The sequence below is a fragment of the Orcinus orca genome, chromosome 1 (assembly GCF_937001465.1).
Source record: "Orcinus orca chromosome 1, mOrcOrc1.1, whole genome shotgun sequence".
Classification (NCBI taxonomy): Eukaryota; Metazoa; Chordata; class Mammalia; order Artiodactyla; family Delphinidae; genus Orcinus; species Orcinus orca.
This window is the reverse complement of record NC_064559.1, coordinates 96,758,667-96,873,721: the sequence shown is the minus strand read 5'-3', so window position 1 is coordinate 96,873,721 and position 115,055 is coordinate 96,758,667. Positions and strand designations below refer to the sequence as shown.

Genomic DNA, 115,055 nt, shown 5'->3' with positions numbered 1-115,055 from the left:
CACGCGGTAACCCTTGGTGATGTCATGTAGACGGTGGTTTTGTTGTGTGGTATGCCAGGGCCTTTTGAACGTATTCACGCTGCTCAAATCAACTGAGGTTCCCATCCCCAATGACTCATTTGTCCACTAGTGGAATAATTAACCCACCACAGTGTTCGTGTTGAAAAGCATTGGGATTGATGCTTTAAAAGTCACCCAGTCACAAATACTGTCACAAATACTGATTGAGTGTGCGGCATGCACTGGGTACACTTCAGGGCACTGGGGACTCAGTAGTGAGTAAAGCATACACTTCAGGGCGCCGGGGACTCAGTAGTGAGTAAAGCAACGTCCTTCCTTCATGGAGTTTATATTCTAGATAATATAAGTAAGCAAGTAAGCACATGTCACATGTGGATAAGTTCTATTAAGAAAACTAAGGTGGAGTAAATGGCAAGAGAATGGTGTGTTGGGGAGAAGGGGTCTGTCTTAGATAAGGGGATCAGAGGACACCTCCTCCTGATGAGGTGACATGCGAACAGAAGCCTAGGGCAGTGGAGTGAGCCATGCAGTGGCTGGGCAAAGAGCGTTCCAGAGAGCAGAGGATGCAAAGGCCCTGAGGGGGAGCACAGTTGGGGTTTATGAAGAAGAGAGCGGAGACCAGGGCAACTGGGCCAAAACAAAGGGGGTGGGGAAGGAAAGGGGAGGACCATAGTGATGGTCTGGGGCCACAGCACTTGGGACCTTGTGATCTGCAGAACACCCCGTTCCTGGGGTTAGGGAAGCCAGGAGCAACCCCTTCTGTTTGAGTGTCAGATTCCTCCCATAATGACCTTGGCACCATTAACTCCAGTGGGCTCATGGTCAGACCAGAATCCACTCCAAATCTGTGTTTGCTTTTCCTTGTTTTCATTATATCTCCTTTGAGCAAGAGCCTTTGTACCTGTCCTCTGTAAATACAAGAGCTGCTCGAGCAACGGAGTCATGTGCCACGATGTCAGAAGGAATGGAGCGGGGAGGGTATCGCAAGAGAGAAGGGTTAGAGACACATTTTCTCACCAGTGGAGCTATGAGCACCCAATGCCTCGTTTCAAAAAACAAAAAAACATTGGGGAGAGGAAAGGAGGGTGGGGCAAGATAGGGGTAGGGGATTAAGAAGTACAAACTACAGTGCATAAAATAAATAAGCTATAATGATATACTGTATGGCACAGGGAATTATAGCCATTATTTTAGAATAACTTTAAATGGAGTATAATCTATGAAATATTGAATTACTATTTTGTACACTTGAAACTAATACAACATTGTAAATCAACTATACTTCAATTTTAAAAATTGATAGTATTTATCAATTTTAAAATTGATAAATAAAAAAATAACTGCTGCAAACATGAATGATATCTCTGGCAAATCTTCTTTCCATGTTTATTAAGAAGTAGCACCTATTCAGTTCATCAGCACTTGGTTATGTACTGGTCTTCAGAGGAAGCACCATCTCCTTCCAGACTTGACTCCATGGCTCCCTGCATCCGTTCTGCATGCAGGTTGAAGGAGGGCCTCTAAAATATACAATATATCCCTAGATTCAGGAAAGTTTTAGTGGGCTGTGCACTGGTCAGCACCGATCCCATCAGCCAGGAGGGCCAGGCTGATCACATGGGTAAAGTGTGGGGATAGGGGACTTCCCTGGTGGTCCAGTTGTTAAGATTTCGCCTTCCAGTGCAGGGGGTGTGGGTTCGATCCCTGGTCGGGGAGCTAAGATCCCACATGACTTGCGGCAAAAAACCAAAACATAAAACAGAAGCAATATTGTAACAAATTCAATAAAGACTTTAAAAGTGGTCCACATCAAAAAAAATTAAAGAGTGGGGATACCCCCACTGCACAGCTAGCCCAGGTCCAGTTCTGGGAGCCATACCTCCAGGGAGACATTGGAAAACTCAAGCGTCCAGAAAAGAATGACCAGATGGTGAAAAGTCTGGAAACCTCATCATATGAGAAATGATTAAAGAAACTGGGCATGTTTAGCTGATAACAAAAAGCTCAGAAGGCCATTAGTTCTCCAATATTTGAAGGGCTCTCACGTAAGCCCTACTGTGTAAGTGAGGCCAATGGAACATGTCTCTGTGAGGCAAATACTGACTCACATGAATAATAGGATCTTCAAGCTGGAAGGAAACTTTGTGGTTACTCAGTTCAAGTTTTTCATTTCTCAGGTGGAAGACTGATGCCCGAAGAGACTGTTACTCCCTAGAATCACATAACTAGTCAGTGGCAGTCAATCAGAATTAGCTTTAGGTTATCTAAATCAACCCAGCCCCTTACTCTGCCCCATACTCCCAGGGAAGAACTTCATAACAAAAGGAGAAATCCAAATATGAAGTGAGCTGTTCCAATGAATGTGCTTAATCAGAAACCATCTCAGAGCAATCCTATAGATCAGAGAATTTTCAGACTAGGTGGGAAGTTGCATTAGATCAGGAATGACAAATATGTGGTACATATATCCAGACTTCCACCTTCCATGACCATGTCGAACGTGGAGAACTAATTATGACACAATTTTCCCACTGAGTTCACAACACTCAAGTAACTCTGACCAATTGATTGAAGCGGGAAGCCAAGATGCTACTCCTGCCCTAGACAACCCATAAGATCCTTCCAACGTTAAGAATGGCTTCCCTGGTGGCGCAGTGGTTGAGAGTCCGCCTGCCAATGCAGGGGACACGGGTTCGTGCCCCGGTCCGGGAAGATCCCACGTGCTGTGGAGCAGCTGGGCCCATGAGCCATGGCCGCTGAGCCTGCGTGTCCGGGGCCTGTGCTCCGCAACGGGAGAGGCCACAACAGTGAGACGCCCGTGTACCAAAAAAATATATATATATATTTTTTATATTTTATATATAAAAAATAAATATATTTATATAAAATAAATTTATATTTATAAAAAATAAATAAATTTATAAATAAATTTATTTTAATAAATTTTAATAAATTTATAAATAAAATAAATTTATAAAAAATAAAAATATTTTTTATTTTATTTTTATTTATATAAAAATAAAAATATTTTTTATTTATAAAAAATAAATAAATATATATATATATTTAAGAACGATGGGAAACTATTTTTGGATGCAAGTAGCAGAAACCAACTCTGGTTCTAACTAAAGTGGGAGAAAGAATTTATTAGAAATTCATGGGTAGCTCAGTGTCGTAGTCAGCTTAAGCTGCTATAAAAGAATATGATATTCTAGGTGGCTTATAAACACCAGAAATTGATTTCTCATGTTTCTGGAGGCTGGGAAGTGCAAGATCAAGGCAACAGCAGATTCGGTGTCTGGTAAGAGCCAGACTTCCTGGTTCATAGACAGCTGTCTTCTTGCTGTGTCCTCACATGGCGGAAGGGGCAAGGGAGCTCTCTGGGGTGTGTTTTTAGGGGCACTAATTCTATTCCTGAGGACTCCATCCTCAGGACCTAATCACCTCCCAAAGATCTCACCTCCAAATATCATCACACTGGGTATTAGGTTTCAGCATATGAATTTTGGGGAACATAAATATTCAGTCTATAGCACTTAGAGAACCAAAGAAAACCCTGACCAACCAGGCCTTGGGAAGAACAAAGCCCGGTGGCCCTGGGGAATGCAAGCCTCAGGCCCCTTCCTTAGGGGCCACTGTGGGATAAATCTCTGTTTTCTCTTCCCATGTTACTCACTGAAGATTAAAACTCTCAACAAAAGATTGAGCTGGCCTTAGCTCTGGAGCAAAGGGCCAGTTACTCCTATGCTACCAAGTTCTGGTATGAAACTCGAATAGTGGGCTTCCCTGGTGGCGCAGTGGTTAAGAATCTGCCTGCCAATACAAGGGACACAGATTCGAGTCCTGGCCCGGGAAGATCCCACATGCCGCGGAGCAACTAAGCCCGTGCGCCACAGCTACTGAGCCTGAGCTCTAGAGCCCGCAAGCCACAACTACTGAGCCCACGTGCCACAACTACTGAAGCCTATGCACCTAGAACCCGTGCTCCACAGCAAGAGAAGCCACGACAATGAGAAGCCCGCACACTGCAACAAAGAGTAGCCCCTGCTCACCCCAACTAAAGAAAGCCCGCACACAGCAACGAAGACCCAACGCAGCCAATAAATAAATAAATAAATAAAATTTATATTTAAAAAAAGAAACTCCAATAGTCCAAAATTTCTGAATCCAAATCTAGACTTCCAGGCCATTTTGAAGGTATATGTGTCAAAGTAGGAGGACAGGACATGTTTTATGTAACAGTTTGGTAGCCTGATTTATCATTACAAAAGTTGACGGCAGGCCTGAATATGGGGACCCCTCTCCCTGGACTTTTTTCTGTCATGATTCCCATCCACCTCCTGAACCTGAGACCCTCCCCCTGCCGCCCCATGATGAAGAGCAAGAGCTGGGGAGCTCACACTGCAGACCAGAATCAAACTGTTCTGGAATCAAACGGGGGACAACAGCCCCTGATTCCCTGCAGGACTGAGCCGTGCATCTCCAGCGTTCATCATTCAGCATGTCTCTTGCAGGCAGCTACCGTGGCCAGAGACACAGGGAATACAGCTGTGAGTAGGGCAGATGGAGCTCTGCACCCAGGAAGCTTGCCATCTAGTTGGAGAGAGCAGCATGAAACAAATACACACAACGATGTAATTAAAATTGTGCTAAGCTCTAGAGAGGAAAAGAACTGAAAATTGTGAGCAAGAATAATGAGGGAGCAGAATATAGCTGGCGCAGGGCAACCCCAATGGCTCCTCTGAGGAGGGATGTTCCCGCTGAGACTAGCAGGGACAGTAGTTAGTAAAGCAAAGTAGGGAGGACTGCTACGCTGAGGATGAGCGTGCTGGGAAGACCTTCCGGAAAGACCTTGGCATATACGAACGTCTGAAGGAAGATCCCCATGGTCAGAGTTTAATGAGCAAGGGGGGCCCTGGGAGGAGAAAACAGCAGAGGTCAGATCATGCAGGGTCTGGTAGGACATGGTAAGATTTAAATTTTAATTCTAAATGTAAACGGAGGCCACTGAAGAGTTTTAAGAAGGGAAATGATATGATCAGACTTGCACTTTTGAAAGCTCGCTCTGGGGGCTGTGTGGAGAATGGATTGATGCGGGGAGAGTGTGAAAGCAGGAAGATGAAGTTAGTGCAGGGATCCTGGCAAGACACGGTGATAGCTTTGAACTGAGGTGCGCGAGGGCGGGGGCGGGGTGAAGAAGTGGATGATTCGAGAAATACCTAGGAGCTAGACTAGACAGGACTTTTAGTTATGGGAAGGGGGGTCTGGGTGGGGTCAGGAATGACACTGGGGCGTCTGACCTGAGTAACTAAGCAGGTGGAGGTGCCGCTTACCCAAACTGGAAATACAGAAAGAAGGGCAAGTTTTAGGGGCAAGTTAAAAGTTAATTGGCCCTTAATTATCAGGGAATGGGACTTTAAAAGGAACAAGACATTTGGAGGCTGAACAATGTATTGGGTGGCATCATATGAAAATGGTCATTATTATATGTTAAAAAATGCTCAAATATAGGCGATTTCATACGACCCAAGCTAATAATTTAAATGTAAATCGATTTAAGGAAGAGAAGCCATCGATCCCTCTGCCCCGGTCCACTCCCACCCAGGACAGCTGTTTCATGCCTGTAACCAGTTAAGTTTTTACATTCAGCTCCAGAATTACATTCTAGACCCCCCAACATGAACCTGAAGTTGAAAGGGCTGCAAGACAGCTCGGGCAGAGGGGTCCTCCCACAGCACCCTCAGCGCCAACTGCCCCAGCAGATCCTGTCCTGGTCAGTTTCTCAGCCACCTGGTCTGAATCCTGCCTAGTCACCCCAGAGAGCCCCTAAACATTCAGGACCCGAGGTTAATAATGGTGGGGCACACTAGAGCTGCCTCTCTGGCCATGAGGGGCCGTCCTTGACCCCAACACCCTCTGAATGCAACCCACACCCTCAGCATTCAGAGTCCCACCTAGTTGTCCAGGTGGAGCCCCGATGCTGTCTCAGGAGAGCCTTTCCAAGCAGAGGCCGTGTCATGGTCAGACAGAGAAGAGCAGCACATCAGTCACTCGAAAGGAGTCATCGTCAGACACCATGATTGTCCCATAGAGATAGGTCTCACCAGCCAGGTCAGAGGCCCTGGGCCTCTCTCTGAGGCATCCTTTCGTGGGGGGACTTCAAGAGGAGCCGCCTCAGGGTCAGGCTGGCTGGGGAAAGGAGAGTCGTCGGCTATGCCTTGCTGGACGGTAAGGAGGGTGCAGCTTCCTGGGAATGGAAACCAGTGCCTGCCAGCAGGGGGCTCTCAGCCACAGAGCTGGAGGAGCACTAAAGCAGAGACTATCTGGCTACTCAGTCCTCTGGACTGGGAATGTTTCTTATTCTTCCAAAGTGCCAATGGGTACTTAGGGGAGGGGAGGGCAGGGCTGAGAGTCAGAGGCAGCGAGGCAGCATGAATCAGGGCCTTGGGGTGGCGGTGTTCTCAGGCCAGCAGAGGAGTGTACTAGTGGTCTGCTGTGTCCCATCCCTTGAAGCTGTGGTCATCTAGCCATCACTGACTGCAGTGAACATCCTCTCCACTGACACACAGCCTCCTGTGAGACAGTCCAAGCACCCGGTTTGAGGGACACCCAAACATCCCATCACCAAGTTCCCTCTTTGCCTCGGGGACCAACATAGCTTAAAGGCTGCCATCAGAGCACAGCCTCATTTCTGGAGGACTGAGTCATCTGAGTCCCTTACGCTAAAGAGAAGAGGAGGGTCAGGTAAGTCCCGGGAAGACGGAGAGGAAGTTGGAGTTCCGGACAGATGAGCCTTCACGGTCACTTTCAGTGAAAGAAATAAGGGCCCTCAGACTGGACCGTGGAGAAGGACACACCTCCCTTCACGTTCACCCCTACCCCTTAGTGGGGAGCATACCAGCTGACACACACACCTCACCTCCCCTCTCCCCCAACCCCACCCTGGGAGGCCTTAAGATGGAGGTGACTCAGCAATTAGCAGCCCCATCTCACACCCTCCATTCCAGACAGGCCCAGATTTTGTCTGTCCCTGAACCTAACAAGCTCATGTACTTTGCCCCTTTTTGCAGGCTCTTCCCCTACCTCTCAGCCTAAAATATACTGTTTATCCACCTTGTTCTCCAATCAAATTTTCAAAGCCCAGCCCTAGGCACTCCTCCTCCCAGAAGACTTCCCTCAAGGAATCTCATAGCATCACCTCTCCTAGCCTTGCATGAAGCTGAATCAACAATCATGCGAATCATTCTTTAATTTTTCCAAATGGATTAATGGTCTCCCTAGGGAGGCTGGGAGCTCCTGGAAGGATCAGGTTTAATCCTGCAGTCCTACCACAGACACGCAGTAAGTGCATCGCCAAACATACTTGTGAACTAAATGGTTGATGCAGAAGTTGGGGACATAGAGGTGGAAGACAAGTGACCATGGTTCAGACATCCCCTCAGTGAGGAAGCCAAAAGTCTCCGGTTGGGAGATTCTATATCACCCCGGCTTCTCTGTTGAGACAAAGTGTAGGTGAACAAGGGAGGAAACAGGGAGATCCGTTGAGACACTGCTGCTGTAATCCATGCAAGAGATGATGGTGGCTGGGAGCCGTTAGGTGACAGTGGTGGAGGAGCGGATGTTCAGATTCTGGATCTAAGCAAGGTATAGCCAACAGGACTTCCTGACAGATTGGATGTTGTGGGGAGAGTGGTGAGAGAAAGAAAGGTATTAAAGAAGGACAGAGTGGCCATCAACTGCAGTGGGCAAGGCAGTGGGGGCAGTAGCTTTGGGGAAGACCAGGGGCAGGGTTTGGGGCATGCTGAGTTTGAAGTGTCTGTTACACATCGAAGCAGTTATGGGAGTGTGCAATGTGGGAGAGAGGCCTGGCCTGGGTGCATAAATTCGGGTTTTGTAGGCATATCCATTTTATTTACTTATTTATGTATTTGGGGGTACACTATTTTTTTTTTTTTTTTTTTTGCGGTATGCAGGCCTCTCACTGCAGTGGCCTCTCCCATGGTGGAGCACAGGCTCCGGACGCGCAGGCTCAGCGGCCATGGCTCACAGGCCCAGCCGCTCCGCGGCATGTGGGATCTTCCCGGACCGGGGCACGAACCCGCGTCCCCTACATCGGCAGGCGGACTCTCAACCACGGCACCACCAGGGAAGCCCAATTTTTTTTATTAACATTTAAATTTCAAACAATGAGCTCAAGCTTATACTGGCCTTACATTTAGATTTGATATAAAGATCAATGGACAGGCAGCTTTGAGGGTACAATGTATTCAACAACTAGAGACAACCTAGGGTGTGGTATAACTATATATACTCAGGAGCACAAGTATAGGGACAAGCCATGTAATTGAAGGGAAAACCTCAGCCATTCAGGACTAAACAGAGGTCCTTGGGCATATCGATTTTAGCTGGGTGGATAGATAGAAAGGTGGGGGGCCAGGTAGGAGATGATTCCCATCCTCATTCCTCACTTTTTCCGACTGAGTGTTCCATTCCTGGAACGGCTGATGGGTATTGAAAGGAAGGAATCCGATTTCCCCACAGGAACAATGTTATCATAGCAGATTAGGCTCCTGCCCAAGAACCTGTTGCTCAGTTTTTTAATGGCAGTGATCAGAAGATGGTATTTCCACAAGTCCTTAATATACCAAATGGAAAGCCTTCATGCTGTACAGGAAAGAGCTTCCTAAGGAGCCTGTTAGTCAAAGGAACAGGGGCACCTTGAGCTGCTCAGTAGAGCCATGCCTGGAGTGTCCACTTGCCCCAGTCCAGGGAGGCCTGGAGCTTCAGTGGGAGCTTTCCCAGGTCCTGCATGACTCTGCTCATTGGCTGCCAGGCCCTTTCAGGGAGGGCGGTTTTCACATGTACGTTTGAGAAGGATCTGGGGGGATATGTGTGGCTTTGTCCACCATGTGCCACTGAAATCATTACGGGCATTGGCTATTGTCACCCTAAGTTAGGATAGGAGTATTTAGTCCAATCTTTATCCATCACACTAAGTTTAGGGAAGGTCAGCTCATGAAGAGATTCTGAACTCTCGAAGGGAGTAGATGTTGAGAAAAGAGGTGACACAGCCCTGCCCTCAGTGGAAGCCTAGTCTGATGGATATAAGAGGACGACAGGACATTCCCAGGACAGGGCAAAGATCACAAAGTAAACACCACTTCCCCTCATCTAGGAGCAGGGTAGCGACTAATCATAAAACAGGATACGGCCAGACCACCTTTCTGAAGAACGGATGCTGGGTGAGAAAGAGGACGTGAGAGGGGGAGAGAGAGTTACAGGCAAGGAAAACAGCCTTGAGCAAGGGGCTGAGTCCCGCTGGGGGCTGGGCCTGGAGTCGGGGTTGGGAGCTGAATTGAATCCCAGCATCTGCGGAGCCAAGGAGATGAGCAAGTTCAGGCGAGTCAGGGCAGGAAGGGGAGGGGCCACAGGCTGCAGGTGGCATCCAGGCAGAAGAACGGGAGGTGCCCTGACCAAGGGCGTCTGTAGGGCCTGATAGGCAGCAAGTGGGGCCTGTCGTCACTGAAGGAGCTCAGTACCAAGGTGGAACTGATTCTCCCAAAAACATTGAAGAAAATCTCTGTGCCCTCAGCTGGGAGGGTCTCTCCTCAGCTTTGGGAGAGCTGTGTGGAGACCCTGCTGGAGGGGCTGTCAGGTCAGTGCTCCATGGGGTGCTGCAGTGGGCACTGGGCCCAGTGGGCACACCCTGGTCCAAGGAGGGGCCTTGAGAATTCTCGCAGCTCATCCTCATGCCTGGCTCCGGACCCTGCCGAGCTTGTGTTTCAGGTGCTTCCTGTTATTATTAGCTTCACCATTACTAAAGAGGACTGTCATCAATATTAATACATGCACGTGGCTCCCAGGATTCAGAAGCAAGGCCTGCTTCTCCTACTTTTCTAGTTGCTGCTTCCTGGGCTGCTTGACTCATCCCCCAGGTGGTGAGCCATCCCCAAATTCAATCCTAAGGCTTCATTCTGCTCACTCCCTCCCTGCCTTGGACCTCCCACTGCCTCAGCCTCCACCCCCCACCCCTGTGTGGTTAGATCTCTGCCTCCAGGCCTGCCCTCCTCCGGGAGATGAAATTACATTGAAGACTAGGGACTTGGGATCAACCATTCGCAGAGCCCCTACTATGTACCAGGCTCTGTAATAAGCACGTCACACAAAACAGCCCTATTACTATTCCATTTTAAAGATGAAGAAATTAAGGCTTTGGGAGCTTAATAATAACAAGGAATCTACGTTTGTCTGAATCCAAAACTGAGGACTTTTCTTTTGCATATGTGGGCATGACTAAATCACAAATATTTAGTACAAGTTTTCTTCCTCCCTCTTTTCCTTCTTTTCTCCCCAAGACACCCAGCATGGGCCCACCATCACCTCAAACTCAGCCACTATAAAAATGAGCTCAAAAGCTTCACTCCATCCTCCTCTGCTCAATGTCCTGCCTCTGTCAAGGGCTTCAGTCTCCTCCTTAACAGTGTCCCATCCTGCTGTCCTTCTAAAATATAACCGGAAAAAATAAATTAATAAAAATATAAATTAAAAAAATAAAATAAAATAAAATACACCTGGGAAGACTGCTGAGGGCAATGGCCACAGAAGGGTGGCAGAAGACTATGTTGTCCTCTTCTCACTGGCAGGCACAAAGACCATGCCCATGCTTTTCCACCATCTCCCTGCCTGTACAGTTCCACATCTCTCAACGTTCTTTCCCTTTGCCATGTTTTTCCTCATCTAACTGCAAGGAACTGAATGGAGACAATTTTGTTCCTGTACACCAGGAATAAATGAAATGATTCCTCCAGGTGGGCTGGATAGACAAAGAGCGTAAACTCCAGAGACTCACCTGAGGCTCCCTTGGAGCAGAGGCTACAGGGATAAACCTCCAGACAGGTTGCTGCTTAAGTTGTGACTCTGGGTAATGAATTCTCAAAACTCCTTTGTTTCTAGTGAAGCATGGGAAAAAAAAAAAAAATTAATCCCTCCCCAGAGTCACACAATGTGACTGGGCCTAGAGTAACTGAAAGGTAACAGGGCAGCAAGGATAGTTATTCTACTAGGAGCACAGAAGAAAAATCACCGGGATTCCATACAGTCATGCTCTTGAGAATTTCAGGTTTAAGAGAAGATGACTAGAGAATTACTTCCTAAAACCTAAGCAAGAGGACTAGAGAAGGAACTGAGTCAAGAAGGACTCAGAATGTCCCTTGAGTAGATTTTCCAGGGTTGGATGCCCTGGGAGACCCATTCACGGAAATTCTGTGGATGCCAAGTTAGGTTTCTGATGGTTACCAAGGACATATAAATTATCTGAATAAGTTTTCATCGACCAGAGGAACTAGGATTCAGTTTCCGCAAGGCTGGGACACAAAAAGGCAGAACTAGGAAGTGGGATGAAGACAACTGACTTGGTGCTGTCTGTGTCTCTCTGGAAAAATGAGAAAAATCAACACTGAACTTAAGATTCCCTCTCTATTTATTTATTTATTTTTGGCCGTGTTGGGTCTTTGCTGCTGCGCGCAGGTTTTCTCTAGTTGCAGCGAGCTGGGGCTACTCTGCGTTGCAGTGTGCGGGCTTCTCATTGCAGTGGCTTCTCTCGTTGCGGAGCACGGGCTCTAGGCGTGCAGGCTTCAGTAGTTGTGGCATGTGGGCTCAGTAGTTGTGGCTTGTGGGCTCAGTAGTTGTGGCTTGTGGGCTCTAGAGCGCAGGCTCAGTAATTGTGGCGCACGGGCTTGGTTGCTCCGCGGCAGGTGGGATCTCCCCTGACCAGGGCTCGAACCCGTGTCCCCCGCATTGGTAGGTGGATTCTTAACCACTGCGCCACCAGGGAAGCCCCAAGATTCCCTCTCTTGAAGCAACATTTGTGTACACAGCCTTCTGCCTGCCTGGGGACGTGGTCTGCCTAAGTTTTGCAAGCCAATCATTAAATGCTGCCATTATTAAAATTTAAACTATATCAATTTACAATTAAGTGAATTCTTCTGAGACACAGGAGATAAGTACTCAAAACTCATCCCTTCCTAATTAGTTTCTATAGTTCATGATTGTCTCAGGTCTTGAGGTTATTTACTTCGGCAGGGATGGTGTGTTACTGCACATTTCTCACGATTCCACACCAGGACATCACGCTGGTAGCCTGAAAGCAGCCATGATAGGAGAATTTTATTCAGGGAAATAGCACATGATACACATCAGGGCTTCCCAGCCCCCTATACCCTCAACCTCGCTCCCAAAGCCACTGGTAAACATTTACCACCAGAAATTGTTCTCCTCTAACACTGACAAGATTTCACGCAGGAGAAATGAAAAAAGGTCAAGGTGTCCCTGGAGCAAAACCTTAGAAGCAGAAACTTCCCTCCCTCCTCACCCAGAGGTGATAAGTGCAGTGATAATTTATTTAGGGATTCGGGAACTCCCCTGGCTTCTCTGTTGAGTCACCCTGCCAAAAGTTGTTTGCAGAGTCTCTCTAAAATCTCTTACGGCTCTTTAATGAGCTTTTCTTGCCAGAGCCTCGCTGTTCTCACCTTTCAAAGGAGGGCTAAGTCTGAGCCCAGCTCCCTGGTTGCTAGAATGGGGAAGATGATGTCATTCAACACAACCTGTACAGCTGACTGACTCTGTCCCTCACCTCCTTGCAGAAAGCTGAGCTGGAGGCTCCTCAGACTGCGAGAGCCCTCCCCAAGTCACCCTATTCAATCCCCTGCCTTAGGGCAAAAGTGTGCCAGGCCCAGCGCCCTGCTTGAAGCTCTAACTATTTTTTTTTTTTTTTTTTTTTTGCGGTACGCGGGCCTCTCACTGTTGTGGTCTCTCCCGTTGCGGAGCACAGGCTCCGGATGCGCAGGCCCAGCGGCCATGGCTCACGGGCCCAGCCGCTCCGTGGCATGTGGGATCTTCCCAGATCGGGGCACGAACCCATGTCCCCTGTATCAGCAGGCGGACTCTCAACCACTGCGCCACCAGGGAAGCCCAAAAGCTCTAACTATTTACGAACAAATCATCCTATAGGTGCTCATAAATGTTTCCAAATAAATGAGGGGATGGATGGTTCCTGCAGTTCTGTTCCCCTCACTGCTTAATCCCCTTACCCGCTGTATCCCCATCCATCCTCAATAATCCCCACCTCCCCGCCCTCACTCCAAGACGTTTGTTCCTGGCTCCCTCTGTCCCATCATCATCTCCACTTTCTCTTCCCAAGCTCTATCAAGGCAGAACCAGAGATGCCATCACGCTTTTGCAAATAACCAAGCCAACCAGAAGGGTTTCCTAGTTATGTACAACCAAGCAGGGTTTGGGGGCTTCCTCTGTCAACAAACTCTGAGGTCCATCCATACCCCACACTTCACCTGGCCACAGGGTAGAAGCAGAAAGAATTAGGAAGCCCGGCTTCTCCTCAAGAGAAGAAGAGGCAAAAAGAAAAGGAAATGCCTGGGCTCTCAACAGGCAGATGGCAACAGGGCAGAGGCAGGTAGAACAGAGTGACCTTCAAGTACTATGCTCTTCAGAAGACCCTCAACCCCTAGACTAGGCATCGGTCCATTTTTTTGCCTGTTGCAGTCATCCTGTATGGAATACAGCCACTTGGTCCACTAGAGGCAGCTGAATTGGAAATGTGACGCTTAGGGCTCCCTAAGAGTAGAACTTGGACCAAGGGATAAAAACTATGTGGGGTCCAAAATTGGGTTGAAAAGGAGGAATATGGATATATCTCTGACCCAAATGGACTGCTTTGGGAGGTAGTGAGATGCCACTGCAGGTATTCAAGAAGAGGTCTTTCGTCAAGAAAATATCTTTTGTCAGGCATGCAGTAGAAGGAATCCAAATGTCAAAGAAAAAGCCTGATGTCCCAGAGTCAGACATGCCTGGATCAAAACCTGTTATTACATTTGTGGCCTTGGTTAAGATAACTAGATCCTCTGAGCCTCAGTTTCTTCATCTGTATAATGGATACTGCACCTCACAGGATTAAAGTAAGGATTAAATTAGACAAAATATGGGAAAGTACCTGGAATTCAGAGGGTGCCCAAAAAATGTCAATCCCCCTTCCATTAAAAAAGGGACTAGGTTAGATGCATTTGGTCTTTCTACCCCCAGAGTATGACTCTGAAACCCTTCCCGGTTTTTGAGAAGGATGGCATACATCTGGGAGAGATAAGGAAGTCAAGATTTCGTAGGTAAGGAGAGAAGGAAGGACGATGCTGAGAATGGTCAGGGAATATTCAGAGAGGTCATCCCTGCCAGTACCTTGTTTCCTTTCTTTTGATTTCTGGAATAAAAGAGAAAAGTGGGATTCTGGATTTAAAATCAAGCCTGAGGAGTCTCAGTTTCCCCATCTGCATAGGGAAGGAATAGGATTAGACAGCCCCTTCCAGCTCTAACTGTTCCCGATCTAAGGAGGGGGAGGGGGGAAATGGTGCAGAAATGATGCGGGACGACAGAGGGAGCAACGCCCCCCCACATCCCTGAGCAGGGCCCACCACCCTGACCCCATGCCCAACCCGCCGTGGAACCACAGTCACCTCAGTCTCGAGTCTTACATTTTCTTTATTGTGCTAACACTGCCGTCTCGGAGCTCAGGCCTCACACGCACAGTTCAGTCCAGATCCCCACCCACCCGGCCCCCGGGTCTCTCTGCCTTGGCTGGGGACACCTGGTCTCCGGCCTCCAGCGCTCTCGGACACTTCCTCCTCCCTCCCTCTGCCCAAGCTTCAGGGCCGCGGGGATGCGGAGAGGGCCGAGATGGTCTCTATTCCCTCCCCCTCCCCCTCCCACTTTAGGGGAGGAGGCGCAGCCGCCCAACTCAGCTCCCGAGGGAAACTCTTCCAGGCCCCCTGCCGCCAGGCGGCCCTAGGCAGGCGAGGTCGGCGCCGGCCCGAGCGCGTCCCCAGGTGCAGGCAAAGAGCCCGCACCCTCCTCCTGGCCGGGCAGGAGCCGGGCGCCGCGCGCTCACACCAGGAGGCCATCCTTGCACGGCAGCGGCCCCTCGGCGGCGCAGGCGGCTGGCTCTGCACTCTGGACCTTGACGTAGACCCGGGACTGGTCCGCTTTGCAGTCTAGAGCGGCGGCGGCGGCGCTGGACGCCAGGGCCAAGTCCTCGGGGCCTTCGCAGTGAGGAGGCGCGTATTTGAGGCTCAGAGAGTGCCTGATCTTCTGCATCGGGTACCCCAAGATGTGGGTAACGCTGCTGCCGCGCCTTTTGGCCTTGCACCCGGGCGCCACGTCGTCCTCTCTGTGGAAAACAGCAGGCGCGCGGGTGAGCGGGCTCCTCCGCCGCGCGGCTTGGGCACGGCCTGGGCAGAGCCGGGGGCTCTTGGCAACCTCTCCTCTCCCGCGCCTCCCTCCGCCTCCCCTCGCCTCTCAACCTCAGCCTCGACCTACTCTTTTCTCTGCCTCTTCCTGGGCCAGCGACCCCGCAGGACTCCCGGGGGCACCATCCCCACCCTCCAGACAGGGCTTGTCCACACGTGTCCGGACAGCCCACGGTAGGCAGGCAGCCCCATCCAGGCGCCCTCCACTCCCCTTCTGAGCTTTTCGCAGGACCACCGGCTCGGATAGAGAGGTCACCTTGGAGATCCAGAAGGAGCTGCTTTCCCTGTCCTTTCCTTAACTAACCTTGACCTTGCCCACCCCCCTTCTCCTCACCTGCCTCTTAATCTTCTCCCTCTTTTCCTCCATACCCAGGGCATTGCAATCATTAGCACTGCTAGTCTTGTTCTATTTTTATTTCTAGTTTGTTTCTAATATAAGTTATTAGCGCTATTATTTATATTAATTAACTCTTCTTAAGTAAGCATGTCCAAGAGTTCTCACCGGTGCAATACAGGGGAAAAGTGAGAAAATACATACAGGCCCTGCCCTGCAGGAGCTTACAGTCTAGATAAGACAGACAGACAGGTGCAAAGACGGGAGGGAGATGGAGGGCAGGGAAGCAGAAGTGAAGACTGGACATGGGAAGGGGGAGAGAGAAAAAACATACGACGAGTGGCCGGTCAACATGCTGGGGTCCCAGCACTCCATGGCGATGGCAGGCAGGGTTGGGGTGGGGATCCCAGCCAGCCGGTGGCAGGCAGGGGTGAGAAGGGGCAGGGCGCCAGCCCCCTGCAGCACAGCAACAGGCATCAGATTTTACCTGATATCATTAGGCAAGTCGCAGCAGGCATTTCTGCGGACCTGGCTACGGCAGCAGAAGGCACCGCGGGGCCCCCTGCAGCAGCAGCGGACGAGCCCCCAGATGCCCAACATCAGGCAGCCCAGCAAGAGTAAACAGCCCAGCACTATGCCAATGATTATTCCTATGTGCGCGACTCCTGGGGAGAGAAATAAAGATTAGTCAGGCTTTCTGCAGACTGACAGATGCCTGGCTAACCAGGAGTTGCAGGGGCAGGGTGTCTGTGGGAAAGAGGATGGGGGACCCAGGGGATCTCAGGGCCCCTGGACACACAGGGAGGAATATATGGAGAGATGCAAGTTAACCCCTCATGTCTGCATGTTTCTCCTAGGGCTTCCCAGCTGCCCCTGGCAGAGCTATGCACTGATGGCAGTGGGAAGGCAGAGCCAGCTGAGGCTCCAATATACAGCACAAGTTTCTCCAGTCCAACCCTCCCAGCCACGGGGCCTCCAGGGCCACTGCCCCTGCACCCACCTGAGACCTTCACCTCCACCACACATACGCTGTGGCCTGCATGGTTGGCCACTGTGCACTGGTACAGCCCATCATCCTTGTGGGAGAGATGCATCAACACCAGCTCACCGTGGCTCATGCCTGAAACTGAAGGAGCATCAGAGAGCTATGGTGAGGCCAAGGGGCCTGGTCTCTGAGAGCTTCACCCCAGCCTAGACCACTGCAGGGTGGGGCATGGAAGGAGGGAAGGGTGTGCGCACACACACAGGTCCACCCCACTCTCCAGGTGAGTCACCTTCTCCCTGTTGAAACAGAGAGGCAAGGAAGGGACCCTTTCCCAGCAACAGGAGAGAAACCATGAATTCACTCTGTGACCTTAGGGAAATATGTCCCCTCCCTGAGCCCTGGTCTCCTCATTTGTACAGCGAGTACAGGGTTACACCAGAGGAAGTCTAAGGTCTCTTCCAGCTCTGCTAGTCTTTGATTGTGAGTACTAGGCAGCTTCTGCCTGTGCCAGAAGCTTTATACACCTCATCCATTTAATCCATACCTGCCCCTGGAAGATAGACATTATCATTCCCTTTTCATATACTGTAGAATGAAACTAAGGCACAGAGAGGTGAAGCCACTTGCCTGGGTCTTGTAGCCAGTTATGGTCCAGCCAGGATTCAAGCCCAGCTCTACCTCAGACCATGCTCTTTCCAAATTAACCATACTGCTTTCAACGGACTCTCCCCTTTTGCCTCCTCTTCCCTCCATAGCAGCTTCTGGAACAGGCTCACAGGAGGGGTCTCCCACAGCGGTTTTATGTTTGACTTGGCGCCACTGATGAACCAGGGAAGCCCCAGCGGGACCCAGCGTCCCAACCTTCCCCTCTCCCCGGGTCCCCTCACCTTGACTTATGGAGCTGAAGGACTCGTCGTAGGAGAACTCAGACTGGAAGGTGTCCTGGGACTGGTAGGAACTGGCACGGTAGGGGTGGGCGCTCCCCCTGATCCTGTTCCACTTGTAGGTGAAAGGCGGGCTGCCCCCACTGACGAAGCACTTCAGCACCACGTCGTGGCCGTATGACATGTGGCCCTCAAACCAGCACTTGGGCCCCACAGGCCGTGCTGCAGGGGAGGGGGCAGTTGTGAGCCAGGGTCCAGCCAAGAGGCAGAGCCAGGCTCAAGGTGGCCAAGCCGCCCTTGGCTCTGACGTCTGGGGAAGAGGAGCTCAGAGGAGTTTGGTCATACCTGCGACAGTGATGATGACCGTCCGGGTGGCCACGGTGGTCTTCTTCACCCGGCACTCGTAGGTAGCTGCGTCGGATATCTGCAGGTTCGAGAGGTTGATAGAGGCATCGTACTGGCTGGGATCTGGGGCTGCAAAGTGGACCCTCTGCTGCAGATCGGGGAGGTCGCCATGGTTGGCCCTCTTGTCCCCGTAACTAAGGAACTGTGAAGAGAAGAAAACAGAGATGGTGAGACAGGGAGAGCCAAGGAAGGCCCTGTGGTTTGGCTGTCTTGGGCAATGCACTGAACTTTTCTGAGACTCCGCTTTCTCAGCTGAAAAATGGGAACAATGATGCCTGATCCACTGACTTTTAACAGAATGTGTGAGATCAGATGAGATCAAGCACTCTGCCTAACGTCTACCTTCCAGGGGCCTGTGAGGATTAAATGGGATGAGGTGTATAAAGCTGCTGGCACACAGAGCAGCTGACTGGTACTCAAAATCAAAGACTATCATCGGAGCTGGAAGCATATTGTCTGGGCCAGGACAGTGCCTCGTCTTCCCTTTGGAGTGGGGTGGGAGGAAGCTGACTCACTGGCTGACTTGATCGGTGATTACAGAGCTCCTCCCTGTTCCCTCATTCTCTGAGAAGTCTTGGGGGAAGTTCAAGGCCTCGGTTTTCTTATCTGCCCTGCTTTTCCCCTCAGGGTGCTGGCTGCCCAACAGGTAGATACCATGAAGTGTAGAGTAAGGGGAATCCTGTGCCCAGCACCTACCACTTTCTCCCGACGTGAGGGTTCTGGGTTGACCTGCATCCACTCAATGCCCAGCGCATCAGAACCAGAGTCCTCAGGGTCCAGGATGTAGGGGCAGTTCAGTCTCACGCTGTCACCTTCTGCCAGGTTCAGGACTTCTTTTGCATTCCCACCGATCCGCACAGCGGGCAGCAGTGCTAGGACACAGGCAGGGCAGATGGGGTAAGGGGAGCAGGACCAGGGCTTGGGTGGCCAGCTTCAGCCCCCCTCCCTCCACCATTCCTGTCAGTGGCGACCCAGGGCTCAGTGAGGGTTCCACAACGAGGAGGGGCTGCTCTAAGCATGTGCATAGGTGTGTGCGTGAATTGATAGACGCATGTCTATGCAGACTTGTGTAAGCATGTCTCTATTGTACGATTGTGTAGGGTTGCATCTATACAGTTTGTATATATATATAGCTGTTAAGAATGCTTGTATGGGGGACTTCCCTGGTGGTCCAGTGGTTAAGACTTCGCCTTTCAATGCATTGGGTTCGGGTTTGATCCCTGGTCGGGGAGCTGAGATCCCACTTGTCTCGCGGCCAAGGAACCGCGACATAAACATAAAACAGAGTGATATTGTAACAAATTCAATAAAGACTTTAAAAACAGTCCACATCAAAAAAATCTTAAAAAAAAAAGAATGCTTGTATGTTTGCACGATTGTGTATCCATGTATGGGTGTATACACATATGTACGTTGCATGTTTACGAGTGTTTGTGGCTGCTTATGTGTACTGTAGGGAGATTCACACACATGACCAGGTAGAGTGTCTGCTTATATATTTACGTGACAGCGCATGTGTGTGCATGTGTGTGCGTGTGTGTGTGTGTGTGTGTGTGTGTGTGTACAGGCACATGGAGCACATAGAGTTGTTAAGTGCTCTGATGGAAGAGGCTCGTTGGTTAAAAGCCACCTCTGTCTGGGCCAAGTGAGGTGATCGTGTCTAGAGGCAGGAGGATGGACACCATGGCCCCTGGAGTCCCTTTCCAGCCCAAGGAGCAGGAGAATGCGTATGTCTCTGTGTGTCTGTGTATGACAGCGTGTGTCTCTGGCTGTATGCCCGTGTGACAGTGAGTGCCTGGCTGTGTAAGTGCTCTGAGTGATAGTGCGTGCCTGTGCGTGACTGTGACCGGGAGCCTAGCTGGGTCTGTGTGTGATAGTGAACGATGGTGCTGGGACCATGGCCACACGCATCTGTAGGACTGGTGAGCCTCGCGTGAAGGCGTGTGGCATTGTGCGCTTTGCGTCCTTCCCCTTGTGTGATCGTGTGGCCACCTCCACGTGCTCGCTCCAGTTGGGGCCCCTCCCGCTACTGCCAGCCTCAGTCGCACTGAGTCAGCCTGGGATGAAGAGCCAGGATCTGGAAGCTCAGGAGTGATCTCTCCCTCCCTAACCTGAAGCCCCAGGCAAGTGCTAGCCCCAACCGGTTGGACCCAGAGAGGAATATGAAGGTGGAGGTGTGCCCAGGGCCCCAACCCTGGCTGGGCCGGCAGCATGCCACCTCCCAGCCTCCTGCAATCCTCCCTCTGCCGGCCCCTCCCCCAGCCTGGCTCACTCTCCTCCTGTGAGAGGCAGCAAGTCCTTTGGAGCCCCAGCCCTTGGTCTCAGCAACTCATCGTGCTCTGCCCTTCTCTGGCTCTCTCCTGGGACCACCTTCACACTTGGAGAGCATCTCACACACACAGTTGCACACTGTCACAGCCAAAGAGATCAACACATAGACACACTCTTATAAGCCTTCAAAATGCAGATACCTACCTATGCAGTCCCACCTTCTCACACACACACACACTGTCGAATCCATACAGACACACATCTACACACAAACACAAGTGCGCATTAATCCAGAAGACACACCCGCTGTGCACACTTAGAGCCCCGCATGTGTATTCATGCAAGACCAGACATACCTGCAGAAGCTTAGTCTGGTTCTAGAGAGCCAGCAGGCACCCTTTCAACACCCCTAACAACTCAGGCATCACCTAACCTGCCCCTCGGAATCCTGGCTGGGCCGTCAGCCATGTCCTAACCCCCGCTAGGCTCCAGGTTAACCCAGAGCAGGCAGGCTAGCTGCTGGGGGCTTTAACGGGACCTGGTGATGCCTCCTCTAGCGCCAGGCCAAGCTAACACCAGCCCACTCCTGAGATAAGGATCCTGATGCCATCTGCCAGGTCCTGGGCTGTCACAAGGCAAACCACGAATGAGCCAGAGCTCAGCAGAGAGCAGAGGCCCCACCCTGGAGAAGGACTGCCAAAAGCAACCCACAACAAGAGAATGGTCTCCATGCCCTGGGAGCCAGCTGGACAGGAAGGTAAGTATTCCGGGAAGGGGGCTTGAGAAGGAAGGACAGGCTGGAAGAGGGTGCCTCCACCCTGCACTAGGCAGAGTGTCTACCCTTGTCCCAGGCCAGGGAGCCTCACCCTAGCCTTTCCGTCTCCCTAAAAGCTTTCTCAACCTCCTGCCAAGGGTTCCAGCCTTTCTGCACCCCTCGCTCTCCTGAGGAAGTCATCCCTGGTGTCTCACCTTCATTCCTCTTGCTGTGGCACTGAGGAAGTACTTCCAGGGCATGTGAGAGAAGAGAGAGGCTGGAGGGAGGGAAGAAGACCAGAGTGGGAGAGAGAGGTGGGCGCAGAGACTCGGAGGGAGGGAAGGAAATCACAACAGGCTCGTCGGGGAAGAGGAGACACCTCAATAGTCATGTCTACTCTAAGTTTGTAAGTCCTTTGTGAATTTTTCAGCTTCCTCCAGAGCTCCTAACCCTCCCTCTGCAGATGAGGGAGGGGAAGAGAAGGGAGGGGAAGAAAAGGGAGGGGAGAAAAGGTGGCTCCCACAGAAGGGATTGGTGCGTTATGACATTAAGACACACTATACACAGAGATGTCCCAGGTCCCCACAGCACAGCTCCTGAGTGAGCTCTGCCCGGCCAGCTCTTGCCAGACAGAGAGGGTGTTGCAGGCATCCTGCTAGAAATGCAGTCATTCACACATACTCGTACTCTCACACCAAGGCTGAAAATGCTCCTCCCTTCCTGAGCTCCTTCCCCAGGCCCCTTTAGCCTGAACCCAGACCCCCAGGAGGGTCTCAGAGTCATTTCCAGCAATGCCCACCCAGATGGGCCCTTGCTGGGACTTGCCCCATCCCAGGCAGGCAGCCATGATGTCCAATCCTGAGCCCTGCCCTCCAGACATGCCCCAGGGAGGGGGCTCTGGGAGTTACCCTCCACACCCTCCCAGGCTTATTCGAGAGGGGGTGGGTGCTACCCTGGAACTCTCACAGCACAGGGGCCCTGAGCAGAGGTCTCAGGGCCCGGCTCTCCCTGGCCCACTCACACTCCACCAGCCTGAGGCTCTGCCCTCTCAAGGCAAGCAGGGTTGGGGGAGAGGCCCTCCTGCTGGAAGCACAGAGACCCATGGAAAGGGAATCTTTCCCAGGCTCTTCCTCAATCCCCAGCCAGCTTTGCTGCTCACCTGCCCCTCCTACCCCACCCCCAGCTCCCCCAGTAACTCAGGGCGAGCCCTATGCTCCCATTCACAACATGTGCGTACACGTATGAGCCCCACACGTTCACAGACACCATGAAGAACCATACAAGAACACGTGCCCCAAACCTTCAGGTGCAGGGCTCTCCTGGGGAGAGGCCCCCGTGACAACAGCCAAACCCCGGTAGCAGCAGGGTGAGGGTGAGAAGACATCTCAGTCCACCTTCCAGGTTCCTCTGTGAGCCCTTCGCTGCCCTTTTCCTGCCCATCCGGCATCATGCAGGCCCCCCCTGCCCCTCCCCAGCCCCATACCTGGGCTCAGGCACACGAGCAGAAGGTGGAATGCTCCATGGACTCTCATGTCTCTAGGCTCAGCGTTTCGTCCTCCTGGGCTGGGATCCCTGGGGCCAGCGGTGTTGTAGGGACCAGTAGACGGAGGGAGAGCTGAGGGCCCAGATGCTACCCGGAGTGGCAGGAAGGTGCAGTGAGGGCCCGGCTGGGGAGCGGCCAGTTATTACTATGGGGGGGGCCTGGTCCCCGCCTTGGGGAGGAGTCCCAGGCACCCTAATTAGCAGGGTGACACAGTGGCTTACACAGGAGTTACCCAGCCCTTCCCCACACTCTTCCCTATGCTGACAGTAGCGCAAGACAGCCAACGGGACATGTAATTAGGCACCTGTTAAACATCCACTTCCTCCTGGCCCCAGCCTCGGGGTGACGACAGTTGCCCAATTTTACAGTGTCCACGGGGCTCCCCTCACCACACATTTACTGCCTCCTTCCCCAGGGGAAATGGAGAAGAGGAAGGACAAGCCAAGCTGGGGATGGAAGGGTGGTCAGGCCTTGAAGGGCTCACACTGACCCCAGGACACTGGTGTCTGACATGCCCGCCCAGCGCAGGCTCCAGCATTTCAAACTGCGGTCCCCTCCTCCTATCCCTGACCCTCCAGACCCCCTCCCACCCAGGTCAAAGTCTGTGGGAAAGGGCACCAGGGAAGGGGTCACTGGGGCTGGAAGGGAGGTCCCGGATGATGAAAGGGCCCCAAGACTTCAAAGGGAGTCAGGCCTCCTGATCTGAAAGAAGGAGGGAAGGGGTGTGTAGGGGAACAGGGTCTTCCCCTGGCTGCCCCCTCTGGAGCTGTGCCTCCCACCCATACCTGACGTGAGGTCACCTCCAGGTGCAGGGGATCCCTGGGATCTGGGGGTGTTACAGGGGATCCAGACCCCCATCTCCCACACAGATCTAAAACCAGTTCAGTGAGGCCTGAGAGGAGAGGGACCAGGGTGTGTAGGAGTGAGTGAGGTGAGTGGACAGGAAGAATAGCGCCAGGAGGGCCAGGAAAGGGGTGTGCCCGAGTGCCCGTATACCCCTCACCAGGATGTGTCCTTGCATCTTTGTTGAGGAGCGCCAAGCCCCTCTACGTGCCCCTCTTTTAGGAATCGCTTGGTGCCCTGGCTTCTATGCACAGGAAGGGAATCCAAGAACCTCAGAACCTGGACTGGCATCAGGTGACTAAGCCATCACAGTTCTGGGCAGGTTGGAGCTGGGGTGGGGAGGTCCTGCTGGGCAGAGGGAGAAGATGGAGGGCCAGCCCTTGCTCATTGGTCCAGGGGGTCCCAGAACAGGCCTTGGGCCTCCCCTGGATTCCAGGACTGCCCCAGAAACAGTGGTAGGGGTCTGGTCATGAGTTGCCTTGTTCAACAGCTCAGCCCTCTCAAAGGAATCAAGGGCCTGCCCTCGTCGCTGACAGATGCACAAGAAGGGTGGGGGGGCTCAGGATGCTGCCAGGGCCCCCCCCCAGGAAAAAATAAGACAGAACAATAAGGAAGCACAAGGACTCCGTGCATCTCTGCATTCCAGCCCCCCAGCTGCACTCCCAACAATAACAGGGTGCTCTGGGACCCACAAAATGTACACAGTGAAGATCCTTATTTCCTAATTTATTTTGAGGATTATGGGGTTGCCCTGCGCACTCTGGAGAGCAGGGATCATTATCCCCACTTCACAGATGGGGAAACAGAAGCCTGGAGAAACATGAGGATTCAGCACAGGTGATGCTGCTGGGGCCTAAGTGGGGGGTATGCAGGCATCCTGACTCTCAATCCAGAGTACACCAAGAAAAGGGCATGGTGACCCTGTGTGTTACCAGACCCACCCATGGGGAAAGTCAGTGATGGGTGGAGGGGTGAACAGGTGGGACCAGGAAGAGGGAGTCTGAAAAGAGAGGAGTGAGTTCGTGGTTCCATTACTCTGAAGTATAAGGCTGGAGTTTAACTGGGTTCTGGATTTTAGCTGATGTTAGAGTTGGAGTGAAGCCTGGAGCTGGGATTAAGGTTGGGGTTAGTTAGGTGGAATGATGCGTGAGGGTGAGGTCAGATTTGAGGTTGGGATGAGAGTTAACACTGAGATTAAGCCTAGAACAACCGCTAGAACTGAGGCTACGGTTTATGGCTGGGATTCCTGTTATGATAAGGAATAGTGTTTTAGCTTCATTGCGAGTTTTTCCTGGGAATACATTTAGAGCTAAACTGAAGGCTGGGGAGACTGATTTAGGATTTATAACTGTGTTAGACTTTAGTTTGGGATTTGAGTTAGAATAGGCTGTGGTTAGGGTTAGAACTTGGGTTAAAGTTTTATGGACAGAGGATTCATGGGGATCAAAACTTAGGTTTTATTTATGATCTAGAAAGACCTTAGTCTCCGTTCACTAAATCGAAGTTTGGTTAGAATTTTCATCCCTTTGCTCTGGGAGAATACCAATGGCACATGTTGATTGGGGTCCCAAGATTTTGGCAAGAGTTCCAGATACACATGAGCCCATCTCAGAGGTATGAAGCAACTGAATCCCACAACAAATGGAACCTCTGAAATTCTGCTCCACAACCTAAGCTCACCACCTGGTCAAGCTCCCAGAAGGATATTTGGGGAGGGGATGCAGGAACGTACAGCAGTGAGTGGGGCTCTGACACCAAATTGAATTGGAAGATGGGGTCCATCAGAGGCAGTTTTACTAGGGAGGAGGGGAGTCCTGGTTTTGGAGTCTAGGAGACGGGAGTCGGGGAAGACTGAGGGCCTAGATGCTCTCGGAAGAACAGCCATTTTTGAGGGCTCCATACAGGGGCCCCTCAAAGCCTCAAAAGGCAGGGCACGTTGTTGCTCTCCTTTGATCCACCTACGTCTAATTGCCACCTCCTTGCAATCTGGGGCCCGTTAAAGAAACTGTCAGCATTCCTGCCCAGTGCCCTGACCCTTGCAAGGGTTCTGAGGGGGCAGTGTTAGAGTGAGGGCACTGGGGCATCAGCTCAGTTTTCATAGCACAAGTCCAGCCCATGGCCCCTCCCCTGGGACCAGCCCACAGCTCACATTACTCTGTGGGCTTCATCCTCAGCAGAGGAAGAGGGCCCATTCCTGGGAGGTCACCGCCCCCAACTCCTCCCTCTCTTCTTCCCCACCAGTCTCAGCCCCAAACATCCCATTGCCCCATCCACTTCCTTTTCAGGTCCCATGAAGGTCTGGACAGATCTCGGAGACCATTGGGATTGCCTCTGTGCCCCCAGGGAGAAAGAGATTGGGAGAGGCAGTGGTTAGAAAAGGAGCAGAGAAACACATGTGCCATCCAAATGGCCCAACGAGAGGCTGAGAGAGAGACAGGAGGCAGAGGGCCCAGGCTACAGTCAGGGTCCCAGCACACCAATTTCCAAAAGGGCCCCTTGCTTTTCCCTGAGTAATCCATAGCTCCCCGGGGGGCAGAATGGCCCCTCTTTTCTGCATACCCCCCCAAGATTGGGTTGTATTAGCGTCTGTTCTAAGGCAGAAGCAGAAACACAAAGACAGAAGCTTGGAAAGGAGTGAACAGAGGTACAGAAGCAGAGAGAAGAGGTGAGATAAGGACCCAGAGAAGCCCAGAGATTGCTTCTGAGAGGAGGTACAGCCCAACCCCAGAACATCGCGGGGAGGGACAGGCCAAGGATGTGGCCCGTCTACTCTTCCTCCAAAGTGCCCTTCCCAGCAACTCTGCACAACGCCTGTAGGCTCTCCCCTCACCTGCCTGGACCTACCCCCAACCCCTCTCCCCAGGCCTCCCAGGCTCAGGTTCAAGCTCCCCATTTCCCCTCCAGGGCCCCGGATCTGCAGCTTGACCCTTTCTAAGCCCTCACACACAGAGTCAGCAGGCTCCCGAGCCCCTCTCCCAAGTCCCCCTGTAGACCCAGGCTCACCCCTGCAACATCCATGGAGTGAGAAGCAGCCCTTGGAGTGGCCATGTAGAGAAAACCTCAGAGGAAACGGTCTGGGAGTAGGAGGGCCATGGGATTGACAATGCCATGCTTAGAGAGGACAGACAGAGGCACAGGGCACACACAGTCACAGAGAAGTCAGGGAGCCCCAGCAGCTGCTGCCCTTCCACCAGCTCTCAGCGAAGGTTTGGGGCTGGAGGACCCCCAGGTGAGGCCCTGGCTTGGACGACAAGAGTGGTGGAGCTTAGAGGTGGTACAGGTGGTGTGATGGGAGCAATTGCGTTGAGACGACAAAGGGTTACAGTTAGCTGTAGAGAGAAAGACAAGATTCACGTGTGGGGTTGTTTCAGGAATGGGATTGGGGTTTAAGGACTGAGGCCCAGATCAAGGCTAGTGGACAGAGCTTCTGACACGTGAGACCCAGGGATTCCCTGGGTCTTGGCTTCAGCTTCCCAAGCCTCAGTGATTCCTGCTGGTCCACTTCAGAAGAAGGGGGACCCTAGGAGGGAGCCTGGATATGCCCAGCTCTCTCCCAGCGGGCGATGATATCCTGGAGCTGACCCAGACTCCTAGGAGCAAACAGCCCTGAAATGGTTCCCATCCCTAAAAGGAGTGGCCTAACCTACTTTATCAGCAAAGCATCTTAGCAGAGGGTGGCTGATTAAATGTTATAAACTGAACTGTTATCAAGGGAACAGTGGCGGAAAGAAGAATTTGCTTTTAAAGAGTATGCGAATCCCTGAAGAAGAATTAAGAGACCCTGAAGATAAAAGGTATTGCACCTGGCTGAGATCAACCATATCCTTCAGTCATTCAACAAACCAACGGGGCCTTGTGCTAGGCCCTGGGGAAGCAGCGGTTAACAAGACTCTATCTTCTAGAGCACCCAGTCTGGAGGGGGAGACAGATGAGGGAAGGGGCACCAACCCCTCATCACAGGCTGCTGAGCTATGGTGATATTTGGCAAGACCCCCTGGCCTGGTGGAAATGACCTGTAAACGGCGATCTGAAGGATAACTAAGGATGTGTCGGGCAGGACTGAGAGTGGAGAGAGGTGGCCAGAAGAGCATCTCAGTCCTTGAAAAATAAACCAGGGCCCTGCCAGACGCAGCAGAGAAGAGAGTGAAGTCAGGATAGACAGCTCATGGGTATTTTTGGACTGAGGAGGGAAGATCCTTGAGAACTGAACCTCTGGGACCTCCTGAGTGCTCACTGGGGTCAGAGCCAGACCCTCAGGATAGACTAGGCGGCTACGATTGATCATCCTGAACCGTGTATGTTTGGGTGTGGCTTTGACTTCGTCAAAGTCATCAAAGGGCAGGGAGGTGATGACTACCCCGCTCCCAAGAGGACATGGAAAATGCAGGAAGAAACGCAGAGCTGGGAGGCTGGGAGCTTTGGGAGCTAAGGCAGAGGGAAAGTCTAAGCTATTTAAAGCCAGTCAAATCAAGAATAACTTAGCCCTTTCTGGGACTCTAGACTTCTGTGATGTTGGACATGAGCTTCTTCCGGGTAACCTTGGTGTGATTTGCCAGGATATCTCTCAGAGTGTGGGAGGGGGAGGGAAAGGGGGGCAGGTCACCTTAGCGGCAGCCTAGAATTGGGGAGAGACCTCTGGTCTGGAGTGACCCATCCCCTCCCCAGCAGTCCTCTCCGAGGCCCCAAGCTCCCCAGGAGCAGCAGTGGGGTCGGATGAGTGAGAAAACAGTGAGGCGCTCCATGGCCTCAACACCCAGACTTCTTGTCTGAGACTAAAGCGTCTCCCCTCCACTGTCACCTCAACAGCTGCCACTCTTCCTCACCCCAGAATCCCTGATTGGCTTTGAAATCTCCTGAGCCCCTTTCATTGGAGCTTAATCAGAGAGATTTTACTGAAACCAGTTAATGCCCAGTGGGGGGCCCGAGTCATTGACAGGGATGTTGAGGCTTTCAGGGGTATTGGAGGACATCCCAGGCCCCCACTGAGGCAGGGACAGCCTGGCTGGGCCACCAGGGTGGGCTGCTGAGTCATGCCCAACTGGTGCTGCTTCTGCAGCAGGTGCAAAGGTTCTGAGACCGCCTCCAAGCCCCGTGACTCAGGCAACACGTACACATGGGCAGGGAGAGCATGGAGCCCAGCCAGGAGCTGGGACATACATTCCCAGGAGGCAGCTGCCTGCAGACCTGACTCAGTGCTCCAAGGTGGCACCCAGCCACTGGATAGACCAGGCTGCACCAGCCCAGTCTGACATTGAAAGGACCGGAAGACCCAAGGAACTGGGAAGGGAGCTGGGAAGTCAATGAGGTACACATACGACAAAGTTAGTAGCTTGGGCCCTTTTTTTTTTTTTTTTTTTTTTGCAAGCTTCTAATATCCTTACATCAACAGAGACAATGCACTAAACAGCACTTCTTACTTATCTCCAGATTTCCCCAGCGCTGCTCTCCAGCTCGGAATCTCGCAGCTTCCTAGATACCCCGAAGATGATTCAGCAGCTTGGAGGGGTGCACAGAGTTTATTTCTACCCTTGAGCCCTAGGAGGGAAAGTTGAAGCCATCCCTAGGAGAAAACACTGCCCACCCAAAAGTCCAACCTCTAGCAACAAGTCTGAGGCTGGTTGTTCCTGAGCAGGGCAGGTGGGGGGCAGCTGGGGGGAGGTCCACTTCTTGGCCCGTACTCCAAGGGAGCTTGTTCCTCTCAGCCCCGAGATGGAAGAGATCAGTAGCGAGCTGGGCAAGCTCCAGGCCCCTGAGGTCCTTTCTGGCTTTCCTGGGAAGAGGGTCCCCTGAAACAAGTCAAGTCTCACTCTTTGGTCCCTGCAGGTATTCTTAATCGTGCAATAGGAATGCTTAGAGAACCTAAGCAAGTATGCCAGCTGCCTCAGTGGCATTGCCATGTCTTCTCTCCCATCCCAGGCTGGGTACCACATCTTCCCAAGACCCCTAGGGAGGAAGGGATTAACGTCTTTAGGTAGGAGGTATGCGCTTAGGGGTATGGAGCAGGGAAGGTGAGAAAGCCTCTTCCCCTAGCAGCTGGTGGGGCTGCCCACCTGGTTTGGGGGAAAAGGGGGCTGCAGTCTTCTGTGGTGGGGAAGGTGAGGAAGGTGCCTGGGGAAGCTGCAGTTGTCCTGAGGCAGAGGAAGCACAGGAAGCAGCTTGCCCACTCTCCCTGGGCCCTGTGAAAAGAGGACTCTTGCCGGAGGTCCTTGTAACCTGGCATTGTAAACACTGGGGACGCGCCCAGCAGCTATCTTCTGCCTCCTCTTAGTGCAGGACCCACCGAAGGAGACAAGACTCGGCTCTGGATTTGAGAAATGAAACCGAGGGGGAAGGAGGCTGCCATAGTGATGGGAGCCGGACGGAGGCCCTCTCCCCTCAAAGGCATACAAAAATGGGGGAAATGGTTTCATCCCGGAAAGCTAGCACACAGCCCCCTCCAGATCCTCCAGGTCCTTCCAAATAGGGGGAGACCCTTCTAAAGCTACAAGAAATTTTGTGGGAAGCAGCACGGGGGCAGTGGGAAGCAAGAGCAGACTGACTGACACAGACGAGAAGCTTCTGTGGAGATGGAAACAGGTCTGCTGATTCACTGAGAACTGACTTCACTAGAATGTACCCAGCCCATGGTAGGCACTCAGAGGTACCTGGATGAGTAAATGAATGAATGAAGAATATCTGGGGGAAAAGCGAGGCAAGCGAACACAGATCTTTATCTTTGGGGATAAAGCTTTGGGGAGCCTCACTTGTTGGAGAGAGGTGGACTAAGGAGAGCCGGCCACTTGAGTGGGGCGGGGGGCTGTGTTTGGGTGAGGGGACCAGGCTGGCAGCATGAGACGTTGGGCCCTGGTCATGCCCCGATGGAGGATGGAGTGGGTGCCTATGTCGTGACACTGCCTGGCATTGAAAGGGCTCTGGCATGAGAGGGTTGAGACAGGAGCGTGAGCCACAGGTTCAAACATCACCCTCTCCACATTCATGATCTGGGTCACAGGCGCGCAACTGGTAAGAGCTCTGACACCTCCTTCCCCAGCACCGCCCAACCCAGCCCTTGCCCCAGCCCCACCCCGAGAGAGCATCTCTAGCTCCTTGCCCTAAAGTGCCTCTGAGCTGGGCATGGAATGGGGACAGAGATAAGACTGAGCTGAAAGCGGACATGATGACAGCATCCCAGAGAGTCACAGAAAAGCCAGGAGACACCAGGACAAAGGGACCATCTGGCTCGGGAGGGCTGACCGTGAGAGAATCCTTCCATTCTCTGCCTCTGAGCATCATACGGCCCACAACCTGGGGCTCCCGTAACCAATTTTGCTCCTCGTTCAGTGCCCATGGCAGCCACATCCCCGCAGCAAGAAAGCTGGACTGTTCCTTAGAGAAGTAGAATAGATTTAATCTGTAACTCAGAAGTGTCTAGATTAGCTGCAGTTATGGACACCGAGAGCCTGGGAGGAAGCTGCCCGCTGAAGGCATCCTGAGGGGCCGAGAGGCACCCTCAGTCCACAGAGGTGTCGGGTTGGATGTTAGCTTTGCGCTCAGCTTCAGTGCAGTACTTCTCAGGAAGGCCGGTGGCTCTGCAGGAGAAACACAGGTGTAAGGGGTGGAAAGGGTGTAACGGGTAGGGATAGAGAAGGAGACCAAAGAGGAGGCAGCAGAAGCAGGCATTTACAGAACCTTGGGACGTGTACCCCAACCCTGGTCCCCCAAACACATCCCTGTCAAGCCTGAGCATCCTGCCAAGGAGTTCCCAGAGAGCCAGGAAGACCCCATCCCAGAACTTTCTCCAGGAGCCCCCTTCAGAGGGCCACAGCCCATGTGGGCCTGGAGTCAGGCCCTCTCCACACCCCTGTCACCATCCCTTCATTCCCTTAATCCCTGGGGAAGAGGAGAGGAGCTGGGCAGGAAGGGATGCCGGCACACCTCAGCTCCTCTATCTTTTTCTTCTTGATGCCTTCAATGCGCTCACGCCACTTCTGGGCCTCCTCTTTGAGGCGCCGGCCTTCCTCGAAGGTGGCAATCCGGTCCTGCAGCTGCTTCTGCTGGTTCTCCCGCACCTGGCGCTGGAGCTCATTGGCATACTGTAAGCGCCCCCTGGCCTTTTTCTCCTCCTCCAGCTGCTGCTTTTCAATCTGCTCTCTCTGAGCCCTAGAGGAGGGACACGGTCGAATGGGCTAGGCTGAGCTGTCCCAGCCCAGGGAAGTCTTTGGGGCAGCTGCTGGGTAGGCTCCTCCTAGGACACGCTGCAGAGACCAAGGCCCTCCACACTCAGGCCCTTCTCTTCTGTGGCTCAGAGATCAGCCCCAAAGGCTGATCCCAGCCAGGCCCGGGTTCATGGCGTGTGACTCTATGCCATGGGCATGTTTAGAAGGGCCCAACGCTTGGGCCCGGAGCTAAGGCTCTGCTGTCACTGTTCTGAAATTCTTAATTGTTGAACAAAGGGCTCCACATTCTCGTTTTTCACTGAGCCCTGCAAATTTTGTAGCTGGCCCTACAGCCAGGATGTCACCCACTGGAAGCTATTGTTCCTACTCTTCTCTCCTATAAGGATGCCTAACTCCTCTGCAGCTTGTTCTGAGATAGCTTTCTTTCTCTCTCTCTTCCTTCCTTTCCACTAACAATAATAATGACGTTAACAAAACCAACAAAGAGGATGTTTAGGAAGTTCAAAGAAGTTGTAAAATCTGCAATGCTGGTTCTCAGTTGCTGGAAGAAGAAGGAACTTAGCCTGTTATCTCTGATTTTTCTTACTACTCTCAGCAGCCTCTTCCACAAGAAAACTTCACGAACCCTGACATCAGAAGGAAAACGGCTAATGTAGGCCAGATGTTCCCAGAAAAAAAAACTCAAATGAAATGTATTCACATCTCAGAGGAAATGCAGTCATAGGCCATCCTGAGCTAACTCCTCCTTTCTTCCTCAATGTAATCAAAAACAAAAGCTAAATTTAAAATCACCTTAGACCAGGACGTCTCAGCTGGGGTCACTCATACCGCAACCAAAAGCACCACTTCACAGACTCATTTCCCTCTAGCTATCTTCCAAGCTCCACCATGCATGGCATGTCCTCTCGGTGCTCAGCAGCTCTTTTACATGTAGACACCTCCTAAAATTCTATACCTTCCAGGTTTATCAGAAGAAAACTGCTGACTTCCTTGCCCCTCTGTACTTATACACCAAATCCCCACTGCTCGGACACATCTATGAAAGCAGAAAGATTCTCCTCCTTGCCTTGCCATTGTTTTCCTATATAGAGAACAGTTTTTTATTGTTTCACATTATGTGAAACAGGGTGGAAATGGGGAATCTGTATGTGTCACTAGAGAGCCCCTGGGGTGGCAGGCAATTGGAAATCTAAACGGGGAAGGGCCTGGTAATTTCACAGGGCTGGGGCAGGGATCCTGGAGGCTGGCTGCATTACAATCATCTTGGGGCTTTCAAAACTACTGATGCCTGGGCCTCACCCCAGACCAGTTAAATGAGAATCTCTGGAGTTGGCTCCTGGGCACCAGTACTCTTTGAAAGCTTCCAGGCATTTCTAAGAACCATTGGGTAGGGAAGGTCAGCTATTTCTGCTTAGTCAACAGGCTGACAGTTAAAGGCATCCCTCTGTCCAGAAGCAGGAAGTCCATATATAGGCCATAGAGGAGGCCATGCTCTTGAAGTAGGAAAAGTTGGAATGCTGGCCATGGAAGAGATGCTCCTAGCACTTGGAGATGCTCATCGTGGTGGTCACATGGCCCTGGAGACCCTAGGTCCAGATCCTAACCTAGAAAAAGGTGAAATTGAACTTAAAGCTAGGGCTGGCAACATCGTTCTCAATGGTGAAAAACTGAAACCATTTCCTCTAAGATCAGGAACAAGACAAGAATGTCCACTCTCACCACTATTATTCAACATAGTTTTGGAAGTCCTAGCCATGGCAATCAGAGAAGAAAAAGAAATAAAAGAAATTAAAATTGGAAAAGAAGAAGTAAAACTGTCACTGTTTGCAGACGACATGATACTATACATAGAGAATCCTAAAGATGCCACTAGAAAACTACTAGAGCTAATGAATGAATTTGGTAAAGTTGCAGGATACAAAATTAATGCACAGAAATCTCTTGCATTCCTATACACTAATGATGAAAAATCTGAAAGAGAAATTAAGGTAACACTCCCATTTACCATTGCAATGAAAAGAATAAAATATCTAGGAACAAACCTACCTAAGGAGACAAAAGACCTGTATGCAGAAAACTATAAGACACTGATGAAAGAAATTAAAGATGTTACAGACAGATGGAGAGATATACCATGTTCTTGTATTGGAAGAATCAATATTGTGAAAATGACTATACTACCCAAAGCAATCTACAGATTTGATGCAATCCCTATCAAATTACCAATGGCATTTTTTACAGAACTAGAACAAAAAAATCTTAAAATTTGTACGGAGACACAAAAGACCCCGAATAGCCAAAGCAGTCTTGAGGGAAAAAACACAGCTAGAGGAATCAGACTCCCTGACTTCAGACTATACTACAAAGCTACAGTAATCAAGACAATATGGTACTGACACAAAAACAGAAATATAGATCAATGGAACAGGATGGAAAGCCCAGAGATAAACCTGCACACCTATGGTCAACTAATCTATGACAAAGGAGGCAAGGATATACAATGGAGAAAAGACAGTCTCTTCAATAAGTGGTGCTGGGAAAACTGGACAGCTACATGTAAAAGAATGAAATTAGAACACTCCCTAACACCATACACAGAAATAAACTCAAAATGGATTAGAGACCTAAATGTAAGACTGGACACTATAAAACTCTTAGAGGAAAACATAGGAAGAACACTCTTTGACATAAATCACAGGAAGATCTTTTTGATCCACCTCCTAGAGTAATGGAAATAAAAACAAAAACAAACAAGTGGGACATAATGAAACTTAAAAGTTTTTGCACAGCAATGGAAACTACAAACAAGACGAAAAGACAACCCTCAGAATGGAAGAAAATATCTGCAAACAAATCAACGGACAAAGGATTAGTCTCCAAAATATATAAACAGTTCATGCAGCTCAATATTAAAAAAAAAAAAAAAAACCAATCCAAAAATGGGCAGAAGACCTAAACAGACATTTCTCCAAAGAAGACATACAGATGGCGAAGAGGCACGTGAAAAGCTGCTCAACATCACTAATTATTAGAGAAATGCAAATCAAAACTACAGTGAGGTATCACCTCACACCAGTTAGAATGGGCATCATCAGAAAATCTACAAACAACAAATGCTGGAGAGGGTGTGGAGAAAAGGGAACCCTCTTGCCCTGTTGGTGGGAATGTAAATTGATACAGCCACTATGGAGAACAGTATGGAGGTTCCTTAAATAACTAAAAATAGAATTACCATATGACCTAGCAATCCCACTACTGGGCATACACCCAGAGAAAACCATAATTCAAAAAGACACAATGTTCATTGCAGCACTATTTACAATAGCCAGGTCATGGAAGCAACCTAAATGTCCATCAACAGATGAATGGATAAAGAAGATGTGGTACATATATACAATGGAATATTACTCAGCCATAAAAAGGAATGAACTTGGGTCATTTGTAGAGACATGGATAGATCTAGAGACTGTCACACAGAGTGAAGTAAGTCCGAAAGAGAAAAACAAGTATTGTATATTAATTTATATATGTGGAACCTAGAAAAATGGTACAGATGAACTGATTTGCAGGGCAGAAATTGAGACACAGACATAGAGAACAAACGTATAGACACCAAGGGGGGAAGTGGCAGAGGGGTAGGGTGGTGGTGTGATGAATAGGGAGATTGGGATTGACATATATACACTAATATGTATAAAATGGATAACTAATAAGAACTTGCTGTATATAAAAAAAAAGAAAGATAGGCTGCATCACTCAATCTCTACTTATCTGAGCATAACTTCTGTAATTTTTGTAGCCCTCCACCCTAATTAAAATTTTGTTTGGTTTATTTCCTATTTTATTATTATTTTTTAAATTTTATTATTTTTTTAATGGCTACACTGCACAGCATGCAGGATCTTAGTTCCCCAACCAGGGATCGAAAATGGGCCTGGCAGTGAAAGTGCCGAGTCCTAACCACTGGACAGCCAGGGAATTCCCTTGTTTGTTTCCTTTAAAAATTTTTTTGATGTTATAGAGTCTGGACCAGAGCAAGAAGAGAGTCTTTCCCAGTTAGGCCAGAACACTTAGAGCCAGTAGAACGTCCCAGGGGCCAGGTCTGGTGGTGGAAGATCTAACTGGTAGAAAGTAGAACTACTGAGACTGCTCACTGCTTTGGGGTAGGAGAAGGGAGACAGACAGTGAGAGATGTGAACACTTAACTTCCACTTCTGTGTTGGAATTATAACTAAGCCAACATAGAGAACAAAAATAAAAGGATAAAGAGCTGACAAGGCCAGAAAGATGGAGAAATACAGGTGAAGCCCATCCAAATACGAGTCTCTAACATCCTTCTTAGATGAATGGGCAAGAATGGTGTTTTATTCATCTCTAATATCTCCCATAGCATCCAACACAGAGCCTTGACTTTACGTGCTTAGTACATATTTGTCAAAAGACCTCCCTCAAAGCCCTGCTCTGATGACTCGCAACCCTGAGTGTGGGAGTTCTCCTCTCCCTCTCTCTTCAACCTCCCCTGCTGCAGTTTCAGCCCAAACTTGTCGAGGGACATGGAGGTGGGGAGGGCAGAAGAGACCAGATTTATACCATTACTTACACTTTTAATGCTCCCGGGGAAATAATCCCTATAATAACCAATTCCTTAATCACTTCCAGGTAGGTGCTATTTTCCAATTCTTTAATAAAATTCTTGGCTCAAGTGTCTTTGAAATATTTCAATTATCCATCTAGTTAGAATGACCCCACCAACCTGGTCAAGGTGGATGCACATCTGTCCGTGGACATGCCAGAAACTGCCTCTCCACCCAGTACGGACCATCCCTGCCACAGTACCAGGAAGGAAAGCTGAGGTTCCCAGCTCCTCTTACCGAAGAATCCTCTCGAACTCATCCCGGTCCCGTTGCACCTGAACGGCCAGAGCGTGCTCCTTGAAAGCCACCTGTTCTTGCCGACTTTTCCGCAGTCTGGCCTCAGTTTCCATCTTCTTCTGTGCGTTTTCCTTTTCCTTTCTGCGCCACTCTCTGTCGGCAACCTCCTGGTTGCGTTTGGCCCGCAAGGCATCCTGGGAAAGGAGAGGGCGGGGAGACCAGTGAGGATGCAGAGTAACCTCAGGTCCCTTTACGAAGACACCTACTTCGGACTCTGCCCCAGCTTGCTTTGAGAAGCCCCCCGAATTTCTCTAGCAGCAGGGTTATGCTAGGAAAGAATAAAGGGAATCCTGTCATAGAACTTTCAGGTCAGAAGATACCCTGAGGGGTCATCTTGTCCTTCCCCCACCCCCAGCTCATTCCAGTTCTCTCCCTATACCTGAAACACCTCCCGGCTGTCCTGCGATCGCTTCTAACTTTAATGACTGCTAATGATGGAGATGGCACAGTTTCCTCTGGTGACACATTTCAGTGGTTAGTTAAGGTTGAAAGTTCTTTATGTGGCAGCCAAAGTCTTTCTCTTGGACCTTAAGCACGTAATACACTTCTCGATCCTTGCTTGCCGTGGGCTTGGAAGCAGGCCCATCTCTCCGTCCTCCAGCTACTGAAGTCGAGATAACTTTCATCCTCTCTTCTATACCCTCACCCTTGAGACCATTCTACAGGCTGTCGGAGGAACAGTTAAGGGGATGGGAGAGGCCGAGAGAAGCTGAGACTGAATAGGTACCTGCTCTGCCTGGTAATCCTGGGCCTTCTCCTGCATTGCCCTCAGGCGGGCGATCTCCTTCTCTTTCTCCCTCCGGATTCTCTCCTGCTCAGCCTCAAACTCTGCTTCTCGAGCCTGCCAGGAAGAAAAGGCGTCACAGCATGGCTCCCATTGCCCCAGGCTTGCAGAGAGAAACTGAGACCCTTGTCTATTCAATATCCCCTCTACCCCTTCCTGACTCCTTTTAAGGTAGGGCAAAATGACTAGCAATGCATTGACATGAAACTAATCAGCATTTGTAAGATGCTCCGTTACTTACAAAATGCCTTCTCCTGTAATATCCCAGATGGTCCTCACAACATCTCATTAGATTGATATTATAAAGAAACTGATGTTCATAGAATTCAAGGGTCCTGTCTAAGATGGCACAGCTAGTAAACTACCAAACAGATTCAAATGCAGGTGAGCCCAGCCTTCATGCTCTCTCTGCTACTGCACAATTTCCAAGTTGCAAGGCTGCTGGGCCAAGTTTCTAGAAATAACAACTGTGGCTTCCTGCCTGTCTTGTAAAGTACAGGAGGTGGAAGTTATCTCATTAGTCCTTTTGGGCAAATGGCCAACCTTGCGATGTGCGGCCCCCCAGGGGTTAGCAGATACCTAAGGAATGAACTATCAAAATTAGCTCCCTTTGCCACTTCTCTGAAAAAGCAGACATATCCCTAAAAGCTTTCCATACACAGCTTCCCAACTATGATTCTTGGTTAGTCATAAGACTAATAATGGCTTAGGTTGGGTGGAAATGTGATCATCCCACAAAGAATGTTCCTTAGCCTCGTTCCACCTTTCTAGACTTCTGTGCACCCAATGAGTTGTCAGCTTGTGAGCTGTGCACAGCTGGCTATGTGTCAAGCTGGTCTCTCTGCTCCACGTTGCCCTAGATACCAGGGCAGGGAACTCTGGAGGCTTCCACCACCAATCTCTGCCTTTAGCTCTAAAGCGGCAGCCCCGGCTGTAAGAACAGAGACCACTGTGAGGTCAGGGAAGGGCTTGTGATACACTTGGATTCTTCTGGTGGGCTGTGGGCATGCCCAAGTGCCCAATCCCTTTGCCAGTTTCCTGCCTCTCCCAGGTTCTCCTGCCAATGACATTTTCATGTACGAAGACAAGACCTATTCCTCTACCGCTCAGAAATCAATGGCAATTCCTCATCGTTCCACACTTGCAGCTCTGCTCAAGGTCCAAGGCATTCCCAACAACCGTTCTCAGCTCTCCATCATCTCGCTACCTCGTTTCCCATCACAACCACCAGAGACTCTCTGCTGCAGCCAGTGAAACTGTTCACCAATTCCTACACGTGATTGGCTTATGATCGCCACCTTCGCCCATTCAGGGAAACAGTTGCTGAGTTCCATACGTTGTACATAGCATTACTCTAGGTACATTCAGCCTGTCTGATACTGGACACACATTGAAGCATTCAGGATCTTTTCAATCAGTCAATGACCAACTTCACAAGGTGGTTGTAACGACTAGATAAGACAACACACAAAGCCCTTAGCACAGAGCCTGTGTACAGACTAAGTGCTTGATTAATGGTAGTTGTGTGATTGCTGTTATGCTGGAATCCCCGTGTCCCCAGTCTCACGTTCTCACTCTGTTGCCTGCATATCCCTGGCATCCAGTAAGGAAGCCACAGCCAATAAATGAGCTTTGCTGAGCTTCATTTTCTCTCGTTTGCATTTGGAGTATAGAGGTATATCAAATATGCCTTTTCCAATTGCACCCACACCCTCCCCCTGGCCATAATTAAGAATCCCTACCATAGAGAAGTATGGTATCATCATGGAACCTCAAAGCTAGTAGGGAAGGCAGGACTCACGCATGAGGAGTTGAATAACTTTCCTGCCACCTCAAGTCTTTCCTTCTCTTCTTATAGAAATCCATGCTCACTCCATCCAAACCGTGCCTAAAAGCTTTCTTTTGCCCTCCATTCCTCACAGACCCCAACCATGACATTACTCATTCTTGCCCCAGAATGAGTCCAGACATTCATGAGCTGCATCTCCCTATAACTGTTCGAGGGTATTGCTCCCTGTTCCGTGGTGCATTTGTTCTTATAAGTACTACAGGGGGTGGTGGTTGAAGGCTCTATTTTCTGAGCCTAGCATCCAGTATAGGATGGATGCCCAATACAGGAATTTTCACAAGAAGTTTATGGGGCAGCTGACCCATGATTGATTACTGAAGATATAATTATCCAGGTCATGAGGAATCCACGAAAACTTTACTTTCACCAATAGTTTTAATTTTCTTCCCTGCCTGCACCTGACCCTCACCCCAACTTCTAATCAAAGGTGTTAACAAGGACAATAATACCCTAATTGGGGTGTCCTTTCCAGGCTACTCTCTGGTAATGAACAAGGGGACTGGCCAAGTTGAAGAGAAAAAGAAGCCAGGCCCTTGAACTAAGGACATGAATTTTAGGATGACGACATAACTATCTTCTGTTGCGTTAGCTTAGTTCTCATGCCTGCATATCCCTGAGACAGACACCCCATTCCTGCTCAGAAGTCCCAGGCATCGGTAAGCAGGTCCCTACCATCTTCTTCTTGGTAAATTCCATCACCATCTGGTCTGCCAGCTTCTCCTGAGCCAGCAGCTCTGCTTTCTGCCTCTGGTTTTCGTCATTGATGCGTTTGATCTCAGCCTGCATCTGCAGCTTTTGCTGGTGTCTTCGTTCCAAGTCCTGCCACCGAAGGGAGAGAGCATCAGAGTAGAAGGGGAAAGATCAAAAGATACTGGCCTCTTGGGACGGAGAGACACAGATGGAGGCAGGGAGAGAGATGCACACTCTGAAGTCTAACTCCAGTTACTGCCCTTGATTAAAGCTGTTCTTTCAAGGGTCATCAATGACCTCTTCCAGCCAAATGGCCCTTTGCAGTCTTCATTCACCTTGACTTTGCGGCAGCCCCTGACACTGTGGAACTCTGTGAACTCCCAGGAAGTGGAGGCTCTTAAAATTCTACTCAGTGTCTCCCCCATGTCAGGCAAAATCCTATCCTTTGTTCATTACGCTTTCCTCCTGCCTTCAATTTCCTTCCCCTATTCAAACCCAAACTTTTGGTCTCTGTTCAATAGTGATGATTAAAATAGATAAAATAGAGTATTTGGGAGGGAGGGAGACGCAAGAGGGAAGAGATATGGGAACATATGTATATGTATAACTGATTCACTTTGTTATGGGGCAGAAACTAACACACCATTGTAAAGCAATTATACCCCAATAAAGATGTTAAAAAAAATAGAGTATTGCACTAATTGAGTACTTTTTATTCATAAGACACTTTATATAACCTACCTCTAGCACCTAAATGTACCCCAAAAACCCTGAAAGGTAGTCCTTGTTATCTTTCTTGTACAGGTGGAAAAACTGAGGCTCAGAGTTTAAGCGACTTGCCCAGGGCCGTACAGCTAATGAACTCCAGAGCCAGAATTTTGGAACCTGGTCTGTCCAAACTAAAGTTCCAATCTTCTCTGGAGCTCTTACTTGATTGCCCCAAGTTTTCATTCTCTCTGCATTTCTGAATTCCCTTTGCACTTAAGATGGTGCCACACCTCCTCGGACTTAATCATACGTTGCTGTGAGGATCCCATTCGCTTCCTGTGTGTTCCTTCTGTCCCAGCCAGAGGACAGGGACCATGTGTAACACTTCTTCTCTTTCCCAATACTGAGAGGGAAACAGCAAATACTCAATAATGAGGCAGGGAAGAGGGGGCCAAGGTGAGTGGCAAGTGAGATAGAGAAAAAACCTCAGCGAGAAAAACAATGAGTGATGGACATCAGAGTCCCAGTCGCCCTGAGTGACAAGATCCCTTCTAAGGAATGAGCCTGAGCCTTTGAAAGCTCCCAGTGATCAGACCACTTCTAAGCACACCCTTAGGTCCCAATGTGGAGGGGCACTGGGACCTTGGGCAGTGGCCTCCCTACTGTCTCGAACTTGGACTCCTTGCTTCAAACTCTCCTACCCATCCACTCACCCCACCTCCCACACTGCTTCCCGCTCCTTCCATTTCTTCAAAGACTAACCGCTACCTGGCCTCCCAGTTCCTCCTCAGCCCAGCTTCTGCCCTGACGCATCCCAGGCAACACTGCTGACCCTCCCCCAGCTTGGCTCACTGCCCAGTTCAGGGCTCTTTCCTCCAGGAAGCCTCCTGAACCAGACCAGCACAGTGCTGTGTGCCTCCCCCCAGGTCCACGTGGTGCCTGAGTCACGGCCGCCAGCATCCCCTCACCCACCAAGCACCTGCCTCCTTGCTCACGCCACAGTTCCCCTCCTGACACTCCAACTCCCACACTCTTTTTTCCCCTTTTCCCTTTCTTCCTTTCCTTCCTACCTTCTCCCCATCAGTTTTACACGTGCCATTGGTACCCCAGGCAGTATTTAATCCCACTGACCCTCAAAGCTAGAAAAGCTGCTGACTTCTGATCTATGACATACATATAATCATATATTTACTTACTTCTTTGCCTATTTATTTACTTTTTGGTTTGTTGTTTTTGTGGGTTCATTTCATTTCCAAGAAACCAAAGGACTTCCCCCGTTTCTCATCTTTGAAGCCATCGTGAAGCAACCCCAGAAAACTCCCTTCATTCTCTCCATCTTGCTAGCAAGGTGGGGAAAGCTGCCCTTGCATCACCGGGAGATGATGCAGTTCTAGGCTGGGGAGGCAGAGGTTTCTACCTCTGCCCAATGATACTTCCTGGAGACTTAGGGAGTGCCTAGAAGGACGGGAAAAGGACAATGACCTAACACCGGAGTAATTGTGTTGACTCAGTGACACCTGGAACTTTCTCAATGAACCCACCAATGCCCATTCCCCACAGTCAATTTGGATTTTCCACTTTCCTGCATATCTATCCCAGACCTGTCCTTCCTGTCCCTTTCCCTCTCTCTCCTGAGCCAGGAGCTTGGCCAGGTCTTGTCTGTCTTCATGGCCCTGTTGCTCCCCTTCTCATGCAGTTCACAAGGCTGCCTGCCCCTCATCTTCCCTGACCATCTGGTTATCAGCCTCCCAGCCCTCACACAGACCCTCATACGGCAAGTGCTTGAGAAGCCCTCATAATTATAAGGCCCCCCATGAGATCCTTCAGGGCCCCCTGTTGCTCCTCACCATCAAATTCACTGGGAGATGACAACTCAATCACCCATAAACATGGGGAAGGAGGAGAACAATAAAAGAATATGTGTTCCACAAGTTAAATGGTTCCATGAGGAAACAATCAGACAAATCAGAATGTGGGACATTCTTCAAGTCAAATGTCCTGGATGCTTCAAGGTATCAGTGCTATGAAAATGAATGAATGAATGAATGAGGGAGGGAACTCTTCTAGATCAAAATAGACTTAAAAGACTTAGTGAATGCAATGTGTGAACCTTGATTGAATCCTGGTTTGGACGAAAGAAAATATATTTTTGTAACAACTGAGTAAATTTCAGTGTAGAGTAAATATGAAATGATATTATAGAATCATTGGATTCTAATTTTGTTGATAATGGTGTTGTTGACTTGTAAGCAAATGTCTTTCTTCAGAGATACAGGCTGAAGCATTCAGCAGCAAAGTGTCAAGACGTTGGCAACTTACTTTCAAACAGTTTAACAATATCAAAATACGTATATACATCTAAAAGAGACAAGCAACTCAGGCAGATTAACAACCACTAAATCTAGGTGAAGCATTGATGGGTGTGGTACAGTTCTTTCAACTTGTCTGTGTGTATAAAATTATTTTTAAGTGAAAAATTGAGGGGAAAAAAGAATAAATGCCCCAAATGCTTGCCATGTACCTCACTATGCCAGGGGCCTTTGTATACTGCAACAGATCAGATGAAGCCAATAGAAGAAGATTTGTTTACGTCTTCCTGGTCTGAACAGATGTGTCATCATTACTTTTGCAACGATATGCTTACTAATTTTATTGAGGCTAACAGGAACAAAGGGTTTGACTCCTCAACACAATTAATGACACTGGGATGCAATGTACTTTGGATGAGGCAACAGCAGCGAGTCCAGAACTGAGACACTGCTACTGTTCACCTACAAAGTCTATAATATCCCTAGGTAATTGAGGGAAGACAATAAAACATCCCTATGTTTATTTGTGCAAAGCATGTAGCCGTATCTTTCCTTCATGTGTCCATTCACACGGATATGTCAGTCCTGGACCCCAAGTCCCAGTAAGGCAGGGACGGTATCCAAATCACTGCTCCTCCCCCAGCATGACTCCACAGCCAAACAAATGTTTCATAAGGCAATAAAAAGTTGATGGTGACGATGATGTGAAATGAGCGTGTGCCTGACGGCACGTCAGCCCACACACTCAAACCCCAGTGTTGGAGGGCTTTTTTGCTGTTGCCGGTGGAACTTGGCATTATCTGTGCAGCCCTGTTACCCTTAGATCCTCCTCTTGGAGCTGCTCCATATACGCCCGTATCTGCTCCTTATCCTGTTGCTGCTGCTCGGCAAGCAGCGATCGCTCCTCCTGCTTCTTTTCCATCTGTTCCACAATGTGCCGTCTTCCTCTGGGAAGAAACAGTGCCACGGTGTCTTAGAAACCAAGGGTCTGTGTCTCTCTGTTCTAACCTCCACCCAAATAACCCCCAAGATGGGAGGCATCGTAGGAACAATGTGACAAGTGCCCCCTAAACATGGCTATGCTTCACGAACCCAGACCAAAGTCCTTCCCCAGAGGGTCCTGGCAGGTTGGTCCTCTCCCTTCTGAACTCCTGGTTCTGGGGCTCACCGTTCTTTTTTTTTTTTTTTTTTTTAATTTCATGCAGTCCACTTTATTGATTTTTTTATTTCATAGATTGTACTTTTCTCTTGTTGCAGAACACGGGCTCTAGGCACGCGGGCTTCAGTAGTTGTGGCTCACGGGCTTAGTTGCTCCACGGCATGTGGGATCTTTCCGGACCAGGGCTCGAACCCGTGTCCCCTGCATTGGCAGGAGGATTCTTAACCACTGCGCCACCAGGGAATCCCAAGAGCTCTATCTGAATGTCAATCTCGTACTCCTTCCCGTAGAAGGAGTGTGTCTTCTCCCACTCTCCCAGCCTTCCTGCCCTCTTTCTGCCCCGGTCCGGGAAGATCCCACATGCCGCAGAGCAGCTGGGCCCGTGAGCCATGGCCGCTGAGCCTGCGCGTCCGGAGCCTGTGCTCCGCAACGGGAGAGGCCACAACAGTGAGAGGCCCGCGTACCGCAAATAAATAAATAAATAAATAAATAAATAAATAAATAAAGATAGAGCTCTTGAATGACTCCAGATGAAATACACTAGAGCAATGAGTAAAAGAGTTACATGGAAGCGGGTTTAGACTCAACATAAGGACCAGGTCAAATCATTAGAGCTGCTGATAAGGCAGGGATTTTCCTTTCATTGGAACTGTTTATGCAAAAAATGAAGAGCCACTTGGCCATGAAATAAACTTTTATTGGGAGCCTGCTATAGTGAGCCAGGTACCTACTAGAAGTACAAAGATGAATGGTACATGAGAACAGAATACAGATGGGGAGAAAGAACTGCCACTCAGTGTGGTGCAATGACTATTTTTTTTACAAGGACTATTTATAGAGGTAATTCTTCAATTATATAGTTGGCGTTCTAAATCCAGGATACTATGATTCTATAATTTACCTGCGTTGGGACTTGTCCTTTCCTGCAGAATGAAGGGGACTGAATTTATTCATTCTAACATGTATTAAGCACCTACTACAGTCCAAGCACTCTGGTAGGCCCAGAAGCTACAGAAATGAATAAGACAGGGACCCTGTCCTCAGTGAGCATACAGCCTGGTGAGGGTCAGGGAGCCACAGTGCAAGGAGGGGCGCGCCAGAGTATAAAGAGGGTGTGGCGGGACCCAGAGAAGGGAGCCCTAAAGCCTGCCAGGTGAAGTGAGGGAGGTTTCTCAGGGGAGGAGACGGCAAAGCTACATACTAAAAGAAGAGAGCGCGTTTTTCGGGGGGAAAGGAAAGAGAAGGGTATTCAAAGGAGAGGGAACAACAAAAGTCATGAGCTTTTGTCAAGACCTGGCATGTTGGGGGAAATGAAGGAAAGCCTCATAGAATGGATGGCAGGAAATGGTGCAAAATGAGGCTGAATTGGGGCCAGATTATGAAGCACCTGTTGTGATCTTGGAAATAAGTTTTAAGAAGTTCTGTGGTTCTCTGAATCACTCCATAAAGGTTTTGAGATAATAACAGAGGAGGATAATGACCATTTCTCATGTCTTCCCCCTTTGCAAGGCTATATGGACCTAAAGACACATGGAAATGACTAAGAGGGGAAGGTGCCAAAGCCATCTCTTTACCGGATGCTCTCTTCCCGCCTCTTTCTGTGCAGCTCCTCCTGCCTCTGAACGGATTTCTGCCGCTCCACCTCCATCATCTGATCCAACCGCTTCTCCTCTGCATCCAGCTCTTTTTGGATCAGCTGCTTCTCCAGAATCTGGGCATCCCGGATGGCGTGGCACTTAGCGTTGAGGATGATCTGGGGAGGGGAAATAAAGCTGTGGTACTAGGCCTGGGAGTAAGGATGGGGGGGAATGCATCATGGGGATAGGGAAGTGGGAGCGGGGAGAAATGGGAGCAGAATCCTATTGAGTGTGCTCACAAGCCCAGAAAAGCAATAGTGTCGGGGCTTCCCTGGTGGCGCAGTGGTTGAGAGTCCGCCTGCCGATGCAGGGGACACGGATTCGTGCCCCGGTCCGGGAGGATCCCACAGGCCGCGGAGCGGCTGCGCCTGTGAGCCATGGCCGCTGAGCCTGCGCGTCCGGAGCCTGTGCTCCGCAACGGGAAAGGCGACGACAGTGAGAGGCCCGCGTACCGCAAAACAAACAAACAAACAAAAAAAAAACAATAACGTCTTTCAGGGTATTGGATCTTAGTGTTTGGGGGGTCATGGATCACGCTTTGGGAATATGATGAAAGCTATGGGCTTTCTCCTCCATAAAATTCATTTGCATCTGTACACACAAAATTTCCATAAAACTTCAGAAGTTCATGGTCCCCCCTTAGAGACCCATGAACCCCAAGTGAAGACCCGCTGTTCTACACTTTGGGGAAACAAACATTCTTGCAGAGGCCAAACCACTAGATTTTTAAACTAGAAGAGCCCAACATGACACATAACGGAATGAAAAACCATGAGCCATCAATAAGAACTATGGAGTAAAAGCTTTGGAAAATAAAAGGAAGTAGAGAAGATTTACCTGAGAGACAGAAACTGTAGATGAAGGGGCTGGGGAGTCAGCATTTTTCTTTTGGCCAGGAAGTGAACCACACGCAATTGAGTTACACAATAGAATTCCCAATGAGCCTCTGGTCGTTATGCTCTCAGCTAAGGGAAGCACTTTGAACACGACAAAAAGAACCCAATTGCCTGGGACCACCATATGTGGCCAGAATTGAACTAGCCGGATAAAGATACAAGTAACATCCTCACATGCATTTATCAACCCACAGTTCGCAAAGCCTCTCCCATATATTAACATATTTAATCCTGCCAATAATTCTGCTAAGTAGTTTCACCACCCTCATTTTACAACTGAAGTGAGGCTCAGGGAGGGCAAGTGACTTGCCGAAGGCCACACAGCAGGCACGTGGCAAGTGCAGCTCTCCACCCCGTTCCCCTGCCAAGGCCAGACCCTGACCTTTCACCCCTGCACCCTGTCTCCAGCTGGAGCCCATGCTGTCAGGTGTGTGAATAAGCGATAAGAGGAGGGAGGACTTCCCTGGCGGTCCAGTGGTTAAGACTCTGTGCTTCCACTGCAGGGGGCATGGATTTGATCCCTGGTCAGGGAACTAAGATCTCGCAAGCTGTGTGGCACGGACAAGGGGAAAAAAAAAAAAAAAAAGGAAGCTTGATAGAACTTCCCTGGTGGGGCGCGGTGGTTAAGAATCTACCTGCCAATGCAGGGGACACGGGTTCGAGCCCTGATCCGGGAAGATCCCACATGCCGTGGAGCAACTAAGCCCGTGCGCCACAACTACTGAGCCTGCGCTCCAGAGCCCGTGAGCCACAACTGCTGAAGCCTGGGTGGCTAGAGCCCGTGCTCTGCAACAAGAGGAGACACTGCAATGAGAAGCCCGTGCACCACAACTAGAGAAAAGCCTGCACACAGCAATGAAGACCCAATGCAGCCAAAAATAAATTAAATTAAAAAAACAAAAAGAGAGAGAGAAAGAGAGATAGGAGGGAGGGAGGGAGAAGGGAGAGCTCACCTTGCTCACGTCCTTCAGCTCCTCCTCCTGCTCCATCCGCAGCTGCCTGGCTCTCTGAAGGAGGTTCTGGGCCCTGTCCTTGGCCACCTCCTCCAGATTGTTGAGCTTCTTGCTGGTCCTCCAAACCATTTCCTTCTGTTTCATGATCTTCTTGCGTGTGGTCACTGCGTCCTATGGGAGCCACGTCGGGATTAGTGGGGGGTTACTGCCTGTGCTGTGTGCCCTGGGCACTAGCCCGGCTGCCACGGTTGACCCCAGATGAGTTTCCCCTCACCCCACCGCACTGTCGGAGCCCAGGGGTTTCTCAGCCTGGCTTCCTCACCCTTCCCGCCGCCCTGCAGTTCCTCCCCACACCCACTCTTAATTCTACAACACGTCCTCTTTAGCACGTTCACGCCCCATTTCAGGGTCCCATAACTAGAGCTCCCAGTCTTGTGGGAAGCCGGCCTCTCCCCAGCCCTTCTCTTCAACCCCCCTCTGCATAGATGGGGGACGGGGGTAGCTACCACAATGGCTTCCTTCTCCTCCTTGAAGGCCTGCTCCCTGGCCTTGAGTTCTTCTCTAGTCAGCACGTGGGATGCCCATTTGATCCGCTCAAACTCCTCAGGGCTCATGATAAGGGACTCCCCGGAGGGGTCCTTGGTGGGGATGCTGACACAAGGATTGAACAAAATTAGGGAGGGGAGGGGAGGGAAGGGCAAGCTCTCAGCACCACACTGCAGGCTGCTCGGCTCTCTTCCCTGCCCCTCATCACTGCCCACCCGCCTGCAGGGACTCGGGCAAGGGCAGGAGAGACAGCCAACTGTGCAACGGGTCCACTGGGGAAAAGCGGTCCCAGGCAAGGGTGGAGTAGCGTCACGGGCTAAAGAAGGGACAGTTTAAGGACTTTTGCTAAAAAGTCCGGTTCATGTGCTACCTTCTCTGCGTCGCCGTGTATGACCCTCCCCCATGTATACATACATAGACCACCTCCTTCCCTCTGCTCTCCCTGCCAGTGTTGTGGGCAACTTCTGTTTCCCTTGCTGGCTCACAAGCTCCTCCAGGATACGGACTCTGTCTTAACCCCACAGGCAGCCCAGCGTCTGGCACAGTGCTGGGCACAGACTGAGGACTCATAATAAAGTTGTTGAATTGAACTTTTTTTTTTTTTTTTGAATTGAACTTTTAAAATAGATGATTCCTCAAGGATGACATAAAAAGAGCAAGGGGATGCCAGACAAGGATGAAGTGGATGCCAGTGAGAAACAAAAGCATCCCTGTGCATCCAGCCCAGAGAGAAGCTTTGAAACCTAAATATTAATTAAACTCTCTGATCAACAATAGTCAGAGACATGTCTATAGACCTTTCTAGCTGCCCAGCACATTCAACAAACCAATAGATAATTATAAAGATTACAAACAAATGACACACATTAAAGATGGAGCAGAGGGGTGGGGATAAAGATGCTTCTGGGTGAGGCGATTTAACAGGTACATGGCTAGGAGGCAGGAAGTTAAACTTCCTCCAATAAAACTGGTGCAGGGGGGCTTCCCTGGTGGCGCAGTGGTTGAGAGTCCACCTGCCGATGCGGGGGACATGGGTTCGTGCCCCGGTCTGGGAAGATCCCACATGCCGCGGAGCGGCTGGGCCCGTGAGCCATGGCCGCTGAGCCTGCGCGTCCGGAGCCTGTGCTCCGCAAAGGGAGAGGCCACACAGTGGGAGGCCCGCGTACCGCAAAAAAAAAAAACTGGTGCAGGGGAGGTGTCCAGGAGGTGGACGAATGAGCGAGTGGACTTGAGGCTTAGCCAAGATCTTGTGGTTCACTGGGTGGCGTGGCCCCAAACATCTGGGATGTGGAATAACAAAAAATGATCTAAATCTGAGACAGCATCTCACGCTGCTCTCAGCAGCCCTGACAAGTCACCTCCAACGTGTTTTTTAGGACTGGACCAGTCCAAGAAGGAGACATTTCTTGGGCCCCAGGAGTACCTGCAGGGCTGCTACCACATCTGGCCATTTCATGCCAGAGCTGACCAGACAGTGCTCCTGGAGCTGTGTCCCACCCGTGCCTCCCCAGCTTGTGACACAGGCTGCATTTTCTGGGAATTCAAGTTTTTAGTGAGTGGAGCCAGAGTAGGAAGAATGGTTTGGAGAATGAAGCACTAGCACAAGAGCTAAACCACTGAGTGATGGTGTTGGCTCATTTCACATGGCTGAGCTGGGCCTAAACCTACCACAGGAGGGGCCCAAGCAAGGGGGCTGCTCCGGTCAGGAAGCCATGCTGAGCTAATCCCAAAGGAACCCAAGAGCCCTTGGGAATTTCCTCTTCTGGCCTCAGAGCCTGGGAAGAAGCCAAGGGGCTAATTAGGCATCTGGTCAGTTTCCCTTTGCTTCCTACTCTTGATGCAGCCAAAAGGAAGTGACTCATCTGGACATTTCCCTTTACCAATGGGAAAGTGCACTAATGGGGGCTCAGAGAGGACCCCTAAGCACCTCCCCTCTACCAGCCCCATAGGACCCAAGGCAGCCAGAAGAAAGGGAAGAGAAAGAAGCTGGGAATCAAGGGCAATGGCAGTAATAGATACAAGGTGGGGAGAAACAAAAGAAACCAAAATGGAGAAAAAAGGAGAACCAAGAAACGAAAGGGGGGAAATGAATAGGAAAGTGGTGGGGTCCGCAAGGACAGAATGAGACCAGGTGGGTTTCCCCATCTCTACGCAGAGGTCCTCAGCGGAAAGGCTCTGTGCGCTAGGTACTCACATGAGCTCCCGGACCATGTCCCGGGTGATGAGCTGGACGGTCTCTGGCTTGTGGTCCAAGCCCAGGGCAGTGAGATTTTTCCGAATGGCATGCTTATCTCGGAGCAGCACGATGGGGCCGTCGCTCTGGGTCAGAGGCTGTGGTGTCAGGAAGGACAGCTTAAAAGCTGGTCACCACACTTCCTGCTGGTCAGCCCTAACTTCAAGTGCAGCCTTCCCCTCTCCTGGGGCTTCTACCCCATCCAGCGGCAGAGGAGGCCGGCTGGGGCCTAGACTGCAGGACCACCAAGAGTAGCCAGGGCACTGAGAGCAGCAGGGTACTCTGCCCTTGAACATGGCCAGATGTGCTCTGTACCGACCAACTCTTCTGAGAGCAAGCCTTCTTTATACCTTGTACAGATACTCCCAGAGGGATGGGGGCGCGGGGGGAGGGTTGCTAGCATACGTCCATTCCTAACCTAAAACCATCAGGAATGAAAATTTGGGGTCTCTAGGTTCTCCTCCCTCTGTGGTTTACGAAAGAAAAAATAATTAGCTCTCCTGACCACGCTGTGGGTTTGAAGTATACAATTTGTTACAGATTCATCTAATCTATGATATTTGTTATTTTTAATCCTTTCTAATGATTCATTTACTTTCATCCCCCAAAAAAGCCATATGGAGGAATTTAGAAATAGCTAAATGGCCCTTGTGGAGACCTGCCCTTAAATCTAATGGGGTGAGGGAGTCAGTGAATCAGATTTCAGCAAGGCAAATACAAATTAGATATATGAGGTTTTTTAAAAAATGCTCTGACCATGAAGGAGTAACATAGTAAGAAAATGAAATCACTTTTCAGGAAATTTTGAACACAGGAGAGAATTTCATTTGTCATGAACGCAGTATCTGTGGTCCTGAGTAGAGGCAGGGGCATGGCTTCGGTGGAGGTCCTTCCTGTCTGGAGAATCCCGCTTTGCACACCCGTCCCTGGAGTGCTGCTGCCACCTGGTGCCCACCTCTGCTTCCAAGTGGCACAACTCAGTCAGGCCACAGGCCACTTCTGCCCCCTACTGCCGGGCTGGGAGACTTCCGGGACTCTCACCCAGCAAAAAGGCCAAAGAACAGGCCAGGAATAGGCATTACTTTGCCTGCACACTCTTGCAAGTCAGCAAGACTAAGTTTGGAGAACTCGGCCATTTCCAAATCTATCTTCAATTTAACTAGAAGACTCCCCACGTACTCAAAACAAATAAACGACACGTCTGTAAGTGAAATTGCATTGCTTTGATTCTTTCCCTTGTCAATAGGAAACCGCTGCAGAGTGGGCATCTTCTAAATGGATAAAGATGCCCATCTGGAACACTCTGGAAAGTTCTTTCTTGTCCGCAGTGAGGGGAGTGAAGGGCAGGGGTAGACATCAACTCTCGTCTCCCCAGCGTGCCTGCAGCCAGAGCTATTCACACTAGTATTCACACCACCACTGGTATCTTTCTTCTTTTTCGCTTTTCTCTGCCACTTTTTCTTTTTCTTTTTTTCTTCCAGTTTTCTTGAGACATAGTTGACATATAGCCCTGTATAAGTGTACAGCATATTGACCTGATTTACATGCATCATGAAGTGATTTTCACCATAAGTTTAGGGAACACCCATCGTCTCATATACATGCAAAATTAAAGAAATAGAGAAAACCATTTTCCTTGTGTTGAGAGCTCTTAGCATTTACTCTAACAACTAGATAACATACAGGCAGCGTCCCTCTCCTCTCTCAATCTCTCACCACCCTTCTCTCCATGTCTCATCCTCTTTCTCTCCTTGCCTCTCTTCCTTCTTACCGTCTGAACATCACGCGTACCAAGGTTATTTCAAGTTACACTCTGGCTCTCCTTCTCAAGTCGTCAGCCTCTTAGATGGGATGACATTTGCAAACAAACACCTGCCTGTTTCCCAAAGCAAAATAACTGTTTTTTTTTGTTTGTTTTTTTTTTTTTTGCGGTACGCGGGCCTCTCCCGTTGCAGAGCACAGGCTCCAGACGTGCAGGCTCAGCGGCCATGGCTCACGGGCCCAGCTGCTCCACGGCATGTGGGATCCTCCCAGACCGGGGCACGAACCCATGTCCCCTGCATCAGCAGGTGGACCCCCAACCGCTGCGCCACCAGGGAAGCCCAAAGTAACTGTTTTAGCTGAGCAACCGGGAAAGAAGGCTGATTTTGTGTTTTTTCACTCTGATGCTGTTCTCCGATGGAGGGGTAATTATGTTGGTCTGTATCTGCAAGCTTGGGCCAGTGGCCCTCAAACATTTCCATCACGGGGCGCTCACTGAGCAAAGAGCGAATATTGAGTGCTCTGCAGCTGAGACTCCCTTCAACGTTATAACAGATGTTTAAATGCTGTGAAGACCTAAGGATTTCATGGTGGAGGAAGCCAGGTGCCCTGTTTGCTTGGGCTCCACTAGGCGTCCGAGCTCGTGCACTCGAGCCTCAGAACCCCTCCCGGTCTTCAGTCTGAGAATTACCTGGGAGGGGGTGGCCTGCCCAGAGCTAGCTTTGTCCTGAGCAATGCTAGTTTGGGTCACTGCCTCCAAGTGGCCGCTCCCTGGAGGGGCTGGGTGAGGGTTACCTTGATGGCTCCGAAGAGGCTCTCATCCACCTCGGAGTTCAGGGCTTTGGTCCGATAGCAAGGCCTATTCCTTAACCTGTTGGAAGTGGTAGAGGAGGAGCTCAGGATGCCGGCTGTGCTTAACGGCTGCAGGGAGAGGCAGAGAGTTGGGGTCATCAGTACTGAGTGCCATCTGGACCCCGGGCAAGGTAGACACTTCGCCAGCCCGTGCTGGGGGGATGTTGGATGGGCATGTGGGAAAGCCCCTGGGTAAGCCCTGAAATGTAGGGGACACCCCACAGGAGCAGAGGCGGGCACACCAGCTCAGTGAGGACTCCTGAGGCTCCCCAGCTAAAGACGGCCAAGACGCCATGTGGCAGGGAAGGAAGGAGAAAGGACACAGGACGGCAGGAGGATGATCTCAGTGTCAGCTCGGTTCTAGTTTTCCACAAGCACAGTCTTGTGAGGCCACGTGGGCTTTCCTGCCCAGATATGTGCAGTGTCCTCTTCACCTCCAAACTCCTCAGCCCGAGTGCCAAACCTCCTTCATAACTGACACTACTATTTGCCCTCCTTCATGTCCCCACCATCTCACAAGGTTGTGGTGGGGACCTGAGGGCATGCAGGATGGAAAAGCACTTCGCCCACTGCTGGCGGGTGGTTCAGTTTTGTAACAGCTGCCAGCTACAGTTAGGCAGACCAGTTCAGAGCATCCACCGTGATGCTCTTTCACTCCCAGGACCCCTTTCATGTGCATTAGTCAGCTTTTAAGCATCCAGTACTTTCTAGATTGGGGGAGTTCCCCATCTTATGAGCTGAGAGTGACAAGGATCATCCGTGAATGTAGAAGCTGAAAACACTAGATGTTTGTCTTCCAAGCCTGGGCAAAGGACCCCTAGGCTGAGCCATCAGATACCCCAAGCCTGACAATAAATAGGGAACTAGTGATGCAAGAAGGAGAACATGGAAACCCCTTCTGACAGAGGCAGCCACACCCCGTGTCTGGGGCAATGCTGATAAGGGTACCAGTGGCAACTGCCCACAGTAAAGCTGCCGGTGCTGGAGGTGCCACAGTGCATCGAGGGTCTTTGCCAGACCATTTCTGGATTGTCATTTAGGCCTGGGTTCCGGCTGCAGTGCCTCCTTTGTTCTCATTTTCCAAGCCTACTTGCCCAGCGTTGGTGTGAAGTCTGTGCGCGCTCCAAAATCCTCTCCATACATTCCCTTCTCCTTAAATTCAAGTTCTGGCTCTGTTGCTTATAACCAAGAACCTGACTGATACAACCTCCTTTCCCCAAGGTCAGTCCAGCTTCAGCTCACACCCAAGAGGAGAAGTCTATCTCCAGGAGGCAGTTTCTGTGAGGACCGCAGGACAACTCCAGGCTTCATCTAAAGCTGATTCACATCTCGCTCTGGAGGAGCCCACATCTCCCGCAGTTCTCTGATCTGGGACACCTAGGGGGAATGGACTGGGCACGTCAGGTCTACCAAGCCTGGGAATGAGCAGCTGTCAACAGGACACGGTGGACAGGGAGACGCATTCCAGGTCACTAAACACTGGACAGTGTGCTTTGAAAGTTCTCTCTGATCTGCCATGACCACACAGACACCCTCCCACCCCGGCAGCACCTGTCCCACCTGAATCAGGTTTTCACACTAAATCGGGCGATTATTCTCCAGCTGGCTCTGTTCCACACAACGGGCACTGCTGTGTGCACCCTTTCCCTCCCAGCCTGGCACAGCCAGCAGGAGGCTTACAGAGGGCGCCTCCCTTTACAGCCTTGGTCAGCCCCCGTATAGGAGAGCAGAGAAACTCGGCTTTATTAAAAGGTAAATACGGCAGCCCCAAGGATGCCTAATAACAGACTCTGAAGGGTTATTATATGGTAACTGGGGAGCAACAGCTCCCCTTTCCACCAAAAATAGAATAAGAGGAGATGAATAGAAACCACTATAGGTGGGATTGAGGCAAAGCATTGGGAATAAGCAGAAAAGATGGAGGGCAATGGAACATGAGAGATGGCGTGAATTCTGTAGACAACTAAGGGGAGAGGTGCCTGGCATGTAGTAGGAGCTCGATATGTATTTGAGGAAGAATGAATGAATGAAGCCAAACAAGACGACCTCTTGGGGGCTGCAGGCCAGATTGAGACGGAAGCCTTTCCCGAGTATGCCACCACTCCACATTTTCCATATCACGGATGTGCTCTGCACTGTGGAAAATAATGTATGAGAAAGGGCTTCGGAGCACAGATGGAAAGCATTATGGTTGTTTTGCATTTTTTTTCCTGCTTCTTTTCAAGGGCTCCTACAAGCTTTTCCCTTGGCCTTGGGTGTCCACCAGACTATAGGTTCCTCCAGGGCTGGGACTGCATCGCTTCTCTCCTATGCTCTTGATACCCAAATCAAAAGGAAGTCGCACAAGAGATACTCGACTGCCTGAGCCTCGAAGTCAGAACATAGGAAGGAAAACAGATAATGACCACAGTAAAGCGGCCACTGGGCAGAGCAGAAGGAAGCCTGGAGCTCTGGGGTTGGGTGGCTGAAAAACCTTATTGGGGAAATGCTGACTTTGAAGCCACAAGCCTTACACCAGGGTTAGAATAACCAGTTTTGCCAAAAGCAACAAGAAGGATTAAGGAGGTCACTGTGTAAAAGTACTAGAAAAAAATGAAGAACCAAGCAGAAATGGAAAGTTAGATCCCTCTGGGCTAGAGGCAATAGGCAAGAGGTTCTTTCAGGAGGTGAAGGGCTGGTTTTATTTCTTGCATGACCAAATAAATATCCCCAAGAAGCTGAGCCATACCTAGAGAGAAGCCGGCTAGTCTTCCCTGGTGGAAAGCAGCTTTATTTTATTATTATTTTTTTTAATTTATTTTTGGCTGCACTGGGTCTTCACTGCTGCACGCAGGCTTTCTCTAGTTGTGGCGAGCAAGGGCTACTCTTTCTTGCGGTGTGCGGGCTTCTCATTGCAATGGCTTCTCTTGCTGCAGAGCACGGGCTCTAGGCACGCGGGCTTCAGTAGTTGTGGCACACGGGCTCAGTAGTTGTGGCTCGCGGCTCTAGAGCACAGGCTTAGTAGTTGCGGCACACGGGCTTAGTTGCTCCACGGCATGTGGGATCTTCCCAGATCGGGGCTCAAACCCGTGTCTCCTGCATTGGCAGGCGGATTCTCAACCACTGCACCACCAAGGAATTCCCAAGGCAGCTCTTGAAGGTAAGGAAAGACCGCTGAGGAGACAAGGATGATCGGCAAAGACGAGGACTGGGACAGAAAAAGATGCCAGCTCTGCCTTGATATTTTCCTTTTGGTGACCTAGCTGACTCCCTGTCTCTTCAAATACCATTCCATCCCAGGTTTACAAGAATTCAGCCATTGCTGGGGGCTCTGGGAGAGACTGATGCAGAAAGATTAACTGGTCATTCAGAAGATGATTTTCACTCCGTTATAGATACAGGATGATCTCCCTAACATATTAAGTTTATATATATGTTCTAGTCCCTGCTTTCAATTCTTTTTTTTGTTTAATATTTATTTATTGGTTGCGTTGGGTCTTAGTTGCCACATGTGGGATCTTTCCTTGTGGCACGCGGGCTCACTAATTGTGGCACACGAGCTTAGTTGCCCCACGGCATGTGGGATCTTAGTTCCCCAACAAGGGATTGAACCGGCAACCCCTGCATTGCAAAACCGATTCTTAACCACTGGACCATCAGGGAAGTCCCCATATTAAGTGTTAAAGAAAGCAGATTATAAGAAACATGGAAGTACAGCAGTAAAAATGTTCATATGAAGGGTATTCATCCAGAATGTGTTACTAAAAGAAAGTTCACAAGAATGTTTAACAGTAATTTCATGTGAGTATTAGCATCTTAAGGTGTTTCTTGTATTGAATAATGTTCTGCACTGAGTAGGTAACTCTCTTTATGACTGGGGCAGGGGGAGGGGGGAACTATTTTTATTTGACTACAAAACAAAGCAGTGGACCTGGTGCCCTGACTCTGAACACAGAGAGTGCTTAAAAAGTGCTTAAAAAGCTGCAGTGCCGGGCTTCCCTGGTGGCGCAGTGTTTGAGAGTCCGCCTGCCGATGCAGGGGACACGGGTTCGTGCCCCGGTCCGAGAAGATCCCCCATGCCGGGAGCGGCTGGGCCAGTGAGCCATGGCCGCTGAGCCTGCGCGTCCGGAGCCTGTGCTCCGCAACGGGAGAGGCCACAACAGTGAGAGGCCCGCGTATCGCAAAAAAAAAAAAAAAAAGCTGCAGTGCCAGATGTCCCGAGATCCAGGATGTTCAGCTCAAATCCAACAAGACAGATCTTGAACAGGGCTGGAACAGGGCAGTGTGGAATTTCCATGACGTAACTGTAACACCTGTCAACTGAACAAAGACAAAGGCTTGTCCTTTCCTGGATGTCCTCTCCACCTGGGACCTAGCGTCTCTTTTGCATATAGGTTCACCGCAGGCTGGCAAATTCAGGCTTTGAGCTCTTAGCCTGATTCTTCCTGCTTTCTGTAGACTTTGGTTACTAAGAAGGTGGGGATGCCCATGAACCAGGTACCTTACCTTCCACTGAGTGATACATTCAGGTCACCTCTTTCCTCAAATAAGACTGGGTTGGCCATCTGTGGAGTACCATTTGAAGATGACATGCTACTCAGTACTGAGGCCCTGTCCCTCCTTCTGGGGGATGTTATTCATTGTTTTTGTAAGAATCCTGGAGGTCTGCCTCATTGTGACCCTCCCCGCAACTATCACCTCTCCCCACTCCTCCAAACACTCTCAAAAGCTAGTAAGTAGCACCATACACACACACACACACACACACACACACACACACACACACACACATACACACACACACACCCATACACACACACACCCATACACACACACCCATACACACACACACCCATACACACCCACACCCACACCCACACACCCACACACACACACACTCTTGGTCTCACAGAAGGGCAGAGATCATTAACTTGACCCATTGCTTCTCAAAGGTGCTCATATGCCCAGTCCTGTCCAAGGGACTTCAGAAGGGCTCAGTCAGCAGACCAAAACCCCTCCTTGAGTGGCCCTTGGGTGGGGAGTCCCTGATTTGCATGAGCCAAAGCCCACAAGTCTAGCCCAGGTGCAACTCACTGATGAATTTGGACTTGGAAATATGACATTTTTGAAACAGGAGAAAAAGAGAACTAACATTTACTGTGTGCCCTTAGATGCCAAGTGTGACGCTAGGCCCTCAGAGACACACACACAGCACTGGGCCTGTAAATCACCCAGGAAAGCTGGAGATAAACATGCATCGTAAAATGCATAAATGCTCTTTGTGGGGGATTTGTTTCTTTTATAATTAACAAGGCTCTTCTTGAAATCCTGACTTGGGGACCCTGAATTTGAACCACTGAGTCCCAGAAAAGCAGTGTGACCTCTGAACATGAAGTGTGTCCACAGGTACATCAGAGACTCCTTTGCCACCGGGTGTGCACCCAGAAATTCTAAGGTTATTTCCAGTAACCCAAGGCTCCAACACCTATCCTCTGCCCCTCTCACTTATTCCTCAGGGACCACACCCTCCTCATGGGATCCCAGACATCACCTTCATACCTCCTCCCAGGCCTGCTGCCCTTTCAACCCTCATGACCCTTGTCCTCTCCATCCTGGGGAACCCAGGCCTGCTAGACAGTCCCAATCCCTCTCCAGGGACTTTCAAATCTGGTACCCTCTGCATTCATTCATTCATTCATTCATTTGCAAATGTTTGTTGAGTACCTATGAGTGACCCAGAGCCCCAGTAACAAGACAAGGACTTGTAGGCTCAGGACCTTAGGTGACTTACACATTGTCACCCTGCTGGTCAGAGGCGGAACGCGTACCTGTTATCTGGCCTCCTCACCAATGGTTTTCCCACATCACATCCCACAATCCCCAGCCCATGGAGGCCCCAGACCGATGGGAGGGGGAAGAAGGTTGGGACAGCCCTTCTCCCCACCTCCTCTGCTCAGCACCAGATCACATTTCCAATCGCTATCGACCCCACCCCTAATTTCTCTTTTGGACCCCCCTCAGGACTTCCCTTGCCTCTTCCAGGGGTGTCATCTCCGCTCCTGGGCCTTCCTGACCCCAGACCCAACTTCTGTCAGTCTCCCAGATGCCCACTTTCCCAGATTAGAACCCCAACCCAATTGCGGACACATGAGGCCCCCATCCGAGGTTCTCCTCCACACCCGGGACCTCACCATCTCAGCCGCACTCTCTAACTCCGCGCCTCCACCGCCTCCGCCACCTACTGCACCACCGACGCTTGGTGTTGACGCGTTACCGTAGTAACCAAGAGCCCGCGTTCTCCGGCCCGGGCCCCGCCCCCTCCCGGCCCCGGCCCCGCCCCTCCGCTCTGATCCGCTCCGGCTGGTAGACGCGGCGCGCTGTGGCTTTAGGAACACGAACCCCACCCTCTGACCGTTCCCGCCGGCGCTCGAGCGGGAGCTTTGGCTCTGAAAGACTGTCCCACCCTGGCGCGCCCCGCTCTTCATTTAGCTTTGGCTGAACTCTTGGGTCAGGACCCAAACCGTCAAGGTCCTAGCATTGGCCCAGGGGGTCTGACTTGCTGGCAGCCACTCCAGGAGCCAGGCCCAGGGTCACGGTTTTTCCCCTACACCCCATCTAGGTTACCATGGTAACCGTTGCCCCAGTGCTTGTGAGGGGCCAAGCCAAACGCTGATGAGAATTTAGTCTGCAGAGAAGCAATCAGGATCAGACGAAACAAGTTTCACAGCAGCAGAGAGTCTGGTTAGACCAAAGAAAGAACTTCCAGCCGTGAGGATGTGTATGTAGTTTCAGGAGCATTTCCTTAAACTGTGGGCCTCAGACCTCCAGCTCTGAATCGCCTGGGAGAGTTTATTAAAAATGAAATGTAGACCCTACTAGAGTATCTGAATCGAAATCTATGGACCTGGCTTTAGGGAACCTGCCTTTTAATGCTTCCCAGTTTGTATGTACTGTTCTGGAAAGCCTTTTAGGAGTTTTATGATTTTCCCAATTTGGTTTGGCACCTATACCTCCCAAACTGCAGGGACAAGATTGGACTTACCCCACAGCTGTGCCTGCTCCGGGCGTCACAAAGCCTTCCCACAAGACCGAGTCCTTTTGTTTTTTTCTCCAGTGCTGATAAACTGAACTCTTAGACCAAAAAGAAGTGGTGACTTCGGTTCTGAGCTACTTTCCCACGCCCAAACCTCTCTCCACAGCCCACCTTTCTGGGGCTTACTCCAACCTGACTTTTGTGTTGTAAAGCCAGTCACTGCCTCCTCGGACATACTCAGGGCTGAAGGATCGGCTGCAGAGCTAGGGTGGTTGAGGGCTGTTTACAAGCTCCAGGGGAGTGGGGGAAGGGAGACCAGGTCACCTCCAGTTGTTTTTAAAAGGGCTTAACTCCGGCAAGCTTCACATTCCTTCCCTGGATTTTCCAGCCTTATCTCCTTTGGGATCCTCAGAAGGACAAGTTAGGGGGTGGGGCGGGCAGAAAGTGTTGGAGGTGGGATCAGAGGGAGGGAGAAGCCAGGGTAGCTACCATACAGGTGCTGGCACGATCCTCCCGGCTTGAGAGTGAGGGAAGGGCTTTTCTGTTCCTGGCACCGTTCTTTCCCCAGCCTCTTCGTTGCAACCCAGAGAGGAGGGAAGATGAAGTAACCAGTCCCCTGTGGATTGGATGCTTCCCCTATGTTTTCCACCCAGTTCTCACAGCCACATCTCTATGGGGTAGTTATTATCCCCATCACCAAAGAAAAAACTGAGACCAAGAGAGATAACTGTCCAAACTCAAAAGTTAGTGTTCTTTTCTCAACTCAGGCTGCCTCTCTGAAGGAAAGGTGTGAGGTTGAGGCAGAAAGGAGGGGGATGACCAAATGCAGGGTAAGGGAATTGCTTCCCAGGCTTTTGTTCGAATTTACCTCAAAGCTATCAGTGCTTAAACTTCAGGTCTCCCATTTGCCTGAGCCCCTTGAGAAAGTAAGTTGAGGGAATTCCCTAGTGGTCCAGTGGTTAGGACTCCACGCTTCTATTGCACAGGGCACAGGTTTGATTCCTGGTCAGGGAACTAAAATCCTGCATGCTGCGTGGCACGGCCAAAAAAAAAGTAACCTGAATTAAGTATACATTTTACATTTACATACATTTAATGAAACAGGTTTGTGTGGTTCTCCACCACTTACACAGATAGTTAAGTTACTGCCAGCTGTCCAGGTGGAGGAACGGCTGCCTGGAACACTCCTTCCACCAAGCCACTATGACACCTCACCTGATGTCAGGACAGGAGGGACTGGCCATAATCTCCATGGGAATATGTGCTACGCTGCTCATGCCAAGAGTATTTGCAAAGTGGAGGAAAAACAAGGTTTGAAATGAACAAAGCCAGAAGTCCCTCTGTGAAAAGATTCTAAGCCTCTGTTATGTAAAACTGTAAGTGAGTATTCTGTTCTTATCAAGACCTTGTCAAACTGAAGTTCTCTCTGGCCTGGAAGAGACCCAGTGATGCAACATATGTAATTATAAACACAGTATGCATCTCATCAGAGAAAAAAAGCTGCCTTCAAAGGACCTAAACTCATTGACTACTTCTGTTTTTCCAAAAGTGATAGGTTTTCTTTTCGACTTCTAGATAATTTTAAACACACATGCTTACTTGGATTTTTCTAGGTATAGTGAGATGGTCTTTCCATTTGAAAACTACTCAAGCCTTGTGTATTCGTTTTCTACCACTGCTGCAGCAACTTACCACAAACTTAGTGGTTTAAAACAACATAAAGTTACTATCTTACAATTCTGGAGTTCAACAAGGGTCTTACTGGGTAAAAACCAGGTGTCAGCAGGGTTGCATTCCTTACTAAGGCTCTAGGCTGAATCCTTTATCTAGAGTTTCTAGAGGCCACTCATGTTCCTTGGCTTATGACCCCTTCCTCCATCTTTAAAGCCAGTAACATTGTGGGATTTCCCTGGTGGTCCAGTGGTTAAGACTCCACTCTCCCAATGCAGGGGGCCTGAGTTACATCCTGATCAGGGATATAGATCTCCCATGCTGCAACGAAGATCCCGCTCGCAGCAACGAAGATCCCACATGCCGCAACTAAAACCCAGGGCAGCTAAATAAATTAATTAATTAAAAAAAAATTTTTTTTAAAGCCAGTAACACTGCATCTCTCTGAGCACTCCACCCTAGTCGCATCTCGTTCTGGGAAAGGTTCCCTGAGTTTTAGACTTGTGATTAGGTTGGGTCCACCTGGATAATCCAAGGTAATCTACCCATCTCAGGGTCCCTAATCTAACCATATCTGCAGAGTCCCTTTTGCCTGTAGGTAAATATTCACAGTTCTGGGAATTAAGAGGTGGACATTCGCAGGAGGGGAGGTGGTGCACTGTTCTGCCTCCCACACCTTGCTACATAACAGTGATATTTTAATGATCTATAATATATTCTCAAAAAGTTGAAACAACTTACATATGCCTTTCTAAACTGCTTTTTGGAAAGTGTCTTTAAAAATTAAATAATACAGGGCTTCTCTGGTGGCACAGTGGTAGAGAGTCCGCCTGCCGATGCAGGGGATGCGGGTTCGTGCCCCGGTCCGGGAAGATCCCACATGCTGCGGAGCGGCTAGGCCTGTGCACCACAACTACTGAGCCCGTGAGCCACAACTACTGAAGCCTGAGCACCTATAGCCCACAAACCACAACTACGGAAGCCCGCACACATAGAGCCCGTGCTCTGCAACAAGAGAAGCCACCGCAATGAGAAGCCGGCGCTCCGCAACGAAGAGTAGACCTCACTCGCCACAACCAGAGAAAACCCGCATGCAGCAACGAAGACCCAACGCAGCCAGAAAGAAAGAAAGAGTACATTTTCTTCTTTTGTCAGCTTTACAAGTATGTATTAAAGGATGGAAAATTTACTGAAAAATTAATGGGTTTATTCCACACAGCAAAGGAAACCATCAACAAAAGGAAAAGGCAACCTACCAAATGGGAGAAAATATTTGCAAATCATATATCTGATAAGGGTAAATATTCAAAGTGTGTAAAGAACTCATACAACTCAACAGCCAAAAAAAAATTGAAAAATGGGTAGAGGATCTGAATAGAGATTTTTCCAGGGAAGACATACATACAGCCAACAGGTACATGAAAAGATGCTCAATGTCACTAATCATCAGGAAAATGCAAATCAAAACCACAATGAGCTATCACCTCATAACTGCTAGAATGGCTATTATCAAAAAGACAGGAAATAGCAAGTGTTAGCGAGGATGTGGAGAGAGGGGAATCCCTGTGCACTGTTGGTGGGAATGTAAACTGGTGCAGTCTCTATGGAAAACAGTATGAAGGTTCCTCAAAAAAATTAAAAATAGAACTACCATATGATCCAGCAATTTCACTTCTGGGTATTTATTCAAAAGAAACAAAAACACTACTCAAAAAGATATATGCACCCCATATTCACTGCAGCAATAGCCAAGACATGGAAGGAATCTAAATGTCCATCAATGGATAAAGGAAATGTGGCGTATATATACAATGGAATATTATTTAGTCATGAAAAAGACTGAAATCTTTCTATTTGCAACAATATGGATGGCCCTTGAGGGCATTATGCTAAGTAAAATAAGTCAAATAGAGAAAGACAAATACTGTGTGGTATCACTTATATGTGAAATCTAAAAAAAGACACATAGGTACAGAGAGCAGACTGGTGATTGCCAGAGGCAGGGCAGGGGGTCAAAAAGTACAAACTTCTAGTTATAAAATAAATAAGTCCCGGGACTTCCAGGGCAGTCCGGTGGTTAAGACTCCGTGCTTCCACTGCAGGGGGTGCAGGTTCAATCCCTAGATGGGGAACTAAGATGCCATATGCCATGCAGCATGGCCAAAATATTAAAAAAATAAATTAATTAAATTAAATTAAAAAGTCCTGGGGATATAATGTATAGCATGGTAACTGTAGTTAGTAATATTGTATTGTATATTTGAAAGTTGCTAAGAGAGTAGATCTTAAAAGTTTTCATCATAAGAAAAAAACTGTGTGGTGATAAATTATTGTGGTGATCATTTCACAATATATACAAATATTGAATCATTGTATTGTATGCCTGAAACTAATAGAATGTTATATGTCAATTATATTTCAATAAAAGATATTAATGGGTTTATGAAACACAAATAATAAAAATGAACCATGAATCAGTAGAAATTGTTTTGAAATTGAGAAGCAAATTGAAACAAAAATTTTCAGATTACCAGAAAAGGTAATTCAATAAGAGGAATAGACAAATTTTGAACAGAATAAACAAGCACTTGGATTGTTTAATAATCCAACTAACAAGGGGAAGAAAATTGTATGAACATATTGGGGAAATGCTAACTTTCTTGTTGATTTGATATAAAAGATTGACACTGATGGAGATTGCATAAAACACATTAGTACACTAAAATGAGGACTTATGACAATCGGGTAAATGAGTGTCATCAACTCAAAGAACACTTAAGATTAATTACTGAAGGACTTCCCTGGTGGTCCAGTGGGTAAGACTCCGTACTCCCAATGCAGGGGGCCCAGTTTCGATCCCTGGTCAGGCAACTAGAGCCCACATGCAAGCCGCAGCTAAGAGTCCACACGGCACAACAAAGCTCCCGTGTGCTGCAACTAAGACCCGGCACAGTCTAAATTAAAAAAAAAAAAAAAAAAAAAAAAGATTAATTACTGGACAATCTCCTGAAATTCTACAGCTCATGTAAGAGAGAAATTTCAGAGATTTTTCCCAAATTTGACAACAATCAAAAAATTGATACAACAAGAAGCTGTGAAATGAAACATTCTAATCTATCGATAATAAAAGTGTTGATCAAAATCATGCCAGAGGAAAAAAACTGAATTATTATTCTGTTCTCCATATAAAGTAATATTATAAAATCTTTATCGTGTGAAGAGACAAAGAATAAGCTGCCCAAAAAAAAAGGTACGGGCGAAAACTATTTTAGACTTGTTTCAGGCAGTGAATTCATACGAATCTTACATCACTCTTCCAGATGTTATGATGTTTATAGTGTTTGCCAGATTTTTATTTTTTAAATTTTTTTGCCACACCGCACGGCACGTGGGATCTTAGTTTCCCAACCAGGGATGGAACCCGTGCCCCCTGCAGTGGAAGCACGGAGTCTTAACCACTGGACCGCTAGGGAAATCCCTGCCAGATATTTTTTTTTAATGTATAATTTGTTGTGACATTATTCTAGTTCAATGTTTACTCCTGTCATTAATTTTGTTTTGTTTTTCTTAAAAGGAGCTTCCAAAATTGTATAAGCTTCAGGTCTCACAAAACCCAGTTCCACCTCTGAGAAGTGGGGAGGCAACCTTTCCCATCTCAGCGATTGGCTCAATTGCCCAGCCGTGTCCTGTGGGTGTGGGCGGATTGCCCTCGCTCTCACCTCCCGACCTCAGCCACGCTCAGCCCTCTCCTCCCCTCACCATCCTGTTCCACCTTCTCCCCTCTGCCCTTCCTTTTCTTCCTGTCTCTTCTATTCGCTGTGCACCTTTGGGGGCTTCCTCCTTCTAGCCCAATCCTTAAGCTCTCATTTCTCTCTCCTCCTGTGCTCTGCCCCATTTTCAGCATTCTCATTGCCTAGCAAGCCGAGGGATGAGAACAACAGGTTGGGGGGGAGGGAGGTTTAAGAGGCTGGCTGCTGCCGCCTGAGGAAGAGGACAGGTCCAGATTATCCGCCTAACCCTAACTCCACCTCTGGCTGCCTGACGCTTCCTACCAGATCGCCACTCCCAGAGAAGTCTCAGAGTAAACCCAGGATTGCTGGCCAGGAGCCAGGAGCCCAGATCCTGCAGAGTTGCTGGGTGCCTCGGAGCTGGGAGCAGAGCCCAGGGCCTGGGCTGGGTCCCGCAGATTCTCCTCACCCTACCGGGCCTTGGGGCGCTGGGTCAGGCAGGCCTCACCCTGCTGTTCTCCTGAGATGCTCCCCACATTGGCTGAGGCAGGAGGGATAGGAATTTTGACTCTGTGATGAACAAGCACGTTTAAATGGGAGGAGCCTGGGAGACAGGACCCAGAGGAGCCATTTGGTTAAAATGAAAACTCTGGCCTCTCACTAGAGCATGTCTCCTAAGAGCATGAGAAAGGAGACTGATTCCCTTTCTCTCTCTCTCTCTCTCTCTCTCTCTCTCTCTCCCCCTCTCTCTCTGATATGCATTTAGGAACAGGGATTAGAGTTGTGGAGTCTGGATGTGGCATGCGGGGAGCAGGGCCCCACATGGACAAAGGGCAAAAAGATGGGGCTTCCACATTCCCATAGAAGAATTTGTGTTGAGTGCATGGAGGTGTGGGTTAGTGGTGGTCTACTGCTCTCCTGTTTTCTCTGAACTCCTTTGCCGTATATACACATCCTGGCAGTTTTCCAGGATAGAGGCCCCAGCTCCTTCCTCTGGACCCACCTCCTTGGGCAGCTTCTACTCCCATCTTAGTGGTGACACCTGCCCGTGATGGGAACTCTAGGATGCCCGTCAGGTCTCAGTAAATCATCATTTCCTAGGCTGTTCAGAGCCCCCAATTCTATCTAAGGCAGCCTGGAAGGTGCTCTCCCATGACTTGTGCTCCTGGGGCAGCGCAGTGAAGAAGGAAAGTAGTGACTGATTTTGGAGCCAGACCAACAGACTTGGACCCCTGTCACCATTACTTATAGCTGAGAGACCTTAGGTGAACTGCATAACCACCTGGGCCTTGTTTCCTCATCTGCGCAGTGGGTAATAGCCCAAAAGAGAGGCTCTGGGAAGAGCAGACCAGGCTGGAAAATCAGTTTGCATAGTGCCTGGTGATCTTCTTCCCTTTTCCTTCCCACAGAGCAGGGAGATACTGGGGGCGGGTGGGAAGAATGTCTTTTGTCCTCAGTGTCGTATAAACGACCAGGAGTCAGACTGTAAATCCTCTAAGTTGCAAAGGATGCCTGAGAGACCGTTTCACAGCCCCCTTCTTCCTGGAATACTTGAACTATCAAAATTGCCTCAAGTCTCTCTAAAACACAGTATGGCTTAAAAGATAAATAAATACTTAAATGCATGAATTATTTTCCTCCAGGAATTTGCTGCCTTCCTGCTTTCTTCCAAACTCTCTCTCTCTTTCCCATTCTTCAAAACTGTAGAGCCTTCCTGCTACAACCTGAGAGACTGGGCAAGGGACAGGGATGGAGAAGAGAGTTTGAGGAACAAGAAGAAATTTGGGGCCAAGGAGAAAGATAGTGAGCACGAGGGAAAGAGTTGGGGTGGAGCGGAGCTGGGGGAGGAAGATGGTTAGGGTGGGAGTGGAAGTGGAAGCCGTGACAGAGACAGCCCCCTGCTGGTCATACATCCCCATTTCCTCAACATCCCCACCTGGCCACATTCCCACTGGGCAGATAACCCTCAGACCAAGGAGAAAGTCATCAACAAATCTGCAGCCTCCCCTACTTCTTCTTCAAAATCTCATCACCCTCCTGCCTGCCCCAGGTCCTTGGGCCAGTGTCGCCCTGGTGCCCTGCACACGTCTCCACACACCTGGCACCAGCTTCCCCTCCTACGTGACCAGCACGGCCCTGGACTGGGTGGCGGATGCTGAGATAAGACCAAGGAGGGGAAAACCACCCAAGCCAGGAAGTTACACAGCCTGGTTCCCCCGGCAACCCAGCCACAGTCGCCAAACAGTACAGCGTGGGGCGGGAGGGGGTGGGGGACAACTCCCGTTCAAGGCGTAGCCAGGGCTGGCTCAGACCTCAGTTTTCTTGTTGGAGAAACTTCCCTCTCCAAATCCCCTAGGGCAGTGTTGCCGCCTAAGAATTATGGGGGAAGCCAGTTTGAAATGCAAATTCAAGACACCACCCCCATCACCTCCACCACAGATTCCCAGCCTAATAGGTCTAATAGGACTAACTAGAATCTGCATTTCTAACCAGTACCCCAGGGGATTCCAATGCTCACAGTCTTAGAGGGTAGCTGGGTTGGGGGAAAATACAGGATGGGGCCTACAGTCAGCCCATCCCCAGGGATGCTTGACATGGGTATTTTCAACACCCGGCGACTGACCAGGAGTCCAGAGACCTGAATTCTAGTACATGCAGAACCAATTCAAAACCATGAACTTGGGCTGAGCTCCTCTGGGCCTGCTACTAATATTCTGAGAACTATGCGCCATCTGAAGACACATAAGGTGTGCTTTCTACTCTCAAGATCCCTGGGACCCTGGCCCATCACTTTCAGTCTCTCGGTTTCAGTTTGTCTCTTCTCCCCAAAGGGTATAAAAATATTCAAGCCTTCCCAAGAGGTGACAAGTCTCCCTGGAATTAATAGATATGGAAGTGCCTTTAAAATACAACTCTCAGATACTCTCCTGGGGGCTGTGGTAGCCTTTATGGCTAGAAGGAAATGATAGGCTGTCAGAAGGCTCCAAAAAGTCAGGGGACCTTGGGCTTCCCTGGTGGCGCAGTGGTTGAGAGTCCGCCTGGCGATACAGGGGACACGGGTTCGTGCCCCGGTCCGGGAAGATCCCACATGCCACGGAACGGCTGGGCCCGTGAGCCTTGGCCGCTGAGCCTGCGCGTCCGGAGCCTGTGCTCCGCAATGGGAGAGGGCACAACAGTGAGAGGCCTGCGTACTGCAAAAAAAAAAAAAAGTCAGGGGACCTTCAGGACAGAAACCCCAAGGTACAAGATCAGGGGCTGGGTTTCTTAGTTCCTTCCTGTGGCTGCCAGATCTTCATTTGCCTTGGAGGGGTGGCAGCTGCAGAGCTGAACTTCCTGCACCTCTTCCTAAGCCAGACCTCTCCCTTCCTCACTGTGGCCCTGGCTTCCACCTACAGAAAAACCACAGTTCATGCTGGCTGCAGGCCGAACCCTTCCCCAGGGTCAGCCACCAAGCCAGGGAGCTCCACGATGGGGTGAGCAATTAGCTTGGACTTCTTCTGCCACAAGTTTTAAGTCCCAGTTCAGCCACCTGCTAGGTAGGTTCTGCAAGTTACTTTTGCTCTCTTAGCCTCAGTTTCCTCATCTGTAAAATAGGAGAGAATAACATTCTGTGGTGGTGGTCAAGCCCCTTCTCCTGGATTTCCCATCCTAGCCACAGACACCATTTGCTTAGTGGCTGAATCCAGAAGCCCGTCTTTCTGGATCCCTCGCCCCCTTCTTCAACTCTGCACAGTCAGAGTACTAAACAATTTTGAAATCCAGTCTCTTCTTTCCATCCCCACTGGTCCTCCTTCCCCAGGCCACTCTTGCCTCTGCTGTGACTGCTGCAGTAACCTCCTGGAGTTGGCCTGCCTCACTCACTAGTCTTCTCCAACCCTAGGCCATTTTCTACCCTGCAGCCTCAGGAAATCGGCTAAGTTAAAACCCAACTCTCATCTCCTCATCCCCCTGCTTAAAATCCTTCAATGTCTTCCCCTGCCCTTAATGAAAGGTCCAGAATTATTCATGGACATTGAAGGCCCTCTGAGGATGTGCATTTCTCAGCACCCACCCCTCCGGCCTCTAAACACACCCATTCTACTGTCCAGCCCTGTACATTCCCACCTCCAGCCCACACCCATGCTGCAGCTCAGCGGAGACCGGAGACCGCTGTCCTCTTCAACACTACTGGCCTCTCCTTTATGCTTCTAATTATCCTTAAATCCTCAGTTCAGACCTTCCAGAAATCTTCACTGATGCCCCTCCCCGTGAGGCTGGGTTAAGTCCCCTCCTCTGGGTTCTCACCTAGACTTCCCTTAGCACGCCACAAATCACATTATAATTGATTGTCTGCTCTTCTAGCTTCTCCCAGGAGGGCACAAACTGTACTTGTTTTGTTGACTTCTGTATCCTCCAACACCCAGTAGATGCCTCGCCCTGAATAGGTGCTCAATAAATATTTTTTGAAATAATGGAAGAACATATACAGGTCAAGCTCTCAGCAGAGTGACTAACAGAAAAATGGTAGTGAATCATCATCATCACCGTGATGGTTCGGCCCCACACCGAGCTACATTTCTCTCATGCAAACACAACTCAAAATTCAGGCCCTGCCCACAGCGGGGTGAAATGGTGTGACAGCCCCAGTGTTTGGGGAGATGCTTGTATGACCCACTCCCCACCTACCCTCCCCCAGTGATGTTGATCTGTCCCCACCCAATCCCTGGTTCTCACCCTGCCTCAGGCTTCTTTGACCACCCCCAGTCCAGGCAGGAAAGGAACAGCCCCTTCACCCCCACCCCCCCACCCCCCCACCCCCCCACACCCCCGCACTGAAACTTGACCTCTGACCACAGAGCCAGTGACTACTCCTTCTTCCGGAGGAGCAATCCCACCCCCACCAACCAGCAGCCCCACTCCCCCCAGCAGATCAGGGGAGAGGATCCCAGAGACACATAGCCTCAGCTCACCATGACATCACCACCGACCTCCACCCCAGAAATGACCCAGGGCTGCGGGAGGCTGGCAAGTGATCCTCCCAAAGAGCCCTACTTGCATTTCTCCAAAGGCCCATATCACTGGCTTTCTGAATTATCGTGGCTCCTATCCATGTTTTACCTCCCCTACAGGACGAGGTACTTTTGGAGCAAAGAGATCATGTATGAATAATCTTCATAGGCCCCATAAGGCCTGGCATAGGGTAGAACCCCAATAATTGTTGAAGGAATGAATACATGAATGAAAAAATGGGTGTGTATATGAGTGTTCCCAGGCAGAATTGCTCATTTTCCACTTTAAGATGAGACTTGTCCTATTATTGAAGACCTTCCTCCTGACCCTTAAGAGAATCCAGAGGCTAATAACACCTCAGGGTCAGGAGGATCATTTTTCCTTGTTTAACCTAAATTTCTCTAGGTGCAACTTCAGTGCCTTTTCTTTTAACCTACCTCCCTAGCCACTGGCACTAAAACTCATTTCTTCACAAGGAGACGGTTACTAATTTACCTTTAGCCTTCTCTTCAACAAATTGAATCCCAGGCCCTCTATTGCTCCCTCCCTGGGGCCCTACTGTCCAGCCCTTTCCCTGTTCCACTGGTCCTTGGGCCTTTTGCCAAGCTCTCAAAGGCCTCTCTGGGCTGCACAGGCAGGAATGGACATATTGTTCTCCAGGGAGCCATGGACAAACACTCAGACGCTTACCCTCTGCCTACACACACCTGACACACACCTCTCTGCACCCCCAGTCCCCAGTCCTTGGTAAACACATACTCACAGGCAGCCTCCACACAAGGTCACAGTTTCATCTCCTCCCACCCGCACCGCCGAGCCCTGGCCCTGTGAATTCTCGCACACCTGGACGCACACTCAGTGCACATGAACAGACCGCACAGAACTATACTTTTCCCCTACAAGTCAGCCACACTGTGAACCCCTCCTCCTCCTCCCCCTCCCCTCCCCTCCCCCTAGCCTCCCCTCCCCTCCCCCCTCTTCCTCCTCCCCCTCCCCCTCCTCTTCCTCCTGCCTGCCTTCCTTCTCCAGCTCTCCTTCCCATCAGCCACCATGGGCCAAGCCTACTTTCCCTTTACCTCCACAGTGATCTTCCACTGCAAGGCTGAAGGCAAGGAGTAAATGAACCAATGCTGGCTCCTACCCCTTCCTCCTGCCCTCTTCCCACTTTTTTTCTGCCAAATCCTCAAGCACCTTCCACTTGCCCAGAGCACACAAACCACCCTCCATCCCCTTCCCAACCTCCACTCCTCTGGCTATAGGGAGAACCCACTTCTCAGCTTTTTACCTTTGAGAAATGAACAATGAGGAAGCATTGGAAACTGACAGGAAATGAGGAAGCATTGGAAACTGAAATGGAAACTGGTTTCATTTCAGATCCGATGACAGGCTGGGTCACTGGGACCCTGGGCTGGCTGGGCACCAGGCCAGGGGATTCGGGAGCATGAGGGCAGTGTGATATTCACTCATTCATTCGTTCATTCAACAAATATTTATCCAGCGCCTACAACACGCCAGGCACTACTGTGCATTAACAAAACCAGCACAAACCTGCCCTTCCAGAGTGTACATCCTGTGGGTGGAGACAGAAGATAAATAAGTAAACTACATTAGTATCATGTAGTGATAGGAGAAAGGAGGGAAGGAGGATGGGGTGCAGGCTGAGAGTGGAGTGTGCAATTTTAAACACGGCGGCCAGGGAAGGCAGTATGTTTGAACTGGAAGGTGACATTTGAACAAAGACCTGAAGGAGAGAAAGTAGCCACGGTGACACCTGGAAGGGGAGATTGTTCGGGGCAGCAGGAACCGTTCAGCAGGCGCAGGGTGTTAGGGAACACCAGTGTGGAAAGCCACGGGGAATGAGTTGCTAGGAGATGGCAGGAAAAGGGGTTGCCACTCAGAGAAGCTTTTCCCCCTATTCCCAGGGCTGGGACCCATTCTGGGCTCCAGGGCCTGAAGGAGTGCCAGGAGAGATGAGAGGGGCCAAATTAGGGATGAAACTGTGATTTCACACGGAACAAAATGCTGTAAAGCAAACAGAAAACAAAACAAAATGTTGAGGAGTCAGTGGAGGCCATTTCCAGAAGGAAGGAGCTGAACCTGGAGCGAAGTGGATTAAGGGGAGACGTGGAGGGGCCTCCCAGAGCTTGCTGGTGGGTGGTGGATCCAGCCAGGAGGGAGGTGAGCCCCGTGGCTGAGCACCTCTCAAATCCAGTCCGGCTGGAGCAGCATAGGCTCAGCCAGCTCCCAGCCAGGATGACCTGGGTTCAAAACCCCTCTGCCCACTAAATCCTTATATGGCTTTGGGTGAGTTTCTTGTCCTGGGACCCAGTACGCTCATTTGGGAACGAAATGAGGGAAATAATACAGTCATATCCACCTTGTGGACTAACATGGGAATCTGCTGGGAGAAGACAGTGGTCCTCAGTCTTGGCTCTGTGGTGTGCCGGTCCCAGAAAGTCGTGAGGCCTGTGGCCCATAATTCATAGCTATAGTTAAATCAGAGAAGGGTGCAAATGGTTTGGTTTTTTTAGTTCAAATATCAATGAATTCAATGTTGCGTCTGCAATGACATCACTCTTCCTCACTGGCATTCCACGGAGGCTTCCTGAATGGGAGATAACGGGGTGGAGTGACAGCTAATCCCCGGGGAATTTGCAAATAGGCTGTACCCTATCTTATCTGTGCCACAGCCCAAGGGAGTACAGCAGGCAAGCAAACACCATCTCGCCCATGGCTGGGGCTCGGATAAGGCGGAGAGCCCCTGAGCTGACGGCTAATGTACAGCAGTGGCATGGGGCCTGGCACACAGTAGGTGCTTCTTGGCAGCGGGAACCACAGTGGGGTGGGCGAAAGGAGAATGGAAGCTCTCTTGTTATCCACCACTGCACAATTTGTCACCCTCAGGCACAACGTTGTGCCTTTCCCATCCTTGGGAAATAGAGACACACGGAAGTGGACATGGGGAGAGGGACAGTGGAGGCCAGGTTGGCTGATGCGGGTGGGAGCTGAAGTGGGGGACTGGCCCAGAGCCTCTAGGGAGACACAGGGTCTGATGGGAAGGCCGTGGGGTTGGAACTACATTCATGCCTGGGTCAGGGCTGGGAGCTCAGGACAACCTGACCCCAAAATTGATTATTGTGTTCCAGGGCCACCCGTCCAGAAGGAATGCTGCTAGGTTCTCACCAGCAAGCAGCTCACAAGTGCCTGGGATGATCAACAAGGCTTCCTGCCTCCAGCCACCACCACCAGCTCCTTCCCGGACTGGTCTGGCCACCAGAGGTCACCTTGCATCAAGCCTGCCTGAGGGCCTCCCACCCAGACACCTGCCAGGACTCAGGGCTGTGTGGACGGCGGCCCCACCTTCCTGCAGTGGCTGAGAACTGTTCTGGCTGTGGGAAGGGCCCAGCCAGGAGCACCTGGGTAGGTGACGGCCCCCCCTCCCTGTGAAGCCTGCCCACGTATGCTGTCATCATGGCTTCTAGCCCGAGGGCAGCTGGAAGGGCCTATCCCATCTCAACCCCACCCCTAAACCAAGTGAGAAAAAGAATGGGAAGGAAATCGATGATGGGGAGATGTTTGTAACCTTTTATTTCAAAGCCCTCTTCCCTGGAGCCAGTCACCACCCTTCCCCCACATTCCTCCCTTCCCAACAGTGGACTCAGTGGCCCCAGACACAGCCAGAGTCCATCCAAAAAAAGACAGAGATTCTTTATTTAAACCAGCAAACTCAGATTCTTCAAGCCCCAGCCCATGGTGGGCAGCCTTCCCTCCCCGGTCCCCTCACCCCCACCCGTTAGCCACAGAGAGGGGAATGGAAAATGAGAAGCCTGAAGGCCTCTGCCAGGGCAGGCTGCCTCAGAAGTGTGGTGAGCGCAGTCCAGCTGGGGCTGGGGGGCAGCCGCCACAGACCCCTCCCTATAAATTAAGTCCCTGCAGCCACAGCTGTGGGTGAGGCGTACTTGTGGGGAGAAGGCCATTAGGCAGCATCCCTGACTCCCAGCCAAGGAATGGATTAGGGCACAGGGCTCAGGGGAAGAGAGGCCAGAGAGAAAGAGAAGAGGTATGGTGGGGAGAGGGGGTGATGCCCCCCTAATTTTGGTCCCGGGGAAAAGAGGCAGTTGGTCCAGTTTTGGTGGATTTAGAGAAGGGAATGTATTAGTAAGCACAGTGGGGAGGCCATCGTCAGGCACCCCCAGAGGAGACAGGCCAGGCCCCCACCCTGGCAGAGGGGAGCATGAGAGCTCCAGGGGCTCTCAGGGAATGTCACTGCTAAAATATATATATACATATATATATATATATATATATATATATATACACATATATATATATATATATATATTAACCATTCACGGCAGGCAGGGGCAGGGCTGTGGGTGGGATCAGAGGATCTGGCGTGGCATCCCGTAGCCGGTCATGCCTGCCTGAGATGCCCCGCGGTTGGTCCCCATCTGTAACCCAATCACATTCTTGCCCTCCTGCAGCTGGTTGTCGGAGAAGTTCCGAGGGTTCTCCTTGGATTTCCTGGGTGGAAAGGGAGCATTGGTTAGGAGGAGGGTGGAGGCTGCCCCAGTAAACGTCCTCCAGGGACACAGCACAGGCTTTCTCTGGCTTAAGTACTGGTGCCAGCTCTGCCCTGGAGAGCCTTGAGCTCTCTGAAGCCACCCGGTCATCTCTCAAAAGGGACTGTCCCTTGCCACCCCGGGAGACTCATGAGGATTAAGTGAGACGAGGAATGTGAAAGTGCTTTGTAAAGGGCATTTCCTAGGGACAGGAGTGGGAAGGATCACCGCGCCGGCCCGGGGCCTGGGCTGCCCCAGCAGTACTCACTTGGGAAACCAGTTGGGATCTCCAGAGAAGAGCCCATTGTTCTGGGCTACCGCCAGCCCACCCAGGTTCATCAGTGTCCGCTGCACACAGGCCATGTTCTTTCCTGGGAAGGGGGAGGGGGTGTGTTGGCCTCAGTGGGTCTGGGGTCCTGCATGCCAGGCTTCCACCTCTATCACTAAGTCAGCAGGCCCAGCTTCCTAATTCTTTTACTCTTGGTCTCCCGACCCTTCTCCAACCCAACCCCCAATATGGCCAACTCCTCCATAAACACACACACACACACACACACACACACACACACACACACACACACCCCACTCTTTACACACACACACACACACACACACACACACACACACACACACACACACACACACACACACACACACACACACCCCACTCTTTGTCCTCAGGTATCAGAAACCTGCCCCTTCTCCCTGGTGGACATGGCCCAGCCCAGCCTCTGGTCTTCTGGATGACGGTGCCCTGGCCCTGACCCACCTTCCCAGAGGTCCACAGTCTGGAAGATGTCAGTGGTGTTGATGCCGTAGCGCTCGGCTGCTTGCAGGAACTGGGAGATCTGCTCCATCTGCTTGAAGGCCATGGTGGAGGCCTGGATCTTCCTCACTGGGGCCTGCCCCTCGGGGTACAGCCCGTTAATGAGCTCACACAGCACCTGGGTGAGGACAGTAGGTGTGCAGAAGTGAGGCCCTGCCTACCACAGATCAGAATGTACCATGCTCGGCGCTAGAGACAGTGAACCGCAGAGGGGCCTCTCCTACCTGAAGACAGCTCTGACTCTACCTGGAGTGAGCACAGGCTCCTTCCTGCCCAGCCCCCTGCCTCTGAGCCCAGAGTGTAAACCGTGTTATTCCAGGATTACCAACTACCGCACACCTCCCCCAGCTCTTCCCTTAGAGTTCCTCTTCCTTCTGTCACACACGGCTTCCACTGCAGGGAGGCACGTTCACCCTCCCACTTCCCTCGGCGGGAGGGAGGAAAGCAGGGGGCCTCTGCACGATGAAGATACCCCGGCTCAAGAAGAGCTGGGAGGGGGCTGCCCTCCATTCTTCAGCTGAGACAATCCCCGGTCCCTCAGACCCAGCCCTGCTCTCCTGGCACTTCTGGTCAGCGGCGCCCAGCTCTCACCGTGCCATCCTTGAGCCAGTTCTGGAAGTTCTCGCGCCCAGGCTGGGGCCGGCCCACATCCTTGCGGCACTGGGTGGTGATCCACTGGATGAGGATCTGCTCCAGGTCTGCATCATATTGTTTCTCAATCTTCTGCTGCACCTCCCGGCTCAGGCCGTAGGAAGGTCCCCTGTTGGCCATTCCAAAGGGCGGTGGTGTCTGGGGGAACTGGGGAGAGGACACATCCAGGCCTGTGGTCAGCACTCTGCAGCCTGTGGGGTGGGGGATTCTGACACACACCATATCCCCAGGGTGGGCCCCGGAGGTGAGAACAGCCACCAAATGAGGGAAGTCTCACCTTAACCCCTGGACATGGGCTAGACTCTCAGTGCTCAGAACTCTAGGAGGTGTTAAGGCACCTCTGGGTTCTTCCACCCCTGTGACAGGTAGCCTGTCTACTCTCCTGAGGCTTCCCATTAGATTTCATTTGAATGGTTCCACTGCTACAATGAAGTATAAAACCCACTGGAATAGAAAATAGGGTAAATGAGGCCGGGATTGGGGGTTCAGCCCCTCATTTGGGGTGGTCAGCTTTAGCAAAGGCAAACTGGTCATTCTAACCCCAACCCTGCCTTTTCCAGTTCTGGGCAAGAGAATGATTTGGAAAGAATATGGAGTGGCTGGAGAAACCTATGTCAGGAGCTAGGGGACTGGACAGATCTACCCTTAATTAGCCACTGGGTTTTAATTGAACACCCACTATTTGTGCTGGGGATTGTGGAAGACACAGAAGTCCTTGGTCCTAAAGTTGCCCACAGTGCCATCAGAGAGACAAAGTGAGCACCTATGAAAGGGCAAGAGTTGTACATGATGAATATTAAACTACACAGTCAGACCACGTGTTACAGGAATTGAGAGAGGAGTATTGGCAGAAGTAGCCTGGAGGGCTTCCTGGAAGAGGTAGGTCTGAGTAGGTCCTTAACAGATTTCACCAGGCAAAGGGGCTTCCCATGAGAAAAGAGGTAATACCTAATTCTACTTTCCTTTCTAGAAGCAGTGGTAGGCAGAATAATGGCCCCCCAAAGATGTCTATGTTCTAATTCCCAGAACCTGGGAATGTTACCTGATATGGCAAAAGGGATTTTGCAGATGTGATTGAATTATAGATCTTGAGATAGGGAGAGTACCCTGGGTCTCCAGGGGGGGCCCAATGTCCTCACGACAAGGGTCCTTATGAGTGAAAGAGGAAGGCAGATGAGTCAGAGTGGGAGAAGTGAGAAGGAAGCCAAGGTTGGAGTGATGCAGGGTCATGAACCAAGCAATGCAGATGGCCTCCAGAAGCTGGGAAAGGTAAGGAATGGAATCTCCCCTAAGTCCCCTGGAAGGAATGCAAGCCCTGCCAACACCTTGATTTTAGCCAGTGAAACCTAGCTCTGCAAGATATTACATGTGTGTTGCTTTAAGTCACTCAGTTTGTGATAATTTGTCACAGCAGGAATAGGGCACTAATCCAGGAGCCTTGGGTGGCATTTTTAGGGAAACCCGGGAAGAGAGGGAGGGATGGGGAAATACACAGCGGGGTTTCTTTAACTTAGTTGGAGGACCTCAGTTAGGAAGAACTGGGTGGTTTCCTGACCACTGGCCTGGGTTGACAGCACCTCGCAGTGGGCAGTCTGTCCCCACCTGCCACCTCCCTGCCTAGGTCCCACACCCAGAGCCCTGTCCTAGGAATGCTACCCATGCCGAGGGGGAGCCAGGACCCAATTTCCTGCCCCCATCCCCTCCCCATGGGCTCTTCTTTCTGCTCTGAGATAGAGCTGGCTGACTGTACATAAAAGGGGATGCCCCAGGCCAGGCACCTCTGTTCAAGGAGAGAGAGGAGAAACACTGCCTCTCCCTACCTCTGGCCCCAGGCCAGGTCAGACTTTAGGGACGGAGTCACTCTGGCTCCCTGGGTCCCCCGCACAGCAGTTTGAGCCACCCCAACCCCCCCTCCCTGGGCCTCGGGGCAGGCCACAGGGACAGCAGCTGCCTCAAACGTCCTCCCACCTCTCAGCCCCAGCAGAGGTGGGGCTCGGGCCAGTCCCCTCCCCCCCACTGCAACATGGCTGCTCCTTCCAACTGCAGCCTATTGGGCTGCACATTTCCGGCAGCGATCCTCCCCATAATCAGTTATTTTTAAACCTCATTAAGACGACCCAGCCCCACTTCACCCAGCCCGGAAACCGGGCCAGATAAATGTCCGTCTGGGCCTTGACCCACACCACGAGCCAGCACACACTCAGCAGGGGCAGGGCAGGCCGGCCCAGTGGAGAGAGGGAGACAAGATTCTCTCCCCTCAGCCCAGCCCCAGCTGCCCAGCCGAGAGCCACTCGGTCTCCGTAAGCCTGTGACCCCTGACGCACAGGGCCGCGGCTGGGAGGCTCAGAAGCAAGGAGAGGGGGGCCAGAGGCTGCTGCCACCAGTAAGCCCCCTTTTCCCAGCCCAATGTTCAGACCTCACTTCTGGGAGCAGCTCCACTGTGGTCACCTGGGCCTCAGGGCTGTGTCTCCATGGAGTCAAGTGGCCTGAGGCCCAGGGATCACTACGGCCCAGGGAAAGAAAGGACAGGACAATGATTAACCCAGACACCAGGGTTAGGAGGGGAGCGCAGGACCGAAGAGTGACCCCTCCAGTGTCACTTACGGTATGGACGGTCAGGACAGACTCGGCCTCCCAGACCCACCTCTGAGTCTCCCTCCTAAACTCTGGTGCCTGGGCACATCTGGCAAGGTCACAGACTCCAGCTGCAGTGTCTCGGCTGCACTCTGGAGCCATTGCCCTAGATCCCGAGGTGCCAGAGCCGTAAAGCAGAGCTCTGGGAGGAGGCAGGCCAGACGGGCCCAGCCTGCCCACGGCTTCTCTCCCCACCCCCACGAGCAGGCACACGCTGAGGGGCTGCGGCCGCTGGAGCTGGAGTGGCCCACGCTAGTGACACTCAGGGGACCTACCCTGGCTCTCCCTTAAAGGAGGGAAGGTAGCCAGTTGCCTACTGCAGTGGGGAAAGGCTGTGTGGGAGATGCCCAGAGCTGGGGGTCCGAAGGGAAAACAACAGCTGCACAGCTTGGGGGGTGGATTGGCAGTGAGTAACCTAAACTCCAGAGCTGCCTACAGCGGTGGGAACAGCCCTCACTCCCACCCACAAGGTTACAACAGTTGGGAAAGGGGGAGGGGCCACAAAAGGCACTCCAGTCCTCAGCCCCACCCAGACCCTGGGCTGGAAGCTGACCTCACCCCACCGCCGACGCCAAAGAAAAAGCGGACGTGGGGTGGGAGTAGGATTCCAGGGCTCCTGGCTGGGGTGTTGAACTGGAAAGACAAAGGGACTCTCCATTCATTGTGCAGAGAGGACACAGGGGAACCTCCCAATCCAGAATTGGCATTAAGACTATTTTGAAAAGGCGAAACAGGGATACTTGCCCCCAAAGTGAAGAGCCACAGGGAGCGGGGGTGATGGGAGACCTACGATTGAAGGGCCACCTTGGGGCAGCCGCCTTGGTATCAAGAGTCAGCGAGCAGAAGAGAAAGCTGAAGCTATACAAACAGGAAGCCACAAGGCTTGCGCAGGAGGAGGGGTATGGTGGGGGCCGTTGCCATGGCTTCTGTGTACCAAACACAGGAATGGGGCAGGGTGGGGGCACCAGGCAGAAACATCCACTCGGCGCAGGAGTGGCGGGGAGGCTCCGAGTGGGGGCGGAGCGGGGGCGGGGCGAGGGCGGGGAGCAGAAGTGGGATCCTTGGGAAAGGGGCCGCTTCACAGGTACAGACAGGTGCAAGGGATTCCTCAAGGAAGCAGCTGTGGAGGGTACGGAGGGCGTGTGGAGAAGGGAAATTACAAGTTTTGGGGTAGAGAAGTAGATTTAAGGAAATAGTTCAGGAGTAGAAGAAATATCCTGGGAACAGAAGGTACATTCTGAGCTAGAGAGCCCCATAACTGAAAATCCTGGGTGGGAGAAGGGATGGGGGTGGGGGAGAAGGGATGTGGGGTGGGGGAGAATGGATGGGGGTGGGGGAGAGGGGATGGGGGTGGGGGAGAATGGATGGGGGTGGGGGAGAATGGATGGGGGTGGGGAGAAGGGATTAGAGGCCAATCCCCGGAGAGCAAAAGAGGGACCCGGGCTGTGGAGTGGGGGGTGGGGGTGGGGGGAGAACTGCACTTGGACAAAGACTTATTTGTTGATTCTGGAAGGGGAGGGCCCTGCCGGCCCCACCCTACCTTGGCCTCCTCGGCAGTCTTCCCTGTAGACTAGGAAGGAGAAACTGGGAGTGGGGTTACAGACGGGGAGCTGTCCCTCTGTCGGGTGCTCTGGGGTCAGAAAACTAGGAGAGCCACAGGCCTCCTCCTACACCGGATCCCCACACCAGTCCATCCTCACTTCTACCCCACTTCTTTCTGCTCACAGATACCAAGGTGCCCCAGAACTTCACAGATAGCGGCTCCAGGAGACTCCAGGAGGCCCGCAGAGGGAGGGGGGTGGGGGAGGGAGGTGGCAGTCCATTTCCGGTCCTGCCGCCCCCCCCTCGCCACACCCTGGGCCGTTACTGGGATGAATCACCCACCGCCCGCCGCTGGGGTGACGCAGTGGTCTGGGCAGCCCGCCCGACCGCAGCCACCACCGACTTTCCCAGCAGCAGGGGGCAAGGGGTGGGGGCATCGGCTCCCGTAGGGGCTGGAGGCCTGGAAAGCATCCATCCTCCCTCAACACCACCTCCTACAGACAGGGCATGATGGGGCGCAGTCAAGGCTGCAGCCTCCCAGATGTTTCAGGTCGGGGGGACTCTCCTGGAGGCGATTGGAGCTTCAACTCCCCGCCCGAACCCGGGAAGGCGAGGCCATGCGGGACCCGCGCACGGAGCCCCCTCGCCCCAACCCGCGACGCCGAATCCCCAGAAAAACGAGCTGCAGGAGAATGAACAGAAAGGTCGGCTTCGGGGACGCAGAGGGCAGGCAGCACCCACACGTGCTCCTGGAACTAGGAAGTGAAGTGTCGCTTCGGAAGTCCCGGCGGCGCCGAGCAGGCCAGGGTGGGCGCCGGGACCCTGTACGCTCCATCACTGGGGGCCAGCCAGCTAATCCCTGACGCCCCCCTTTCCCCACCCCAGCGAAGACCCAGGGCTGGAGCCGGCGGGCGGGACGCAGTCCCCGAGTCCCTGATCCGGACGGACGGCCCCGTCTATGCACTAGCAACAGCGGCTGACCTCATTGCTCAACAATGCGGGGTCAGAGCCTGGGGACAGACCTGACAGCCCGGGGAGGGGCAAAGCAGTCAACGGACCCTTGCCTGCCAGCCCTTGATCACCAAGCTCACTGGAGCAAGTCGCAAGCTCTGGCTTCTAGCTTTCTAGAGACCCCTGCCTCCAGCTCACCGTTCACGCGGACCGAAGAGTTGCGCACTCCAGGCGGGGTCTGCAGCGCGAGTGAAGCGCCGGGGCCGGGCCAGGCCGGAGGTTTTCAGCCTGCTCCCGCCTCGGACGGGGCGGACCGGGGGCGGGGCAAGGGCCGAGAGGGTTTAAAGGCGCCGCAGTCCAGAAGCTGAGGGCAGTGCTTAAAAGACAGGGGCGGTGGAGAAGAACCTGAGTTAAAGGACCTGGAGGCAGTAGCCTCCACTCTTGAGAACCTATACCCCTACCCCAGAGCCCTTAAACTTGTGCCCCAGTGGGAAACTTTCTGCCTAGGTTAGCTCAAGACTGTGGGCGTTTTTATATGGGAAGAAACCTCTTGGTTTAAAAAGGGTGGTTAAGTAAATGGAGGTACAGGAAGACGCTCACCGCCCCCACTCCACACACACACACACACACAACCGTCTAGGGTGAGGCAGGACTGGGGCTAGCAGGCCAGGACAGCTCCTGGTCTTGGTGGTCTTGCTCCCCACCTTCTTCAAGCCCCAGACTAGCAGTGAGGTGATTCCGTGCCCAGGGCCCAAGAGGCATGATCAGCGTTGAGACCCAGGGTTCAGACTTGACTTCTTTTTTTTTTAAACAATTTTATTTTTTTATTTTATAATTTATTTATTTATTTGGGGGCTGTGTTAAGTCTTTGTTGTGGTGTGTGGGCTTCTCATTGTGGTGGCTTCTCTTGTTGTGGAGCACAGGCTCTAGGTGTGTGGGCTTCAGTAGTTGTGGCACATGAGCTCAGTAGTTGTCGTTCGCGGGCTCTAGAGCGCAGGCTCAGTAGTTGTGGTGCACGGGCTTAGTTGCTCCATGGCATGTGGGATCTTCCCAGACCAGGGCTCGAACCCGTATCCCCTGTATTGGCAGGCGGATTCTTAACCACTGCGCCACCAGGGAAGTCCCCAGACTTGACTTCTTTCCCCTTCATTTCCTCCTCTATGACCTGGCACCTCTTCTTAATCCTGGAGGGATCAAAAGAACCCTCAGTGGAGGAAGAGGCTGGCAGTTCTTCTGTCTCTGAGGGTGGAGGAGAGCCTCGTTTGGGGGTTGAAGGAGGGCTCCCTCCTCCCTGTTTTCAGGCTTCAGTTGAGCAGTCCCTCTGGGGTGGAGTCCCTGCTTACATCCATCAGTGGAGTTCTTCACAGATGATAGAAGACCCAGTTGAGCCTGGTTTTCAAGCGCATCACCAACCAGTGCCGGACTTCCCTGGTGGTGCAGTGGTTAAGAATCCGCCTGCCAATGCAGGGGACACGGGTTTGGTCACTGGTCCGGGAAGATCCCACATGCTGCAGAGCAACTAAGCCCATGCGCCACAACTACTGAGCCTGCACTCTAGAGCCCGCGAGCCACAACTACTGAGCCCGCGTGCCACAACTACTGAAGCCCGTGCGCCTAGAGCCCGTGCTCCACAACAAGAGAAGCCACTGCAATGAGAAGCCTGCGCACCACAACAAAGAGTAGCCCCCGCTCCACGCAACTAGAGAAAGTCCACGCGCAGCAACGAAGACCCAACGCAGCCAAAAATAAAATAAATTTTAAAAATAATAATTAAAAAAAAAAAACAGTGCCTTCCCACTTTTCCATTCTCTCTTGCCTGATCCTCCCTACCCCTATATTCCAGTGATTCCCTGGTAGGCCAAGGAATCCTCCGTGCCTTTACACAGGCTGTTCCTCTGCCTGGGATGCGTTTCCTCCCTTGACTGACTTCTCACCTGCTCTATCCACCACCAACTTTGTGACTTTTGGGCAACTTACTAAAGCACTGTGCACCTCAGTTCCCTAGTCTATAAAATAGAGCTAATAGTACTACGTACTTCAGAGTGGTAGAGAATTAAATGATACATGTAAAGAGCTTACAGCAGTGCCTGGCACATAGTGAGTGCTCAGCTGTGGCTGTCATCATTGTTCTCACTTCCTGTGATGATGCCTGCAATCGTCCCAATTTATCCCAGCGCAAGCTGTAAGCATTCACTGTTTGCTGACTCCTTCCTTCATGCTGCCTTAATAACCAACACATAGTTTATCACAGAACTTATCACATAGTACTGTAACTATTTCTTTTTTTATTTTTCTTTTTTTTTTTTTTTGCGGTACGCGGGCCTCTCACTGTTTTGGCCTCTCCCGTTGCAGAGCACAGGCTCCGGACGCGCAGGCTCAGCGGCCATGGCTCACGGGCCCAGCCGCTCCATGGCATCTTCCCGGACCGGGGCACGAACCCATGTCCCCTGCATCGGCAGGCGGACTCTCAAACACTGCGCCACCAGGGAAGCCCTGTAACTATTTCTTTACTTGCCTGCTTCACCGACCAGAAAGAACTCCCCAAGAGCAGACATGTCTTGTGAAATTTGTAGTTCCTCTGCATCTAGCTCAATGGCTGGTCTCAGTAGGCATTCAATAGCTGACCTCAGTAGGCACTCAGTAAATGCTTTTTGAATGGATATTGAACGTACATCCATTCATTCAGGAAGAGTACCCTCAGGAAGAATACCCTCCTTTTTTTTTTTTTTTTTTTTTTTTTTGGCGATAAGCGGGCCTCTCACTGTTTTGGCCTCTCCCGTTGCGGAGCACAGGCTCCGAACGCGCAGGCTCAGCGGCCATGGCTCACGGGCCCAGCCGCTCCATGGCATATTCCCGGACCGGGGCACGAACCCATGTCCCCTGCATCGGCAGGCGGACTCTCAACCACTGCACCACCAGGGAAGCCCTACCCTCCTTTTTTAGGGTTCAGGGATTTTCCAACCTCCCTCTCAGATTCAAAGCAGATGACACACAGAAAGATTTTTCAGACTTTCTTTATTCACCTGTAAAAAAACCTCACCCACACCACAAACACCACACACACGCACATGCACGCGTGCACACGCGCGCGTGCACACGCGCGCGCACACACACACACACACACACACACACACAGGCAGACCTAAGATCCCTGTTCCAGTCCCCAGACTCTAGAGGCTCAGCACATCCCACACCAAGCCCACTGTCAGGGTCCGTGCCTGAGCACCAAAGGAGGAGGGGCAGTGTCCCAGGCTGGAGCTAGTTCTTGCTGGGGGCCTTCTTTGCAGGGTCCATGTGCCTTCCCCCTGCCTCACATTAGGGCATTCACAGCAGAGTGGCCTGTTCAGGGTGGGAGACTGGCTGTCGATAGGCCGGTAGCCGGAACCTAGCAGCATCTCGACGGCGGCGGAAGGCCAGGAATTCCTCCCGAAGGGCAGCACAGCGGGCCTCAGGGCCAGGAGCGTGGGCGGTATTCAGGAGGCAGCCCTCCTCTGGAGTCTTCGCACCTGCAAGAGGGCAGAATAACGAGAGGAAGAAGTCTTAAGGTTCCCTGGGTGAAGTCTTGTGGTTCACCGGCACCATGAGGCTCCCTAGGGCCTGCCAATGCAGAGAAGCCAAGACAGCAAGAGGAGAGGGCCTGGGGCCCAGGGCCCAGCTGGGAACTGACTAGGTCCTAAGGGTGTGGGTGCAGGACAGCAAGGCCAGGGGTGCCTGCCTTCCTGGAGGGCTCCCACACCTAGCTCTGGCTCAGCTTCAAGTCGGGATCGAGGGCCAGTCAAGCCCAGGTGCAGAGTCTCCAGCAATTCCATGTCCCCTGGAAATTCTGAGTCCCATTCATAGTTCTCATCCACAGATGTGTTCCTCCTGTTAAAAGGGACAGACGTTTGGTATGGGTGGAGCAATGGAGGGTAGCCAGAAAAGCCTGAACCCGGGGACCCCCAGCTGAGGGTGGGCCATGGGTTTCCTCTGAAGATCCCTGGACCTCAGCAAAAGGACCTCAGCTCTCCTGGTCCCAGGGTGGGAATGGAGCAGAGAAGGCAGACGGTATAGGAGAGGGGTGGGGAGAACCTGGATAGCGCAGGGCTGGGCAGGGACTGCCCTCACCTGGTGCTGACCGTCACCACATGCTCCCTTCGGGGCCACCTCTCAGGGCCACTGGCCCAGCTGCTGGTGTCTCCTGGAGCGGGGCTGAGGTAGCTGCCTCCTGCAGAGGGGGCCGTGGAGGGGGGCCGAAGGAAGGAGGCGCTGCCCCGCCCACTGCTCTGGCTTGTGAGGCTGCCCCGAGGCGCAGCAGGCAGAAGGCTTGGCAGCAGCCGCTCCCTCAGTGTCCAGTCAGTCAGCGCTGTGTACGGGGGCTCTGGGGAGGCCCCAACCCCGAGCACGGCCCCAGGAAGCGCCGTCCTGGGGAACTCAGGGTGGGAGTCCAGGGGGTGGAGGAGAGATGAGGTGGGGCGGGGCCGGGTATCCATGTAATCTGGGGGAGGAGCAGGCTCCTCCAAGGGGGGCCAGTCCCCATCTACATTCATCTCCCTGAAGAAGGGCAGGCTCAGGTACTGGAGCAGAGGTCCTGGACCTGGCAGGGAACTGGGGGGCGCTGCTGGAGGGGGCCTCACAGGGCTGATGTCTGCAATGCAGAGGGGCTGGGCCATCCCACTGGGGCTGCTGCTGCCATCATAGGACCTGGCCTGACGCTGAGCTGGGGTCCGAGGCTCAGCCTGCTCAGGGCCTGACTTTTCTTGGGAGGTCCCCACCTTGGGTCCCATCACAAATCGCCCATCTGGTCCCCGGCAAATGGGCTCCAGGGGTAAGGGCCCCCGGCTAGGTGGAGGATCCGGAGGGGGGCTGGGGGGTCCAGCGGGTTCCCCCCAGAGCAGACTCTGGCGCAGGCTGGGCACTGGGGAACCCTGGAGCTTCAGCTTCGCCACGCTGTCAGGACTGCCCGAGCCCGAAGCAGAGCTGGGGAAGGACAGGAGATCAGGGTCTGTGGTAGGGGGCCAGTCCCCCTCCCAGGAACCAGCATCAGGCCTTGAGAGGTTTGATGCAGAACAGAGCAGAGCTAGGGAGAGCAAGGGAGAAAAGGACCCACATGGTGGAGGGGTGGAGCGGCGGAGGGAAGGCACAGGCAACGCTGGACCAGCCCCCAGGCTGGGGCCTCTGCACTTCCATCCTTACCTCCCTCTCACTTCTGTTCCACCTCTCCTACCCCTCCTACCCCAAGGTGCAGAAAAGGAAGCAGAGAACCCTGGTGCTCACAGAAGGAAACCGAGGAAGTGGAGGGACTTACTGGGGAGCTGACTTCCCGGCCGGAGAGAAGATAAGAGGTGCATCTGTAAGGACAGGAGAACCAGAGGTGACACAGGCGCCCAATCTCATCTGCTTGGGAAAAGTGGAGGCCAGTGGGGAAGCAGGACCACGGGTTGTGGGAACACACCTGGCCCACGTAGGAGGGAGGGATTTCTCCTCCAGGTAGGAGGTGCTTATGGAGGGGCGGGGACCTTCTTTGGCCGGGCCCCAGGTGGCCTACCTTGGCGGAGGCGTTTGCGGTGGCGACGTGCGGCTCTGCGCCGGTTCATAAGGCAAGCGGCCAGGATACTCACGAGGACAGCCACGCCCAGGAAGCAGACCCCGCCCACCACGCCGGCCAGCACTGGCTGGGGCAGGAGGCCCGGCAGCTGTGTGCGCGAGGGGTAGACCTCCAGGCCTGGGCAAAGGGCCACGGGGGAGGGTCGGTGTCCACGACTTAGTGGGCTTCGAGCCCCCCAATCCCCAGGGCTCTGCCCTCCTGCCAGATTCTCACCAGAAGTGGAGACGTTGGCCGTGTTGCTGGGATCACTGACATAGCTACCGGCGAAGGCCACAAGGCGGAACTCGTAGAGAACGTCCTGGGGGTTGGGGTCCAGGAAGGGGGTCAGGGCTCAGCACTGCCCACCCCCAACCCCGTTCGGAAAGACTTTGCAGTTGGAAGGTACGGGTGAAGTGGACAGCCGGAGGTGAGGATAGTCAAATCAGGGTGAGATCAGGTTTGGGGAGTGGAGCAGAGGGCAGGAGGGCTGCTGGGAGGACCCTCCCTGTGCCCACTTCCCACACCTACCTTGATAAGTCCTGGCACCAACAACTGCATTTCACTGCCTGCCACGGCCCGATCCAGCACCTCCCACCCCTGGGAGCTTTGCCGTGCCTCCAGGACGTAGCCATCCAGTCTCTTAGGGACCAGTTCTGGGGGGTCCCAATGCAGGAGTACCCCCCGGGCTGTCCTCACTGCCACCAGACCTCTCGGAGGGGACAGGGGAGGCAGCATCTCTGTTGCGGGAGGACTGGGGGCAGCTGGTGTGGTAGGAAGCCCTGAATGGGACAGATAGACTCGTAAAGATGGGATTTCCAGTGCTCTTCCCCTGCTCCTCCGGCCTTCGACATCCCCTGGTGCCCAGCTGCTCTCCCAGAGCCCCTAAAGACAAGCCTGGATCATCTTCCACAAAGCCCTCTGGCCCCCAAGCTGCCCAGCACCTCTGCCCCCTCCCACCCAGGTCCCTACAGCCCTTGCCTATCCCTGTCTGCTGCTCTGGGTAAAAGGTCTCTCACCTTCAGGAGCAGACAAGACGATCTCGCTGAAGGGCCCGCTCCCCAGCTTGTTCTGAGCAAGGACGCTGAACTGGTATTGGGTGTGGGGCTGCAAGCCTGGCACTAGGAGGTGAGCAGCCCCCAGGGGCACAGCCAAGGACACCCAGTCGTAGTGGGCTCGGTCAGGACGCTTTGCCCTGGAGGACAGGAGGAAACGGGGGCCACCTCACGTGCCAGGAAGAGCAGGAAGGTTGGAGTCCAGAGAGCTGACCTCTCCCCTCCCTTTCACCATCTGGGGTCTCAGGACCTGGGCCATGAATCCCTGAGATTCTCTGGAACTCGGGCGGCAGAGTTAGGGCAGGGCTGGGATAGAGGGCTGGGAGAAAAGACAGAGGGCCAGAGAGAGAATCAGGGTGTTGAGGGAGAGGGATGGCAGGGGCAGGTCACTCACAATGGGGTGTACCAGACGCTGAATCTCTGCAGGTAGCCACCATCAAAGCCAGGCTCCCAGGAGACGTTGGCACTCTTGGGCAAAGGCACGACGGACACATTGGTGACAACGTGGGGGCTGGTGCCTGGGTGGGGGGAACAGAGGGATGATGGTCAGGGTGCTGAGGGACAGCAAAGAGCTAGGGGGAGACTAGGGCTTCGGCCCTCCACCCATCATCCCAGGGGCACCCCACCCAAGATCCCCCATCTGGGCCCCCCAGAATGATTTATTCCCATCTCCTTCCCACATGGCTGCCTCCAGCTGGCTCTGCCCCCACTGACCCAGCACGTAGACATTCGTGGAGGTGGCCACTCGGGCCACAGCATTGCTGGCTGTGCACTCCCAGCGCCCGTGGGCCTCCTTGGTCAACGGTCGCAGGATGAGGCTACTGTTGCTATCCACCTGGGCCTGGCCCTGCAGCCCCCGGCCCACCTACAGAACCACTGGTCAGCCCTGAGGACACACGCAGCCACCCCTCACCAAGGGCGCCACTCATCTCTCTGGGCAGCTCCAGTTTCCTCCCCGCCCTGCCTCTGACAGCCCTCTCCTCCCCCCCTTCTCCCTCCCACAAAACGGCCAGGGGCACGGAGAGGCAGGGGCGTAGCAGGCGTGAATACAGGAGGAGCGGGGTCAGGAGCCTTACCTTAGCCCAAGAGATAGTAGGCGAAGGGTCTCCTCGGGCAGAGCAGGGGATGAGTAGCTCCCGCCCTACTTCTTGGAAATATTCTTCCTTGGGCCGTTCTAGAAAAGCTGGGGGAGCCTGTAAGCCAGATCTGGCATTGGGAGGGGGCTCTCTCACACTGCTGTCTAAGGGTCGTTCCTTCCCCTCTGCGGGGCCCCCGTCATGCTGCGTCTGTCTCCATCTCTCAGTGTCTCTCTAGCTTTCTCTCTGTTCCCCAGCAGGGAAGCTGGAGGGACATTGCTGGAGAGACGAGGGCCTCTCTGGAGACGTACAAACCTCTGCAGAACACCCTTCACCCTGCCCTCTGCTTCCCACTCTCTTCCCTCTAGAGCGGGAGACAGCCTGGTCCAAGTTAGAGGGTCGGGGCAGGCAGGATATCTTACTGTGTGGAGGTGACCGATGCCCCACCTCCCCAGCACCATCTCTGCAAAAACCTCTGTGATGGCATCTGACAGCTGCTGCCGTGGCCACCGTGGGAAACACAGACTGGGAAGCCCACCCCCCCTCCCCACATGTGTCTGTCCCACCCGCCTCTGTCAGCCCGGTGTCAGCACTAGGTTCGCATCTTCGGCCACCTGACCCGCTGCCACTGGCCCCCCCGAGCCTCACCTTGAGCAGCACGCGGGTCACCGGGGAGGGCCCTGCAGTGCCAAGACGGTTGTAGGGGGTGCAGGAGTATTCTCCCAGCACATCCTCATTCCCCAGGGCAATGATCAGAGAACCTTCTGGGCCCTGGGACCAGCCAGGGAACTGGAGGCATGAGGAGATGACAACCAGAGAGAGAAACTCAGCGGAGGCCAGACCAGAGATGGAGAGAGGCAATGCCGGGGAGGGACCCACATCTATGCAGAGGAAGCCACAACCCTACCCCTAGGCCAGACCTCTCTGTGAATTCCATCCTTCCTTTCTCTTTCCTACAGAGGGGCCACTACCAATGGGGGTGAAGACTGGGACTGCAGACTCCAGGAGAGCCACTCACAGGAATCCAGTGTGCACGGCACACCCTGGGGTTAAGCTTGAGAGTGTGGGTCTCCCGGCCTGCTGTCTTCCCAGCACTCCGAGATTACATTCTGCATCTTCCACCCCAAATCGGTTCTTCTTCCTGGCTTCCCTAGTTCTGTGTTAAAGGCTAACATCCGACTCCTCACTCTGTCTCAGGCCCCACGTCTGTCCTCCTGGGAAGGCCTTTTGTCCCATCTATCTTCATGTCCTCCTTTCTAGCTCAGGCCTCGTAACCTCTCACCCACACTCTCATTTCAATAGCCTCTGTACCCCCTCTGTCTGTCCAGTCTCTTCCTCTCCATTCCTATCACACCGTTGCCCAAGCAACTTCACTGCCTCCGAATGCCTTTGGACTTTTTTTTTAAACCTTAGACAAAAATTTATTGAGCACCACTACAGTTGCAGTAGCCCTGGGGAGACTAGGATTAAAAGATGAAATACTAGCCCACAAGGAATTTGTGGTCTTTGCCGACAAACAAAAGATCTCAATCCCCGTGGAATGAGGTAATATTAACTTGGCATCCATAGTTCCTCCTTTTGGTCCCAACCAGTCTTTCCAGATTTCTCTGCACCAGTCACGTCCCCATAGGCACTGTAGCTCCCCCCAGCTGGGAGACTCATTATGCCATAAATGCACTATACTGTTCCTGCCCTGGTTTCTGCATGGAATGTCTCTCCACCCTTCAAGGCCCATCACCAGAGTCCCAGAAGCTGTTGCTGATCTATCCTCAACCAGTCCTAAGAGGAAGGTGCTCGCTGCCTCCTGGCCTTCTAGCAGTGTCTGCACGGCTGTGCTGCCCCCTCTAGGCATGGGTGTCTCTGCTCCTGTCCCCCATGCGACAACCTACACAGCATGTTCCCCAGTCACTGAATTGATCTAATGCCGCCCCAGCTGTCCTGACTAGAATACCACCAAGCTAAGTCCTCTATCCCCTGCCCCAAGCCTGTACCTTGTCCAGCTGCAGGGCCTGCCCATCCTTGGTCCAGCTGACAAAGAGCAGTGGGGGGTTGGCACGAACCGGGCACCGGATCACCCCCCGCATGCCCATGGGCAGGGGTGTCTCAGGAGGCATGGCAGTCACCTGGGCGGGGTCTGGGGGGAAGCAGTGACAAGTTGTCGGGGAGGAGCTTGGCCTGGCCCAGGGGAGGAGAGCAGTCTGGGGAGGGAGCTGGGGTCAGGCTTACAGAGAACAGTGAGGTAGGCAGAGGCCGAGGGTGGGCGTGGAAGGCCATTGCTGGGTACACAGGTGTAGCGGCCCGCATCATCAGGCTGGGCGGCCTGCAGCCGCAAGCTGCCATCCACCAGGATCCGCACTCGGGGCTGCAGGCGGCTGCAGTATGGCACGTGGGCAGGGGGGTCCAGGTCTTGCTGGACTCAGACTGCCCATCAGTACCCCACCCCCACCCCACCCCATGCCTCACCTAATGTGGAAGACATTGGTGCTGTCCTGGAACCAGCTGTAGGTGAGGTTAGCGGGGTACGCCTCAGCCTGGCAGGCCAGGGAAACATCCTGAGAGGCATTGACCGTGCTGTTCTTGGGGGGCACCACGATGACTGGGGGTCCTGTCGGGGGGAGCACACGGGGGAGGGGAGGCCTCAGCCCAGTCTGCCAGGAACCCTAAGGGTCACTTCTACAGTTCTTCCCAGGTCCGCTCTCTGGAATACAGGGCTGGTTGCTACAAAGCCTTGGGAGTGGAAACAGGTCCTAAGCCTTTTATTTAACACAAGTTCTTCCTCTGCCCTGGCTAGCTCCCCTTCCCATCACCTCCATTCACCTAGTTTCCGGGGTGTGTGTGTGTGTGTGTGTGTGTGTGTGTGTGTTGGGGAGGGGGAATCAGTTTTACCCCTCTGATCACCCTTTATACCTTTACACCCACTACCCTTTCCATCCTTCATCTGTCACACCTGAAATCACCTCTATGTCTCCTACCCTAATCTGGGTACCCAGTACCTTACCCCAAGATGCTGCAGCAATCCCTGACTCCAGGCTCCGCCATCACTGCCACTCTGATGGCCATTCATGCAGAAATGTCCCCCCCACCTTTGGCCACAGAACACTTCTACTCAAGAACCCACAACAGCTCCTGGCTCCTAGCACATTAAGCTCAAACTTCTTGACCCAGCCCCGTGGGCCCTTGTAACCCCTGCCTGGCCAACTGTCTTTTCATATGTCAGGTCCTTGTGAACTCTTTCAGGTCAGTATGGGCAGCTCACTGCGCCTAGGCCAGACTCACTCCCATCTCCATGCCTTTGCTCTCTGGACCCGCAGTCCAGAATGCTCTTCCCTGAGAGCCTGGCCTTCCCCGAGAGCCTAGCGTCTGCAGCTGCACTGCTGTTTCCCTTCTCTGGGCTCCTATAATAAGTGGTCAGTAATAAGCGGTAATGATATGAGTTGGTGTATAGAGCACTTACAGGCATGCCGGGCATAGCTGAGCACCTTACCTGTGCTATTCTCATTTAATCCTCCCAAGAGCCTTTTGTGGTAGAAATTATTGTCTCCACTTCATAGGTGAAGACATGAAGGCTCAGAGGCAGAGAGACTGTGAGGTGACTTGCCCGAGATCAGCGGGGAAGGCAAATTCATACTCAGGCCTTCTCAACACCAGACTCGACACCACTGCCCAGCACTGCCTCTCCCACAGTACCCAGGAGAGAGGCACTTCGCCACTGCGTCTTATTTCCCCCTGTGGATAAGAGGCTCCGTGAAGGCAGAGTCTACTTCTCAGCTTGCTTTCTAAGGGGAAGGGCTTGGCCAGGAATTACTATGATCATTGTGCTCGTCTGAACCTAATTCTTGTAACAATCCTGCAAGGAACATAGGAACCTCTTCGTATAGATGAGGAAACTGGAGGTCAAGGGGGTTCCATGGCTCATGGTCTAACACCAGCACCCACGCTCTTCTCACTATACCACATTGCTGGCTCTAAATATCTATCTCCGTTCACTGATCCTTTTACAGGCAAGATGCTGGTTTTAGAGGAAGAGCCTGTATTGGGAGCGCCCTCCCTCTCCATGGGCCCCTCACCTCAGGCACAAGCCTCCGCCCACGCCCCCCCCCACCCCCGGCTGCTGGCTGTGTGCACCTCCAGCCACAGGTCAGTCCTCTCACGTGTGTGTCCTGTTTCCCGGCCCTCCCCCGAGACAGCACCTAGCACCAGCAGCTGGGTGGCGTGGATGGCGCTGCCCTCAGTGCTGGAGGCTTGGCAGGTGTAGACCCCGGAGCTGCCTCGCTCCACCCTCCGGATCCTCAGCGTCCCGTTCTGCACCTAGAGTCAGAGTGGGTGAGGAAGGACTCTTGTGTCTCCCCTGCCCACGGCGGGCCTCAGACCCCGCACTTCCCAGTCTGGCCAGCAGAGGGAGGCAGCGTGCTGGGCTCAGGGAAGCCAATGCCAAGCCCTCCTCCGGCCCGTCTCCCAACCTCCTGGCCTCCAGCCCCGCTCCCAGGCCACTACCTGCCTCACACTCTCACCCTGTCCAGCCCCGGGACTCACTTGCACCTGACTCTGGCCCTGGCCGAGGTCCTGTCCTAGGAGCTTCCAAGTCACACGAGGTTGGGGGCTGCCGCGGGCCGCGCAACGCAGGGTCACAGCCTCCAGTTCCCGCACTTCCAGCACCTGGGGAGGTGTCTCCAGGAATTGAGGGGGCGCTGCAAGGAGAGAGGCGTCAGGGATTGCCAGAAGGGCCATCAGCCCAAAGAGCAGCGTCCGAGGACCAGAGAGGCAGATCAGGGCCTCAGCCTTCAGCCCATCAGCCCACCAGCTTCATAGGAATTCCCAACCCAGGGCCACCCTGTCTGCTGCACCCAGGACCCAGCAAGGACGCACAAGCCCGTTCCCCCACTGGCCTCCCCTCCCTCCTCCTTCCTCCCCTCCTTCCCCCTTCCTCTCCCCTCCCTCCTCCTTCCTCTCCCCTCCCTCCCTCTTCCTCTCCCCTCCCTCCTCCACAGCCTGCCTGCTCCCAGCCTCATACAATTGACTGTGAGGTGCACCCAGGAGCCGTTAGCAGAGTCGTCCTCGGGTCTGTGCTGGTCCAGGAAGAGCACGCGGCACTCGTACCAGCCCTGGTCCTCAGCCCGCAGCCCCTCGATCTGGAGAGATGCCCCCTTCTGAAGCCGGACACGCCCTGGGGGAGGAGCCCTGGATCAAGGGTGCAGAAGGGACCCCATGGGAGCCCCAGGCCCCTGGTCACACTGGTCATTCTCAGACGTCAAGAACAGGCTCAGTGTCTCCCAGTTACCCTGATAGAGTGGGGTCCAGAGAGGCACAGATGGGGTTGGGGTCACTGAGGGCAGATCTCTCCCTTCAGCCCCTCTGATGGCTCCTGCCTTTCAGCAGCTGGGACCCAGCTTAGACAAAGAGAAACCAGAGCAGCAGCAGGTGGGCACTGAACTACGCCCAGCTTCCAGGACTGTAGGGGGAAGGGGCTTGAAGAGCCAACACTCAGTCTCCTCTGGATTCGTACAGAATCTGCCCATCCCTGAGCTCTTTTTGTAAGGGGGGTCCCGGGAGTACTCCTGCCAGAGGACTCGGGGCCCAGAAACCACAGCTGGGTTTGGGATCCACACCTCGCCTACCAAAGCCCCCTAATCCGCCAGGGCTATTATCAGCGGCCTAAGCGCCTTAGGGTGGCCAGAGTCCAAACCAGCCAGGAAGCAAGGTCAGCAGCCTCCTCACCCCATCCCCTCACGCTCCAGGGCATCCAAGCCCCAGCTGACAGACTACATAGAGCTCCACAAATCACCCAGCCCCAGCGCAAGCAGACGGCGCCCTCCCACCCCGACGGAGCCCTGCACCCCAGACAGCTTCGTGGGTCCCTGGCAGTGCAGCCTAGAAAGCAAGGCACACGCTGGGGAGCCACAGAGACCTAGCCTCCGGCTCTGCCATTTACTTCTTTGGCCAGATCACTTAACTTCTCTCTCAACATCAACTTCTTCATCTATAAAATGAGAGAGAAAAAAATCCAGGTAGGGTGGATGGAAGGCAGGCAGCATGGTGCCTGACCTCGGCGGGTGCTTAAATAAAAGCGGTTGAACAAATGAAGGAGCTCATGATCTGAAATCAGCAGCCTGCATTCAACCTTGGCACCACCCTTCACCTGACAACACACCCTCTCCGTCTTCTCCCCTGTAGTAGTGAACAGTGCCGTCACGCACGTCACCCTACCAGAAACCTGGTGTCACCCAGATTGCTCTCTCCATTAACCCCACATCTGCTCGTTCAGTAAGCCTTTCAATTCTACCTCCTGGATGCTGTTTCCCTCTCTACCACCTTCTCTTTAGTTTAGTCCCATAGCATCTCTCTCCTGGGTTACACCAACAGTCCACAAAGAGGTCCCGCTGCCTCCAGCCTCCCGCCCTCCACATTCATCAGCGACCCACCCCGCCTTGACCTTTGATAGGGACAGCTGACATTTTCTAATTCTTGTGGGTTACGCCAAACGAAAGCAACCAGACTGTGCCGCTACTTTGCCCGTTCTAAGACTGGGCAGTCTGAAGCTGCTCACACACTCGCCCCCTCCGATCTGCTTGCATTCTACCTCTAGGGTTCACCTTTCTGAAATAGAATCAAAACCCGTGGGGGCCCTGAAGACATCAAGGATAAAAGAGGAGTTGATCAGGCTGAGGCCGGCGCTGTGCTCATAGGCAAGGGACTTTTTTCTTCCAAGAATGAGGTCCAAGGGCGCAGACTCTCTAGAAAGGGTGGAGCTGCTTAAAGGGCTAGGTGTTTAAATCCCCACCTAGAAGATAAGCCTGGGTCATGCAGGTAAATATTGAATATGATCACACCCTTCCTCCCACCAGTGGGATTCCTCAGTAACCCTAAACTGCCTGGCCATGGGACCCCCGCAGACCCCACTGCGACCTCTTCTTTTTTCTGGCTGCACCACGTGGCTTGCTCCCCAACCAGGGATTGAACCCCGGCCATGGCAGTGAAAGCCCGGAATCCTAACAGCTAGGCCACCGGGGAACTCCCTGCGACCTCTACTACGTCCCGTGCGATGGCAACGTTTCATTACGGTGATCTTCGGTCGCTACGAAGAAGGAAGAAGAGGGAAGGGAAATAGAGTCTGGGATATGGGCCACGTAATATTAGGCATTGTCACCATACTTAATCCTTCCAAGAATTCCATTATAGAAGAAGGAATTGATGTTAAGCTTCTTTCCAATAAGCTACTCAGGGATCCAGCCAGGCCTCCTTTCTCACCATGCAGCGTGCTCTCCATTGCACACTAGTGTGAGGATCAAGGGACGCTCAGGGCACTGATCACTGAGCATAGTCAGTATATCCTCACTCGGGGGATGTTGGTAGCCAACGGGTAACAGCTCCAAACGTCTGTTGATCAGAACATCTAATAAAGCATAGAGTATGTCCTAACTTTGCTGTGAGGTATGAATGGCTAGACCTGTAGAGTCGCAGAAGAACAGGAAGCTGGCCAGGGGCAGGCCGTCCTGTATCCTCCTGAGTCCTGGGCCCCCCTCCACCCGCAGAGCCGGAGCCTGAGTGTCTTTGGACCTCCCCACGTGCAGGGGAGTGTAGAGGAAGGAGGCACGGTCCCCATTCTTGCAAGCTCTAGGAAGGCACGGAATCCACACTCATGGACACGTGCAAGTTCATATACACACAGAAGCTTAAAAAATATTCCAAGAGGCTAAGAAGCAGGAGGAGTATAGAAGGCTTCCAGGAAGAGGTGACTCTGCAGAGGGGATGCAAGGCTAAAGGTAGTGAGGGGAGACGATGACAGGGAGCCAGGTGGTTCTAAATGGAGGATAAGATAACTGATTTGTATCAAATGACTCAGGACAGAGAGAAAATTCATGTCCCTTCTGCCACACGGGGTATCTTGAAACTCCCAAGAAATATAGCACAGAAGTCGAAGACCCAAAGCTGGTCCCATGAATTAGAAGAGCTGATCTAAGATCCACCCCAGGAAAGCTGGTGTAGAGGAAGTGGACCCTCTTTCCTCTGCATGCCTAGTCACGGTTTCACACCATGCAGGCACTCTGTACAGGCTCTGTGCTGGGTTCCTTATGTACAGCAGCTAACTTCATCCTAGGATGTAGTCCTGGCTTGTTTTATCCTGCTTTTTACTACTTTTATACTCGTCTATAAATCCAGTCTCCTCTGCTAGATGGATTCTAGGGTCCTCAAAGATTGGAAGCCTTCTCTTCAGTGTCATCCCTGAAGCCCCAGTCTCTCTCATGGTCCCTCCCACATTCTAGGCCACGGGCCTCACACACACAGTCCCAGGCCATCTCCCCTTCGCTTGCCCAGAGGGTTTATGACAGGACAGCATTGTCCTTAGCAACCTTCACCTCCCGTTGCCTAGCAACTGCAGTTCAGAGTCCCCTACACAAAGGCTGAGAGGCCCCTTCCACACTGGGAGGCAGTAAAAGGGTTAATGGGTGCAGGGGCCTCTCCCCAGGGCCCTGACTCCCCAGACTAGCCCTGCCCGACCAGGAGCTCCAGAGCTGGGGCAGGGGTGGGCATGAAGGGCAGGGGTAGGAAGAAAGACTTGCAGCTGAAAGGAACACCACAGAGACAGAAAGAAAACCCGCAGGTAGCAAAGTTGCTACCGTCCAGGGGTTTGTCCGCCTGAGGGACCTCAAGACAGGACAGAGGGCAGGGGGTTGGGGGGAGGAGAGTTGCACATCTCCCTGGGGGAAGCCCAGGAAAAGCCCTTCTCTCCCCTGTCCTCCACCTCCCCGTGCCCTGCCGTCAGTCGGGCAACGTTCTGCATCTGCGGAGCCTCAGCCTGGCAGCCCAGCTCCTGCCAGCCCGGCGGGCAGAGGCAGGGAGGGCTGGTGGGCACAGCCGTTGTCTCTCCACTTGTCCTAATTGGGGCCCCGCTTTCATCAGTTCTCCGGGGGCTTGTGCAGACACATACGCTCCCACCAGGCTGTTTGCCAACAACTGACCCCAGTTTGAAAATAAACTCTTCCCTCCTGCAGCACCTGCCTGAGCCTCCTCCCCTCTCTGCTCAGCCTGCCCCGCGGCGACAGCTCAGCCAATCCTGTGGCTTCTCCCAGGATTCAAACTAAAGAGGGAAAAGGGAGGGGGTCCCCCTGCCCCCATCGACGTCCTCCCAGGTGGCCTTTCCTGGGCTTCCCCTCTGAAGAGGAGGCAGCCAGACTCTCTCCCCAGCAGCCCCAGCCCCAGCCCTAGGCTCTCCCACACACTGTCCTCGGAGACCTGCACTAAACCGCTCAGATTAAGGCTCCATCGGGGATTAGGGGGAAGCTGAGCCTTTCGAGGGAGCCAGCTGGGGCACAGGAGAAGGCCCCTAGGGAGGCCTATTCACTATTTTAAGTCCATACAGAAACCAGCTGAAGCAGGAGCCCAGCCCAGCTCCATCCATTTGCTGATCTTTAAGGGAGCCTGGTCCATCCCCAGCCCACCCTGTCCATGCACGAACTCTGCTGTACCCAGAATCAGAAGCAGTGGAAAAGCAGCCAGGTCGTAGACCCACCCACCCTGCTGCCCCCTCAGCCCACTCCCTAGAAGCCTAGAACACCCAAACTAGCATTTAAGAAAGTAGGGGAGGAGGAGGGCAGGGCAGTGAAAAGATAGCAGAGCCAGGGACCAGGAGAGGGCCAAGGAGGGAGAACAGGGAGAATGAGGATGGCCTGGGAGGTTTCATGAGCTAGAAAGAGCGATTAGAGAAGTAGGATGGACACTTGGAATAGGGCTGCAGGATCTCCTTTGGAACAGACCATGTGGAGTTTTAAAGAGACCACATGTGCGTCTCGTGTGTGTGTGTGTGTGTGTGTGTGTGTGTGTGTGTGTAAATGAATGAATCCTTCAATGAATGAACACTGCTTGGGAGCAGAGCCACGCTTGTTAAGCAGAGTTCAGGCAGTGGAGCTGGAGATGAGTTTGGGACAGGGACAGAGCTGTTAAGAAGAGGACTTGTTCCCACTCTACCCAGTCCACCTTTGTTGGGGACACCTCCCGACCTCCCACCTGAGGATAAGCCTTACCCACGTAAGCAGGGTCGATGCGGGGAGAGTAGAGGCCGAACTGAATGAAGATGGGAAGCAGGAATCCAAAGCGCAGCCACTCGATGACGTGCAGAGGGGGCCGGCCAGCCGGGGACAGCAGGTCACAGCCCAGCACCGCGCTCTCCCCGGCCCGGCCCACCACCGACACCACCTCAGGCTTCCCTCGACCTGCAGGGCACGTGGCATGAGGACACAGCAGAGGGCCAGAATCAGGGCTGGGAGGGGAGATACCCTCTCTGTCTTTGTGGGCTCCCCAGGCCTTTGTGAAGTGGTTGAGGAAATCCTCGACTTCTGCAGAACCAGTGTTGCTCCTCCCCTCCGCTGACCTGCGCACAGAGAACCCCAGGGGACCACCACCCACCCCAAGGCCAACAGGGAGTTCCGGAGCCCAGGAAGTCCAGCTCACCGTCAGCCCCCTGGCCGATGATCAGGCTGAGGATGGCCAGACTGAGGCACCAAACCATAGCCCAGCTGCCTGCTCGCCCGGCCCCTCCTATCCACAGGGGCCCAGACGGAGGGGCCCAGGGACCTGCACAGCCCAGCAAGCCCTGTCAATCCTTCTGACTGGGTAACGGGGGTCAGCTCTCACTCTTCTGGACAGTTAGGGCTTGGCTCGTGTAACACCTGATGAAGCCGTCCTCTGGAGCACCGCCAGATCTAGATGCAAAACGCAAGGCAACGTGCAGAGTGGGCCAATGTTGGAAACCAGAAGAAACCCCGAGTTAGAGAAAAGCTGGAGGTGAGCAAAGGCAGAAGGAGAGAGGAGAGCAGATGCGTGGGGGAAGGGCTGGGGTGAGGGAGTGCCGGGTGGGGAGACCAGACAGATGAGGACATGTGGGGAGCAGAGGAGCTGGAAAGATCTTAGAAAAAGCAGAGGGATTCTGGGGATACGCAGGTTACCAAGGCTCTTGGAAAGCTGGGCCAGGAGGGAAATTGGGTTCCTACACACTTGGGAAAGGACTTCTCAGGAAAGCATGGGAGATGAAGAGCCCCATAGCCCAGCCTCTTCTCCCTGTTCTTTCCTTAGTCCTGATGCTGATAACAAGGTAGCAGATAGCAAGGTAGAACCAGTATTATCGCCTCCACCCCACGGTGACAAATAAGGACCTTGGGTATCTCAGAGCCTTGCTCAGGCGCACAGAGCCAGTTAAGGGCAAAGCCTGGATGAAAACCCAGGGAAAGTGGCCCCCAGAGCACAAATCCTTGCCTCATTTCTCCAGCCTCTGTGAACCCTGCAAGCTGGAGGCCCTGTACCTCTTTCTCCATCAGCCTCCCAATACTGCTTTAGCCATGAATGAGTCAGACACTTGGGAGAGGACGATTGCCTCCCATCTGCTGGTATGGGGGCCCAGGCAGCATCCTCCAGGTCTGGGCAGGTCCTGGGGCTGGCGGCTGACGCCACTTCCTCTTCTTGATGCTGTCAGGCAGCCCTCCCTCTGCCAGACACCATGACCCAAGTGCCTTAACCCAATTCCTCCCACTTACTCTCCCTCCAGTATCTTCGGGGCCTAAGGTTTGCTAGGCTCCCCCTTCACTAACCCCAGGGGCATGGTCCATGAGAAGCTAAAAAGTCAACCAGTCCCTAGGGTGTACAAAGTGAGCCCTGGAGCATGGAGGGGAGGAACTCTTGATAGCCCCAGCCCCTGAGCATCTAAGGAAGTCACAGCAGGCTGGGGTGGTGGTGGTGATGGTGGTGGGGGGTGCTGCCTTGGGCCTGGAAGATCCAAGTGGACTCTGCTCTGCGGGCCTCCACCCCACTCTTGGCCTCACAGTTCGGAATGGGCTATAAAACATCCCTGCCTGGACTGAATGGCCCTGCACGTCTAACTCCTGATAACTCACCAGCAAGCACCCATCGCCCTTGCTTCCCACTGTCCCCAGCCACCTCATGGACATATCTTTTTCCAAATGCATAGGAACCCCCAGTTCCCTCCTGGCTCAGTTTTCTGAAAACCTCAGCATCCAGGTTTGCCCAGAACTCCTCTGTGTTTCCTAAGATCCTTCCAACTCTTCTGTCGGCCACTACGTCCTCATCTAATAATCTCCCCACCCAGTACTCTCTCATTCCCCCATCCCAGTTATCCCCACTTCTCACAATTCCCACACCCCAAATTCCTATTTTTCGCACCTGATCTCCAATTGCACCAGGTTATCTCCGCTTCAAGGCACTCCCTGTCTCCTCCCGAATCGCCACTCACCCACTTCTATCCTCTCTTCCCTGGAATTTCCCTCCCTCGAATTCGCTCGCCTCAGCCCACAGTACACTTCTGGTACCCCGCCCCCAATTCCCTTCTCCCTCGCCTTCTCCGGACCCCTGGAACTTCTCCCTGCTTTTGGAACCCACCCACCCCATCCCCCACCCCCGGCACAGTCATTACCTCCAGACCTCCTCCACTTCTCCAGGAGCACCCACCCATCCACCCACCCAGAATTCCACTTCACTCCCCAGAACTCCCCTAGTTCTGCTCCCCAAAGAATTCCACTTCTCTCCACAACTCCCCCGCTTTTTCCTGTCCCTCATAACTCCCGCACTGTTCTCCATCCCCCCGCCGGCACCCCGTTCCATTGCCCCAAGGGCGCTCCCGCCCTCACCTGCTCCGCACCGCTCCGCTCCACTCGTGCAGCTACACAATAGGGGGCGGACCCGCCTCCCAGCCTCGGATGCCCAGAGCGCCGCCCGTCGCCCTGGAGACCGCCAATCCCCCTCCCGCGGCGGCCAATTGGAGCGAGCAGAAGGCGAGGCAAGGCGGGCGCGACCCCCGAGCGGCCTGGGAGTTGTAGTTTCGAGAGAGCAGGACTGGGTGGCACGTGGGCCCGGGTCGCCCCCTGGTGGAGCTCGATACAACGAAGGGTGGAAAGGCCGGTTGGCCGCTTCCCGCCGCAAGCTTGAGGGGCTACGCCGGTCAGGTCCCGGGCTCCCGGGGTCGCAGGAGCCGGCCCTCAGCCGGCTCCTTGCACACCTCCCTTCCTGTGTAAGCCACCTTGGACCCTCTCCCCTCCCCTAACGGGCTTAACCGCAGAAGTGGCAGCTAGGGTTGAAATCTGAGCCTGGGGGCAGGAGCACCAAGCGGGGAGCAGGACTCCCCGCCCTCCTCCCAGGGGACCCACCCGGCTCCTCTGATCTCCTCTCCCATCCCCATTCCCACCTCCACACATTTCTTCTCTGGCTGGACTGGAAATACCTGTCTGCACTGGCGAGCTCCCAAATCTTGCCCAGGCGCCGCCCACAGTGTGCAGAGGGGAAGGCGGCGCTCCCAGCCTGAGGTTTGCCAAGTTAGCTACCAGCACCAGCTACCCAGAGAAACGGGCCCAGAGGGGAGAGACATCCTGACACGGGAGACTGAGAGAGGAGGAATGAAATAAGTGATCATTTACTGAACCCCTACAGGGCGCCAGATCCTGGACTACATGCTTCATGACTCTTACGTAACCTGTACAGAAACCCTCAGAAGTAGGTATGGCTCTGTTTGACTAATAAGAAAACTGAGGCTCCACGAGGTGCAGTCACCTGCCCAAGACTTCCTGTCTAGCACAGGGCAGAACTGGAATCAGACCCAGCTGGGGCTCCATCACACCCACCCCCTTGGAAACTTCAACAGCAGGCAAAAATACATCTTGCATGTGTGCCCCATAGAGCTTTCTACCTCCTCACCTTGGTGCCGCCTTGGGGATGCAGGGTCATGACACCTTCCCCACCAGGCTTAAGCAGTCTTAAGTCTGTCCGGGTGCTGCCCTGGAAGCCTTCCCTAAAAGCAGCATTCTGATCTCCCCCCGGGCTGAAGTCCTGCCACTCCAAGTGCACCATTCCCAATCATGGCCTCAACACCAGGAGGGATCCAACAGGTTAGGTCTAACCACGGCTCACATTGAACTCGGAGGGACATCGGTGAGCGGTCCTGAAGAGATATCTTAGTTCTCTGCCCAGAAATTGACCCTGAGAAGCCTGGATGAAAACCAGGAATCCTAACCGCCAGACCACCAGGGGCTAGGGGCTAGAGACAAAGTTCCCTGGCTCTTACCTCCATTGAAAGTAAGAATGTTTCAAGGAGGCAAAAACTGTAAAAACAGGTACAAAGTTTTTTTGTTTTTTTTTGCGGTCCGCGGGCCTCTCACTGTTGCGGCCTCTTCCGTTGCGGAGCACAGGCTCCGGACGCGCAGGCTCAGCGGCCATGGCTCACGGACCCAGCCGCTCCGCGGCATGTGGGATGCTTCCCGGACTGGGACACGAACCCGTGTCCCCTGCATCGGCAGGCGGACTCCCAACCACTGCGCCACCAGGGAAGCCCGGTACAAAGTTTATTATTAGAGACACAGCACAAGTGGGAGAGCACACAGAAAAACAGTTTATTTAAGACTGAAGCAAGGTAGAAATATACACCTGGAGAGAAAGGGTATGGGCATCCTCTCTAATGAGGAGCGCAGTGAAGAGGTGATTTAAATCACTTATACAGGACAGTCCTTCTGGGTCTCTGTTTACCTTTGGCCTATTATCTCGTTTCTTTTTTCACACCTGACCAGTCCCAGGACCCTCCCCAACACGCGTGCACAACTTTTTGCTAAGATGGATCCCACCACAGAGGCCTGTGTGGGATCCACACTTATTATGGGGTGGTGTCCCCTCCATTTTTGACCCCCAAGGAGCCTTCCTGCGCATGTGCAGACAGGGAGGTTTCCCTTGACCTCAGGAGTGGGACCCTTATCTCTTTACTTAAGCAGAGCTCAGCTTCCGCCACTAACTTTGTCCTTGGAGTGTCTGGGTGAGAACAAAGCTTTGGTTTTACTCCACACGACAAACACCAGCTGTCCAGCCCAAGTGCCCATCTATCTCCTACCTCAAGACCAGTATCCCTGCCACATCCTCCCTTCCAGGTGGTCATCCAGCCCCATACATTCTGGGCCAGGAAGTTCACCACCCCTTATAGTGACTCATTCCATCTTCAGGGACTTTTTTTTTTTTTGGCTGCACTGGGTCTTCGTTGCTGCACAGGCTTTCTCTAGTTGCGGCGAGCTGGGGCTACTCTTCGGTGCGGTGCGCGGGCTTCTCATTGCGGTGTCTTCTCTTGTTGCGGAGCACGGGCTCTAGGCACGCAGGCTTCAGTAGTTGTGGCTCGCAGGCTCAGTAGTTGTGGCTCACGGGCTCAGTATTTGTGGCACACGGGCTTAGTTGCTTCGCAGCATGTGGGATCTTCCCAGACCAGGGCTCGAACCTGTGTCCCCTGCATTGGCAGGTGGATTCTTAACCACTGCGCCACCAGGGAAACCCCATCTTCGGGGACTTTGACTGCTGGAAAGTTCTTCCAGGTGTAAACATCTGGGTGCTTTTTGCCACAGCCTGAGATGAAAATAGGGGGATGGGAAGTGAGGGAGGAGGCAGGAGCAGTGGCCTGATCTCTCCCACAATCCCTCCAGCAAATTTTCCCAAAGTGGCTGCTTCCAATGTTACAATGTAACAGATAGACCTAACAGTGCTGAGACTCTAATGAAAACATGTCAGTGGACACAGCATGAAAGCAAGGCCAGGCAGAATGCCTAGGGAATATGGTCGAAGAGCGCAACCTCTTTTACATCTTGGCCCCTCACCAACTAGTGGGAAAGATCTCCCTTCCCCATGTTAGAATCAGCTCCATCTCTGGTTCAAAGGTTTCATTTCTGCTGTCTCCAGTGTTTTCTTGAAGATAAGTTAAACTCTTTTGGACATTAAAATAACTTTTTGTAAAATTGGGATTTAAAACGATTTTCCATTTTTTAAAGTTTATAATATGGTCATTTTTTTTTCTGGAAGTTTATTTTGTGTTTTATTATTACTGTCATTTTGCTCTGATTCAGATGCATCTTGTTGGCTTTTTGGTAAGAAAAGGAACCTAACCCTAACTTGTTCCCTCACCATGCCAGGAGTTAAAGTCCGTAAAGTTAGTCCCTGAGGCTCAAAACTAAAGATTTTCCTCTAGGTTATCCTGGATCTGTAATCATCACGCTCTGGTATAGTGTATTCAATCTGCTAGGATTCTGCCTAGCATCGTTCTACCAAAGCTTCAGCCAGCCCACGTATTTTCAACTTGTTGACAAGAAGACCAGACAATGTTGTCAATTACAGGGACTTTGCTGACCACATGCTATGAGCACTGGTCCTGTCACCTGATCAGAAAAGAGGTATCGTTCCTCATCGACTGTTGGCGTGCCTATCTGCTGACCCAACGAGACTCTAGCTCCATGAATGTGTGGAGTTGGTCTTGTTCATCCTTGAATTCCTCCCCAGCCCTTAGCCTATCAGAGGGGCCCTGCCTACCTCTCCAGACTCATTTATCACTTACCCCTTCATCACAGGGCAGCACATGTGGCCTCATAGTCCCTAGAATTCATGGTGCTTGTTCACTTATCAGTGGCTTCCCACTTATCGTCTGTCTAGCTAGAATGTCCTTCTCTCCCTTCCCTGAACTCACTGCTAATCACAGGTCAAAATTCTGTTTACCTCTTCCCTCCAGGACACCATCAACGACTCCTCCCACCACGCCCTCAACTTCACCCATAGCCCTTGTCACAGCTCGTTGTAATTATATCTTACACACCCCACAAAGAGTTCCTTGAGGGCAGACAGTGTCTTTTCCGCCTCTCCACGGCTAGCCCAATGCCTGGCACTCAATGCTCAAATATTATCCTCCTCCCCTCAGTTTGCTTTTCACCTATTTCTAAACAGCAAACTTTGCAAAAGGCAAAGTGCTGTCAGGTGATTATTATCCTGGCTTCCTGCAGAGGAAGGGGCCTGGGTCTCTCTGAGCTTATATTCCACCTTCTTGAGGGTCTGAGCCTTCCTCTTCCAGGTGCTCTGGACTGGTTGAGGACCTCAGCCTTTCTCTGTTCAGAGACTGGGTGTGAGAAGGTATTTTGCCAAATTCCAGGGAGGGCCCTGGGCCAGCCATACAGTGACATTCATTCCCTTATTGACTTCCTGGGCCAGACTCTGAAATAGATAAGAAAAGACCTGCCCCTGTGTGTGCAAGAGGGCTGTTGGCCTTTTCCACTCAGTCTCCAGAAAGGTATTAAAGGAATGAGAGGAGTTGGGTGCTGCAGGCTTGGTCCTAGAACTTCGTGCCTTTTTGGAGGTGGGCCTCCTCAGCCCAAAGGGCGGCACAGAGAACCAGCCTCAGGCCAGAGACTGCCTTCCAGCAGGACAAGGACTCAGGCCTTCAGGGAGTAGAGTGGATCGGTTGCTATTCTTAGGAGCTCTTTGGGGACAGGTTTCCCAACCTCATCACGTCCTTCCCAAGCCCTACAGGGTTCCATCTGCTGCCCAGAAACCTAGACAGGAAGCCCCTGCTTACCTCCTGGCCCTGCTTCCTTTCCAGCCCTGGAAACCCTGACTCTTGGTTTCCACCATTCCCCTGGCTGGAGTGTCCCAGTGGACCCCCCCTCCTGGAGTGTCCCAGTGCCTAGTCCATGTGTCCTGTTTTCCCTAAAGCCATCCTTGGTCCCCGTGGTTCCCCAGTGCGTCCCACTGCCCCTTCACAGCCTCAGTGTTCCTTTTCCTGGGAAACACTTTGGAGGTCAGCATCCTTCTCCTCACTGAGAGGGGAAAGCCAGATGCAGAGAGATGTCCGGCATGGCTTCTGCCACATGGCTCTGTCTCTACCCCTCAGACCCTCTTCTAAAATCCCCCGGGGTTACCGGCCCCTCCCGCCCCTGTGGGAGCCAAGGCGTTCACTTAGCCCTGTCTCTGTAAGAGCGCCAGTCAGCTGCACCTGTGCCTGCCTCTCCTTCAAAGCGCGTGTTCCTGGTGGAAAGGGACGGTGCCCCCATGGACATCTGCTGGGCAAAGTGTCCCAAGCCAGAGACCAGTGGCAGAGCACAGCCCATATCTCCTGAGATCTCACCCAATGATCTCCCTACCGTATCCTGCACACCACCCTCCTCCAGGTCACTCACTCCCTAGGCATGTCCTGTGAGTTGAGTGGCTTTCCATTCCCTCCCCAATTCACCCCCCTCCCCACCCTGCCGCAGCAGCCACATTAAGTAACATCTACAAGATCTGATGTGGGGAGAATGACCAAGACTTAATCAGAGGGTGAGGAATTCGGACTGATCCCTGGGCTTGGGAAAGAGAAAGAACATATAAAATTAAAGGCTTCTGTGGGGGGCACAGGTAATGTATGTGTAGGGGGTGGGCATTAACCCAGGACAAGAGTCCAGGGAGAAGGTGTGAGGCCTGGAAGTCTATGGAGAAGGGACAGACAGGACAGTAACACCAACCACAAACAGAGGTCAAGGGCAGACCTCTGCTATTAATCCGGCTGAGTTGCCGTCTCTGTGGGGCAGGTACCAGAGCCCCAGAGAAGCTGGCACCAGGGAGATGACCGAAAGGTCAGAGTAGAAAGGTCAGACCCAGAGTAGGACTGCACTGGGGTGCTTCAGAGCGCCCGTGCCAGACAGCCGCTAGACTGGGGTGGGGTGGGGTGGGTGGGAGTAGCTAAGGGCAGCGCAGAAGGAGGGTGTGAGAGCAGAAAGATTGGCAGGAATAACACCGCTCTTATGTAGCGTTCTCATTGCCTGAAATCTCCCATTCGGGAGTCACAGCTTATTAGGTTAAAAGGAATCTCCCACTTTTCTTATTGAAGTGTAAATGTTATGTGTGTTGGTGGGGAATGGGTTAGGCATGAATAATAACATACCGACACTTCACTGTGAGCGGGTCTTTTAGACTCACTTTCCTTCCCAAAGGCAGGTGAGGGAAGCACGTGGGGTTGGAAGAGGGTAACTGGAATGGAAGAAATGCAGGAAAGCAGGTTCTGCCAGAGTCACCCAGGGAAGGACCAAACAGCTCCTCCCGAGTGAGGTCACCTAATTTGACTTTATTGCCAGACAATCTTCCCTCGGCGAGCATGGCCCTTGGGACACCCACCCTTTGGCCCCCTGGGAAGAGATGAGTCTGGGAAGGGGAGGAAGGTCTCCCTTGGGGCTGGGAAGAAACAATGCTCAGGGCAGGGGTCCCCAGGGGGCCATCAGTCCAGGCTGGGGCCAGGCTTCCCCTTCTTTCTCAGTCTCATTCTGTTTCTCCTGAGTTTCTTCATTCTTGGCATTTTGCATCTTGTCTGGACTCGGATGAGCCAGAGCCCCACAGCAAGAATTACAAAAAGCAAGAGGATGAGCAATGCCTTGGCCAGGAGACAGAAGGAAGTGGAAGACTTCTCCAAAGGGTAGCCAATATCTGGGACAGAAGAAGGCAAGGAGAGAGGGGCTCACCGGAGGGAAGGTCTGGATTAGGGGGCAGACACCTACCCCAGATTCCACACAGGGGGTCTCAAGTTCACAGTCTGTTGATGTTCCTCGGCAAGTATCCCAGGAAATGTATATTCTATTCACAGAATTTCAGGGGCTGGGGTCTGGGGAGTAATCTCAACCTGAGTAAGAGACTAGAAGGGACCTTTGGAAGCTGGGAGGACTAGGAAGGAGCACAGGGAAAGTGGGGGGCCCCTCCCCAATCCAGGGGTCAAGTCTCCACAGGAGTAGTTAGGTCTAGATTCCATGTACTCTCCTGGGGAGAAGGGAGGGACAGAGCGGGTAGACTTGAGGTCCTGTGGTCGCTCAGGGGCTGTCTCTGGGGCCCTGGTACCTGCACAGAAGGGCCCAGCAGGGATGAGATGAGAACTGGTGTCGCTGATGGGGTTGTTTGCCCTGCATGTGTAGGAGACAGCCTTTTCCCCGGGCCTCCAGGACATGCTAAGGACAGAGCCTTCATGGGCCGTGTCAGCGCTCCCAGGATATCCAGCAGTAGGTCACATCCAGGCCTGCCTCCCTATGGACCATGTCAAGGACATATTACAGTACCTTCTTCCCCAGAGATCTCACAGTTCACAGTCATGTGAGGCTATGACAGCCATCCTAGATGAAGGAGAAACACAAAGACCCTCTAAGTAATCAGGGGTTGGGTCTGTTTTCCTAAGCTCTTCAACACTGGGGTATGGACGCTGCCCACTGAGACCTGCTTCACTTAACAAACAAGCCAAACTAACAGCACCTAGCCACCATCAAACCTATTGTTCCAGAATCCCCAGGGCAGCGGCCAAGCAGACAGAGCTGCCTTTGGCATCTTCTACCTCCCCTTTATGACTTGCCTTCTCTCTTACCTTGGCACCCCACCTTCTTTCAAACTCTGTCCTGCCTCCTTGACCTTAGAAAATATTATCATCCCTCCCAGGGGCATTTATAGTTTAATCAGTGCCTCTGCAAGATTCAAGGTAGAAAATCAGTCAATGGACTTCCCTGGTGCCACAGTGGTTAAGAATCCACCTGCCAATGCAGGGGACACAGGTTCAATCCCTGGTCCGGGAAGATCCCACATGCCGCTGAGCAACTAAGCCCGGGAGTCACAACTACTGAAGCCCACACACCTAGAGCCCGAGCTCCGCAGCAAAAGAAGCCTCTACTCGCTGCAACTAGAGAAAGCCCACACGCAGCAATGAAGGCCCAACGCAGCCAAAAATAGATTAATTATTAATGAAAAAAAAAAAGAAAATCAGTCAATGTCACAGGCACTAAGAGGAAATTTGGGGTCAAGTAGGGAGGAGACCCTGATTAGTAGCCCTCAAATCACACAGGAGGACAAAAGGCTCAAGAATGGAGGTGGCATTCATGCCCAGGATGCAGAATCTCACTGGGAGAGGAAGGCTCCCTAGACGTCTGTAAATGAAACCCCTGACCCGTCTCACTGCGTTGGGCACATCCACAGGAACAGCCTCAGTCCAGGGTCTTGCTACTCCAGGTCACTTTACCTGCAGTGCAGATACTGGGGTCAGACACACTGGAGGCAGACTGCCTTCCCATCCCAGACCCTCAAGCCATAACCCCGAGTCCTAAGACCCCTGATCCTTTGTGTGAGAAGTTCAGGAGAGCCAGAAAAAGCAGCTTTATGGTTCCCAGTAAACTCACGGTACACACAAAGATTGCAGTGCTGCATGGTGGAGATCTGGGACGCCCTCAGGTTGACTTGAGCTTGGTAAGGCCCCGAGTTCTCCCAGCTCAGATTGCTGATGTGCAGGTAGTAAGTGGGCTCCAGGAAGCTCACTCAGCCCTCATAGCGAGGGTTGGTCACCATGATGGTAGCCGGATGTCCCTCTTCCCCTGGCATCCCAGTGGCAAGGCTTATGTGGGAGGACCAAATGATGTTCTCAACCTCTTCATCCAATGGTATTTCCGGGGGAGGCTGATGGACTCCTGAAGGACTGCAACAACTTCCTCGGGATCCACACCATCTCCAGAGTCCCCTTCGGCTGCAGATAAAGAAAGAAAAGATGGAAACAACACAGCTGGTGTCTCTAGGCTGCTGAGACTGGCAGCAGGGCTGTGGTCTCAATCTCAGTTGAGTATTTTCTAGGACCCACACTCAACCTTGCCCTCCAGTTGCCTCTTCTGGCTCTAGCTTTTTGCTGCACCTGACTTGAGCACCTACCAGGGCTCGGCTTCCATCTGTGCCCCACCCTCCAAATTTTCTCTTCTCCATTCGCTGTCCTTCCATATCCCCAGGAGGGATATGGGGCTGCTTCCCCTTCCATATCCCCAGGTTTCCTCATCTCTTGGTCCTGCACTGAAGCCACACCCTAGTCCTCTTTACTCCAGAAGAACTGAAGCATTTGGTCCCAAAGGTGGTGACTTGCTAGCCCAAGACCCAGCAGGAGAACAGAGGGGGAAAGAGATACTCCTGTCCTGGAGCTAGCAGTCTGTCTCACCTTCCTGGAACAGCAAGAGGAGGAGCAGCCATGGAAGGGCCTCCATGTCCACAGCCCTGTGTCCCGGTGTGCCCCAGGTGTGACTTGGTCAGCCCCGAAGGCTGTGAAGAAGACAAGCTGCCAGGATGCTGCTAGAGACAGAGTGACCAACTGACAGTCCTGAGGAGAGGGAAATGACTCTCACCCTATGCAGCAGCCCTCTAACTTCCTCCATCTCACTAAGCCCCTCCATGTCCACCTTGGGAAGAGTTCTCTCTCTGAGCCTGATTGGCAAGATGGTTTACCCACTGCCTCATGTTTCCTGTCCCTCAAACTCAGCTGAAATCCCACTTCCTAAATGAAGCCTTCCTAGATCCCTACTCTCTGTACTCCCAGACTTCCCAGACATAGCACTTTCCCCAAGTTCTTTGAACACTTTCTATCCAGCCCTATCATTTGGCTTTCAGGATGCTCTGCCTCGGGTCTCCCTTAGCAGTTCCTATGTTGCTGTGATCATATGACCATAAAAACATCTTTATCTCCCCAGGCAGACTCTATCTTTTGGGACATCTCTGTATGTTCTACGGATGCTGGTCCCCATGGAGAAATGATATTTAAGCTGAGACCTCAAGGATGAGTAAGATCTGCTAAGTGAAGAAGAGAATGAAGGAGATACTTCTTAAACTTCAATTTATACAATTATCAAGCCTCAGGGGCTGGGTTTTTTGAAAAGGTACATCAGGTCTCAGTCTGAGTATGAAAACTTTTTAACGTAAAATCATTAAAAAAATAATATTAAAGCAAGGAAGAAAAAATTCAGTTGAAGGTTTGAGCACATGAGTTAGGTTCTCTGAGAATCAGATACTGGAATTAGGAGTGAAAGAGGTTTAGGATTTCTCTGGTGGTGCAGTGGTTAAGAATCCACCTGCCAATGCAGGGGACACGGGTTCGAGCCCTGGTCTGGGAAGATCCCACGTGCTGCAGAGCAACTAAGCCCATGTGCCACAACTACTGAGCCTGCGCTCTAGAGCCTGTGAGCCACACTACTGAGCCCATGTGCCACAACTACTGAAGCCCGCACTCTGAGCCTGTGAGCCACAACTACTGAGCCTGCGAGCCACGACTACTGAAGCCTGAGCACCTAGACCCTCTGCTCCACAACAAAGAGAAGCCACCACAATGAAAAGCCTGCGCACCACAACGAAGAGTAGCCCCTGCTCTCACAACTAGAGAAAGCCCATGAGCAGCAACAATGACCCAACACAGTCCAAAAAAAAATAATTAATTAATTAATTTTTTTTAAAACAGAAAGAGGTTTAATGTGTGTGTGGGAGGGAGTGTGGGGGGTAAAGCCTGTAAAAGATAAAAGGGAAAGGAAGCAGAAATGAGCAAGGAGAGCCTGGGACCATGATGCTGAGCAGACAGTCTCCGCTAATTCAGCAGGGAGCTCTGCAGCGGAGCTCCCGCACCCTCACTGTGTGCAGTCATTGGCTAGGGCTGCCCAGGAAGTGCATGGGTGCTGCAGGTGCTGCAGATGGAGGCTGTCAGTTAACTGTATTCCTCACAGCTGAAGAGAGGTTCTCTCTTGAAAGGAGATCCAGGGGCACCTTCACGGCTGCTGCAGTGAATATGCTGATCAGACAAAAGGTGACTGTGTGCAGATTGATTAAACTTGTCTCCATAAACAGTACATGATACTTATTGAGCAGAGGGAAATAATTTGCATCACTCCCTCCCCAGCCCCTACCCAACCCTCACTAAGCCCTTTCCAGTCCAGTGTGGAGAAAGCCCTTCTCCAAACATGATTTTCAAGTGGTCTGGAAATGTGATTTTTTATTCTGGCTCATGGATTGCGACCCAAATGCAACTCCATTTCCGTCTCTCACTGCCTCTTCAATCTTATTCAGTGGGGTGGTCTTCCCCTGAGGTTTCTGCTCTCAGTTCAGAAATGAGAACTTCTGTCCCATGTATTGGGTTAGCCCAAAAGTTCCTTCCATTTTTAACTAAAAATAAAAGACATATTTTTCATTTTCACCAAGAACTTTATTGAACAACATATTCACCAGTTTGTTCCACTGCCTTATGCCATTTTTCAGGCAACTTCATAATTCCATCTTCCCAAAACTTTTTATCTTTTTGAGCAAAGAACTGTTCCAGGTGACTTTTACAGTCTTCTGGGGAATTGAAATTTTTTCCATTAAGAGAATTTTGTAAAGACCAAAATAAATGGAAATCCAAAGTTGCAATGTCTGGTGAATATGGTGGATGAATCAGAACTTCCCAGCCAAGCTGTAACGGTTATTGCCTGGTCATCATGAAACATGCAGTCTTGCATTATCCCGATGGAAGTTTATGCGTTTTCTGTTGACTAATTCCAGATGCTTTCATCAAGTGCTTCTTTCAGTTGGTCTAATCTGGATCAGTACTTTTTGGAATTAATCGTTTGGTTTTCCAGAAGGAGCTCATAACAGAGGACTCCCTTCCAATCCCACCATATACACAACATCACCTGCTTTGGATGAAGACCAGCCTTTGGTGTGGTTGGTGGTGGTTCATTTCGCTTGCCCCACGATCTCTTCTGCTCCACATTACTGTACGGTATCCACTTTTCATCGTCCGTCACAATCTGTTTTAAAAATGGGACTTTTTTTACTTTTCAGTAGAGAATCACATGTGGAAATATGGTCGAGAAGGTTTTTCTCGCTTAACTTATGTGGAACACAAACATCAAAGCGATGAACGTAACCAAGCTGGTGCAAAGGATTCTCAGTGTTTGATTTGGATATTTTAAGTATGTCGGCTATCTCCCGCGTGGTATAACGTTGACTGTTCTCAATTAATGTTTTGATTGGATCGCTATCAGCTTCAACTAGTCTACCCGACCGTGGAGCATCGTCCAGCGAGAAATCTCCAGCATGAAAATCCAAAAACCGCTTTTTACATTTTCGATCAGTCACAGCACCTTCTCCATACACTGCACAAATCTTTTTTTGGTAGAAAAGTTTCTACCTTTCTTGAAATAATAAAGGATAATATACCGAAAATGTTGCTTTCTTCTTCCATCTTCAATATTAAAATGGCTACACAAAAATTCACAAATATTCATAAGATTTTTTTAAATGCACGCTGAAATGACAGCTGTCACAACTGAATCTAACAAAATTGTTTCAGATGAAGTCAAAGACAACTAAGCGCTACTAGAACCATCTTACAGAAAAAAAAAACCGAAATTTTTGGCCAACCCAATAATATACCAAATTCCAAACTTAAATAGAATCAAGCAATCTCCCCTTGCCCTGGCTTGTGTCTGTTTCAGGCTGGAAGCTTACAGCAGGGCAATGGGGGAGGTCCTGCTCTCTGCTCAGCTTCCCCCTTCCTCCTTCTCCCCTCAGCTTGCCTCCCCAGTTCATGTTCCCCCTCCCCAGGAGGGTGGAGAGCTGGTAGAATTGTTCTTATCTGGCTGAGTGGCTTTGCGCTCTACGTGTCTGGCAGATGGTTAAGATGAACTCTTCTGAGGAGCAGTTTCGTGGGTTTTTACAGGTTTCTGCTGGTTCTTTCTCTCCTACTCTTGACCCAGGAAGGATGCATCTCTCTTCTGGGTGGTCCTTTTTTTTTTTTTTTTTTTTTTTTTTTTTGCTGTACATGGGCCTCTCACTGCTGTGGCCTCTCCCGTTGCAGAGCACAGGCTCCGGATGCACAGGCTCAGCGGCCATGGCTCACGGGTCCAGCCGCTCCACGGCGTGTGGGATCTTCCCGGACCGGGGCACGAACCCGTGTCCCCACCACTGCACCACCAGAGAAGCCCCTGGGTGGTCCTCTGAAAGTCCTTCCTCAGCTCCTGGACACCTGGCTGCACGTCTCATCTCCACCCCTCCAACTGTCCCCACTGTATGGTACCCAGACCAACCAAACAGGCTGTGTCTCATAGGTGGTCCTCGGTTGCCCTCCAAAAACATTCCTGACCCCTGACAGATTCCGAGATCTATAGCACATCGCCACACTCCTGGCTGCCTCGCGGGAGTCCCATCTCAGTCCACAGTTGTTTTTAATTCTCCGAGCCCTGACTTAGGCTCTGGTCCCCTTACTCTCACCTGCAGGCACACGTCCTCTCTCTGAAGTCCCCTCAGACATAAAATCATCTATCCTTTGAGGGATAAGGTGGGGACTGACAATAAAATAACAGTTATTTCTAAAGAACTCTCTTTCCGGAATTCCGTGGTGGTACAGTGGTTAGGACTCTGTGCTTCCAC

The 115,055-nt window shown here is 52.0% G+C and overlaps 5 protein-coding genes across 18 annotated transcripts; all 5 read right to left on the bottom strand.

Annotated features, from left to right (window-relative positions):
• Window positions 1-14,547: 14,547 nt before the first annotated feature.
• On the bottom strand, window positions 14,548-22,629 carry VSIG8 (V-set and immunoglobulin domain containing 8). The gene is made up of 7 exons (XM_033414290.2): window positions 22,446-22,629; window positions 18,634-18,809; window positions 17,878-18,079; window positions 17,536-17,754; window positions 16,664-16,789; window positions 16,151-16,328; window positions 14,548-15,250 (listed from the first exon to the last, which is right to left on the bottom strand). Exons 1-7 carry the CDS (start codon window positions 22,492-22,494, stop codon window positions 14,968-14,970), a joined length of 1,233 nt encoding a protein of 410 aa, XP_033270181.1. The 5' UTR covers window positions 22,495-22,629; the 3' UTR covers window positions 14,548-14,967.
• Window positions 22,630-30,714: 8,085 nt separating this feature from the next.
• On the bottom strand, window positions 30,715-73,653 carry CFAP45 (cilia and flagella associated protein 45). 9 transcript variants are annotated; one of them, XM_033414283.2, is made up of 12 exons: window positions 71,498-73,653; window positions 52,756-52,881; window positions 50,161-50,297; window positions 47,927-48,071; window positions 47,421-47,591; window positions 45,509-45,687; window positions 43,593-43,722; window positions 39,741-39,887; window positions 37,163-37,276; window positions 36,376-36,569; window positions 31,263-31,487; window positions 30,715-30,916 (listed from the first exon to the last, which is right to left on the bottom strand). In XM_033414283.2, the coding sequence occupies exons 1-12, from the start codon at window positions 71,579-71,581 to the stop codon at window positions 30,838-30,840; spliced, it is 1,731 nt and encodes a 576-aa protein (XP_033270174.1). In that variant the 5' UTR covers window positions 71,582-73,653; the 3' UTR covers window positions 30,715-30,837. The 9 variants fall into 9 exon arrangements, with proteins under 9 accessions (XP_033270174.1, XP_004284507.1, XP_033270176.1 ...); XM_004284459.3 differs by lacking the exon at window positions 71,498-73,653 and adding an exon at window positions 58,983-59,111; XM_033414285.2 differs by lacking the exon at window positions 37,163-37,276.
• A 130-nt stretch (window positions 73,654-73,783) lies between these two features.
• On the bottom strand, window positions 73,784-81,726 carry TAGLN2 (transgelin 2). Its single transcript, XM_004284458.4, has 5 exons — window positions 81,577-81,726; window positions 76,192-76,398; window positions 75,544-75,718; window positions 75,043-75,145; window positions 73,784-74,736 (listed from the first exon to the last, which is right to left on the bottom strand). Exons 2-5 carry the CDS (start codon window positions 76,369-76,371, stop codon window positions 74,595-74,597), a joined length of 600 nt encoding a protein of 199 aa, XP_004284506.1. The 5' UTR covers window positions 76,372-76,398; window positions 81,577-81,726; the 3' UTR covers window positions 73,784-74,594.
• Window positions 81,727-84,376: 2,650 nt separating this feature from the next.
• IGSF9 (immunoglobulin superfamily member 9) lies at window positions 84,377-101,844 on the bottom strand. Of its 6 annotated transcripts, none has more exons than XM_049694340.1 (20): window positions 101,702-101,844; window positions 99,516-99,766; window positions 99,089-99,277; window positions 94,081-94,233; window positions 93,603-93,757; window positions 93,260-93,377; window positions 91,533-91,674; window positions 91,296-91,441; window positions 91,061-91,203; window positions 89,718-89,858; window positions 89,070-89,186; window positions 88,708-88,858; window positions 88,388-88,511; window positions 87,958-88,133; window positions 87,470-87,720; window positions 86,903-87,260; window positions 86,663-86,705; window positions 85,483-86,334; window positions 85,115-85,242; window positions 84,377-84,884 (listed from the first exon to the last, which is right to left on the bottom strand). In XM_049694340.1, the coding sequence occupies exons 2-20, from the start codon at window positions 99,571-99,573 to the stop codon at window positions 84,703-84,705; spliced, it is 3,627 nt and encodes a 1,208-aa protein (XP_049550297.1). In that variant the 5' UTR covers window positions 99,574-99,766; window positions 101,702-101,844; the 3' UTR covers window positions 84,377-84,702. The 6 variants fall into 6 exon arrangements, with proteins under 6 accessions (XP_049550297.1, XP_049550302.1, XP_049550294.1 ...); XM_049694345.1 differs by lacking the exon at window positions 101,702-101,844 and having other exon boundaries at window positions 86,903-87,079; window positions 87,176-87,260; window positions 99,516-101,163; XM_049694337.1 differs by lacking the exon at window positions 101,702-101,844 and having other exon boundaries at window positions 99,516-101,162.
• Window positions 101,845-108,102: 6,258 nt separating this feature from the next.
• Window positions 108,103-110,872, bottom strand: SLAMF9 (SLAM family member 9). The gene is given in 8 exon segments (XM_012538479.2): window positions 108,103-108,308; window positions 108,714-108,853; window positions 108,855-108,897; window positions 108,900-108,926; window positions 108,929-108,982; window positions 110,030-110,296; window positions 110,299-110,370; window positions 110,827-110,872. Coding segments are annotated over 8 exon segments (855 nt in total).
• Between the last annotated feature and the right edge of the window lie 4,183 nt (window positions 110,873-115,055).

What these genes read in the sequence shown, in the direction of transcription:
- CFAP45 (XM_033414283.2), bottom strand. Translation starts at nt 71,581, where the DNA reads ATGAAACCAGTTTCCATTTCAGTTTCCAATGCTTCCTCATTTCCTGTC. An exon ending in TCATTGTTCATTTCTCAAAG is followed by an intron (nt 52,882 to 71,497) that starts GTAAAAAGCTGA and finishes CTCTCCCTGCAG; the next exon opens with CCGTTAAGCACAGCCGGCAT. An exon ending in AAAAAGATAGAGGAGCTGAG is followed by an intron (nt 30,917 to 31,262) that starts GTGTGCCGGCAT and finishes TTTCTCCTGCAG; the next exon opens with AGCCACCGGCCTTCCTGAGA.
- VSIG8 (XM_033414290.2), bottom strand. Translation starts at nt 22,494, where the DNA reads ATGAGAGTCCATGGAGCATTCCACCTTCTGCTCGTGTGCCTGAGCCCA. An exon ending in GCTCGTGTGCCTGAGCCCAG is followed by an intron (nt 18,810 to 22,445) that starts GTATGGGGCTGG and finishes CCTGTGTCCTAG; the next exon opens with CACTGCTGCCCGCTGTGCGG. An exon ending in GGTCATCATCACTGTCGCAG is followed by an intron (nt 17,755 to 17,877) that starts GTATGACCAAAC and finishes CCTCCCCTGCAG; the next exon opens with CACGGCCTGTGGGGCCCAAG.
- IGSF9 (XM_049694340.1), bottom strand. Translation starts at nt 99,573, where the DNA reads ATGGTTTGGTGCCTCAGTCTGGCCATCCTCAGCCTGATCATCGGCCAG. An exon ending in GGTGCACCTCACAGTCAATT is followed by an intron (nt 93,758 to 94,080) that starts GTATGAGGCTGG and finishes CTCTCCTTGCAG; the next exon opens with CGCCCCCTCAATTCCTGGAG. An exon ending in ACCAATGTCTTCCACATTAG is followed by an intron (nt 91,442 to 91,532) that starts GTGAGGCATGGG and finishes GCCATACTGCAG; the next exon opens with CCGCCTGCAGCCCCGAGTGC.
- TAGLN2 (XM_004284458.4), bottom strand. Translation starts at nt 76,371, where the DNA reads ATGGCCAACAGGGGACCTTCCTACGGCCTGAGCCGGGAGGTGCAGCAG. An exon ending in GACTGTGGACCTCTGGGAAG is followed by an intron (nt 75,146 to 75,543) that starts GTGGGTCAGGGC and finishes CCCCCTTCCCAG; the next exon opens with GAAAGAACATGGCCTGTGTG. An exon ending in GATCCCAACTGGTTTCCCAA is followed by an intron (nt 74,737 to 75,042) that starts GTGAGTACTGCT and finishes CTTTCCACCCAG; the next exon opens with GAAATCCAAGGAGAACCCTC.